This window comes from Uloborus diversus, chromosome 10 (assembly GCF_026930045.1).
Source record: "Uloborus diversus isolate 005 chromosome 10, Udiv.v.3.1, whole genome shotgun sequence".
NCBI lineage: Eukaryota > Metazoa > Arthropoda > Arachnida > Araneae > Uloboridae > Uloborus > Uloborus diversus.
The window spans coordinates 101,648,040-101,792,218 of record NC_072740.1 but is presented as its reverse complement, the minus strand read 5'-3'; the positions used below and the strand labels follow the sequence as shown (position 1 = coordinate 101,792,218).

At 32.7% G+C, this 144,179-nt stretch overlaps 1 protein-coding gene across 2 annotated transcripts; it reads right to left on the bottom strand.

Annotated features, from left to right (window-relative positions):
• Positions 1-44,240: 44,240 nt before the first annotated feature.
• LOC129231242 (protein roadkill-like) lies at positions 44,241-111,483 on the bottom strand. Of its 2 annotated transcripts, none has more exons than XM_054865517.1 (10): positions 111,290-111,483; positions 70,667-70,750; positions 63,415-63,536; positions 61,333-61,484; positions 56,202-56,329; positions 55,932-56,109; positions 54,576-54,631; positions 51,939-52,061; positions 50,966-51,108; positions 44,241-49,267 (listed from the first exon to the last, which is right to left on the bottom strand). In XM_054865517.1, the coding sequence occupies exons 2-10, from the start codon at positions 70,745-70,747 to the stop codon at positions 49,117-49,119; spliced, it is 1,134 nt and encodes a 377-aa protein (XP_054721492.1). In that variant the 5' UTR covers positions 70,748-70,750; positions 111,290-111,483; the 3' UTR covers positions 44,241-49,116. The 2 variants fall into 2 exon arrangements, with proteins under 2 accessions (XP_054721492.1, XP_054721494.1); XM_054865519.1 differs by lacking the exon at positions 111,290-111,483 and adding an exon at positions 74,934-74,941.
• Between the last annotated feature and the right edge of the window lie 32,696 nt (positions 111,484-144,179).

The window sequence follows — 144,179 nt, the reverse complement described above, 5'->3', positions numbered from 1 at the left end:
ACTATCTTGAACAACAACAACATTAAAAATAAAAACGTTTAAATCAGCTGATAATTGAATAGCTAATTCCGGAATAAAAATGTAAGCAGATATACCAAATGTCTATTTCTTCTCAATGAAGTAACTACGTAGAGGAAAAGAACAGAGAAGCAAAAGCGGAAAAAAAAGAAAAAAAAATCGCGTGAAATGAAATGTCTCTCAGTGTTTTTGACTCATGACTTTCACATCGTGTTTTGGTTAAAGTATCTTTCTTTGGCGTTAGTGCATGAAGCGAATGTAGTTATCTTCTCGTTTTTATTTTTAATCTGACGAAAAACTTGACATTGAAAAGAAGGGCTCTTAGATTATTTATCTTGTGCGCATAAGGATACTCAAAGGTCGAATCTTATAATAAGTATTGATGTGTTACGCTCGATTAAAATTTTAAGCCTTTATGAAACGCTTTTATTTTCCCATGATTCTAATCTAATGTTACTTAATATTTCTGTTTGTTCCGGCAAATGATTCATAAATATTTTCCCTATTCATTTTTGGTTCGAATCATGCTGTAGTAGATGTCAACAACATATTAATTTCTGAGCAATCCAAGTGTGGATATAAGAAAATCAGTGCACGAACAGACAAATTAAAGTCATGAACACTTCTAAACTATGTTCGAAAAATGAAATGCGATCAAATGCCTTCGTATATATAAATCAAAATAAATAAAACACAATTGTATTCAAAAACGCACACAACACGGGGGGGGGGGGGGGATCGCTATAGGAAGTAAAAAAGGTGCCATTTTTCTCACCTAGGGTACCATCTTTCACCTCCGGTACACGTTGGGTGAAGAGAGCCAGTTTTTCACCCTTGCTAAGGGTGCAATTTCGGCTCTCTATCGGGTGCCGCTGGTGAACAAGCGTTTCACCCCTGAAAGGTGACAAATGCAACCTGTAGTTTTAACAGTGCATTAAACATCCATGTCCGTGCTGAGAATCAAACCCGAGTCCGAGATACTGGAGCATAGTGTTTTGCCATTTTCGGTTTATTTGATTCGAAATGCTTTTTTGATCATAAAGTTACGAAACTGAACTTAGAAAATAATTTACGATTAGATATAATTAAATGGGCAATAATACAGTAATGTGGAACCTACTATCGATTTTTGCCAAGAAGTAGTCTTTCACACATTTACTGCTTAGTAGGTAAGTGGATTTATATTTGTCCTTAAAACTACCAACAATTATAAAAACATTAATGTTTTCTTTTTTTACGCTGTGGACGTTTTATGTGTTTTTATTAACAATTTTACAAAAGGGGAGGAACACATCCTTTTGTGAAACGAATAGGAGTTGACTCTGATATACTAACCTGAAACCTTCATTCCTTTTCTGTAATCTTAAAGTGGAAAACCAGAATTTTATCATAAGTCAAGACCGTGGTGAAAATCCTCAAAGGCCAGACAGCACAATCTACTTTTCAATAATCTTTGAACAATCCTCAAGAACATGTGCAAACATTGTAAGACCGCTAGCAATGTCAATAATTCTTACTACATGTACGTTAAGGCAAACATCATTGATGTCAGTCAAAAAGATGCAGTACAAGGTTTTGATAAGTTTGAAAGCAAGACAAACAATGTATCAAGACAACATAGCAAATTAATTTTACTTAATACATTTAAGTAATTAATATGTTATGGACTTTTTCAGAAAAACTTCTTGAGTAGAGATACTTTTAGGGGAAAGAGGGGCACATGGTGAACATGGTATGTTTTACTAATATAATTTCAAGCTTTCAATCTTGAGAAATTCTTACGTAATGGCAGTACCAATCCTAACTCTTGGCTTAACTTTTAGAGCAATAAGCCAGTTTATTTTTCTGTGCCGACAACTTATTTGTTTTAGCAGATGTTGTATGTAATTTTATCAGTTTTCTTCACGTGAAAACATATTTTAAACTAGTTAATAAGCTAACCTTACCTATAACAAACCATTGAATGAACATTCAAATAACTTTGTGATAATGCTTAAATTTTTTCCAATGAATTAATTATTCTTCATTTTTACAAGCTAGTTCTAAGAAAGATGACGGGAACTTGTGAACACATTATCTAGGGACACATATGAACTGTTTCCATTCCCTCTTTGCAATATTAATATTAGTGTAGGTATCATAAGTGTTAAAAAATGCGTAAATATTTGTAATTATTACTCTTCTACAATCAGTCGGTAAATTAATTGTTAATAATTATTACTAAATACTTATTTATTTGGTATCAATATTAGTATTTTGAATACGTTTTTGTTATTAAATAAAGGATAAAAAATGATTTCATCAACTAAAATTTCATCAACTAAAAACTGAAGTTAAAAATAATTTTAAAATGCATTGTTATATTATAAGATAAATAAATACCTATTATCTGTAAAGTAAGACAAAACAACGTTAGAAGAAGCACAATTTGTGCTTCTTCTAACGTTGTTTTGTCTTACTTTATTGTTATATTATGTATGAAGAGTAAAAGCAATATGTAATAAGAATAATCTTTACATAATAAAATATTTGTACTATATAGTCTTAAAAGTTTGTTTCGTGCCTATCCAGTGATCACAACATGCTACGACGCTTAATGACACAGTTACTGTACAAATTAAACTGACACATTTATAACAGATTATAGACCATTCAATGCAATTGGTATATACGAATATGTTTCAGATAATAGTTTTTCTTTGAAACAGATACTTGTCTTGCATTTTTTAATCATATTCATATGTTCCCTAGGTTTGCTCACATGTGCCCCCTACAGGGACACACGTGGACAATTCAAAATATATATATTTTTTAATGCCACAAAGTAAAGAAGTAATACATAAAAAAATATTTAAGAACTCCATGACACCAAGAAAAGACTGTTCAATTATGGGGACATTTTTGCACTGATAAATAATATTTTTTGAAAATAAAAAATGAAAAAAAAAATGTTTACATGTACCCTTTTTTCCCCCTATGTAATTAAAACTGAGTCAGTTTTTACTGGGCGAAATATATTTTAAAGTGCATTTCTCATAAAATTATTAAAAGCGATAATAGTAATTAATGCAAAATTAGATGCAGCTAGATTGAAAATACATGTAACGATGTAGCTTTGATATTTGACTAAGTTAGAATGCATTGAATTTAATTCAAGTCTGACAGGAGCGCAGTGAAGTGTGATTGGTCGTCACTCATGTAAGACTACATATAATGACCAATCCCCCACCCCAAATAGGTTAAATCTGGCTACGCTAGTGAAATTAGAATACTCAGCAAAACCTACGTTTCTTGGTGCTAAGATGGCAAACTTCAAAGCAAAATATTTTCAACGCTACAAAGAGATTTCAGAAACAATGCTGACAAAACCATTTTTTTACGGAAGCTGATTTTTTAAAATTTAATTTTAACGTTTGCTTATTGTCAATGGTAGTGTGATAAATAAAATTTTTGGTTTTTCAAGGTTTTACACATTGCTTCGTTTTTTTAGGTATAGCCAGTTATTTAGTTCCTAAATATGCTGTAAAATGAATGTGCATTTAACAAATTTTTATTACTATTTATTTTTTTTATTTATTTACTTTTCAAATTTTGTTTTCTGTAGTTTATAGCATTGATTTCTGAGCGACTAAAATACTAATTCTAAAAAGAAGGAATATAGATAAAACTATCCGACCTGCGTACGGAACTCCGCACTGTGCTCCATTAGGACCTTAACTAAAAATCTATGCTAACACCACGAAAACTTAAAAAAAAAAAAAAATAAATAAATAAAAAATAAAAAAAAAAACTTTATCGTAAACTCCAACAGCTTTCATTAAGTAGTAGTATCTTGGTTCATTATGTGTTTTTTCGATTCCTTAACTAAATAATTAGATATAAATCTTTGTGTTAATTCATAAAATTGTTTGATTCACAATCAAACAATAACGATAAAATAAACATGTACTATCTGTTCTCGAACTCCGCGACTAGCAGCTGCTAACGGTTCCAATTGAAAAAGGGGTGATGGTTTAAGGAAGCGCACTTCCCGATGCATTCAGTTTTTGCTTGCTCGTTACTTCCTTCTTGCTCTATCACCCCAGTTTCGATAAAATTAGAAGAGACCTGACGCATGCGCAAATTCGAGTAAGGTTTCGCGTTAAAATATCAGACAGTAATCAGACACATTTTTATCGTGTCAACAAGCGTGCTTCACGCATGATAGTGGTTTAATGTTACGCATTCTTTGTACAAAGGCATGAAAGAACGGAAAGTCCATGTTACTTACTTTAAATGCATTAGTTATTATTCTTGCCCTTTATATTTTCGACAAATATTATCTAGATCCAATTTACGTAATTCATTCAGTTACATAACTGATTTTAATCGTGTAGCTAAGCTTCAATAAAAATATTATACATATAATAGATATTCAACCTCGAACGGTTTCCAGTTTTTCTAATTTTTCATAAATTTTTTTAGATGTTTAACAGTTAAGTAAGTTTTGAACTAATATTTCATGAAGACTAAAAACGAAAATCTTAATGTCTAAATCATCTATAAACAAGTGATAGAAATAACAACTAAAGAAATTCCTTCCTCTAGTGAAACAATTTTTGTAACAAGTGAAACTAATTAGTATATGGTAATAATCGTACGAAAAAAAGTTTAAATAATTTTACAAAAAAAAAGTAGTTGAGTAAGGAAAAACGCACTTCCCCTGATAAATATAATAAATAAGCCAAAATAGATAAATAAGTAACTTTTTTTGCTTGAAAAAAAAAAAAATCTTAAAAATCACTAAATAGAAAAAATTGGCTAATGTGGGGTACATTACAGCAATACAATCTTTTTTCTTTTTTTTTAATTTCAACTCTCTAAAACGATGTATTTGAATGAAGGGGCAGGGGGCGTTACCATTCTTTGCAAGGGACTTGCTAAAGGTGCTAGCCAATATATTTTGGAGGAAAAAAAACGCTTAGTAATGTAATAAGGAAAATAGAGATGGGATGCGTAACAAAAAGTTCACAGTGCCGTAACCAAAAGCGTGGGGAATGGGAAAGTTATTTTGCCTTGGCAGGCCGATTCTCCTTACATAGACTATAACGTTTCTAAAGGAATCAATTCTCATTTGAATGGCCTTTGGAATATGCCTTGATTTCTGCTTTCTTTTTAAATTAACAGTATTGTCTAATTATTTATTGATAAAATATTTTAAATTGAGCTGATTTTGAAAATAAGGGGCTTTTGTTTTTTTATTTTCCTTCCAAATTGCAATTAAATTGATGATGTACATAAATTTTGTGTCTGTAAAATAAAAAATGTGATTTGATTAAGCAACTTATTGTAGTAATATTGTTGATTTTAAGGACAGGAAAGACGAAGACATTTCGTGTTTTGGTCACTTAATGTTTCCAAAAGAATTTAATTTTCATTTGAATAACCTTTAGAGGACGACTTTATTTTTGTTTTCTTTTTTAAGTTAACCGCATTGTCGAATTATTTACAGATAAATATAATTTTGTTTGAATTGGTTTTGATAAAAAGGCTTTTTTTTCTTTCTCTTTTCAAGTAGCAATTAAATTCATGATGTATAACAATTTTATGCCTGTGAAACCAAAAATGTGAGTTGATTAAGCAACATATTATTTTAAAAATTGTTGATTTTAACCGTGTGTGTTTACAGTGTTTGTTCTGTAGACACATTGATTTAGCTGCCTTGGAAATGAAAAAAATTTTTAGCAGCCTTTTTTTTACCTGATTGAGAAGGGTTCGTTCCAAATCCCTTTGTAGTGTCTTATTATCGACCAAGAAGTATCAAATTATGGAAAAAAAAATACTTCTGAAAATTCATCGGTTGAGCTCGCTGACTTTGAATTAAAAAAAAATAACGCCTTAAAATTAAAAAGAAGTTTCGTCATTTTAGAAAAAAATACAACAGTTAGCTGTAATATTGATAAGTGTGGTACATATAGACATTAAGATCTATTTAAACGAATGCTCAGTAGTTATGTGTTGAAAAATATGTTAACATTTTAAATATTTCTATTGAATAAATTTGCTTTGAATCAAAAATTTTATTTTATTATTATTATTATTATTATTATTATTTTCCTTTTTGAAAACGTTTAGATATGTAACCAGAAAACTAAACAATTGAACCAAAGGAAAAGATTTACCTAATATACTTCTGTGTATAGAAAGATTTGTGAACAAATACTTTGTTTCTCTTGTATTCTGGGGGTCAATCATTCAACGGTTATAATCTTCATACGTCAGTGAAAATTTTTCGAATTGACTTAACAATTGTGAATGTAAAAAAAGAGAAAACTATTTGGACTCCCCGAATGGTTTCATCATGATCAATTTAAAAAACACAGGATAATAAATACACCGTCTACGCCAATAAAAAATACATGATACGGCCATAATTGACTGGTCATTTTTGATTTAAATGTTTTCGTAAAAATCTAGAAAAATACGTGATGATTCATTTTGAAACTTTGATGGCGTGATGGACATAACCTCATGTATTTTAATCAAGGCTTTCTTTCAAAGGCGAAAAGAAAACCTGCCGCAAATTGGAAAAAAAAAGAAAGAAAGAAAAGATAACAGTTTTAGCATCACCTTGTAAAACTTTCAATGGAGGAGTGAGTGTCTGAAAAAAGTAAAAAAAAGAGGGGGAAACTAGCAAAAATTTACTCAATGCTGTGTTTGCATGTGAGTATTAAATGTAAGTATTATAAATTACTTTCCTTTTTTTTTTCTTTTCTTTCCTTTTTTTTTAAAGAAAGAAATAGTGAATAATTTAACTATATGTATTGTCATAAAAATTACGAATATAATGTATGTTCAATGTTTTTCTGCTTTTCCTTATTATTGTCATGTTTTATAATAAAATAAAGATTTGTAATAACATGCTTGTATGTATATTTTTTTATACAGAGATCAGGATTTAATATTTGGAGGATTAATAATTGAGGGGGAAAATACATTAGAACCATATAAAATAACTTATAATTGTTAGAACTGATAAATTGACATTAATCAGAACAAATTCAGGTAGAAAATATTTTATCGCATTGAAAATTCAATGCAAAAATTAAACATTTTTCTTGGAATATATATCTAGAGGATCCATTACAAAATTTTCTAAAAAGGAAAGTTCGTGAAAATAAATTGTGATTTTTATTTCATTTCATTAGAGTCCTCAATTTTCTCTCATTCACTTTTGTGTGAAATGCAAAGAAAAGCTGTGATTTATTAATTTGCAGTTGTCATTTTAAAATATATTAATTAGTTTATTAGTTTTTTTTTACAATGCAATGCCGCGCTATGTTACATAAACATATAAAATAGCTATGCAGTAATAAAGCACTACGTTACGGATCCTATTTTTTTATGAAATAATATTTAAGTTTACCATAAAGAATATAACTAGTACACCCAAACCTGTTTTTATGCGGTAGATAGTGACCGCATAAAAAAATTGTTCGAGAAGCTTTAAAAAGTTGTTTTCCCCAACACGTTTTTTTTTTTTTTTTTTTTTTTAAATGCGGTGGATAGGGACCGCATAAAAAAATTTTGACATAGAAAATAACCCAAAAACTTTGCACAAAATTGTAATATTTAAACGAAATGAAAATGAATCAAGTGATAATTTTTGCCGAGTACTCTGACAAAATTTCCCGAATAAGGAAATTTTTGAGAGGTCACTGTGACTTCTCCTCGGAGTGCCTATGTCGTCACTTGAAAATACTATCTCGTACTCGTTTAAAAAATAATTTCGTCAGTTAAATCCCAATCTGATTGAAAGTTTAATACACCGCACAAAAAAAATTCGCACAAAAAAAAAAAAAAAGCATCACGGGACGCTTGGCAGAAGTGATAACTTTCATAGGATTAAATTATTATCGTTATTTAATCCTTGAAAGTAACAATTGGCTTATGGTAGATATAATAAGCAACGAAATTTTTGCATTGTATGTTACCTAAAAATCTTGCAAAGACTGCATCAAGTACAGTTCCGTGACTTGCAGTGGCTTCTTCTGGCTTATTAATCATTTGTAATTGTAATTTGGATTGTAGAAACGATAGTAAATTTTTAGCTCGATTAGAAGCAAAATTAACATTAAAATCTCCGGTTAAAATTAAAGGAATTGTATAATAATTTTCATTAACTAAAGCAGAACCTTCTTGTGTATAATTTAAACGCTGTTTATGAATAAATTGAATAATACTTGAAATACTTTTATTTGGAGATATATATATGTTGGCAAAAATAATTTGTTTCTTTGCTTCATTGAAACATTCCACTATACACATTTCACCAATATCGTTTTGTGTAGCCGTATTAAAGCTAGTAGCAGTACTAATATGCAATCCTATTTCTGGAGTGATACTATTTATGCAATCAAGATCATTCTGATAAACTGCTACACCTCCTGCTCTTATATTTTGACGCTTTAATTGCAAAATAGGTTTAAAAAATGGAATAATTTTAGTATCATCATTTTTGCCCCCCCCCCCCCTTGCAAAAATCACCAGGGACCCTAACCGCACATTTTATTGGACCCCCTCCACCCAAATAACTAACTTTTTAACTTTTTAATAAGTGATTGTTTTAAAGTTTAAGTCAGTTTAGATTTTATTCTGTGATGCACAAATTAAATGTTTATTGTCACAAATCGGTTTACCCTCCCATAAGAAGTTATCACTCAAAAAATAGCCTATAGCCTTCCTCAATAAATGGACTACTCAACACAAAAAGAATTTTTCAATTCGAACCAGTAGTTCTTGAGATTAGCGCGTTCAAACAAACACTTTAGTTTTATATTATTAGTTCATTATTAAGAAAAATAAGACAATGATACGTATATAATATTTTTTTTACGAACCATTTTTAGCATCGTTTAGGATTTTCTCTGAAAAGTACTTTCGAGATTTGCTTCATGGCAGACTCGAACCTAAAGGGAACTGTACCACTTTTTTTTTAGCAATAAAAATTATTTCTCAAGCGATGCAACTTGCATCTTTCATGATGGAAAGTTCTCTGAAGGCATTTGGGGAAGATATGATTGGAATTTGTTATGTGCCAAATGGGGGTGGGCACACTTAGATTGTGATGGGGATAAACGAGAGCCAGTTATATTTGCGATTTCTGAAAATATTTTTTCCCAGCAAAATAAATGAATTCTCTACCATTTTGTATAGTTTTATCCTGTTTTTAAACTAATTTTGGTGACTTCTTTATGGGTGCCCATTAGGGTGTCCGAAAAAAAGAAAAAAAAAAAACGAAAGTGGATTTTTCAAGTCGCACTCTTTTATATTTTACCTTTAAGGTCAAAACAATTTTAAAAAAAAACCATTTATTTGAACTACGATTTGCGCCTGAAAGTATAAACCAGCCCTGTGTACTAATCCGAATAAATTTTTTTTTTTTTTTTTTTGAAGTTCGAAATTTTATGTTGATAAAAACGTTGCCCCTATAGCCTCACATGTACCACAAAAAATATTTATAAAAATTAAAAGATATTAAGGCGTCCAGCAGGCGGCCTAAAATTTATAATTTTTATCAAAAATCGATTTTTTCGATTTACCTTTTAAAACTTACATGTACATTTAAATAGAATATCACGTTCAGAAATTATTAGCGAACACATTTTCAAATTAACATTTGCAAATGAATAATTAAAAAATATAGATATTTAAAATCAAAAGTTAAATTGAAAAAAAATCCACACTTTGAGCACCATATTGGACAATTAAATATTGCGAGAAAGCAAAAATTTCTATTTAATGCTAATCATCGGCTTGGCTGTTTATATTTTTCAGATTGATAACTTCTTAAAATTTACCTTATAGTTTGTAAAAAAATACGAAGAATACGAAGTATTATTTTACTTCGAAAGCAGCTGAAATTCAACTCATTCGATCGACGATATAATGAGAAATTTCAAGACTATTCTTTAGGATTTTAACTAATGAGCTATGTATATTTTGCAAATAAATCATGAAACAGTTTTTTAACGGCTGTCAGCAAGCATAGCTTTGCATCATTTAGTAAAAATGCTTATATTCCCTTAAATATTGAATACTTTATATTGTGGTAGCTGGTTGTTGATTCTACTATAATTTACAGGCTTTCTGAAAATTGCAGTACTTCGGATTGAAAACCCTAAATGGTATGAACAAAAACTTACGAATGTTTGGTTTTTTAAAAGAAACAAATGGGGGGGGGGGGGAAATTTCAACATGAATATATCGCTTACCGACTGGAATCGCTTACCGGTGCGAATAACGCCATTGCAATATTTAGAGGGTGCTTTATGAGCCCTTATTAGTTTATTTTCTGGTAGAGCTTCATTTTGAGGGGTACTCGGTAGCATTTGTGGAAAAAGCGGCTTTGCTCTAGGGGAGGGGTGACACTTCTATTTTTAGTACAAGTGTTAAACGTTACCTTCGGTTCTAGGGTGTGGGTCATGGTGAGTCACGCCCCCCCCCCCTCCCTCTGACGTGACCAAAAATAACTTAAAACTACTTTTTGGGGGACTTCAATTTTTACAATTAAACAGAAAATAATCCAAGACCTCCTAATTTTTCCTAAGTATTACTCATGACCAACCTTCCAATTTGTGTGCTCATATTTTACTATTGACCCCCACCAAAACTAGAGGCAAGGTTTGCCCTTGCTACCTAGCCTGTGAGTTCTGCATTTTCAACTGAGGGGAATTTGTGCACGATGATACCTTTTAAGTTTAGTGACAGTTAAAAATGTGTATTATGTTTCTTAAGATCACATTTGATGCAGTGAGAAGCAAAAGGGATGTAAGTGGACATTTTCAAGTTTTGAGTAAAACGCGTTTAAAGATAAGGTTCTAGATAGGCTTTCATTGAAAAGTTTTTCTAAAGCATGCTGTACAGCAGCACCTACCAGGGCTACAAGTACTATCTCTTGCTGCAGGACAGATGAGATGTTCCCCTACTATGGTATCCCCCTATACTGGTTATCTCCTAAGTTTTAATTCTGCCACTTACATCCCTTTGCTTCTCACTGCCTCATTTCAAAAATGTGTAGTAGAGGAGGATTCCACTGAAACGGGTTTGATCAAATCCAAACCGATTGAGCATCTACTTTGATTCCAAACGTTTCCCCAAGCTATCGAATTACGAATTTTGGCATTTAATTTGAAAAAAAGGTGAATGAATGAATGAAGTGAACTGATACCTCAGCTGTTATTTGTTTTCGTTAGTCACATGCGTGTTTCTATTTAGTATCGCCAAATTTTCTTGTGTCCTTAAATATGATTCTATGAGCAAATACACTTGTTGAAATTCTCATAACGAAACAACGGGATTTGATAAGCTCAATTATCGGCCCAAATACTTAACATAAAACTCTTGAAGTGTAGCGAAAAGCAGACTGAAGTTGCGAATGAACTCGATGCTTGCGGAGCTTCAAAAACGAGGATGACTCAGCAAAAAATAACAGAATTTTTATGTAAGTAAAAAGTAACTTACCGATGATAAAACAATATCAAGAAATGACTGGTGAAGGTCCTTCACCAGTCATTTCTTAATCATTTCTTGAAGGTCCGTCACTGAAGGACCTTCTACACTATGGCTACATTCGGAGACAGGCACCGGTCGCACCGGTGCCACCGCAAGCGTTCGGAAACGATCGAGTCCCAATGCGATTTATATTGGGAATGAACCGTTTCGACCGCTTTTGGTGGCACCGGCGCGACTGGTGCCTGTTTCCGAATGTAGCCCCAGTCTTACTCCTTCAGAGGAAATCGTGGTAGCGCTTGTAAGTGTCACAACATACTAGGGAATGGGAAAGGAGAGTCTTGATGCAACAATCCTTTTATTACGGATAAAAATACTGTTTTTTTTAAAAAATTTTTTATTTTGGTTTAATAAATTAATTCAATGCAGTCATTAACAACTTCGCCAGCTACTTTCATTGCAAGTAGTTTGGTGTATCTTTAAATGCAATGAAGAACTCAGTAATAGAAAGTAAAAAAAATCAAGTGACAGGTTATTTGAAGTAGCTGCAACTATCAACATGAAAATCAACTGTACAATAACAAACACGCTCCTGTTAAAAAAGCTATTGGTGCATAACAAAATTTTAAATAAAATTAGCAAGCTACTAATTGATTTCTAATATTTACAATCATCTTTGTCACTTGTTAACAAGAGGAGGGAGGTGGTGCAGTTTTGCCTTGTTGAGAAATTTATTTTCGGTTATGTTTGTGAGCTTTTTAAATTAAGCAAATGCCTGTATTATTGACTACAACAAGTTATTTCCTCTAAAATTGAGCAGAAGGTATTGATTTTTTTCCTTTAAAACTAATTTATCATTAAATTGTGAAACATGATGATTATTTTTTATCTTATGATTTATTCAAATAGTTTTATTTCAAAATTCAACAGCTTTTGTTTCATTGATGATAATGAATAAACGAGTAAATACAATAAATATGTGACCTAATTTCATTTTAAATACTACCGTTTGTAATGAATGTTTAGGGGCGGCAGTACTATTTACTGTTCATAAAATAAATATCCATTTTTTTTCATTATTGTTCTGTAATAGATAATACTGACTTTTTTTTTCGCATGTCATAAATTATTATTTTACTCGTCTTATTGTTTTTATTTGAGAATAACATTTTCTCCTTCATTTTATATTTGCTGACAATGATTTTTTGAAAATATTTTTATAGTACATGTATATAACATTAAAAATTAGGGTGACAAAACAAGCAGAAGAAAGGGGGCACAGTGGGACAATTTTAATTTCTTTTGTTATGATTTCTGTAGTTTTAAGGAAATTTTAACTGCAAAACATGATTTAAAAATCGTTTTTTCTTCCTCATTTAATTCCTTTTTGAAAAATTGAGAGGCGTGTAGTGGGACATCGAGAAAGGAATATAAAAATCAGCTGTATTATGACAGCATGTTATTGTTATCAAACACAGATTGAGATAAACAAAGAACGCAAAACTTACGAAATCTGGTTTTAAACGAGGAGACTTAAAACAAGGTACAGTGATAAATAACGTGCGAGTGTTAACTGATAAAATTTAAATAATAACATTTGATGCATTGAAAATAATGAAAAAATATTGCATAAAACTTCAAGGGGTAAGAAAATGATAATGATAGAATATAAAAGACAATCAAAACTGAATTTTAACCTAGAAAAACATCGAAAATCTTCTAGAAATTATGATCTACTACTTTATTGCTTTTGAACCACCTCAAGCCATTGTTTTTTTGCTATTTTAAAGGTTTTTAACTGTTTGGAAACATAAAATATCAGAATAATGTATTCAGATTACAATTTAGAAGAAATACTCATTAGTAACAATATTATAGTATCATCTAATTAATGGGCTAGTTAATGCACCTTTAAAATGCCATTGAAAATAGTTAGAATAAAACCTCATTAAAATCAATGTCTATTAAAACTTGAATTGTAAATCTTGATATTCTAAAATATATTTGCTTCACATTATTCTAAAACATTTATGTTATTGCTGGGAATATTGGAGGTAGAATAAACACATTGTCCCATTGTACTCCAAAAGCAAATAAAAATCAAAAGCAAATTCAAATCAAGTCAAGAATTTTAGCTTTAAAGTAGAGCATTGATATTCAATAATATTTTAGACCTCAAATTCAAAAAAGGAAAATTTTAATGATTTTGACAACAATGACGGCAAAATTTAAATAATTTCAATTTGTCATTGTTTTGTATTTTAAAATCATTGTGGGAACCAACTAATATTTATCACCTGCAGCATTAACTGTTTAAAATTAATTTATATTTTTATTTCAGCTGTAATTTATTTAGTGGCCACCCTTGGATTTGTTTAATAGCGTTTGTTGTAAAAATTTATTAGTTCATTTTATTTCAAGAAAGATTAACGTACGTAAAAATGATTGTTAAAAAGATTTTCAACAAAGTTCATCAATTATTTCAAGAAGTTGAGTAAAATGTATTTGTTCTTGAAGACATGATTTACTTTTTGCTGGATTTTTTACATTTTAACGGAATTTTTGAGGGTATATTATCATAATTTGGAAGAAGCCAAATCGACGATACACTTCCCCTCCATCATTCATTAAGAATTCATAAGTGTGATTGAACTTTGAGTTGTCAATGGCAAAAAAAAAAAAAATGATACAATTGAAATATCCTAATTTCTCATATAACTAGAGAGCAGATTGAGATAATAATTCTTGAATGTATTTATAGATAAAAATGTAGCAAAATTTTTGAGTTATGTGTCCGTGGATGAGTTTAGTATATTACAGAGTACAGACAAAGTTGAACTTTTTGCGTCATGCGTCGAAGATGTAAGGTAGTTTTTTGTAGTAAAGTCAACTGCTTAATTTTTCAAAACTATTTAAAGTTCTTAATTTACTTTTAACTTTCTGTGCCAAAAAAGAACTGAAATTTTTGATAAATTTTGACAATGTATGATTATTTTTTCTGTGGATATTGAAGGAAACGGAACATGTCACTGGCTAGGCCCACCAAAATAAAAATAGTATCTGGATAAGTAAATAATCTGGATAAGTCTAATAAGCCTGGATCAAGATGAAAACAAGAAGCAATCTTGATTGCTCAAAAGTGTTTCATCTTCCCTACAATATGAAATGTAGCAGTGGCTAATATCCAAGGTGTTTCGTAACAGGTTAACTAAAATATAGCATACTTTCTTCACTTTAAATATTTGGATTATTGGAAAAATTCCATTTTTCCCACTTTTCTCGGTGCCCAACTGTGCTTCCATTTATCTTATGTTATCATCCCCAGAAAATTCACTAATGACAGTAATAGCGCCGGTATTTCAGCATCATGTTTAAAAAAAAACTGCCTAACCAGTGCTGCCACTGAATTCCGTTGCTGAAAATAGTAGCTTTAGTAGCCTGAAATATCAGAAATAGTCTCTAAATAGTCACCAGATGTAGGAAATATGTTCTAAAATAATCTCATATTTTTTAATAGCAATCGCGTCATATTAATTATAGTGGTGACCAACCTCTTTTTACTTGAAGGCAACACCTAGTATTAAAAAAAAAAAAGATTCTCGCGGGCCAGAACATTTGCGAAATTTCAACAAACTTAAAAATTGTCATAGTAGCGAGGGGAAGCATGGAGAAGGAAAGAAAATTGCACATCCAGAGCTGCTATTAATCATTACATGGTGCTGATTTTATTAATTGCGGCTGATTTCCAAGAACCAGTTTCTTTATATGTAGCTGCAAATTTCCAGATTTGTTTTTTAACGCAAAAAGCAAAAAAGATTTTTTTTTCTGACAAATTAAAGATTTCCCCATCAACATTTCAGCCAGATCATTACTCCGTGTTTATACAATGTATAATTTGAATAAGTTTCAGTCTATCTTTTCAGATTTTTTAATCGTACTTAATATCATAAAAAAACAACAAAGATGAATCCTAAATTTAAATGTTACATATGAAGCAATCAAAAAAATTTAATAATAGCAATAAATGAATAAATAAATAGGTAAAATCTAAGCAGTAAAATACGTTCGTAGTTGTAATTTTTATAAAAAGATAATGTCAAAAATTGTAACATTTAGAAATATATATAAAGCTTTTTAATTTAAAGGAAAAGAAATGAGCACAGAAAAGACATTCTAAATGAATTCAATTAAATCCTTGATTTAAGAAATCCCTAAATTGGATATAATTTAAACATAAACCATTCAAAATTGCAATATCTAACCATATTAATTCAAATAATAAAATTGTGTCACAACTGCAAGTAATATCCAGTTGGAAAGAAATTGCCAAAAAAAAAGGATCGATGACATTTGAAAAGATTTATCGTCTGCAATAAATAAATGAATAATACGAGAAATAAAATCAACATGAAGTCAAACGATTTATCTTCAGCAAAAAAGGAAAGAATCAATAAAATGCAAAAAGATTTATCGTCTGCAAAAAAAGGGGAAATAGATCACGTGACTCGCTATGTACCAATCACAAAGGGAATAGATTGAGAAACTTCAAGCTTTGTCACAGCAAAATCATAAAGCGATCTTTAGTACACCGCCTCCGCCCCCCCCCTCGCTTCAGGGAAAAAAAGTCTGACTCTCCCCTTTTAATTCTGTATAAACCGAATCTTTTTTATGTTTACTCTATTTCAAGTTATTGACGTGTTGCGTTTCTTCTTGTTTGAGGGTTACTCTGTAATATCAGAAATTTAACTATTTTCTTGGAGGCTGCTTTATTATGAGAACATCAGAAAGGGTGGTTTATAAACAATCATAGTGCCTCATTTATGTGTGTGCGCTGATAATATTATTACTTTTTACTACACAAGTTAACAACACCCCAATTTCTGTCTTGAAGAAGTCAATTTCAGTTCCTCCATTACTAATGATATTAAAAAATTAATGAACAAAAGAAGTAAAATTACGGATAGCTACATTTTCCTATGCAATTTTAATAAAGGACAAGAATGGAAAGAACTGTTTTCAACTTCAATTTTAATAAAAGACAAGAATGGGTAGAAATATTTTCACCGACAATTTTGATTAGACAAAATTTGATATAAATATCTTCAAGGATGATTTTGATGAAATACAAGATTTGATAGCAACATCTTCACAGATAATTTTGATAAAAGACAAGATTTGAAATTAACATCTACCCAGATGTTTTGATAAAAACAAGAATTTAATTCTGACGATAAGATTTCAATTCCACAAATAAGAAATTAACCCAGTGGCACCCCAAGATTTAAAAAGAAAAACAATCCATGGTTCCAAAAAAAAAAAAAAAATCTGACCATCAGCAAAATTTTTTTAAAAAAAATATCAGTAATTGTACAACTAAAAAAACAATTATCTTACTAAGTAAATTCTGAATTTATAAAATAACTGTACCGTGTGTGCATCGGCTGAGAAATAAATAATGTTACTGCACAGTTAGGCAAGTAAGGCCTTCCAACAGTAAGGCCTTTTTCAATTCTAAAACAGCTGGCAGTATCGGATAACCTTTCTAATACATTTACCTCTTCAAACATGTACCATACATATTTGTTTTCTACCCCACCGCTTGCTGAAAATCTATAAGAATAAGAGATACTATTTGCGTAGCAAATACCGACGCAGGGTAAACAAGGGGAAGAGGTGACTTGGGAAATTTAATTCGGAATAGGGATTTTTAGAACTGCAGTATCCTCTAAGTGTAAAGGCCGGCTAAAGTTAAAGCAAGGAAGTGTACTAGCTCCACTAGCTGTACAAGTCTGAAAACACAAATCATATACATTATTTTTTAGCTTAGTTTACATATTAGTTACAGTAACTGCGGGTAACTTTAAGCTTAGACCTGAAAATTCGAAATTTTAGTTAGTCTCCAGTGACCGGTGGATACTTTTAGTATAGTAGGCACATTTTTATACTTTTTAGCTACTTCCTTCGGGCTCTTTTTAAATGAAAACATTGGTATATGAGATGTTATAACGTTGATGAAACAACGTAATACTTATGAATATTTAAAAAATTTAAGTATATTAAAAATTAAGTAATGGAGAGTTAAGAATTTATATATATATATATATATATATATATATATATATATATGTATATATATATATATATTGATTTCAATCGTCAATTTTTGTTTGCAAAAATTAAAGTGTACACATGATTTTCTTATCTGTTGGGGATGTGGAATATCAAGGGGATCGTCTTTGCATCACAAATTAAGTGCAACGAAATGGCAATGTTTTTTTTTTTTTTTTTTAATCAATGAAGTAATATCTGTTTTTGGGTGAGTAGGGTTTTTAAAAAGTGGCCGTTTGATTATTTTATTTAATCGCCACAAAGAAAGAACTTAAGTCGCTTAGTGGCGAGTAGCGAGTGACTATTTTAAGGTCTACTTTGAGCCTTGTTGGTTAACATTTCACTACTTCAAATTTTTTAGTATATTTGACCTCAAAAGAAAGTGTTAAAGAATTAGTCTCCAGGCAAGGTCACAATATCCTTTTTATTTTGCAAAAGAAGTTGTCTACACTAAACGTAATTAATTGCATAATCCAATACTTCTGAAGTTACTGTTTGGAAGCTACTCTTGAATGCTGAGTTGAAGTCATTGAAATCTCTTGTCATGCAATGCATTATTCTATACAGCATAATAAATTACAGAAATCTTGTTATAATTTGAAACAAGGTGGGGATTTTTAATTAATTTAGAAAGTTAAGTTTTCTGGCTCAATTTTGTCTTCTTTTATTCAAACAATTTATTATACGTTACATTTCTTTTACGTTTTAAAGTTTCCTTAAAGTGGCATGATAATTTTGAGCCAGGTTAATAATTCATTTTAAACTTTTTATTGACATATTTCTTAACTTTAATTAACTATATGATACTTTGACATTTTTTCTCCAGTGTTATGCAATAGAAACGATACCATCCTAAAATATCAATGTGGCAGATAAAAGTAGAGAAATCGTGGCGAAAATTAACACTGAGTGACTTTACTTTATTAGTACTTTCAACAATTTTGCAGTACAAGCGGTAGCAAGTTTAACTCACCAGCCAAAATTTCAGTTATTATTTTTTCTTCTCATACGTTAAGAAAGAGCACATTTTGTAGTTTATTGACTCATCGCGGGGGGGGGGGGGAGGGTGAAATCAGAATAAGACAACGAGGAAGCACCAACGTGTACTCTCAATGTAATTCTCCCAAAACATTTACTCATGTTACCCTGAAACGGAAGTTATTACTGCCGAGTAACAAAAAATAAAATTAAAAAGTAGAACGAAAATTCAAGTATTTTTTGCGTTTCCAATTAATGAGAGTCAAAATGATAATTTTAATAACTTGAGAAATAATATTCAGAAGTATTTAATCGTTTTATAAAATTATTGTCTTTAATAATAACTCGAGAAAAAGCTAAACATACTTGGAAAAATAAATAAAAGTACGTAAGTGAACATGAAACGGAGCTATTAATTATAATATTTTTAGTGTCACGTAGTCTCATTAAAAATAATATGAGAGGTGTATATGAGAAAAAGTATTTTACACATAAGTATTTCTTCTTCCTAAATAACAAAACCATAATGAAATTAAATAAAAGTAATTTGGTAATAAGTAATAATAAAATATATCAAATAAATAACTAATTGGTTGTAAATAATTAGTAAATAAATAATAAGCAAAAAATAAATAAATATCAAATAAACATCTGACAGCTAAATTAAATAAGTAAGCAAAACTAACAACGAAATGATTGATTTTAAAAAGAAAGCTTTTTCGATACAAAAATTAAACTAACAAAATTGTACATGAAATACACCGCCAGCTCAGTCATTCCAGCCAAGGATTGCAGTTTCGTGCTTATTAGCACTCATCAGCCCGACATAGGAATTGACTGAACTAGAGGTGGAAAACCTCTTAAGGAAGCCAAGAGAACCGACTTAACTGGTAGCTAATATAGAATTAGCACTAACCAGACCAGTGACCGAAGCAAGGGTTCGATTCCACTCGAAGATTGAAGGCAAGGCATGGTATTTTCAGTAAGTTACCGCCCTATAGCCAGGGCTCAGTCAGAAATACATGAAATGCACCGCCAGCTCAGTCATTCCAGCCGAGGAAGAACGAGTTGAACCGAACTATTGCTTCGGTCACTCGTGTAGTACTATTTCTACACGCTACAGTTTAAGAGGTCATAAAAACACGTGTTAGCACAAAGTGAAGAACCCAAGACCAAGGATAACCGAAATGTCTTCTCTTAATTTCTAAGAAAAAATTATCAACTAAATATTTTTTTTAAATTAATATTATACAAATGAGGCAGCGAGGAGTAAAGATATGTAAGTGGACTTTTTAAAGTTTCTTATAAAGCGCGTTTAAAGTTTCAGTCCTAGGTAGGCTTTCATTGAATTTTTTTTCCCTAAATTATGCTGTATAGCAGCACCCACCAGAGCTAGTAGAGCCATTTCTAGAACCCTTTCTTCCCCCAAAGCAGATGAGAGGTTCCCTTGTTATTTTCACGGGTGTCTCCAAATTTTTAATTTTGGCACTTACATCCCTTTTCTTCTCACTGCCTCAAATAACCTTACAGCAAATCGTGATTACATAAAGTCCGTATAAATTAATAAAAATTTCGTATAAATTATTATAAATCAACTATAATAAACGTTTTTCTTTATAACAAATAACTAAAAACAATAATAAAATCCACAATGTCCATGTTTAAATGAACAAATTTAATTTTCAATGTTTAAATTGCTACTAAAAGTTATAATTAAAGAACTAAAGATTATATTTGAACCTTCACTTTCATGTTTGCTTTTTTCAGACCAGGAGTTTCCAGTTCGTGGGTCGCGACCCCAAATGCGGTCATGAATAATTTTTTATGGGGACGTGACATGTTCTGACTTCTAAAATATATAATATTACACAATTTATAAATATTGTATAAGATAGAGGAACATTGTTTTTATTTATTTAGTTATTTTTGCGGCGATGTTAATTGCTGCAATTTGTTAATAAAAGTATATTGTTAAAAAATTTTTAATCCACTTTTTTAAAGTTAATAGTATATCATGTTTTACTTTTGATAAATTCGCAAAAATTGTTTTTGTTTTTTATGGTTCGCCAGAAACGTACGATATACCTGAAAAATCAGTATTTCAGTGCAAAAATTTAAGTGTCGAAATATCTGTTAAAATTATAGCAGTTATTTTTTTCTGATTTCCACAATAGTTGTGTACGCATAACTATTTTGCATTAATTAAACGAATGAAATTCCTAAATCATCTTACATAAAATATAGGGCTGCACGTATGGGATTGCGGGTTGTTCAAATATCAAGAAAAAGGTCTCTACGTGCAAAAGGTTGAAACCGACTGTTTCAGACCATTTAAAAAACAAATTTCACTGCAAAAATCAAGCTAAGTAATACATGAGATTTGAACTTTTAATTTTCCATATCTCTTTTCAAGATTGTAAAAAAATTGTATGCGAAAAAAAAATGCGCTCTTATAATTGGCGAAAATGCATAATATATTTGAAGACTAGATTCACCCCATTGCTAGACGTCTCTTTTTGTATATTCTTATGCAGAGATAGCGTAAAATGATATATATGGCTGGTTTTATTGTAAAGAGTATATATGAGTTGCTCAGAAGTTGATGCAGTTAAATTCAGAAAAAAATAGTTCAAAACTTAATGTTTTTAATATATATATTTAAACCTTTAATTTCATGTTTCTTTACGACTGAAAACAAAATGCTTAAAAAAACGCTTATAATTGACGTGAACTTTTCAAGTTTTAGATTCACTAATTTGTGCGGAATAGTATCTAATAGCCAAATTTACTTTTGTTTTTTTAATGACTAAGAAGGATATGATTTATTTGAACACAATTTAAAAACAACTGAAAGCATCGAAAGTAACAGATGTAATCCTATTGCTTTCCGAGCGACTCAATTATTGTAATGATGCTACCGTCAAAAACCATAATTTGACTGCGTTCTTTAATACAAGCAATTGAATAAGCAACCTCTTTTAGCAACAATGTTTTCTGAAATTTTAAATTTTTGCAGTAAAACTGCACTTGAGACGATTATTCAGTTACAACTTCAAGCGCTGCGGTTTGCCCAATCTGCACAAACGGAAATGCGGATAAAATTTCCTAACTTCAGACAGGGCGCTTAACCAAGGATTACAATTTTATGACTTTGGAAAAACCTCTGCCTTAACCATAAAACATGATCAATTGGCATATAATATATTTTTAGGTATTATAAATGTTATTTGATAACATGAAATCAATAATTTTGGAAATACTTTGTTTACAGTACTGTTCATAAAAAGATAGGAATTTTGTTGTTTTCTAACTAATCTGATTGTTTAAAAAAATTATTTTTAGTACAAAGTAAATGTTTAGCAAAATGCACTCTTTGCTTGCGTTTTTTCCCCGGTTTTAATTAATGGAGGGGGGAAGAGTTGATAAAATAACCAAAATAACCAAATAATAATAATAATAATAATAATAATAATAAAAATTTAAATTAAAAATTGCAGATTCAAAATCCTTTTTTCGCTGTCTTTTCATAATCAAATTATTTTACAAGATTTTTTTAAACATGAAAACTTAGCCCGTTAAATAACATACTCTCAAAAATTCAATTATGAAAAAAAAAATTATAATATAAAAAACTTTAATGTATTTAGGAAACATAACGCAAGACTGGAGCAACATTCTGCAAATCCGAAAAACGAAGGAAGAAAATATGCCGTATTAACAGTTCCCGACCAACTAGTAAACATCTTTCAATAGGTTGGACCATAAAAAAAGCAATAACGGTTGAAATTCCAAGAAATTACTAGATGCTTGAGTAATGAACAGGCTCAAGTTGATATATATCGCATCAACAAATAAAGTTTCGCTGCAATTCAAACGCTATTGAACAAATAGAACAAGTCGTAAAATCTATTTTTAATGCTAAAATCGTAGGTGCTATAACAGAAGTAAAACGTCACTCTGAAATGATTTATATTGTCATTTTTTCACCTATATGTGGCATCATAAATGCAGTGAAGAAAATTGCTGGTTTAATCAACGTGAGAGAACACACGTTACAGAGCGACTAAGTTGCCTAATTCTTGTAGCACGTATTGCAGTAAGGAAAGCAGCGATACATCCGCACTAAGTCCCAATGAGAACACTAATGTATATTGTATATCTACATCATATCACATTTAAATTACGTTTTAAAAGTGAAGAATACCATTGAAATTTCAAAACAGTCGAACTCCCGGACATCTTATTATCAATCACCACCATAAATCATTAAAATTTTGAACGCACGTACCTTGAGAAGCCGATGAAAAAGCAAATAAGATATCACCCCTAGCCAATCCTCCATCTTAATAACGGATACTACAGCGGATACCTTGGTTTGCTACAAAGTGTTCTTTAGCCTATTTAGAGGAAAGCCTGTTGATTGGACAGAAAAGAAACAAACTTCAGGTTCTAGGTGTGGGGGGAATCTGTTCTGATCTGATTTATTATCAGCTTAGAATCTGAACAAACAAACGCACGTACCATTTAAGAGAGGAGCTACAACAAATGTTGATACAAAGAAATTATCCTTTAACCTTTCCGGATCGATTCTTTGCACAAGTTTTCTTGAGTTGAGGTAGTCTGATGGTAGAGTAAAACAACTCTTGAATCGCTTGTACCTAGATTTTAGTAAGTCGAAAAACATTAAGTTTAGTGTGTGTCAAAGTGAAGTAAAATCTTCGAGAGTGAAAAATCTATCCCCGAATCCTTTAATGACAGAAATTTTTACATCTTTTTAACAAATTATACTAATCACTTATACAACTATACAAAATTGCTTTAGTTTTTATTTGAGGAACTTTTATATTGAGGATTTTAGTTTTTATTTTGTTTCCAAAAGAAAAGGACTGTGATTAGACACGTTAGGCATGAAAATTTTATTTTACACTAATATACACTCATAAAGAGTCAGACTCTTCAGCAGCACATTTCACTGCTCCGTTCTCCAAATTTTACTTTTTAATATTTCCCCCTTGCAATTTTAACAATTACATTTTTTTTTGTCGTCCTTTGACACAAGTTCAAGTGAACTTAAACTGATCATTTTTACTCGCATTTAGCAAATTATTTTTCATAAAAAATTTAGATCAGTGAAAAAAATATTAATTAGGTGAACAAACTACGAGGCGTGTTTTTAAAGTAAGTACCGTTTTGATATAAAAAAAGAACGAGTACAGATAGAGCAAAGAAATTTATTGCACAAAAATCTACCATCCTTACGCTATTTTTTGACATTGCTCCCGTGATTTTCCAAGCATTTGTCATAGCGTGGTACAGGTTTTTGTATACCTATTCATAGAAAATTGCCGCCTGTGTAGTCAGCCATGGGATAACATGTTCTCTGAGCTCATTATTGCTGTTGTGCCATAGACCACCTAGGAAAGACTTTAGATGCCGAAACAAATGAAAGATGCTGCGAGCGAGGTGAGGGCAGACCAGAGGATGTTCAAAAACGCCCCAGCCAAAGCCCTGTAAGAGTCCTCAAGGTTGACTAAACGGGCGGTAACTTTTTACGAATAGGTATACAAAAACCTGCACCACGCTATGACAAATGCTTGGAAAATCACGGGAGCAATGTCGAAAAATAGCGTAAGGGTGGTAGATTTTTGTGCACTAAATTACTTAGCTCTATCTGTACTCGTTCTTTTTTTATATAAAAACGGAACTTACTTTAAAAACACGCCTCGTATATTTTGAGTAAAGATATGCAGGGGGCAGCAGGGGAGAGTAACATGTTTTTCAGGTTCAAATTCCAAACAAAAATCGCAATAATTACGTGTTGTAGCGTTAAACAACAGATCGTGAAAAGAAATTTATACGGTGAGAGTGTGTATTTTTGTTTCGTAGTTTCACTAAGACAAACAAAATCAAGGGCACGTGTTTTCAATTTCTAATTTTAATTTGAGTCGTCACATTTGTAATTTTTACATCCTTCTGATGGCACTAACATAATCCCCCCCCCCCACATCACCACCACTTGAGCATCTCCAAAAATTTACATCATCAATGACTTTTTGATTTTCTTATGTTTAAATATAGGTTTAGTTGCGGTAGGTAGGACACATTTATTGAACAGTTCCTTTTTGAAACCTCATATAAAAGTTTCGAAACCAAAAGTTTGAACTTACCGACTTATTTTATCATTTACTTTATTAATAAACACTAGTCAATCATTATTTCCTAAAATAATGATTTAAATATTCTTAACGATCACTTTTTTCAAAAAATCACATGGGTGTCCCACTTACCCCATACAAAGGGGTCACCCATATTTTGTTTACATTTAAAGCAAGCATAGCCCAAAAAAGTAGTAAATCGGACTTTCTTGCTAATGTATGTACATTTTTACTATGATTTTTTTTTCCAAATGCATCCAGTTATGACATAGCTACTGACATTTAAATCTGTATGACTGAAAATTATAAAACAAGAAACGAAAAAAATTACGTCGGCGAAATGTATTGAAAGCCTATAGGTATAAAATTTACTTTGACATATAGACTAGTGTTGAATATCTGTACAAATATAATAAATGGAGAAAGCGGATTTTTGTATGTTTATATGTTTGAGGTAATCTCCGGAACCATTGCAACTGATTGAAAAATTCTTTCACTATATGAAAGGTGTATTCCTACTGAGTGGCATAGGTTATAAATTATGCGTATATATACTTATACTAATTTTTTTAACCAATAGTTTGTCTGCGCTACCAGTTTATGTTTCGTACTGATCTATTTTTATATACGTAAACAAAAGCGCTGATTATCCTACATGTGCAATCATAACAATAGTTGAAGGTTCCCTTCTAACTGAATGCTAAGGGATAGAAACAAGTGAAAGAAAAAAAAATCACGATGTCGGCATAAGAACCGCCAAAAGCTTTACATGTATTTGAGGCTGCAGATGATAAAGTGTGTATCATTTTATTAAACTTGGCCAAAGGACACTGCAAATCATTTAACATCACCGAATGATTATGCTTCAAAATTTATTTAAAGGAATTATAACTGATATTCGCTTTGGGAAAAATTAGTTTTTGAATTCAAGTAGTGCAGTCACAATAGCGTCCTTACAATTCGACAGTTTCGTTTGAAGTGCCCTTTGACACAAGCTTTCACACTTTCAGTAGTACCTATCTGAGCATCTTATACGCGCATAGCGCGCTTACCCTTTCGTCACTGGCGACGACATTTAAATCATCTCTTATCAAACTACATTCCTGCCGAGTTTGTTGGTTGTAGCTCAATTTATTCTTGATGCATACATTTTTCTGTGACAAAGTGCATTTCAACCTTTGAAGACAGTTCAGTTTTCGCTACTTACTCACTTCCAACATTCAGATTTTGAGCTCAAAATTTAATTTTAAGTCCAAGCATTCGAAAACCTTTAATGAGATTCAAAAAATAGCGGTAAAAACAATTGTTCGTTACTCCAAAGTCTAAAGCGCCATCTATTGTTATTTTTTAAACTACATCTTTAAAATTTATCCTCAAAAAATACTGATAATAAAAAATAATTATTAAATAAAAGCAAAAACCCCGACTGCGTAAAAACCAAAAAAAAAAAACACTAAAAAGAAAAAAATTTAAGCCCAGTAGTTAAAAATTTTATTTAATATTACTGAATAACTACTCCATTGAAATAGTTTTATATAATCGATACACACATAAGATAAATCACAAATTCAAAAGCAGAATAGATGTATCAACAGTGGGGGCCCATTCAATTTTTACGGGGTTCCTTGACTGGTCAAAATTTCGCGTTCTTGTCATTTTATTAAGAAAGTTTATATTGTGAGGATAAAAAGTATCTTGCGGTGGTCTAAACTACTTATTATTAATCCCTTTAGGGACCTTACTCCGCTAACAGCTACATATGCTTGACCTTTAGCAAAAATGTGCGAACTTAAGTCAACAACTACATTAACAGCGCAGTAAAGTACTCAATCAAATCTTTCTCGCAAAACTAAAAAAGCCCGTCAAGAAAGTGCATGTCGCGAAACTTAGTCCTCTGAATCACGACAACAACAAGTGCAACATGTTAGGGATGAAAATCGAATTAGTAGACTTAGTAAACAAAAAATTCAGGCAGTGAAAACGCTACCTGCATTTGTGACACGTTCTCTGGCGCGTAGGTAGCGTCTGACACGATCCCGAACTGACAATATGACGACTGGTTGTGGATATGGTGAATTTTGATTACTGCCATGTGTTCAGTGACACTCCCAAGGTTAAGACAAATCGATTGACGTAAGAATTACAGAAATCGGCATTTAGCCTCTACAACGCCACATAGGAGCAAACATACATACATCTATACATATAATAAAATAAGATGTTTGTGTGCGTGTGGCGTGCTTCCCGGGAAAACGGTAAGGCCTAGAAAGATGAAATTTGGCATACAGTTGCAGTTTTTGCCAAGATGTGCACCTCGGGCTTCGATTTTTGAAATTTTAATTAGAAAAAAGGTTATTTAATGTTTTACGTGGTTTTCTGCACTTTTTAGTACGTTTTACCTCACAGACCACGAACCAATTGCACCACACAAATATTTTTTGTACTATAGTGTAGGAAATCCAATTTTAAATATGATGAATGAAAAAACTTTGAAGATAGAGCAGTTTTTGTATTTTTTATGAATTTTTGAAAAAAAACCTTTAATTTGCATTTTTTCCAGGGTTTTGTTTTTTCTAATATCATCCTGCGAGAGGTATCAAAGCCTCATTTCTAAAATTTAAGTTGGTAATAGTAAAAACATTTCGCCCTCTTCAAAAGAAAAAAGTTCTTAAAAATACGCAATAGTTTTTTTTTACATTTTTTTTAATGCTGAACACATCATGTCTTTTCACGCATCGGTCGAAAAAAGCGTTCTTCAATCTTTTATGCCTGTGACGTCACTACTTGAATCTTAATCGCAAGCAATGTTAATCTTTTTTTTTTACTATATAGCTTACTTCTACATTTTATGACGTGATGACCACGTGTTTTTCCGGCAGCGTTTGCCTTTTTTCTTTCCTTTTTTTTGTTTTATTTAGGGATTGCATTTATTTCACCCAACCTCCTCCCAAACTGGACCTTTTGCTGTATCTATATTACGTTACATTTCATAGTTGTGCGCATTTAATTCAATAAAAACAGCGAGATTTTTTTTTATCTTTGTCAAACGCTACTTTTTGCACACTAATGGGAATTTGAGCTTTTTTTTTTTTTTTTTTTTTGCTCTACTTAAATAAAAAAAAAGTGGTTTTTTGAGTGATCTTTGTTTTTATTAGGAAATGGACGGGAAGGTTAAAATAAATAGAGATGCATAAGAAAATTTAGAGATAGATCGTAAAGGTAGATAGCCGCCGTAAAAATGTGAATGGCTCAAAAAAAAGATAGAGATGGATTGATTAATACTGCTGCCAAAATTATTTAAACAGCCGCCGAAGGCGGCAAACGTGAAGTAAAAAGGTAAATGACAAGTTAGCCTAACAGCCGCCGTAGGTGGCTGCTTGCACAGAAAGGCGAATGGCGTAAGAAGGCGAACCAGCTGGTCGCCGAAGGCGGCTAGTAGACTCATAAACAAATTACCCTCCTTTGCGTCGCGAACTCGCAGTCGGGTAAAAAGAATAATTTTAGTGAACACTACAAACGAATCGACCTTTTTTTTTCGTTTTTATGATCATCTGAAATTTTGGACACTAAACTTTAATGGTGCCTATCTCCTTCGGAACACGTTTGGGATCTTTATTTTTGACATTGTTTGCCCAGATATGTACTATTCCCCCTCAAGGACTTGCCTAAGAGTTCAGAAACACCCTGTATAACGAAATGCCTACCTACCGCACCATAAACCATCTTCACCGCGTCATTGAAGTGCACAGATTACGGGTGATATTTTTGAAGATTTAAGTGTTACCTGAAGTAATTTGCGAATTACGGATGATAGTAATAATAATAACAATGAAAAAAGTAATTGTAGCAATAAAAGTATATGTGTGCTGTGCGTGCCAAGTGCTACCTGAAGTAAGCAGTTATTGCGAGTTGTAAATAATACTAATATTAATAATTATGATAAAAATAATAATATGAAGGATAATAGTAAAAAAATAATAACAAAAGTGAGCGTGTACTCATGTATGTATGTGTTTCAAAAGTTATGCTTCTTCAGTATATTTTGGTGGAATGGGGGGATTTTTCATATGCAACAATACATATCAAAACAAATTCTTTTTATTATTATTAACCATTTCTATAATATTCTTTCTATGTAATGGAATCAGAGAGTGTGTGTTAGTCTGTATGCTAGTTACGATGATGTGCGTAAGGGGGATGATTTGCGTCCAGGTGAAGTATGAATTTTAGTTACTTTGGGTAATCTCGAAGCACCTCTTGATGCATCTTATAGAGGATTTTTCCCCCTTCAAAATACGAATTTGGTATTTTTTATACCAACTTTAAAATGCAAAGGGGTTCGCGTTGTTTTGGATTCCGTATTATTTGAAATCCCTTAAAATCCCTAGTCGAAGATTTTTCTTCCGTGCCGAAGTTCGAAGGTCTTAAATTAACTGTAAAACTAGTTACAAGTGTTTTTGTTATAAAAACTTTACTTGAAGAATGGCATAGTTCATTCTTTTCCATCATCTGCACTTGTTATAATTAACGTGAAAAAATAAATGACGAAAGAAAATAATAAATGGAAATATATTCACGGTTAAATAAAAGTCTTTTTCATTTTCATCTATACATATAATAAAATAAGATGTTTGTGTGTGTGTGTGTGTGTGTGTGGCGCGCTTCCCGGGAAAACGGTAAGGGCTAGAAAGATGAAATTTGGTATACAGTTGCAGTTTTTGCCGAAGATGTGCACCTCGGGCTTCGATTTTTGAAATTTTAATTAGAAAAAAAGTTATTTAATGTTTTATGTGTTTTTTTGCACTTTTTAGTACGTTTTACCTCACAGACCCCGAACCAATCGCATCACACAAATATTTTTTGTACTATAGTGTAGGAAATTTCATTTCAAATATGATGAGGGAAAAAATTTTGAAGATAGAGCAGTTTTTGTATTTTTTATGAATTTTTGAAAAAAACCTTTAATTTGCATTCTTTCCTGGGTTTTATTTTTTTCTAATATCATCCTGCGAGAAGTATCAAAGCCACATTTCTAAAATTTAAGTTGGTTATAGTAAAAACATTTCGCATTCTTCAAAAGAAAAAAGTTCTTAAAAATACGCAATAGTTTTTTTTTAAACAATTTTTTAATGCTGATACATCACGTCTTTCCACGCATCGGTCGAAAAAAGCGTTCTTCAATCTTTTATGTCTCTGACGTCACTATCTGGATTTCGATTCGATATTTAGGATGGAATCTTAATCGCAAACAAATGTTAATCTTCTTTTTTACCTATATAGTTTACTTCTGCACTTTATGAAGTGATGACCACGTGTTTTTCCGGCAGTGCTTGCTTTTTTTCTTTCCTTTTTTTTTGTTTTATTTAGGGATTGCATTTATTTCTTTTTCATTCCCCCCCCCCCCCGCCCAAACTGGACGTTTTGCTGTATCTATATTAGGCTACATTTCATAGTTGTGCGCATTTATTTCAATAAAAACAGCGAGATTTTTTTTCTTTGTCAAACGCTACTTTTTGCACACAACAGGGAATTTTGGGGATAACTTTTTTTTTTTTGCTCTTCTTGAATTAAAAAAAAGCGATTTTTTGAGTGATCTTTGTTTTTATTAGGAAATGGGCGGAGAGGTTAAAATAAATAGAGATGGATAAGAAAATTAAGAGATAGATCGTAAAGGTAGATAGCCGCCGAAGGCGGCAATCTTGGCTTAAAAATGTGAATGGCACAAAAAAAGATAGAGATGGATTGATTAATACTGCTGTCAAATTTATTTAAACAGTCACTGAAGGCGGCAAACTTGAAGTAAAAAGGTAAATGACAAATTAGCCAAACAGCCGCCGTAGGTGGCTGCCTGCATAGAATGGCGAATGGCGTAAGAAGGCGAACCAGCTGGTCGCCGCAGGCGGCTGTGATGAAATAAGATGTTTGTGTGTGTGTGTGGCGCACTTATCGGGAAAACGGTAAGGTCTAGAAATTATTCTATTCAAATTAATAATAGTATAGATATAGATTGATTGATACCGCCACGAAATTTATTTAAGCAGCCGCCGAAGGCGGCAACCTTGGCGTAAAAAGGCGGACCAGCTGGTCGCCGCAGGCGGCTAGTTCTTAATAAAATTGTGTGCTCGGTATTCTATCATAAAAATACACGCTTTCAAAGTTAATCGTTAAATTGAAATGATGGGGTTTAATTTGAGAAAGTATTTGTGCTACTAATTGAAATCAAGTAGTCACGAAAACACCAAGTAGCATTAGTGCGTGACCTAAAAGCTGACACTTGAGAATGCTATTGGAGCAAAAATTTTAAATATTTTTTTGTTTCAATTACAAATTTTGAAATTTGACGTTTATCTTTCTTTTTTCTGACTTTTGAAGGTTATTGCATGATCTAAAGACATATATGTTTATGCTTTTTATTAATTTCATCAAATTCAGGATTTTAAAGCACAACCTTTTTTTAAAATTAGAAATAGCTATCTTAAGATATGAATTTTTCAGCCCACCCTGGTACCCACACTTCATATCATATACTAAAAGAAGGATTTCCTTGTAAGCATGAAACGCTTTCATAAAAGTTATGCTGCAAAATTTGTAAGCCGCGAAGTTGGATTTCTTGACTAGCATATGTCAGTCTTAACTTAATAGCTTGAAATCACGATTTTTAGCGGGAGAAAAAACTGAAACAATAAAAGCTAATTCCTATCAAATATCAAGAAATAAAGTTACGATCTAAATGACATTTATTGCGCTACTTACGAATCGACTAAAATATCATCACTAAAAGTTATTTGAAAGAGTTTCTAGAACTTCCTTCGACACACTAAATTTCCTATATTCACTGTGTTAATAGCCTATAAAATGGTCATAAAAACATAGGTAGCAGCACAATACGGAGTGATTATGCGAAAGCGATTTCTTTTAGTGTATTCCTCGAATCTCTGTTTACTTTATAAATGGGGTAATAAAATTTTTCTGAAATGTGAATTTATGTTTAGCAATTCGGGAAGCGGTGTAGTAAGATGTGTGTTCTCAAACACAGCAGGGAGGTAAAATTTAGTAGAAATATTTGTCGGCATTGCAGCTGTTTACTGAAGAACATATGTGCGAAGGACGGAAATGTTTAGAGTTTTTAGTAATTTCACTATCACATATCAAAATCATGACTTGGAATCTTAAGTTATTCTCAGCTTTTGGGTTTTCTCAAACTATTTTCCCCCAATCCGTAACCTTTCAGACTGATTTTTCTCTCTATAACATGTCAAAATCATGATTCGGAATCGTAGGTTTTTCTCACCTTTCGGGTTTTTTCTAACTATTTTCCATCAACCCGTAACCCTTCGGGCGGAATTTTTTTTTCTGTCACATGTCAAACTCATCTTAAGTTATTCTCACCGTTAGGCACCAAACTATTTTCCGTGAACACTCCCTTCTAACGATTCCAAATTTGACGGGAAAACTTTGTGTTAAGTAAACTATTATAGGCAATGAGTTTTTTTCCTTAGCAAATTCCAATAATCTGCATGGGTATAAATATTCCTAAAAAAGACATTTTGATTTAAAAAATTACAACCTAATAAAATCTCTAACTTATTTTTAAATTATTGGTTTAGTTTTGACCAAAGCTGTGTTTTGGAATCGTATCTCTTGTTTTGAAATTTATTATTTTAACACCCATGAAGATCTTTGTTCACCACTAAACTTCAACATTTTTGAGTAAACAATTTCGTCTCGGCTGTTGTCTATATTTAAGACAGCATATTTTGCCTGTCATTTATTTATTTTTCTTTTTTCCATCTTCTACTTGAATGTCTTCCATGCCATTGCTTGCGTTTACGCACATACGTTAATTTCTTTCAATCCCTCACCTTTTTGCGCAATTTCATTTTTAACTGAATTGCATTGCAAAGTACAATCAAGTGCCCATGCTTGGAACAGTATCCTAACTTGGGACATTTTACCGAAATTAGTCTTGAGGGCTGGTACACCTGTTGGTATTTCACCAGTAAGAAATAAATGTGTTATAGAATAAATGAATAGTTATCTTGTGAAGCTATGTGAGTTGAACTTGGATGTATCAGATTTGTGGGTTATTTTAATGATTTCGAAAATCTCAAAAAAATATGCGACCTACGCTAACTGAGCAGCATTAGTTTGAATTTGTTTCACAATTTATATCGGCTATGTACCTTTGCCTTATTTCGACAAATTCATTACAACCCTAATTCAGTTGAACTTATTTATTCATAAATTTGAGAAATTGCAAACATGCTCCAAACTTGGGTCACTATTCCAAGTTAGGGTACTAATACATAAAAGTGTCTATAAGTAATATTGAGAAATAAAGTATATCAACAAAAATGTATAGATGCAAAATTTAATAAATTGAGGGTTATTCTGATGACCATAAATGTGTCATACCATAACAAGACAGAACAGTAGTCATTGTTAAAAAAAATGAATCTATTGTTGAGCAAAAGGCGTTTCCCAAAATATTACGCAGATTAGTTCTACTAATGAAAATGAGTCTCAAAGTATAGATGAGGCTAATTTATTTCTAGCGAATTTCACGTATTATGAAGGAATGAAAACGAATGTGAAAAGATGTGAAATAAGGAACATGGAGAGCTAAAAACAAGCTGTGTTAATAATTATTTGGGTTCACCAAATGCTTTTATTCTTCCAAATATAGAGGGGAAAGCCGAAATATTACATTCAAAAGAATTAAGAAGACTGTGGAGACATTCAATGTTTTCAGGGGCAAGTGTACATTTTGAAATCATTAAAAGTTTACAAGATTATGTTATTACTTTCTGATGATATTTCTTTCTTAATTGGGTTGTAAAATAAACTTCTTTAAAATGATAGGTGGTGTCCCAAACTATTACATATTGGAGGTACCATGAAAGAAAGATCAAAACAATAAGTGTCCCTAGTTAGGGAGAAGGGTCCCTAACTTAGGATAATGAACATTTTTTTTTTTGTTTTATTTTTAATGGGACATATCTACGCATTTATACCTTGTCTTGAGGTGAAGTACTAAGGTGCATTCTAAAAATAGAATACTTCGTTCGAATGAAAAACATATAACTAATGTTTTACTAAAGGTAAAAGATCAAAACTGTCCCAAGTATTGACATTTGACAGTGTCCAAAGAGTTTAGCGTTTTCGCTTTTGGAAACTTCCCATTCTGAAACTTGTATCAAGTTTTAATGTCTTTTTAAGACTCTCTCTCTTTCTCTCTCTCTCTCTTTGGATTTTAATTTAACATGTTTCTTATATTTAGGACCACTTAATATTTTTTGCTCTTCTCTCATTTTCAATTGCCTTCAATAACTTAATTACGAAACTCAAAATTTTAAATAAAATAATTGAGATGGAACAAACAAGCGTCAGTCATTGAAGAAACGACAATTGAACTAACTTTAGTATTTTAATGCTACTGAAAATCTCAGGTAAACTCTTTGCGACTTGTCGCAAGATGAAATGACGCCTTCTATTTTTCTTAACCACCAACCGCTTGGCGTCTTCACAGCTATCATCGATTAATATTTTACTATGCTTGAAAAATATTTCCTTTTTATAAAATGCATGAAAGCAAATTTCTATTAAACAATAAGATAAGGATGTTGCTAGATAAAATTTAGCAAAAAGAAGCGATATTTTATTTTCAGGAATAATTAAAGAATGAATTAAATTAAAACTTTGCTGCCATATGCAGCTGCTAGTTCAACTTATTTGAAAAATTGACCTTGTGAGCCTGTGAATGTCAACATTCGCATACCAAAGACATCGACGAAAGACCGGATATTTCTGATGAATCACCGAAGCAAATATCTTTTAATTCTTAATTTCCCCGTACGCTCTTGTATTGATTTTCTTTGAACTAACTAGCATTGAACGAAAAATTGTTCAACTAAAATCAAGTCAACTGTGAGAATGAGATGTCCTGCGCGAGATCCTTGGAACAAAAAAATGGTTCGTTCGAATCCAACTATTCCTTCAAAAGTATTTGGTAGGGAGGGGGGCAACAGACTGACAGTGACCGACCCACATCTCGATACCCTACTCGCTAACTTTTTATTTTTTAATATTTGTTAAATTTTTCATTTAGTTTTGACTTATTTTTATCGGTATTTTTATTTTTTATAATACATTCAGCCTTCTTTCATACTTTTTCTTTTCTTTTCTGAACCTCTAGCAGCAAACTAGAATGTACAACGGCAGCCTAAAATTCCAGTTGAATAATAACGAAGATAAATTTCTGTAATTTAGAATGCCTTCTGGAACAGAAGTGATCCCTGGCAAATTTCAGTGTAGACTTCAGAAAATTATAAAGACTGCGCCTTAACATTTATAATTGACATTTTACCCTCTGTATTGTTCTTTATGAATTGGCATATATTTCATGTGCCACTAATGTAAATAATATTCAAATAATATTTACATTATTTACATTAGAGACGCATAAAATATGTCAATTCATTAAAAATATTTCGCTTTTTTTTTCAGAATAGTTCATATTTCAAAGTAGTCCAATATTTAAAAAATGTTGAAACCTATTTGTTGAACAGTGGCCTGGCATGTATTTAATAACTATGCCATGTTAAAAAAATAAATAAATAAAAATCATAAAAAATTCTGGACCCATCATTACTTTTAGGTTCCAGTAAAACGTTTTAAGTATAAACACTTGTATCTAAAAGAAATATTTTTCTTAGAAGTTGAATGATAGGAGATGTTATATTGACAACACTTTCATCATTTCATCACTTTCATTGGCAACACTTTTATCGCTTATTGCTACTTTTCAAATATTTTCACTTTGGTCAAATATAATATTGTGTCTGAAAACTTTCGTCAGTTTCAACATCGAAACTTATGTCGCAAAAGTTTTGATGAAACGTTTCTGTGAAAGTTTCTTTCTTCGAACATTTTTAACTGCTAAAACATCTGTTTTTATGTACTGTTTTTTTTTTTTTTTTTGAATTACATTAAACTTTTATGTTTTTTCTACTTTTTTTTTTTTTTTTTTTTTTTTTTGAGCACATTTTAACTAAAATATCTTAGTTCAAAGTGATGCTTGACAGCCTAATGATGCTATGTGTGTTTTTTTTCTACGTTTATGAGCTATTTATGTGGACTAATGTAATTTAAGAAACTCTAAAGAAATCTTTGAAAAATCAAATAATAAATACACAACTATTTTGTTCAATTTTTATGTCTAGTACTCAAAGAAAGTTAATTGTACTCTTACGACTCTGAGTGAAAACATAAATCATTTGTTTAAATCGGACATTTTTTTTTTTTTTTGACGAAAAGTCGTATTCATATGGATTTGTTGCTAAAATTTCATTACAAAAATTTGTAATACAGGCTACAGTATATAAATTTGCCTTACTATCGAGGATTCTTCAATCGTTGCACTAATTTCGTCATAAGACGACTCTTTCCTCTCTTTTTCAGACTCATGCTCAAATCCTATAAAATGTTCATCAATTTGACGAAAACGTTACTCAATTTAACAAAATGTTCAATCGGAACAGTTTTCACGAAATCATTTCTTCAAAAACGACGAAAATTTCGAGACCATCAAACAATCAAGTTTTGATTTTTTGATCGTCTTCGACAAACGTCGCAACTTTATTGTTGGAGTGTTCTCTAGCAAATAAAATTTGCGGTTTTTTTTCTCTAAAAATTATGCTTTACTTCTAAAGGTTCGATAATCGATCTCTTCGGAGGTTACGTCATATTTGTATTATTAAAAGTCCATCTATGGTCAATTTCAGTGCACTGTTGACGTTTGTGATGAAGTTGATTCTAGAAGCAACTTTTCAAGACTTGCCAAAAAACGCTTTTATTTTCTAACTAAAAGTCGAACCACCAATTTCCACAATACTAAAACAGGGGAAAAGACAAGATTTTCCGTCATGAGTGTTACTGTATCTGTATCCTGTTGAAGAAAAACAGCATAAAATATTGCCTCATCAGTATGTCGAGTGAAATTCAAAATTCTGAATGCTTTACTGGAACAGAAGTTAAATAGTTTTGAAACATGTTGTACCAAATAAGTCCAAAATGAGACAGGTGTGAATTGAGTCGTTAAGAAGCTGCTTCAAAATCCACCATTATTCATTAGATATTTTCACTACGGCGAAGTTTGCTTATTATGGCAGTGTAAATATATGAATGATGCTAAGTCTAAAGCCTTTACTTTTCGGAAAAATTCAGAATACACATGGAAGGACTGTTTTCTGGTTTCCCTAATGCGCCCTCTGTGTGTTATTGGGTGATAGTTTTGAATGACAATAAATAACCATTAGAATCAGTCAGGGCTACAGGTAAAAGGGGCTGTTCTGCGAAGGGTGAAGGAGAACTTTCATTACTAGTAAAAAGGGTCGCACTCTCGGGAAAATCCGTAGCATTCCGATTCGAATTGATGTTATAATTCTTTCCTTCCTTAAACTGATTCCATTTTTGGAGTTTTTATGCTGCGACGATTGAGGGAGGAATTATGACGTCAATCCGAAGCGGAAAGATTCCGCGCAGGTGTCGGAATAAGCCTCTAATTTTTGAAGGTCTGTTTCTGCTTAACGTCATCACATATTGTTCAACACCTCGTTCGTATACTTGATCACTTACTGACCGCAATTGAAATAACTATAGACTGGTCACTTAATTACAAATTAGTAGAATGGAATAAAATCACACATACAGTACCAATATGCATGTAAGTTGGATAGAAAAAGAGCAATTAATTCAAGCAGCAACGATGTTGGCAACCAAAAAACTGCATTTAGTAAAGCATGAAACTTCACGTCTTACGAATGAAACATAAGATGCAAATAGTAAAGAATATGATATGCGAGGAATATTTTTTATAGCTGCAGTAAGTTTACCATATTTCAAACGCTTTATGAAAAGCAGTACTATTAATTTGAGTAATCTTGTAAATTTTAAATGTTGACCTAAGTTTTCTTAATAAATACGATCTTAAAATCAGGATACTCTTTTGACTAGCAGCAATTAGCAATTAATACTGATGATATTTTTGTAATCTCATAATTTTTCTCATAACTAAATTTTCCCGTTTCATGAACTGAAGCAGAATATAACTCAATTCTAAAATTAATTATAGTTAATGTTACAGAATTTTCGATAACTCCTTGGGAGAAAACTTTGAGCGGTAATACCAAACTGTCTTTGGTTAAAGACAGTTACTACTACGCCCCCAAACGATCAGATGGTTACTACACCCCCATATGATCAGATGTTGATTCACTTGGATGGCTTTTATGTGGTTTCTATGGATTGAGAAATACCTCTTTCACCCAACAGCAAATAAAGCAAAGAGATAATTCTAGACGACGAACAGCTGCTTCAATCTATACTTATTTGCTGTAGTTATCGCTTTTTTCCAAATAAAGCATTTGGATAATATTACTGAACCTTCAAGAAAACAGAGGCAACATTAAAATACTTGAAATGTTTTACCTTACGTAAACGCCATTTTGCTGACGCATAAATGTGGTTAAATACGTATAAATGGGGGGAAACTATTTTATACGTAACTTGATATTGTAAGAATTTTTTCTATATTTGAGAAAAGAAGGAATTGCTAAGTAAAAATAAGACACTAAAACCGTTAAAATTTATTGTTTAGAAAGCGAATAGTAGTCGTTACATTTACACCATGCTCAAACAGTTTTCTTAGCACCAGTTTCGTTCAAATGACTTGCGAGACTAATATGAAAAAAGTAATAATTCAGTGGGAAAACTTTAAAATGCGTAACCCTTACGCGACTAAAATTCAAGCAAATAATGCTCAATTTAACAGAAGTCTATTAGCTTCAAAATGTACCTCCAGAAAGCATAAGGTTTAAATTAAATTTGCGATTTCACAATTTACTATTAGTATGAATTCAACAAAAGAAACTAATGTGGTACCTTAGAACTAACTTGCAGAAATAAAGAATTATTAATTAAAAAAAAAAGACATGAACTTACTTAAATGTTCGAACAAGGGTGAGCAATATTTAAGTTTAACTTATTAGGTAGTTCAAAATCTTTTTCACTTGAAGAAAACAATGACTAAATTCATATGCAGCATCTACTAAAGTAGTGTCCGATACCTAAGCGGTCTGAGTGGAGGCAGAGGACTTGACTATAATGAACTTCGGACCATCCTCCTCCGAAACTGATAACTCATTTTCTGGTGGGTTCGTTCAATTTTTATTTATTTAGTCACTTTTTTCAGATGTTAAGTGAAATTTGAAAGTAAGTAGTTCTTGGATATACGTATACCAATGCTTCTGAGCTTTTCTTTAAACGACTGTATGAAAAAAAAAAAGTTTAAAAATAATTTTACCGGTAATGATAGTTGAGCTTCTTTCTAATTATAGGTTTTAAGGACCAGACTCCGCGTGACAGTCGGGCCCGAGGTAGACTCTGTTCAGAGATTATCCCATTTGGTCGAAAAGCACGTATAGTTGCAGCCAGTAATTAATATTGACTATATCTGTTATTATATGACCCACACTTTTTCACGTATTTTAAGGGACATAAGTAAATGGAGAAGCATTTGATTGGTTTGCTTCGGGATATCGTGCTCGTCGCGATTGAACTAAAAACGTTCTAAGACGTTTTAAACATTTTACACTCGATGAAGTACCCCCTGAAATAGATTAGCTCCCTCATAATGCTCCCTGAAATGTGATAAATTACTTGAAAAATGCAGCTGCTTTCGAGTAAACGCGACCACGACTGTTACATTATGTGCCTTGCTGCAGCTACAAAATTACACAACTTAGAATGCATAAGACATGAAATAAGTTATGGTTACACTTTTGGTATTACTTGCCTTAAAACGATCTTTTTTCCCAACTGCATAATGTATGTGTCGGCCAATGCAATTTTTTACACTTGACATGGCCAATGCAAATAAGTCATAATTGACATGGTGCTGAAAAGACTGAGCACACTAAAATTTAGTTTTCCGTTTTCCTAGTGGTTTGCTGAAAGTCATAATCATAATAACCAGTTAAACTAGAAATACAAAGCAACTCTGCCTCTCCTGCCCTATGAAAAGGAATGATTTTAATCTGCAATATAGAAAATTACCGGACTCAATAACTCACGAACTCGATTATGACTTAAAAACGCATAATCTGTCATGTTCAGTGTGCTTGTTGAATTTAACGGTATAGGAACAGTAGGCTGCATCAAAGAGTCAAGGAAAACGAAGAGAATTACCGCTGCATTAATTTTAACGATTAAGATGTAATACGCAAAATACTTACTTTAATATGCTATAAAGGCAGGTATCTCGAACAGAGACTATCCCGGGACTATTCGATTGAAATTGAAAATCGAACTCTCAACCGCCCATATCTGGCTCTCCCTTTTGACAAACCAAGCTCCGAATCGATATTAAATGAAAAATCGACGAATATATTAAAGGACATCTCAAATTTACGAGTGCATTTTAAAACTGCGGGTCTATTTTACGTCATTAGTCGACACGATAAGCTTTAAAATGAGAGGTTAAATCACGGAATTTGATGAAGGAATAAGGAAGATCTGGTGGACCGATAGAAAAAGAGGTTATAGAAATAATACATAAGATTCCCCCACTGCTAAATACAGTCCTAAGTTTGTGAACTTTAATTAAGATAAAAACATGAAAATAAGATTTCCGGACATCTTGCAAACTGTCTATTCTTACTTTAGTACAAGGCACACCTATTTTTAAAGAAAATGTTTCTTTTTCCCGAATTCAATCTACACTGGTTATCATAAATTAAGGAAAAATCACAAAACGACGATTACTCAGAAAGTTACATGTAGAATTTTACGAAACTTACCCACAATATGCAACACATAGTAAGATATAACACATAAAAAGAAATTATCAGACAATTATGGCAGCATAAAAATTAACACATCCCTAAAATGAACAAATCGAAAGTGTCAGTTTGCTATAGAAAAAGTACCTCAAATAAAGAATATATTCCCCTTTAGAAGCAATACAGCACATACAGCGATGTGTGATGCTGTCAAATATACGGTCTATCAGCTCCACAGGTAGCGGGAACCATTGCTCTTGTAAAGCAGCATCAAGTGCAGCATGGAGCTGACGGGGCGGGTTGAGAGCAGTTAGACGTCTCCCTAAAGCATCCCAAACTTGCTCGATAGGATTCAAGTTCGGGGATCGAGCTGGCCACTCCATGCGGAGAATTGTAGCCTGTTGAAGATAATCATCTACGATGCAAGCTCTGTGTGGTCTTGCGATATCGTCCTGTAACAGGAAAGCATCACCTAGTGCTCCGTCATATGGGCGCACATAATCATCAAGGATGTCATCTCTATAAACCTGAGAATTCACGGTTCCCCTTGGAAAGACATGGAGGTGCGTCCACCTAAAGAGATGCCACCCCATACACAGACACTGCCTCTTACGTGGATGTTTGACGGAGGATAACTGGTTCCAGGTTGTCTCCATATCAAATAACGCCTACTATCGCTTCCTAGACTAAATCTAGATTTATCCGTAAAGAGAAAGCTTTCCATTGATCAGGTGTCCAGTGGACATGTTGTCGTGCCCACCGTAAACGGTTCCTTCTAAGGTGAAGTGTGAGTGGCGCATAAATGTCTAGTCACCTTTCTGAAGCCTTCTGCGTACAGATGACGTTGACACGAATCTTTCGGTAGCTGCAGCAAGGGAGGATCTGAGATGAGTCGGAGTAGCGTATCTATTCCTGCGTGCACATAACCTCAAAAATCGGTCATCAGCGCTCGTCGTAGCTGTTAGCCGTCCTTGGATGAACCTCCTGGATGCCGAATCTGTCGTTTGAAATTGGCTCCTAAGTCTATGAACCACAAAAGGACACATTTAGCCATCTGTTCTGTTTGACTTTGCCCTGCCTTTAGTCTCCCAATGGCTCTCCATCGTAGTTCTACAGGCAAATGAAGCCTGAAAGTTACAAAATGGCTATCTCGGATTTCGTATGGCAGTATTACAGCGAATTTTATAGGCTTGCTCTCAAACAAGGACTTTTTATGCTCCTCACAGATGACTCACTCCGATTTCAGTGCCACTAATTTGCATATTGTACTTTTGTTGAGCACTTCTTATGCGGCAACATGTTCAAATTTTACATGGTTTGACTTATTTTTGAGACAGATCGCTGTTTTTGTGATTTTTCTTAATCTATTATAACCAGTGTATTACAGGATGCTGTACAATATAAAACATAAAAGATACATCTTTACTAAAAATCAAGCTGAAAGTCTCTCTGTGACGCGCATAGCGTCTAAACCGTTCATCCGATTTTCATGAAATTTGGCACAAAATTAGTTTGAAGCATGGGGGTTATACAAAAAATGCCCTCGAAGCGATTTTTCAAAAATTCGATTTTCTTCTTTTTTATTCCAACTTTAAGAACACTTTACCGAGCAAATTCTCATAACGTGGACGATTAAATTACCTAACTATTATAACGTGGAACAGTAACATGGACGAGTAAATTCAACATCCATTGTTTATAAATATACAGGCGAACCAAATAATCTTTTAATTTTCTACTACTTGAAAAGCCGTGCGGGTACCATTAGTTAAAAATATAACAACTAAAATTCCTAAAGATCTGACGAAGTGAAATGATGGAAAGAAAATCCAAAACAAGTGATAGATTATGTATCTTTTAATCCCAAACTTTTATCTCCCTACTGAGGAATTTAGGACGTGGGGGCGGCGGGAACAAGCGAGTGATGACGTGTCGCAATGCTCTATTAGAAAAACGGAAATCTTATTTTTTTTTGAAATAATGGCAGAGTGAAAATAATGACTTTTGAGGATTTGGGATATTAAAATAAAGACTTGTAAGCATTTATTAGACTAAAAATAAAAGTAAGTACTTGTAAGGACGCGTACAAACCATGTACATACTATATTTTCAGTAAGTTACCGCCCTATAGCCAGGGCTAAGGCAGAAATACATAAAATACACCGACATCTCAGTCATCCCATCCGAGGACTGCCGTTTCGTGCATAATAGCATCAGCCCGGAATAGGAAGTGACTGAGTTGGTGGTGTATTTTATGCATGTACTATATGTACAACTTAAACTCATGGTATTGAAGTACTCAAAAGTAACTGCTTGAGAGAAAACATTTTACATAAATAAGGTGAATGAATTTTAAAAAACATAATTTTAAAATAAGGCGATTTATATCTTAATTCTTGCTTTGCTTTCAGAAATGATCAAAATAAAAACGCAGCATTATACTTTTTAAACTTCCAAAGGAAAAAAAAACAAAGTTTTTTGCTCACATTTAAATAGGAATAGAGATTCAGTTCATTTGCAAAGCTTACTGCCAGAAAAATAGTTTTTGAAAATTCACAAAACTCTTCACTATACCGACATTAAAATAAATTACTATACAAAAAAATTCTTACCTATTGTAATAATGATTCATGGGTATGTAAAGTTGAATGCTGAATAACTGTTTGATTTTCCTTAGGTTTTATTTTTCTTTCAGGCATTCCAATTACCAAAAATTTCAAAATTAAGTTCAATTCTCTTCTGTGAAGAGTACATATTCATTTATATATAATAATCACATCTTTGTTCATTTTTCACTTTATTTATTCTTTGGGATTTTAACTCTTTTTATAATTTAGAGGTTGAAAAACTGGTTCAATTTCGGGTCAAAAGCATATTCTACACTGAAAAATGTAATTTTTTTGAAGTGCTCCCTACAATAACTTACTAATATTACACAAAAAGCAATTTTTATGACTGCTCAGTGTTAAAAATAAAAATCCTTTAAATATTAGAAATCATGTGTAGGGTAACAACACCAGTAACAAACACGCTTAAGACATCGTTCTCATGTTAATTCAATTTTCTGATTCTTTTAATGTAATTTAGAATTTTAAAACTATTTTTCTCTCAGGCAATTACATCTCATCTAACTTTTGCTGCTTCTGGATCCTCTGAGCTAGTTAATTCTATTTTTATTTGCTCAACTTCAAAAAAAGATCCGACCCCCAGTAACAGATAGAATGAGGAACGGATGAGTAATGGACAGAATTCCCGTTTTCTCCTCAAAATGCAAAATTCTTTATTTTTAGATCTAAAATCTTATTGAATTCAAATGAACATAAAACACCATCAGACCTCATGGTGGCTGTTCATAACCTTCCACCACTGCCTTATCAATACCAACTGGCTCATAAAATTCACTCTGATTACACTAGATGGTTGCATTATATTCATGGGTTGCAGCAACATCAGTTTTACCTGCCTAAAAATTCTTATTATTTAAATCCAAACTTAGGACTGTGTTTCTGGTGCAGTTACCTTAATCAGAGATTTTAAAATACAAGAAAATACTTAAAAACTGATTTAAACAATCTATAAATAAAGTACCACTTTTTTGTGTCAATCCTTTGAATGTGTGATACTGTTTTCAAGGAAGAAACCAGCATACGTTCAAACCAAATTTTATTTAGAAACTCAACATTTTAATAACACAAGGTTCAAAAAGTAACCCATAAGAATTAGACATTTTGTTTAAACAAGAAACACAAATGAACACACAAATAAGTCAGTTTAACAAAGCACATGGACTGGTTTGTTTTAAAAGAAAAAATTGGTCCTGCATAAACTTTTTTTCACAAGAATATAAATGTCAGTAAAATCTTACAATGAAAAAGTTACATGTATTGATCCAGTTTATTTCTTTTATACAAAAAATGCGACTAGTTTCACCAAAATTTACAACATATCTAAATGAAATGTCAACATTGTGTTCATACTTTCTCTCATTTTAGTAAAAAATAAAAATCTAAATAGTCTTCATGATTTTACATACTTAAAACAAAATCTTTCTCTCTTTTTCCTGCTAAGCTAAAGAAGTCACAAGTTTACCATTTATGACCAATGGTAACTTTTAACTTATTTATATGTGAAAGTTGATAATGATAATATCACATTAACTTGTTTTTAATACTTTAAATATGTTCTGTTACTGCAGCGTTTCTTAATTTCTATGATTAGTGGAACCCCTTTCTAATGACCTCTTATTTCGTAAATCCCCAATTTTTCTTCAAAAATTAAAGTTTGAAGGTAGCATTCTGTAAATGGCTTAGTTTAATGAAAGTCGAAATTATTTTAAGTAAAAATTGTTTATTTCAAAAGGTTATTTTGAAAACTGACACAATTATGTTCAAAATCACTTTTTTTTAAGGTCACGGAGAGACTATTAAGAGTTTAAAGGTATGAGTAGCACTGATTTTTATTACTGCAGACATGCTTAATACTATGCTTTATGAATGAATTTTCAGGTCAAAGTCAGCATCAAGTTTGTTGTCCATGTGAGAGTTTAATTTTTTAATTTTTTTTTTTTTTTTGACACAAATTGAACCGCGTTCCAAACACATTGAAAATGGCAAAGCCTCAACGTGTCATTACAAATGAGAATATTAGTCTTTTAACTGTACCAGAATTCTACAAGGCAGCATTAAACTTAAATGTCTGTTTCAAGGAAAACAGAAGGGCAGCCATAATTTTCACCGAAAGAGTCTTTCTTGCTCATAATAGTTCTTCAATGCACACTTTTATGCTAGGAGTGGAAATATATCTTAAAATTAAGGATTCTGGTGAGGAACGGGATAACCTCAATGCCTCCATCCACTGCAATTGTGAATCTAGTGTCTATTCAATAAAAGTTTCATTCTTATTCTGATCTAGTTGAACACTAACAAGAAATTTGCTTGAAATCAATTTTCATATTTTCTTTGCTGTTCAGGACCCGATTAAAGTTTTTGAAGACACTGGGCACGAAATTTATTTGGTGTCCCCCTCCCTTGAGCTTATTTTATATGGAGAAGCAGTAAAATATCCTGATACTTGCGGAATTAATATATATGCACTAAATTTGGAGGTACCTCATATTACAAAATATACGGGAAAAGGGATCTTTTTTAAATTTCTTAATGTCCCAAAAAATATTATCAATTTTTCAGAGCAAAAGTGTTTCCATGATTATATAGTCTTTTCTTTGTGCCCTGGGTTCTTTCAGATTAAAAATATATATATATTTCGTTTCTTTATAGAATCCAAAAATGTATTCAATTGTTCACATGTGCCTCTATAGGGGGCACATGTGAACAAGCCTGGGGTACATATGAACATGATTGAAAAATACAGGACAGTCATCATATTTCAACAGAAAACTCCTTAATATGAAACGTCTATACAAATTACACTGAAGGGTTTCTAACCAAGTATCGGTTGTTTGTGTCAGTTTTCATTGTACAGTAAGTGTTAATAAAAAAACTTTTTCCGAATTATATAACTCTGCTTACTATTTTTTAAGTTTCGTAGCATGTTTTAATCACAGGATCAACAGAAAAAAACTTTAAGACTAAACAATGCAAAAAATACTTTATTATGTGAAGTTTGTTCTTGTTACTATATTGTGCATTTAAGTTTCATACAGAATATGATGAGATTTAAAATTATTTTACACTTCGGTTTTTAGAAAAAGGAAAATAATTTATTTTTTATATACATTAAATTGTTAACCAACTATTTAGAGAAAAATAATTTAAAAAATAAATTATTTATTTATTTATGATAATGTAATAATAATTAACATTAGATTTACAAACTGACTTTAGGAAAATATAAATTATAAACCATTACCCCATTTTTAACGCTCATAATAACCCTACACTAATATTTATATTACGAAGAGGATATGGAAACTGTTCACATGTGCCCCTACATGTTGTGTTCACAAGTGCTCCGTCACCTACTTTAGAACTATGTAATTTTTTAAAGTAAAATATTCTTAATATAATTTAAACATTGTCATAAATTTATTTTAATGTGTGTATAATGATTTGCAATAATTTTGTTTAGCTTATTAGTTTAAAATATGTTTTCACTTGAAGAAGACAGCAATAAAATTACATACAACAGCAACCAAAACAAAGAAGTTGTCACCACAGAAACAATCTGTGGTATTGCTCCAAAATGTTGGCCAAGAAGTATGACTGGTACTGCCATTACTTGAGAATTTTTCAAAATTGCTTGCTTGATGTTATCCTAGTAAAAGTTACCATGTTCAAATGTGCCCTGTGCTCACATGTGTCCCCCTTTTCCCTATTCATTATGAAAAATGGAAGTGACATAGCATTAATAAATTTTAATAGTGTTGTAAATATCGAACGAACTTGAAGTGGTTTTGGAATTTGCAAAAGAGATTAAATTTTTACATTGATTGTCTTTTCTGGATTTAATATTTACATCTTGCTATAGTGCGATATGAAATGAGTTCAAAATCAATATTTTACCTACAAATTTGGTGCCCCCAAATTGTTGGTGCCCTGGGCCTGTGCCTCATACCTTAATCTGTCCCTGTTGCTGTTTATTCAGAAAATACTGATTGAAATGTCTGAGGGAAGCTTTTTAAAGTGTTCAGTAATTTTCTGAATCAATGCCTCTCCTGTTTTAACCCCATCCTCTTTCTACAGCTTTTTACTATCCAGCAACTATTAAAGTCGTTAGAGTGCATAGAAAAACTAAAACAGATTATTTTATTTTCATAAAAGTGCAATTTGGTTCATAAGCAGTAAATATATTTTCTTGTTTTCCCTGAAGGATAATGCTAAGTGCATTAATTTTTGTAAGTGTGTCACTAGAAATGTGCAATTTCAGCAGCCAATGCTTGTCAAAAAATAGACTTCATAATTTGAAATAGTGTTCTAGGAAAAAAAAAAAGCATGCACATCGTTTGGTAGCTCACAAATTCTCAAGACAAGTATCTTTCCTAGAAACATCTAACTTCTGCATATAAAAAGATACTTCTGTGCATGCAGGTACACGTCCCATGTTCTTGCATAGCCTTTTGGATAAACAATCAATTAGTGGCCGAGATTTTGTAAAGTTAAGATTTTGACAACCTCATGAACAGCAGCCTTAAAATTAACAGTTTTGTTTTGTAGCAGCATGTGACCTCATATGAATCCTTCAGTGGCTACTAAAACAGTTTTTGGAATTATTTTTGTTAAGCTACACCACTGCATTAATTATAACAATCGCAGAGTTTACTCCTTCAGCTCTGGTATTGTTAGGTCAGTTGTACCATAGAATCTTATGTGCGTCTTGTTTCTGTTTTTATTTTCATTTATTTTTTTTTATTTTTTCAATCCATAAATTTGTAACAAAATTTGATTGACTTTAGTTGAAAAACATGTTTTTTTGTATTGGCTACCGGATTGAGAAACATCTAAGTTAGTGGACAGAATCAACAGTTGGTTGACACTCTTTTTTTTTTTCTTTCCTTATTTCAAATTTTGAACAGTCATTTTTAGAAATTTTTAATTGACTAATTAGAAAGTAAGGGAAAAAAGGAATGAGTTTAATGGAATCCTGGGGTTCCGCAGAATACAATTTAAGAAGCGCCGAGTTACAGTATAAAACGCAAAGTGATATTTCATTAAACTTAAGTGAAAAAATCTTAGTTAATATCTAACAGTCTGAGATAAAATATTACATTTTCTAGTTTGTTAGAAATATAAAAGCACAATGCAATTTTACATGAAGTCAATAAAATAATACCACAGTTTTAATTCAATAAATAGAATAAAATTTCACTTTAAAAATGCAAGAATACAGTTAACAACACTAAGCCCATTTTATCATAAAACAAAGTAATACATTCATAAAGCTCTAGAAAATCATAAAATTTAAGAAAGTTAAATTTGAAATTGGGTTTAAGAATGACAAATAACTTTTTAAACTGTTATTTCAACAATCAATCCAAATGTGTTAGATTAACTTGTATTTATTTCAATCTAGAAGAGTAAAAAGTCGAAATTTCGGCACACATCATTGGCAGTGTAAAAATTTTAGAGAAATTCTACATTTTTGAATTGCACTCTATTCAAATATGAACTTGGGAGAGTTCAAAGAAAAAGTAATTAAACACAAAAAAAAAATCATAAATCCTTAAATGCATTCTATGAGAAAGTACTTGAGGAATAAATAGAATCACAATGTCAATGACTACAGAGATTAATGATATGAAATTTCACGAAATAATGAAAGAAATGATAAGCCTGTCATGTACATTCATATATACACTTTTTACACATTATAAGAATAAATGATTTGGGAACGAGGCTGCTTGCAGAACTCTTCACTCTGAAAATGTTTTGTGAAACTTCAGCTTTATATGAAGGCATCATTTATCACATTCTGTTTGATTTAACACATCCCATAGATGATATTCATGATGATATTCATGAAACAGTTAAACTCTTTAGATTTTAAGTAAAAATGTTATAGACCTAAGCTACCTAAGACTGTTGTTGCTTAGCACGTTTTCTTGGAGGTCCAATTGGTGGGACTTGCTGTGTTGCCAATGCTCTAAAAGCATCGGCCAGTAGATGTGGTCTAACTCGCACCATTGTTTTCCAGCCTATTGTTTCCATCACATCTGCTGCATGCCTATATAAAAAAAGTCCAATATTCAGTTTAAAATGAAATGAAAAATATAGCAAATATTCATTTTGAAAATTTATAAAGAAATGAACTTTAACTTTAGTATAAGTTTTAACAATTGAAATTTTGCCAAGTATTGGGGATCCTGTTCAATTTATATGAAAAAATATGTAAAGACTTGAAATGGTTCCCATAAATCCCATATATTTCAACTTCTATATGCACTAAAGATGTTACTGTTCTCCTTTGTTGGCATAGATCCCAAAAGTTATTAGTATACAATCTGTTTCAAGTTTTTTACTTTAATATATTTTATTCACTTGAAATAGTTGACAAATGGAATCAAGAGAAGGGGGACAAATCCATTTCACAGAAAAGCACAGTATTGATTTCAATACAAGGACATAATGCAGACATATCATCAAAATCACTATACATAAAGTAATGAAAATTTACTAATAATTTTCATGGAGGACATTCATTTTCATAGAATAATGAAGAGAAATGCTTTTGAAGTCACAAAACACTGCATTTCATATTTCGGCAAGAGCGCCCATATAGCTGGCAAGGGGGGCTTAAGCCCCCCCCCCTTCAGATGAGAACTTTCTTGCTTTTAGTGCTTTTTTTCTTTGCAAAAATGTAAAAAAAATTATGTCCTATCCATCAATGAATACGTTATTAAAAATGTCAAATTTTACTATCTCTAATTTGTACTGAAATCGGTTTCTATGGGAAAAATGTTCTGCTAAACCATTCCAGAAAATCCCCCCCCCCTCGCCCCCTAGAATTTTGCAAATGAGCGCCACTGTATCTTGGTGAATATTCGTAGTTCAAAAATCAAACTTTGTGTTTCAATTTTTCTTTCATGCTAGAGATTTCTTTCAATGCAATGTAGGACACTTGGGGGACCATATAAAAAATTAGATTTGATACTTTTTCACTTTTTTAAAAAACTTTTAATATAGTAACTCTGCATCAAATTTTGACAATATTTGCACTTGGAAATATGCATACAAGACAAACTTTTGCAAAAATAGAGGTGTTGCAGGACAACGGGGACACGCCTTATGCAGGCAGTCAGAATTAGAGGTTCCACCAGGGATAAGAGGTCAGAAAACAAGGAGAAAATCCAACAATTTGTGAAAAAAGTATGTAGAGTGCACAGTATTTAAAAAATGCATTAAAATGCTGCAACAGACAGCATTTAAAATACAGTAAAAAAATATAATAAACTGTACAGGAAAAAATCCAAAATTTCAACAGAAGAGGCCAATTTACCAGTTATAAAATTTACCAATTATTGAAATTTTTCAACAATACAAGTAGAATATACTAATTTAACAGATGCATTAATCCAGTACTTTACAACAGTATCTAAGAGAGGATTTGGCATTCAAAAGGTGAAAAATCTCAAATATAGGAAAATTTAAAATTCTAGATTATTCCTTAATGTTTTCCAGATTTCAAAATTTGGTTATGTAAGTGCATTTTTGTGCAAATAATTAACTTATGAAGCTTTTAACTGACAGATGGATTGGGGATCACTGGAGTTAGAAAGTTAGTAGTTTATAATCACATCTAGAAGTAATTGCTTAAAATGCAGCTTAAAAAGTACTACTTCCAGTGTTCTTTTAAAAATAATCCATATTTTAAATTAAAAACCTTTTATGCTAAATATCTAAGGAAAACAGTAAGTGTACTTACGAATTAATAAAGTCAATGCAATAACCCTTTAGTTGATCAGCATTATGAAGATCAGCAAGTATCAAAGCTTCAGCTACTGTATCAACAGACAAATTTTGACATAGTTCTTCTTCACACATTACTTTCAAACGTTCCAATGCATACTGTTAAGTACAAAGTAGTTTTAGTACACTGAAGACATAGAAAGTATTACCAAGTGAAAATAAAACGATTGCTCAAAAATGAATGTAAACTAACTCAATTTGAGACATGCAATATCATTCACATTTCAAACAAAGAAAAATTTGTTATTCTCTCATACAATTTCAATAACTCATCCTACGTTCTGAACAATTTCCCAGCCATTAGTGCTTCAGTTTAACATATTTTAAAGTTTTTGTGGAAAAGATGAACACATCAATTGCTATTAATTCAATATTTTGTATGAGTATATTGACGCCTTTGAGAAATCCATATAAGCTGGGGATATTAATGGATTTTTTGTTCCATTTAAAAAAAACATGAAATTTTCAAAAAGCTATGTCAATTTAAGTTGTATATGAGTAACACTCAATTTTTTTTTCTGCAGACTAATGGTAACAGAAAATAGAAATGAAAGGAAAATACTACTTTAATAATGCATTTATAAAAATTCTCTTTTGCAGGTGTCTTGAATGGACTTAAAGCAGTAAGCTCAATACTTTTAGTAGCATAATAGATTACTATTAGAAGTCATATACAATATATTTTCTATTAATATAACTTCTCATTTGCAGTTCTATTTGCTATACAATTTTACCCCACAATTACTTTCATGAAGAAACTCTTTATCCAGAAGTTTTATAATGTGTAAATTACTCAAACTAAACTTGCAAAATTTTTTAACGGGAAAAAGAACAAAACTATTTTCCCTTATAAAATAAGTCTTAGTAAAACGTATGAGTAATTTTAAATTGGTGATTTTTGTTTCTTAAATAAGTACTTCATATCACACCTTGTCAGCAGCTGCCAAAAGTTCATCTGGAATATTTTCAAGGTTAGGAGATTTTCCAGTATAAATAAACCTCAACATTTCTTTTAAAACTTCAGGGTCAGTATCAGTTATTTCAACTCGATTCTGAAAAATAAAGATTATTAGAACAAAGCAAAAACAAAACTAACAACAATGCCATTAAAATGACAGAAATCCAACTACATTATATTTAAAAGAAGATACTTGATTATTCAATAATGCTAATAATACCAGGAGGGGAAAATATCTAAGAAATCATTCATATAAAAGTAACAAGTTTCCTTTTAAAATATTCAATGAAAACCAAATACAGATTTTCTGTATTTACTAACATGTTTATTTTTGCTAGTGTTAAATTTAGGTAATTTCATATTCAATGCTATTCAGTTTTAGTATTTCTATAATGTTTTTCAAAAATATATTGAATTAACAATAATAAGCAAAATAGAAACATAATTCAGCACTTTTAAATAACTCTTGACTGGGAACCCTATACAACATCTATTGATAACCAAACTTTATTGACTGAGAATGTCATATGAATTCCTTTAATATTGAAGATGAATTATGAAGTTTTGTACATTCAAATTAGGGTTGTAGTTAACTTACCATTTGTATTGGTTATGTTATAACTCAAATACTGCTAGTAATCTCGTTGTTAATAAGAATAATGGATAAAAATGTTTTTCAGTGAAACCCCGATTTTACGTTTTTAGTTGGACTATTATTAAAAGTGGGAAAACTAAAAATTAAGGGGATGGACTAAAAATCAAAGCATATTGTTTAAAAATCTACACTTGTCCATAAACTGGTGGGGGAAAGGTGTAATCTTAATTTGTCTTATGTTTTAAGATTTTTAACAATTTTTACAAATTGATTTCTTGGTTGGCATTCTCAAATAAAAATTCTTTGAAAGATTTTTATGCTTTGAATTAATTGATCAGCTGTCGGGACACCTTCCTTACTTCTTTTTTGTCTTCAGGAGTATCTGATATTGAAGTAATTCGTGATGTGATGAGACAAAACATGCATTATTGACTTCTCTAAGATTTTCAAGAGATTACTAGCAGTGCTTTTTTTACATTTGTCGTGAAGGAAGAATGTCTATGAGAGGGTTTCTTCTGATCATCCAAAGAACAGTCAATAAGATAGAACAAAAAGAGTATCAGACAAGCTTCAAAACACGATAAAAAATTATTTAGAAAAAAAAAAAAAGAAATCCAAAAAAAAAAAAAAACACTTGTGTGAGTCTTATAAATGAAAAACAATTTTGATCTGTTAGTAGAACAACTTGTAAGGCAGAGTTTTCGAAAAAGGTTTAATGTATGAAACGGACAATGTAAAATCAGGGTTCCACTGTATCTATATGAGAAGTTTTTCCCTTTCACTTTTCAAAAATATCAAAAGCTCAGGCTCACAAAAATTCTCTCAGACAACAATGCATTAACAAGGTACTGCATGGGAGAAAAATACAATAACGACATGCAAAAATTGCTGTTTGCTAATTCAGATTAGACAAGTACTCTTACAAATAACTTCTAGGAAATTTTTAAAATAGTCCAGCTTCTGTTATCACTAATGATTTAACCACTAAAATTCTAGCTATTTAAGTTAATTCAGTACATAAATTTTGCCATTTTATCTGATTTCCATTGGCAAACATTATTTTAAAATCAATTTCATATTGTATTTCCTCTGTCTGTTCAAAAACATTTTTGATTATTTTCATTTTGAGAAGTATGGCACAAACTCTTTTCACTTTTTAATTAACATTAAAATTTAAACAGAGCTATTGTTAATGGTAAACTTTTTGCTATTGGCTGACTATGAATTTATTCTTTAATATCCAATGAAAAGAAGAGTGGATTATAAATGTGTAAAACATTTTTCTTCTTTTAATCTTTGAGAGCAATGAATAGCTTTGTTACATCACTATTAAATGCCTTTAATGAAATTCTTTTCCAACCAAAAGCAGTTCATAAGCAGTAAGTTTCATAAAGCAGTATAAAAATTGACATTCCCACTGTGACACACAAATGAACCATCTTCAGTCATTAAAATGAATAATATTTGGGGAATTAGTCCTAAAAACTAAAATTCTATTTATTACAAATTTAATTGCAGTTTCCTCTACTAGTTATTCCCAGTAACTTTACATCAAATACAATCTCCTAGCTAACAATCTTAGATTGCTGCTATCATAGTGTACTTTATCTTTTAAAAATACACTAACTTAGCATGAGGAAAAGTGTCCCTAGATAATTCATAAAACCACTTGACTTATTAGTTGATTAAAGAACAGACACTTTGTAAGGCATTGCATTCCTTTTGAGAAACATTGTTCCGATAACTTCTTTGAGCACGTTTAAATATGAAACATGCTAGTTTCTGAATAGTTTGATTCCTTAATTGTAATAAAAACAATTTTCAATAGTTTTGATGAATGAATTATGAATTTATGACTAATCCTTCTAGTTCCAAATTGCATTTTGTGGTTAAATATTTTGATCATAAAGATTTGTTACAATTATTTTCAGAATGGAAAAAAAATCATAATTTTAAGCATTACTTGCATAATAAATCTAAACAAGTTTTACAACACATATAAACAATACTGACCTGCTTTTTCTCTTCCATATCATGTTCAAACATAGCAGAGAAAACTGGACTTCGGGCTGTAAAATTTTTAGGGAAATGTAGTTTATCACAAAACAAGGAAACATATTAAATATAACAACTTCCAATCGTTTAATTGCAAAAATTAATAAATCAGTATTAATCAGTTGTTCGTTGAAAAAATCAACACAATAATTACAAAAAAAAATAATTGCTGATATGGTTTGAAAAAATGACTAGAAAAAGCTTTCCATTAGCAAACATTTTTCTTAAGAAAACTTACATAACTAATGATCAAAATATAATATCAATTGAGGCAGTGAGAACCAAAGGGATGTAAGTCGCAAAATTAAAAATTTGGAGATAATTAGCCCAAATGGTTGGTGAATCCGTCCTCTGTCCTGGGGCAAGAGATGGTACTAGTAGCCGTGGTAGGTGCTGCTATACAGCATGATTTAGGAAAAAAATCAATGAAAGCCTACCTAAAACGTTATCTTTATAGTCATTTTACTCGAAACTTGAAAATGTCCACTTACATCCCTTTGCTTCTCACTGCCTCATTGTAAAATTAACTGTATTTAGGGATAGTTAAGGACTGAAAGAAAATTATTTTGCACTCAAATTTCATTGCTGCAGTTTGTTTCAAGTTTTGTGCCTATATTGTTACATATAGCATGTATTACAGCATATATTGTTACTTATTTTAAATTTGTCTACTCTCCTTCTTACAATCCTAAAACTCTCACAAAAATCTTCTTTTGCATTTAGAGGTGGGGGGAGGTTGCAGTGCTTTCATTGCGGTACCATCCTAAATTTTGATATTGTGAAAGAATATTGTTAGAGCAATGAAAAATTTTTTTGCCCAAAATCTGAGACATTTAAAGTCAAAAAGCACGATGAATGACCTTTGAAAATTAAATCTTTCTTAAGAAAGTCATAAGTTATGTCAATAGAAAAATCTATTCTTTAGCTTTACAGTGGTTTTTTAATTTTTTTCTGCTATTTTTAGGAGCAAAATTAGTCGTTTGTTAAATTTACTTTTTTTCACACATTGAGTTTTTCTTACAGGCCTGTATTTTAAACAATTTTCAAATTGGAAATTTAAAAATTAGAAGGATTTTTTGTCTTGTCATGTGTCTCTCATGGCAAATTTTATCGAAATGAGAAATTATGAGAGCAAAAATTTACTTTACTTGATCTGACAAGGAATTGCTCTCATTGTTTTGAAATAAAATATCTTAATGCATATTCTGTCTGACTTCTAGTTTCGACATTCTTCTCAGCTTTTCTTTTCTAAGGCAGAATAGGCCTTTTAATGAAGAACTTAATGCATGTTTAAACTTCCAATCAGCAACTTACCGGCAAGTATGGCTTTATGAGCATAAAATTCTCTACCACCAACACTTAATATGACATCGCTAAATTTTTGACTTTCAAAAAGTTCTCCAACATCTTCTGATAGTCTGCATTCAGGAACTTTGAACTGAATCGCACAAGTTTGGCCAGATATATTTACAGAATCTGCTACTATACTAACCTAAAATATAAAGTAACAAAAGAATAAGCAATTGTGTATTAACTAGGGAAGAAAAGGGGGAGTTAAAAACAAGATTAGTAAACTTAACTTACTTCACAGTAGAGAGTTAGTTTATCATCTGGAAGAAGGCCATTTGCTTCATCCAACAAAAAATCTCTACGGATAAACTTTTTGAAGCCCCAGTCTTTTCCTTGGACAAACCGATAAGCTCGTTGACTCTCTAAAATGCAACAAAAGTTTAGCTTTCTTATTAAAATTATATAAAGCAATAATTTGTATAGCATTAGATTAATAATTTCAGTGTACACAATTTTTTTTTCTTGCCTTGGAGAAATAAGCGTAGAACAATTCTATAAAGTTTTTGTACTCAATACATACTAGGAATCTGAAAAGTTAAAATCATTTGTGCAAGTATGCTTGTAAAAATTAGCATGAGTTTAGCAATATTATAATACTCAACATTTATGCAGAGCAGTACTTTATGCTTGTCGGTGACAGGTGAAAAGGAATCCAATGCATATTCAAAAGAGGTGTCGAGCTTCATGTTTTTGGACCAACTAATCTAACTTAAAGAGGGAGATGGGGTACGTTGGACCGTAGGGCACGTTGAACTGTTCTCTATTATTTTAATACTATTAATATTTTTTATTTTATGACCAACAAATAGCACTTATGGTCCTACAAACCCTATTATGAAATCACTTGGTACAGTTACATTGAACAAATTTTATTCAAGAATGTGTTATTTCAGTAGTCCTGAGTAATTTTCAAAAAACTATAACTTTATATTTTTTAATGGTTTTCATCAAGATTGCGGGGAGGGGGGGATTGAACTCCTTTCTTAAAGTAAGTCCGTTTAGTTCCCAATAATTTGCAATTTTTTCATTTTTGTCAAAAAGAAAAATTATGACATCACTTTTTCAGACCAAGAACGTGGAGCAGGTTGATTCACTCTTTGTGTGGCACATTGGACCCAACCAACCTGCCAGACATAATTTTAAAAAATGTTTTTCTCTTAAATCTCAATAGTTACAACAGTATTCTAAGTGTTTGTATATTATACATTTATTTCATTTCATGTTACACATGTTTCGAAATAATAATAAAATATTAGGGCAAAAAATGAGATATTTTATAATTATTTATCAAAAATTATACTAAATTAACTTTACCAAAAGCTTTATTTCATACCTGCACTTTTTTACTATTTATATTTTAAAATATACCTCTAAATAATTTTTACAGACAATTGTTTTCTAAGAGCAACAAATGCAATGCTTGCTTTAATAAAGTTCCCGTATTTAACTTTTTTTTTGCTAAACAAGCATTCTACATAGAAATAAAATAAATAATTGATTAAAGGAATAAGAAAACATACTTTTACTTAAGATTATCTAATTTCATTTTTATATTTGATTTTAGAACACGAAGATATGCTAACTTAAAGCTGTCAATTTTATTGTACTTTTTCATTGTAATAATTAGTATTAGTATAGCAGGATTCTTTTCTTTTTGAAATTGTTTCATGCAACGCAATGAAGAAAAAAAGAGCTTTTCCCTCTAGCAAATATTGATGCAATTTTGCATAATGTAACATATGACTTATATCCTTTAAAAAACCCAGTCTAATAAAAGTGCTACAATAGAGTCTTGGAAATGTGAAACTCAAAAGTTCAAGGTTTTGCTTAATTTGAGGTGTCTTTGTTGATATTTTAAAGTATATATTTTATGGGGAAAAATACTTTGCATTGAAATCTAAAAATCGAAACAGTTTGTGATGTAGAACTTAACTAGATAGAATTAAGTAATAAAAAAGGTATTGAATGGTTGATGTCAATAACACCAAGTGGCATGAAATATTTATAGACTATGACAATTAGAGATGGATTTGGAGATGTTGTAGAGATAGCAAATCGGATACAAAACATTACTTGAAATAAAAATATTGTTTTGCTTCAAAGAATGAATAAACAGCTCTGTCGAAATATTTGATTGTATTAAAAAAGGGAAGTGGACAACCTTGATGCTGTATGAATCGTATTTGTCTTGTGTGAAGTACATACACACATATATATAGAAAATTGTCATGAAAAAACTCATCCAGATTTTGGTTGTCTGCAAGTTAAGACACAAATGCTTTCAGATATCAAGAAAGCAACTAATCAAAACTCGTTTAGGGTTAATTCAAATATCTGCATAACCTTGTGTGGGGTCTAAGGAAGCTTTCCGATATTCCGAGTTTTCAGTAACCCGAGGCGGCACAAGCCCCTATTACCTCGGATTTTCGAGACCCTACTGTATTTCCAAAGTTCTGGAAGTAGCACCTTTATATTCCCCGATATCATTTAACACATCTTTGGAATCATTTAATCAGCATTAATTGTCTCCTGAATATTCAGTAATTGATTTTTAAAAAATAATTGTGTACTAATGGTGGATGCTTATTGTTGTTCTTAATCAAAGGTGATTTATCAATTAAAATCAAACTTAATGTGTTAAAGAACTTTAAAATTTATATATTTCACTCTACACACAAAAGAGAATAAGGTAGTTACAACATTTGATAGTATTTACCACTAAAATTATTACAAATGAGGCAATGAGAAGCAAAGGGACGTAAATGGCAAAATTAAAAATTTGGAGATAACCAGTACAAATGGTAGGTGAACCTCTCCTCTGTCCTTGGGCAAGAGATGGTATTAGTAGACCTGGTAGGTGTTGATATACAACATGGTTTAGAAAAACTTTTCAATGAAAGTCTATCTTTGACGTTATCTTTAAACATGTTTTACTCAAAACTTGAAAATGTCCACTGACATCCCTTTGCTTCTCACTGCCTAAACTGTCGTTTGAGTTATGTGGTCCAACATGCTCCACCAGGCGGACCAACGTACCCCACCCGTGGGGCCTCTTATCATTGAGACATAAAGCAAGTGGGAGTGATTGTTGAGGCAGGAATCTTCACGGAGGGGGGGGGGAGAAGTGAGGGGAAACCATGTGACTGTGACCTTCCACCGATGACATTTCACCAGAGCTACACTAATTCTTGTAGAGATTTGAATAGTACGTCGATTTTAATTTTTTACCTTCTGCCTTAAATGTTTTGGCACATTTTTTCCTGTCGCCCACAAGCCCATAGTTTACTGATTTATGGATAAGTTTTTTTTTTTTTGTTTTTTTTTTTTTTCAATTTGTACAGTAAGTTTTTGAGTTATGATGATTTAAAAATGGCTGTAAAAGTTGCGCTCATTGAGAAATAGGGTTAGCATTTCACACACGTTTTCGAAACAAAGTAAATAGCAGCTAAGTAGAGTTCTTTACAATTAATGGAAATTTTTTTATTCTTTTTCTCTTTCCTTTTATAGTGCAAGATAATTTTTTTCATTAATTCATTTACTATTTCATGCCTACTGGAAATGAATAAAATATTAAATTTGTGAAAAATTTTTTTTAAAGTTTCAAATGGTAATGCATTTCAAACTATTTTTTAGCCTATCTTCCTCATAAAAAATATTTTTTTTCTTTAAGAAAATTAATGAAATGAATAAAGATTTTATCTATTGCAAAAACAACCCCAAAAACACAAAGAAAGTTTTCAAAAATAAATTATTTGAATGATGAAAAAAAAAAAAAAAACTTTCACAAGAAAAACTGCAATTTTTCCTCCCAAATTGGGGTGTTTGAACAGTTTGTTTTCCTTCTCAGCAAAAGTTTTTTTTTTTTTTAATTCGATCGCTGAATAATAGAGAAAATTTTAGAAAATCTTAACATTTCCAATACTTTGTGTTCGAAAAAAGTTCTTTGTGAAATCTGAAACGCAATTCTCCATAGACTTCACAAGTTAGTGGTTGGCTGATTTTAGTGAAGTGCTTTCACTGCATGTAAAAGTAGTTGGTTATATGAAAAAAGTGTTATAATATCGTTTTAAAGGACAGAGAAAAAAAGGTTTAGCAAAATAATTTTAATATTTTATCAAATATAGTGAAACCTGTGTAAATTTACCACTTTAGTGGTCAACTTAAGCAGGTGGTCAAATTATAGAGGTTGAATTATATGATAAGATCTAATTCTGTGCCAGAAAATAATGGTCAACTTAGACAGGTGGTCAACTTTACACGTTTTACTGTACTAACGATTATTTTATCGAACCTTGCTCAATTATGTGCACTGCAATAAAGCATGTTGAAGAGTCAAACTCTCCCATAGTATAGAGACATATAGGAAGAAAACACCATAATCCTAAAGATCGTAGTCACATGGTACATACCGGCGAAATTATTTGATGTTTTCCTCGGAGATGAGACCTGCCGCCCTTACTCCCGCTTCAGTGTATACAATAGCGAATGAATGGGAGGCTTGGTGTATCTCTCAATGGTCTAAGGTGGGGCACGTTGGTCCACTTTACAAGGTTCCGTTAAAAAATTAAAATAAAAAAAGTTTATCAATTCAGCATTTCCAAAAAAAAAAATCTGTGGTGTTGAGTAGTATCTGTGGTGTATTCAGTGAAACTTATTGTAGAAAATCAAGCTGCTCATAAAATGTTTTGATGAGATTAAAAATGATAAGTAAAAATGCGAACCAACGTACCCCACTTCCCCTTACTTAATTTATTTCTTCTTAAATGAATCTTTGAATGCATATTACTGAAAAACGCTTGTTTAAACTTGTTAAACTGAACTATATGTCGAATCAATGTACATGAAAGGGCACGAATGTCATAAATTTCATATAGAAACAATGTTATATTTTATGAGATGCATGAAACATTGCAAAAATAAATTATTAAATCCAGTGAAAAATAAAATTGTGAAGTAGAAATGAATCATTTCTAAAAAAATACATTCTTGCACAAAAATTTTAAAACATGAAGAGTTTCTAAAAGCAATTTACAACATCTATGAAGTGACATGGGCATTTTCCCCCATCTTTCACAGAAATTATAATGCTCTCTTTAAATGTTCTTAATTTTTAACAGTTGAAATTTTTGGCATAACATCAAGTCACATAATTTCACATACATCTTTCAAATGAAAACAACAAGTCAAAATAATGTAGACTGAATGTTTGAACAAAAATTAAGAAAAAAAAATTTAATTTCAGTACATACAGAAACGCCATACAACCCTCATTGCCATACATTTTGAAAGCTTTTAAAAACACAATATACGCTATTAATAGCTAAGTATATTTTATGAATTATGGTTACATAGTCATAGTGCTTACCCATAGCTTTTGTTTCCTCTCGTCTGGCATTTAAAATAGAGAATTTGAATTTTGCTCTAACTTCACTTTTGTTACAAGAGACTAGAAGTAGGTAGAGTGACAAATATTCTTTACTTTCTTCATCAAGACCTTTAGGATTTACCCTTAGGCACCTAAAAATAAAATAGTTTTTTAAAGTTTTTAACTCAAAAAACTCAATTTTCAAAATTTTCCTGCCAAATTAGTCAAATGTGGTGAATTCAACATTCTATCGTAATCGAAAAGTGAGATTGTAGCGACATAAGCAAACAAAATTTGTATGTGCATCACTGAGCAACATGCTTTTACACTGAATACCAATGTTTTAATTTTATTTTAATGTATACACAGGTCCGTCATTTAGGAGTGTCGAGGGGCGGGTCAGAATATGATGAACAAAATTCGGTGATCCCCCCCCCTGGATATTTTGCATACATTTTTTTAAATCATAAAAAGGGCAAATTGGACAAGTTTCAGCAAAATCTGATGGTGCATTTTTTTTTTTTTTTTGTTTTTAACTTAACATGAAACCAACTAAACAAAATAAAATTTAAAAAAAAAAAAGAATTATTAAAATAAACAACAGAATAACTTGATTTTGGTAAGCATATATTAAACTGCAGCACAGATGGTCATGGATAGGACATGTTCTCATAATGCAGGCAGTAGACTCAACAAGAACTGCTCTCAAAAGGACCACTGATCACAAGAAGCGCGGCGTATAAAACTAACCTGGCGTCAGATGGCCTTACAAGAAAGAAATGCCTTTTGCTGGCCAAGATGGGGTTAGTAGCTACACAGCATTAATTCAGTAGGGATGGAATGCCACGTGAGAGGCCTCATGCGCCACTTGGTGTTAAGATAATCAAGACGATGAATATTAAACTGCGTTCCATCTTTTAAAATAATTGAAACACTTGGAGGATGCGAAAAGATTCAAATCTCAAACAAGGCACCCAATTTTTGGCGATACATTCCTTTCATTTTGGAACATTTCCAGCAGAAATTGCTGTGGCACTGGCTACTGCAGAGCTAGAGCATCACCTGTTAAGCAGTAAGACAAATATTTTTATTTATTTATTTTCCTTGGAAAACGCTGAGAAATCGGCAAAACTACAAGTAATCAGCAGACAGTTGTGAAATACATAAATCTCCCTTAAAAACCGATACATAATTTGCAGGCACGCTAACCATAATGGTAAATGGCACGCATTCTAAATATCGTAAACAACACTGCATCAAATATTTATTTTTAAAACCAAAATGCAACAAAAAGATAGATTACATTTTTCAACTGAAAACTGACTTGGTATAACAAGTCAACTGGATGAAAATAAAAAGAAAAAAAAATGCCCGTAAATGCTTTCCTTAGAAAAGAGATAAACTACGGGCAATGGAAAGATAAAGCTTAGAAATATATTTCTCCGTTTTTAAAGTAAAAATAAATATGAAGTTGTCGCTAGCTTGACGATAGATAGCCAAGCTGGCTACAAATTTGAAGCTGAAAATGAAGCGCCGAATCCAGTGTTGGTTTGGATACATTTAGAATGATTCCTTTAGTGCTAAATTTGTTCTTGACTTAGACCACGTATGGCCGAAATAGGTGACAAAGACTTGGCGATTTATTTAACCAATATATGACTTTACATCAGTTTGTATTGAAATAAACGTCCCTTGAAACAGAAGAGTACTGTGAAGCAAGTTTAGAAAACCCATTTAACTAGGAAGTTTTTAAAAAGTTTCTAACCTTAAGTCAAGATATTGTTTTTAGTAGGTAGGGGATCACAATCTCATTTCGTATGAAAGAAATAAGTTTTGCTTTCAGCTATAAAGAGCAGGTTTTGTCACTAGCTAGCTATGAGGATTGTGCATATGTGGTCGTACAAATAGCCTTGAAGTCAGCTAATCAGCGCAATTTCTATAGAGAGTTTTTTATAATACGCTTATTGATCGTTTGAATTTCCTTATTTACTTGCATCACAAAGAAAATAAAATCGAGCAAAATGAAACAAACTCAAAAGTATTTGCATAAAAAATGTATTTAACAAAATGAGCAGCAGTTACCATTTCAGTTTGTCATTAGCTCCAGCAGAAAACGATGAACTTTTCAAAACTTCCCCCATTTCTTCTCGACTATAGCTAAAATTGTTGATTGTCCACATATAAGAGAACTTTACAACTTTCACCTAATAAATAAAAATACACATTTAAGAAAAAAAGTTCATCAACTCAAGTGAAGTTCAGAACATTTAAATGGAAATGTAATTTAATATCCACTTATAAAAATTACAATAACAGTCTCAAGAACTCAGCATTCGATTCCAGTATACTTTGACCATATTCAGGTTGGACCAAAAAACAAAAAAACCCTGAAAACTCAGTTGCTCATGTATTTTCACTAACCCAGCATTTTTACTATTTCAGTCACCTTTTAGTTCACAATAGGTCGTGTTTTCGGGACACTACTGTAGACCAAATGTAATTTGACATAGTCTATGTCCATTTATCGAAATTATAATTCGGTCAATATTTATAAGCACCCACCAATTTTTTTAAAGACTCATTCCTGTATTTTCTAAATAACAACATAAATAACTACTAAATAATCTATACAGTTGTAGGTATGCAAAATACCCAGTTTTTGAGCTACGGGAACAAACCGTGAATTTTGGAAGTAAACAAACTGTTTTTCCACGTTGATTCTGGGCTTAAACATGATCATATTAAAAAAAATTTCAGATGATATTATCGCTAAAAAATCTATGTTCTCAGTATAGAACAAGCTGTTTTAAATTGAAATCGAATAAAACTCAAAATATCGTTACCTCAGAGCAACAGTAAGATATCTTAGTGTTATTTCTGGGATTAAATATTTTACTGTTGCTCTGAGGCGACGATATGTTGTTGAACAAGGTTATTTTTTTTTTGAAAGAAATTCAAATTGTTGGTAGATGTCCAAAAATAACTACGTAAGCAATCCTTCCTGATGTGATAAGTTACGAATGATATGATTTATCTCAGTGCATTAATCAAAGAGTGCTAAACATATAAATAAATTGTTTAAATGTGAAATTACAGATCATAAAAGTATTCGACCATCAAATCAATCGGTCAAATATTTAACTGCGAACCAATAAAAATAGTCAGTTAAGGATAGCTTAACAGTCTATTTAGCACAATATTTTTAGAAAAAAGTTATGTATTTTGCATTTACAATAGTAAAAAGCATAAAAAATTTGAAATCGTGTAATAAAATAGAAACAAAGTTTTTTTTTCCTTTACATTATTTTAAAATTTCCGGGAACTTTCAAAATTTTCTTCCTTAAATTCACTTTCTTTGCAACACTTGTTGTAGGGGATTACTTACGTAACTTAAGTCATAAAGTCAAGGAATCAAATCCATTAAACCTACGAAATATCCCTCCCCCTTTTAATATTCTTAAAACATTTCATAAAAATTCTTTCATTAATAGTGATGTCGCTTAATTTTTTGTAAAAAACAAACTATTTTATTTTAGCCATAGGTTTCATTTTCATACTGCTGTCGAAACAGTTTTAAATTTATGGGCGTATCACTCCATGTTTATTGTAGAGTCTGGTGGGGTAAAGTGGTCATGAAATCGTAGGTTTTCAACTTAGGTGGACAAAAAAATGCTATAATTTCTTTAAAAACTTCCAACTTTTTTTGTAGCTATTTTCCATTTCATTATTAAAGAACACGGCACAATGAATTTTAGGGAAAAAATTTTTTTGATTTAAGTAGTTTTGTATCTTTTTTTTCTTCAAGTATTTATGACTACTTTACCCCATGGGGTGGGGGAAAGTGGTTTTAGTTAAAAATAGCTGATAAACCGTTATAAATAGCCCTAATTTTTGTATAGTTCGGTTGTTTTTATAGTTACAAGTATATGGCGTGCATACACGAGTATATACTTTTTTTATGAACATGAGTTAATACGTTCCAATATATGAGTAGATGCATGTATACATCAGATACATGCATGTACGTGCCTACTCAAGCATATACATGTATACACGAGTATATAAGAATTTTTACGGAATAAACTGCAAGAGTGTATACGTGTCTTCACGAGTATATACGTGTCAAGTGTATACATGTGTCACGTGTATACATGTGTCACCTGCATATACGAGTACATACATGTGTAAATGCACATCATATGAGCGTATGCACTTGTATCTCAAATATATGCGTGCATACCTGAGTATATACGTGTATAGTAGACGTATATACCCATATATAAGTGTGCATACATGAACATGTATACACGAGTTAACTCGTGGATACATCCAGTGCGTGTCTGTACATGACTACTCATGTATATACTCGTATATATATGGAAGCATGATTATATACATATGTATACATGTAAACACGATTATAAGACACGTATACGTACATTTACTTGAATACACCAGAACATGTTTGCATACACAAGTATGAACGCTTATATACGTGCATGCCTACAGAGTGAATCCAAACTCTTGAGCGAAAACCTAAGGGGTGTGAGAGGGCAGGATAAGAAACAAAGAATTATGAGAAACTTATGGTTGCTGACGCGCTACATGCACACAAAGCCAAAAACTGATTAATGCAAAACAGGTCACAAATTTGTTTCACAAAGAGGATTTTACCCGACATTTTAGTTTAAGAAATATTTAGAGGAGTTGTTAAAAGTTGTGGCCTGTAGTAGCTCTAATACGTGTATCGCAACAAAGACACAGCGACTGATGAAAGATTTTCATAAGTCTTGTTATTGCAACAGAACGTGTTTTGTGATTGCGACGCGTGTATTACAGCTGCATTCCGCAAATTTCATAAATCCCTTTAAAACTTTCTTGAGACCTTAAATGTTGTGTAAAATTGTCTTTGTGAAATAAATTTTTGATCTGTTTTGCATCCATTAGTTTCTGGCTTTGCGTGCCATGTAGCGCATCAACGTTTTGTTAGTGACCATATTTTCCCTATGATTCTTGCTTCTTATCCTCCCGTCCAACACCTATTAATAATTTGCCCTAAAGTTTAAAGTCACTCTGTGTATATCATAAGCTTGTATGTAAGTGTCTACTCGAGTACGAATGTGTATATACGTGTCTACCTGAGTATATAACTATTCGTATATATGTACCAGTTTAAGCCAGTATATACATGTATAGCCGAATGTATATCTGTATATAGATAAAAAATACTTGCAGACACTCATATACATAGTTATTGGTGCATTTATGTGAATACGTATATATACGTTTTTACACGAGTATATGCGTATGCATACGCATATACTCGTAAATTTAACATTGTTTACTGTAAAAACAATACATGTTAACTCCTTCAGACCTGGTGTCCAGTATACTGGACATACACTTTAAACAGCTGCTAATCATTTAATAATTGATTTAATTAGTTGATTTTCTTGTAGTTGACTCTTTACATTCTACTTATTATAATCTGCGAAATTATTTTTCGTTTTGGGATTGACAACACTGGCATATAAGGATTAAAAGGTAGAGAGTGGCTCATTTTTCCAACCATGGATTTTCATCTGAAAAGCGAGGTTTTATTCCTGATTTGTTTAAAAATATATAATCTTTAATTAATCATTTCAAACGCTTATATTATGTTTTATAATTGTTTGTAGAACATTTTATAATAAAGTTTGTTCGGTATTTTATCGTTTTTGTATATGAAATATTGATTTCAAAAATATAAGTCCGGAATATTGGACGTGCCATAACTCTTTTAATTTTTCTCCTACAAACTCAAAATTTTGTCTATAAGATACCCTTTACCACAGTACACTGTGTACCAAATATCAACATTTTTGGTACAATATTTCATAATTCCGACAAAAGGGGTTAAGTGAAATTAATTTTTAATTTATATCTGCCTTATACTTTAATATTAAGTGACTTTAGAAGAACAATATTCGTTAAGCATATTATTATGACCACTTTACCCCATCTTACTTAAATTGCTCTAAAAATTTATCAAAAAGAGATTGAGCTAACTGCTAACGAGTAAGAGTTCTTGAGACATGTAGGAAGCTTCCTGTGCAGTCCATCTGTTCATAATTCTAACAAACAAAATTTCCCAAGGAAGTTAAAAGAGGTGTTTAGATTATAAAATTTTTCATATTCACTCAAAATATTTTTTTTAAAACACATAACATTTTTCCAGTTGTAAAATTTTGTATTCAAAATGTAGTTTCTAACCCTCTTACTCTAAAATAAAATTTTCACATTCATTCGAACATTTATTTCCAAGCTACAGCCATTTCTTTGACGTATGACCACTTTACCCCATTGACCACTTTTCCCCACCAGACCCTATAACTTATAACTTTTTCATTAGTTCTGCATCTGGCAACAATAATGCTGCTGAAGAATGTCGCTGCTTCTTGCTTGTAAAAAAGCGCCCCCCCCCATGCCACGAATACCCCCTCAAATTTGGAGCCTCCTAAATAAAAAAATACCCATTAACCCCCCTCCCCTCCTAAAAATTTCAATGGCACAGTCTGACCCTAATGTGTGCCATGACCCCTGTGTAAAATATAGCAATGATTTAGAAAAAATATTTCCGTATCTTCCCTTCAGAACTGAATATATTTGGAAAAAAAAACGTCCTTATTGGGTTATTTTACAGTCTAGATTTGTAAGTTAGTAAGCAAAATATCTTGCCTCAGTATTGCATAAAGGTTGACATGCAAGAAAAATCTTGCATTAATGCTGCCTCAATATTGTTATGTTGCTCCATTTATGCTGTCAGCAGGCTGCCACAATATTGACTGACAAGGTGTATGCAGCATAATATCAGGAAAATATCAAGGTAGGCTGCTTTTGTAATATTGCATACGTATTGATATGACAGGATAATATCAAGATGTTCATGACAGCACGAAATCAAGGTCTAGGCAAGATGATCTTGCTTTTGTAATATTGCATACGTATTGATATGACAGCAAAATGTCAGGATATATTGACATGACAGTATGAAATCAGCACGTTTGCAAGGTGTTTTATCTATTTATTTATTTGTATTGTTTTCACTTTAAACTCGAGAATTAAATTTCATTCTTTAATTATTTCTGTTATTCTTCAAGATAGTTTTCTAGCCTAAGAATATTTTCTTAAAGCTGACATCTGATCGGAAATTCATATAAAGGTATTAATAGTACTCACAATTTAATTTAAAAAATGAAAGTTTCTTCGTTTTGCGTAGTACTTGGCTTATTTTTTAAATTCATGCTTCTAATTGTATTATAAAGACATAAAATGCCTAGATAGGAATAATTGCGGAAGTTTTTATAGCACATTTACGAGTAAAGATAGCAAAATAATAAATAAATAAATAAATAAATAAATACATTAAAGTACATTTCCAAATGGATGTCAGCATTGAAAATATCCCATGGACAAAACATATGAATTTTATAACATAAATAACCGTTGAATAAAATTAATCTTACTCGTGAGATTTCAGTGATAATACGACATTCTGGGCTTCATGTCCTTTGTTTCAAAGTCTAGGGACGAAAAAAGTTATTTTCGGCCATTTCTAATATTGATCGCACATCGTTTGCGATATGACTTGTTTAGTACTATATTAATAAACAAATGCAGTTATGAGTTATTCATAAGTTATTCCTTAAACATACTATTCCACACTAATAACTAAGCAACCAACTTAACGAAGCCTAATAAAGAATGCAACGCCACGTGCAGCTCCTCTGAACCGACTGAATCGAAGATCGAAGCAGGAAGAATGTGCCAGCAATGCGATTGACGCTGGGTAGAAAGAACTGTGCGCATGCGCAAGTATCAACGAAGGTCCACCTGTTCTATTGTGCACTAATTACCTTGACGGCGACAGCATGAAATCAATATCATCTTGACGGCGACAACATGTATGCAATGTTGTTATTGTAAGGTAATATCAATATTGATACTTTAAGATGAATGCAATGTTGCATACGTGTTGTTATTGTAATATTGCTTTTTAATCTTTATGCAAGCTTTATGCAGTATGAAACACGTCAATATTGACGCCGTCAGTATAATATCAAGATCTGTCAAGGTTGATGCAAGAAATTTTGCTAGTAGGGTAGGGTTAATTATTTTTAAATTCCACCTAATAAAACCAAAAATTACTGGAACGAATTTAAACAACTTGAAAACTAAATAAAGAATAAATACCTTTGTGCTGAAAAATTAAAATGTCAGTAATCCAACGTTATTAAGCACAAAACTTGCAAATGATTGCAGACACGTGTTTTGGTGTTAAGAATTTAGTTGTTCTGCCTTTCTTCCCTGGTATCAGTTTTCAGGTTGCTAAGATTCTGAAGCGATTCCAATTCCAAGTGGTATTTTCTCCTATTAATAAACTTTCTTTCTCTTCTCTTAAAGATTCTATTCACCCTCTTAATTGCTGTGGGATCTATAAAATTGTTTGCAATTGCGGACTCGGATACATCGGACAGACCCGCCGTTCTTTGAAATTTCGGTTAAAAGAACATCAAAGCTATGTGAGAAAACAACAGCTGAATAAATCCAGTATTGCTCAACACTGTTGGGAATCGAATCACTCTTTTGATTTTAACTCTTATCAAATTATCCAAAAATGCCCCAATTCGTTGGATCTTGATTTTTGGGAATCTTTTCACATCCTGAGGAACCGTTCTAATTTAGTTAACGATCTTACAGCAATTCCCTATTTTTCCTCTGTGTGGACTCCTTTGTTAAAATTGGTTTAGATTTTCTATTATTTTTATATAAACGTCGTACATTTCTTACTTTCATTTTTTCATTTTTTGCTTTCTTATTTCGTTTTGTGATTAACTAATTCCAATATGTTTATCCTTCACTCTGTTTTTTCTGCATTTCTCCATTTGATACATTGCTTCCATACATAGTTTTTCCCGCTATTAAATTTATTGCTAATTTATTCAGAGTGGTTTCATTTTTGGACTTTTTGCATTGTTTATGGGTTTTCTGTTAAAATTTATTACTTAACGGTTTTTTCCTGATGGAATTATATAATAAATTTTTTCTCCATGTGTCATTTTATCTTTTTTGTTTTGTTTAATTTCTATTTTTTGATATTTATACTACCTCCTGTTCCACCGTGTTGCTTTTCTCGGATGACTTTTCATCCAAAAGCTCACACTTCTTTGCATTGAAAAAGGTGTTCCTTGTAACACCGAAACACGTGTCTGCAATCATTTGCAAGTTTTGTGCTTAATAACGTTGGATTACTGACATTTTAACTTGAAAACTATTTCTACCCAAATACACTTACTTGCGTATAACACCAATTTTCCGCCATTGGAACAGATACTTCTTGAGGAGGAGGCGTTGTTCCACGGCAGGCTACTGCCATAGCCTAAAAGAAAAGAAATGCCGAGTGAGTATACGAAAATTTTCCAAGTCAGAAAGAGTCTTATAACTCCAATATTCAGGAGTCGTAAAATATAAAACAGATAAAGTATAAAAATTTGTTGAGAAAGATTTTATATACAATAAGGCCCGATTAACCGTTGAATAGGGTTTTGCGGCAAAGTGAATAGATGATAAATAATCGTTTCAGTGGAGTCTCGATTTATGCGAGGAGTGTGTTCCAAGACTCTTCGCGTAAGTCAAAATTTTGTTTTGTGAAAATAATGAATTTACACTATTGTTTTGGACATTGTAAACACCCATCAAACCCAGGACCGTCATTTTCAAGTTTTCCAGAGGAGGAGAGTGCAAAGGATATGTACTCAATGCATTTTATAGGAAAGTCAAAATGCATAATTATATAGTAAAACCTGTGAAGTTGACCACCCTTGTAAGTTGAGCACCTGTTTAACAAGGTTCATACTTTTCCACACAAAATGAATTCAGGAGTTTTCAGGAGTCAAAAGTAAAATTTTTAGGAGTAATAACACGAGCGGTTTTTACAAGAAAATTAGTTTCAGTAATATTTAATCTACTTTGCTGTCAAAATTTAAAAAAGAAAATAAATAAAAAATGTATTATGTTTTTAATCGATTGGTATTTTATTTATCTCATCATTCAATCAAAAAAAAAAAAAAAAAAAATTAAAAATTGGATTCAAAATATTTGAAAATAACAGGAATACACAAAATATTAGCAAAGTCCCAATAGATATATCGGCATATTATCAATACTAAATATACTACAAAATAGCAATAGCACTACTATTAATTAGCAATATAGAAAATACGCTTAATAGCTGTTGCTACAAAACCTTTCAATTCGATTTCGAGTCACAACTGACTAAAACTGTATTTATGTCGAGGACTGCATACTATGTGCCTTGCCTCTATTATTTTTTATACCGATAGATGGCAGCACCATCACCGGATCGAACAGTTAATGAGAATTTAGAACTAGACCAGGAGCTAATAGCTACCTGGTGCTAGCACCCCCAGAGGCATCGTTTCACTTGGAGGACATTGAGACCACGAGCATATTTAACGTCGCCCAATCCCCTTTAATGACGACGGTGGGTCTTCGATCATCGAGGTTCGAACTCAGGATACTCCGACCCCGAATCCGACACTCTACCGATCGGGCTTCCACGGCCCCTACAAAACCTTGCTCAGTAAACGTAATGGGCATGTTCGAACAGAGTAACCGGTCAGTCAGTTTGAATACACCCCATGTCTTTGCGAAAAGCACTGGGTGCTCTGTACAATACAAGAATTTCGATTGGCTGCCTGTAATTCAACATGGCTGCCTAAACGGAGACGACATGGAATTAAAATTAGCAATTATTAAAGAGAGATTGATGAAGCACTTTTACTAGAAAAAAAAATCAGGAGGAGAGGGGAGGAAATCAGGAGGTTAAAACAAAAATTCAGGAAATTTTAGGGCCCTTAGAAGAAAAAATTAATTTTCATGAGTTTTTCAGGATTTTCAGGAGGCGTATGAACCCTGGTTTAAGTTGACCCACTAAAGTAAAAGTAATGCACCGCAGGTGGTCCACTTACACAGGTTTCACTGTTTTATGTTTTTAAGATGCGGGGAGGGAAGGGGGCAATTGACTTCCCTGCTCGCCCAAATGACGGGTCTGCTCGTCCGTTTCTTACATAAATAACTAAATTTTTACTGTATTCGAAAAGAAAGCTGCGTTATTCAACATAAAACGTTTACGCATGCAAAACACATTTCTTACAAATGTTCTTTATTTGCAGAGGAAACTTTCTCTTCCCATTTTCTTAGTTATTGGCAACTACGGCGTTTCAATTTGTTCTTATACAGTCGAACTCGCTTATGACGAGCGCAAAGGGACAGTGATATTTGCTCGCTATAACCGAGTGCTCGTAAAAAGCAAGTTCGAGAAAAAAAATCATAAAAATTCATCATAGCTGCTTTTTTCTACTTCTTATACACCGTTCAGTCCCAAACAAGTTGGTTACTTTGCTTTGAACTGTATGAGTGTATCTTATGTCTCTGTTTTTGAAGAATACATATACACACATATAATTTTTTATGTTTCTTTACTCCACAAATTTAAAAAAAAAAGGTCATGATCGCTTGTTCTCAGGATTTATGATTAATCATTAACTTTGGTTGTCTTTGAAATGTTAAAGAAAATTTACCGAGAGAAGGATAAGCTGAGCTGGAAGTCAATAGAAATTTTATGAATCACAAAAATATTGCTCGTTTTAAGCGGGGTTTACTCGCTAAAAACGAGTTATGCTCCCATATACTCAACATTGCACCAACCATGTGTTTCTAATTTTCTCGCTAAATCCAGGTTCTCATTAAATCAGGGCTCGTTATAAGCAAGTTCGACTGTAGTATCTTAGAAGATTAAATTGGGCATGTTGCCAAAAATGGCAACACAATGTATTTCAGGGCTAAAAACAAGTACACAACTCATCTTTCCCTCCTATCATCTATTTCACCATTTAATTCTCGAAAAAATATTGTTTTATGGATTTGATCAGCATTATTAGCCTTCGATGCCTTCTTACATTTCATCACTTCAAAAGAAATTTCACTTCCCTAAAAATGTCAAGGGATATTTTCATGTCTTGGGGGAGGGGGGGAGAAATGAAGCAATATCTCTGAATGTGATTAAGAAACACCATAAAATGGCATTGGCGTTGAAAATGTTGGGCATGGCCTAAAAAATAAAAAAAATAAAAAACCTTGGGCCAGAAGAAACCCCCCCCCCCATATTCATATTTTTTGTTCCAAGCGATCTATTCATCCCTCACAAAACTTATTTCGAATTATTGTTTTTTGAATTTACATTTGGAATTTTCAGTTCATGCCCAAGTCAACGTTTTGTCAGCAGTGGAAATGCAGTACAGAAAATTTGATCAGCAGTTCCATTTCATTCATCAACTTTCAACGAGCTACGAACCTCCTCAGGTCACTGAAAACTAACTGCACTTCCGAATTCATCACCACAGTACCACATGCCAGACAAAAGCACATGTTGATTCTTTACGTCCCACACACCAACTGCTCCCTCTTTTACAAAACTGATTTTTTATGGGGCAACGCCACGATCTACTAACTCGTGACCACTTGAAGTGCGACACAAAGAGAGGCCAGGTGGGTCAGTTCAGCTGACTCAACCCAACGGAAACCCTTTTCCCAGGGCAATCTCTCCAACAGTTCTCTTCACCCCCTTTTGCCACAAAAGCTGGTACACCCCAACCCGTAAACATGGACTAGAACTGGATCGATGAACTCGAGGTTATGATCCAGCGGTTTTTTGGCCCAAAAGCACAAACAATAGATCCAGAGCGGGGTAATCCAAATCCAACAAAGGGGAAGATTTCAACCATCGGGATATTAAACTAGTTGTTTCTCCTTAGCTTACATTTCTGCCAGCTTTTTTCTCGGATGAAGGGAGAAAAGGAAGAGGCGGTCAAGGGCAAAATGAAAGGGTACAAGCAAGGACGGGCTAACCGATTCTGGTATTCATCGGGTGTACATGGTTTTCCTCGTACTAAATACATCGACTAAAAGTGGCATTAACCTCCTAAGAGCATTTGCACTTAAATATCTCACACCTCATTATTGAAAAAAACCTTTCTCTTCGGAAATAATTCCTTTTGTTGTTATTAAATATATAATTCCTCTTGCGCGTCAAAGTTAATGTTTTTCTTTCTGAAAAAATAAGAAAATAGAGGTAGTCTCAAGTATAGAAAAAAAGAAAAAATTAAAAAAAAAGAGAGAGAGTGGGAGAGAAAACATTCAGATGCAGGAGCACCCCCCGAATAATTTTTTTAGGAGGGCTAAAATTGTCACTTTGTCGAATGAAGCCACATATTTTTTCGAATGATGATAATTTTGCCGAATGAAACTCCAAACTTTGCCAAATGATCGTTAGTTTTGCCGAATAGAGCTTCAAATTTTGCCAAATCGTCAGACAAAATTTGCCGAATTCGGAGATTTTAGAGATCACAGTGACCTCCATTGGCGCGCCCCTATTCAGATGGGAAAATTATGTAGTTAAGTTGAGACAGCAATGTCTAAATGAACATTTATAAAACAAAAAAAAAAAAATAATAATAATAATTTAGCTGTTTCAAATTTACCTGAGGAGTCGTTTCTTCACTGCAAGAGCTGGCCTAAACACAAGAAAGTAGAAATTATTTTTCAAAAAGTTTGGAGATGTAAAATGCTCACCGAGGCCGAAATATTTTGCTTGAGAAAAATTAGGGAAAGTAATTCATGTGATAAATTGGGCAGCGCATATTTTAATTAAATATGAATTAAATATGTGCTCAAAAATATCTACCGTGAAAATGAGACATTCCAGGTTCAAAATATTCATGTAAAAATTTCGGTATTTCAAATTAAATAATACCAATTATGTGCATTTAAATTAATTAAAATTATTTTCGTGAAACCTACTGTTGAAAACAAATCATTTAAAATTAAAACCTAGTCCAAAAATCCAATTATCATACAATTTCCGTTAATTTCACAAAATATTCATTCGTAATTACAATCTTAAAAACAAAAGATAACTCATTTAGCCATTGTTGAAAAAACGAGTCCCTGAAATTTCATTTTTTGAAAATAAATAACAATAACTTTGTAGATTAAAATTAGCTGAAATCATTTTTCGTGAAACCGATCACTGAAAATAAAAAAGATAATAAAAACGTGGGCAACATTTTCAATTATTATCATAATATACTTCTCAACAACAGCAGTTTCAATTGCTTTTCGAATTTTTAAAATACCACAAAAGTATTCTGCAGTACAAGTTGCTCAAATTGGAAAAAGTGCGATTTGTGATCAATACAGAGCTCAGTTTTTCATACGCAAAAGTTGAAATATTTCTTACATTCGAGAGTTTTTTTTATTTCTTTTAAACGTTGCAACTGGTAGAAATCTCTGTTTTCAACAGACTACTTATTCGGAAATCAATTGCTGAAAAATTATTAATGTTTTCTTTTTAAAAAAGAATCCAGCAGAGACTTTAATTTATAATTAATAGTAATTGAAATACAGTGTAACCCCGATTTTACGTTTCTCAAGAGACTGAGTAAAAACGTAAAATACATAGATGGGATCCGATGAAAAAAACGTTAAATACGGGATAAACGCAGATTCGGGGGGCGTAAAATCGGGGTTTCGCTGTACGTTAGTTAACTTTCAAATTTATCTGCAATTTATAGTCACACTATATGAGATTGTTTACACATAGAAGGAAGATTACGTGTGCCATTACAACTTCCCCCGCTCTCTGACTTCTGATTAATTATTCACATGAATCAATCGCTCATAGGCCAACTTCCAATTTCGATTTCGAAGACATTACGATGCATGTATAAAGATTACATAGGTTATATCATTTACAGTTGTAAAGACGTTTTCCTTGAGAAGTAAGCAAGGTTACGGCTCCGCGAAAATTTCTTATTTATAGAAACCTTACTGTGAAAGAAAATCAGCCCTATGCTTCCAGGAAGTTCTGTTAACAGAGCATCAAGGTCAACAACACTTATTCACAGATTTAGAGCCGTAACGAACCTTCAAGGTACCAGGTTTAGAGGGGGAGCACGAAGGCCTCTTCTATTCTTATGCACCCCAAGTCCCAACCTCTCCCTCTTTGACAGGTTGCTCATACACACCCAGAGAAGGGAATGAATGGTGTAGTTGTTGGAGGACAAGGATACCGTTGGTCAAGTGGAAAAAATAGGTGACCTTCCAAACATCTAAACCACTAATTTTTCTTATGTTCGAGTTACTATATATTTTAACAAAAGTAGATGGGCTCCCAACCGTCTAAACCACTAATTTTAAAGAAGTTCAAGTTAGTATATACTTTAGCATAGGTAAGCAGTATAGGAAACGCTTATTTAAATTTTGTAAATCCCCCACCCTCCCCATCCGTACGAACATATTTTTCACTTTATTTCTTAAAGCGAAGTTCAATGTACTCATCATTTATAGCACGTACGGACTACATATCACAAACACAAAATTGGAAATTTTCAAAGCGCACTAAAAATAAAGACGTGCTTTGTTTTCATTGAAATTAATGAAGAACGTAATCTGCGCAAAGTTAAACACTTACAACAGTATTTAGATCCTCAATGCTGTGTGTTACTGTTAAATACTAGTAAGTTAGTGTATCGATTAATGTAGGAGATTATGCTCCGAGAGGATTGAAAGTGACACAGTTGACCTTCCTGTTAAAACAGGATTCATAAAAATTGAATCGGTACGGAGTTGACCTTTCTGTTAACACAAGTTTTATGAAATTGAACAAAGTAAACTAATACGATTTATAAACAGATAATAACTTAAACATCGCTAACATTCTGTTAATACAGTAGAACTTTGTTTATCCTGACCCCGTTTATCCAGATCTCTGTTTAATCTGGATCAAATTTGTTGAGGGAAAAAAATATATTCACTTAATAATTTTAAATTATGATAGCCAGAACGGAACTAGAAATGTGCCAAACATTCACTGTTTGTTTCGATTGAATAAACAACTCCTACATAGGTCGTGAGCTAAATTATAGTAATGTACTAAACAAGACGCATTTGGAGTGTCCGTCCGTCCGACACCACTGCAGCTGAACTATAAATGATAAAGTACTTGTGAGTAACAATCCAATGTATTTTTGTTACAAAGTATCGTTTTTTTTTTTTTTTTTGCTGTTATAAAAGATAAGTCTGCTAATTTACGAATTTACTTGTAACCCGGATTATCCGAATTTTCGTTCACCCAGGTTGACATTGGTCATAGTTATTTCGTATAAACGAGACTGTACCGTACTAGGTGGACCATGCCTCTTGAACAGTTAAACTACCAATTGTTTAAATAAAAGTATAAATTATGTTGTATCGATTGGGTACTATCGATTTCAACTGTATCCAACTGTTACTAGATAATAAAGCTAACCAAAGGGTTATTTAAAAAGAAACTCAAGCTCCATCGCACTGTCTGATGTCACATTCTCAAACACATTGTCTGACATCGTAACCATGTCAAGGAGCATGCGCATGTCACGACAAGGCGGCATGGGGACGCGGGAGCGTCCCGACCGCCAAGGAAACCAAACGTCAGCAACCAACAAAAGCAAATCCACTGCCAAGAAAGACGAAAGAAAATAAAAGCGACTAAGAACAGTTTACACGACAGAACAAGTTGGGGGTTTTCTGGGTTTTTCACCCCTCTGTATCTCAGCCCCATGAAGACCAACGGAATTGATTTTTGGTATACTCAATCTCTAGTGGCCCCTGACGACGTAAACCAAAAAAAAAAAAAAAAATCCCGTGGACCATCAGGAGGGGGGGGGGGGAATTTAAGTTAGAAAATCGCTGTTCAAAAAAATTTTCGCTTCCTTTGACAGGGCTACAGCCCAGACGAAAGGAGAAATCAAGTTGAAATTTCGCACACACATTCCTTGTGTCCTACTGATGTCTCTTGTGTGCCATTTGACCCCCTCCCCCCTCGTTTTTACCCCTTAAATTGTACCTTCCCGGGGGTTCTATCACAGCCCCCCGGGGGGCTATGGTAATGACTTTTTGCATACATTTTCTTGGTAGGCCATTGAGTACATATACAAAAATGCAACCCCTCAGGGACATCATGGGCCGGAGTAATTAAAGTTTGAAAATCACTAATTTACCCTAAATTCTTATGTACTTTCTCTCAGCTCATAAGGTTTGTTCACCTCTGACTGCAATTGCAAGGATAGAACAGATCTAACAGTTATTCAAAAGTTGTCTTAGGAAATGAAATTCAATCAAGACTAAAACAGATCCAAATTTGCCACAGCAACTGCGCATGCGCGCGGACTTACCTCATTGAGCTTTCTGTTTTAAGATTCCATGTTTGTTTATATTTAAGCAGAGAAAAAAATTAATGAATGAGATTAAAATGCTGCCCTCCCCCCAAGTTTTGCCGACACAAAATTTCCTTCCCCCTGTTTTTCAGTTTTGATATACATATTGAAGGGGAGGGGGGGGGGTTGAAATTTTAAATGTCGGCACGAAACTGGGGTTAAACCATTAGAATATTTTGCGTAACCTCCTCCCACCTTCAACTCCTCAGAAACATGGATAGATCCTTTAAATTGTTTATCTTGTTTGGCGGGAAGCTTTATGCCCACCAAGCAACCACTTCACTTTGAAAAGCTTTCCGTCAAACAGGATAAACAATTTAAAAGATCTATCCATATTTCTGAGGAGTTGAAGGTGGGAGGAGGTTCTAATGGAAGTAGGTGTGATGAAAGAAGAGAAGAGGGAGGATGATAGTTTGGCAGATACTTGGCGGGCAAACTAGATATCATAACTTTTTAAGGATGAGTGTTTTTGAGTTTAGGATGAAGGCCTTTTTTGTGTGGAAAAGTTAAAGGTTTTCTTGGCGAGGAGATTTTTACAACAGGGTTGTTTTTGATGAAATAGTAAGAGTAAGATACAGTGGCGTAGTTAGGATTTCATTTCGGAGGGGGTCCAATCAGTGGCATAGCCATGATTTCATTTTTGCAGGGGAGGGGGCTGGTAAGGAAATTTGACAATATGGTATGGAGATCTTAAAGTTAAGTAAAATTGGTTTTGAGATTAAAATTTTATTTAACGGTTATGACAAATAATAATTTAAAACTAGCAGCAAAATTTAATGCAAAAGAGAAATTTGAAAATTACAACAGAATTACTATAGAGTAATCTTCTGTTAGATATAACTATAACTATTCTTTTAATAATGTCGTTGGGAGTTGCATATTAATCATCAGGTAACAAAGATAACCCTACCAACCTATTTTCGCTTATTTTACTCCTCAGATATGTTTGAATTCTTTAAGCACGAGAAATTTCTTTCGCCAGCACACGTTGTATTGCCTAGTATTTGTAATTAATAGTAATGAGACTGAATATTTACTTGTTGTAAAAGAAGAATGAAGCCGAAATTAAAATTATCAGTATCGTTATCTTATTATATCACGAAGCACGATCCTTAAAAGAAAAAAAAAACAATGAAGCTAATCGGCCCAACAGCAGAATGGTTGCTTTGCTACGACGGGGGTGCACTGAAAGTATTTTTTTTTTTCCCTTGACGTCAACGGTTCTCTGTCTTGTTCCCAAGCTAGATTCCCCACTTCCCCAAGAAGCCCACGCAGGGACAAAATTCCAAGAAATTTGGAGGAAACTAGACAAAAGAGACCTTTTGTTAGATTCTAAAAAGGTATATTCTCAGAGTTTGTATCTACTTTAATGACACAAGGGAAATTAATGTTTTGGAGACTGGAGAGAGGAATGTTTTCGCACTGCGTCAAAAATTAAGAATCATTGCAATAAAGCTGTACACCTCACGGCGTCCCCCACCCCCCGTACAGTGCATTTTACTGTACCAAGTTCCCCTTCAAAAAATTTATACGTTTTATACCTACTGTACAAGAAAAATATATATATAATTATTTTTTCTTGTTCCATTTTTTACTTAATAAATATTATATAATAATGTTCGTTTTCAACACAAGACATGTTTTCTTCAATCATACATATTTACACTTAGTCATTTCGGGGATGGTGCGGATCCTCTGCTTCCCCCCCCCCCCTCCCGTTTGGCTGCGCCACTGGTAAGATAGGCAGTTTTCCTTAAAACCGAGCCTTACACTTCAATAGATTTATTACATTCTCTTGAAATGATTTAATATGACGACATTGTAGTTATAATAGATGGGGGGGGGGCAACATTGGAACGCGTACTGGAGTTTAATTATAAGGCATAATTTATCGGTACACAAGAAGTAAATTTGAGCATTTGTGCTGTTTCTGTACCAGGAAAATTAAATGGTACACCACTCAGCAAGTTCCAAAGGGTTGATAATGTTATCACAACACTTGAACATTAATTTATTTTACGCAGTCGTTATTGTATTCATAATATATTTTTGTAAAACATGGGCAGCTGGTTTTGTATTCGCAAGAACGAAACATTTTTATGTAGCATTTTGAAACACTATTTGAAGTTATTAAACTGATTGTGAGAAAAACTGTCTTTTCAAACATTATTCAGAGCGAACTTAACTTAAATTTCATTTTCTATGCTTTGCCTGTATTTCATAACCATTGTTTCAAACAATACATTTTTAAGTTTTACTCATATAACAAAACAATATCATTGGAACCTAGAAAAACTGAATATCATACGATGACTGATAAGTAAAAATACAATGCACAACAGAAAATGTCAGAAGTATCAGTTGTCCATTACTCAAATATTGTTATCTAAAAATTCAACCTTGTAAAGCTAAACCTTTTATAAGACGATAAAGATGTTTTTCAAAAATGATAAGTAAATGTTGATTGTTCATTTTCGGTATCAATTTATCGACTCTATTCTATCAGGGGCCTTCACAAAATGGATTTCATTTCGGCATTAAATTTCATGAAATGTAGTCCTATGAATGGAAAGTACCTTTTTTGAGTCAGATCACTTCAGAGGTTATGAAAAACCTAATTCTGTATCTCAAAGTAAAATGCCGTGATCAGCAAATGCTAAATTTTATCAGCATTTTGAATAAAAACATTTTTGGTGGAGTTTTATGTGGTTACCCAAAATTTCAGCAAATAGTATTCAAGTTTCTTTCACTATTGTTGAAAAATAATTTTTACTGCCGTTTTAGGGGTCGTATTTCATTAACTTACCTACAATATCCCCTAAGCAAAATTATACAGCAATAAATAAAAAATAAAGGTCCAAATGATGTCTATTGATTCTTGACTTATTCCCCCTACGTTGTAAAAAAAAAAAAACATTTGAGGTAAAAAGTACAAGCATACATGTGGCTAGAACTTTTGACTGCAAAATCCTATCACTGAAAAATTACTTAATGCGATAGAACTTGCTGAAAAATGTACTGTAATTTAGTAAATATTACTGTAAAACTTTAGTGAAAAAGGATTTCAAGGTAAAAAGTACTAGCAACATGGATATGCCAGTGCATTTGCACATGATGGCGGGGTAGATTACGATTTTTTAGTACTGGTTCCCCCCCCCCCCCTGCAATACTGTACAAAGATTTGATTGTTTAGGAAGACGAAAGCCTAATTCTGCCAAAAAATGTTTGAGTTTAGGATCCGGATTAGTTCAATATTTACTTTGTCTCTGGTGTATAGATTTTCGATTGTAGTTTAGAAAATAGTTTGCATGAATAAGTCATTAAAATAGAAAGTGATCATTACCTTATCATTATCATTTTCTTCTATTTTCACGCGATATATATATAATAGGTGTGCATACAAGTTAACACATAACCAATTCATTTCTTTGCTAAAATTTTCATTCCATTATTTATGCCGCATTTTATTTTATATCGATCGATCGTTTTGAGAATTTGAAAACATTCTGGCATTTATTAGCATGGACGTGTACATAAATACTGAAGATATGACATTTGATCAATAACAAGTTAAAGGAATAAAAAATGCCATTGGCATCGATTAATATCCAACCCATAGTTATGGCGGTAAAAGATAAAAATGAAAACTGCTTCATTTACATATCGTGCATTTGCAAATCCGTCAGTACTTTCGTATGCGAACTCAATTCAGGAAATGAGTTAAATTCATTGCAATATGAATATTAACGCACAAAAGTTACATTAGCTTATAATAAGTATTTTTCAACGACTCGCTAAAATTATACGTCTGAGATGTGGTTCAGAAACAGGAAAACTTTTTGTGGGCTGCTTTTTTATTTCTACAGACAATTAAAGAAAACTTCCGAACCATGAGTTTATTCGTGGTAAAATATTTTTCGAATAATTAACAATTGTTACTTTAAAATTAGAAACAAGTGCTGTGATTGTTTGTAGGTGGGTTTAAGTATTTATTTTTAAATATATAATATAAACAAATGAATCTCTAATACGCATTTCTTGTTTCATTTTTCAATATTATTCGTCCCGCAATATTTTCGCTCCAAGATATTAAAAATCAAATGTTAAGGTATAAAGACTGTTCACGGTTTTTTCTTACACTTCCATCAGCTTGAATAGTAATATTAAGAACACTTGAGCAAAAAGATTCAATTTTGGCTGACAGAATTTTGAAACTACAGTAGAGAACCAATTATCCGGGAAGTTCGGGACCATCGCTGTCCCGGATATCTGAATTTCCCGGTTTTCTGGATCGCTAAAAAGCGCTATTGGCCGTTTGTTTATGAAACTTAAATTACTATAATAAATAGTAATACATATTAAAATAAGAAGAAAACAGTTCAGAAATGCTTATTATTAAAAGTTATCCATAGACCTGACACCAGCACATTCATTTTGAAAAGGAGGGAAAACCCCCCACTTTTCCATGTTTTAAAACAAAAGAAAATGAAGGGAAGGGCAAGCAACAAGTTTTTGAACATAAATGTGCGATTTTTCTAATATAGTGTATGAAAGAATTTTATTTTCTTGAACGCGCTTTTTTTATTTTATTTTTTTAATTTCTTCTAAAGGTTTGGTGTTTGCGATTACGGTAGTTATGGATAACTATTGCTTTTGCATTAAGTTCATAAAATAGAAATTTGATTTATGAGTCTTGCGTTTAATGATTTCTAGATTCCACCATCAACTATCGAAAAAATTCGCAAATCTGGTTTTCGGTGCTTCCCGCGCTTTTCCGACGTCACTTACGCTCCAGACGGCTTTAATTAGAGATTATTCAATAACATATTGCATTAGAATGTGACAATATTCATTTCTTTAGTATTCAGTTGGAATAAAACACAAAAATTTCAGACTTACGAGTGTACTTTTTGATTCAAGAAAATATTTCGGAAATTTTACCCAGCGTTAAGGATAACCCTATGAAGTTCGTTTTGAAAACATTTTCCCGAATTATAAATGAGTAATATGGAATTTATTAAGAAACCGCTCAATATTCTGTTAGGTATTTCAAAAAAATGCTTAGTTTTTCAGAAATTGCAGAAAATGCGCATTTTTTAAAAATAGCTGGAAAATCGGCAAAAGGTTGCCGGTTTTCTGGTTTCCCGGTTTTTTGGTTCCCGGATAAAAGGTTCTGCACTGTATAATAATAGGTAAGTGATGCTCCGGAGAAAGCTTTTTTTCCCTAAAACTCTCTTTCTGTAATATTTTTTATATTTTATCCTTAAAAATATGAATCATTTGGAAAACAATCGAGGAAGAAAAGTATGAAACTAAAAATACAAATTATTATAATGTAACAAGTCATGTAGTAATAAATTAATCGAATTTGAAGATAGTTTTTCCTCGATATATTCTTTCTCCACAATTTATGTTTTTTTTATCGTGAAACTTAAATAATTTCGGAAAACAATGATAAATTTAAAAATTCATCAATGAAATTAAAAACGCAACACATTTTTATCTTCATAAAACCAGTTACATACAAATCATGGGAAAATAAATTGAAGTAAACGAGATGATTTGCGATATTAACAATCAAAATTCGTTTTTACCACCACGGAGTTAGATTTCTACAGGCTCATGAAGGCACGTTTACAGATCCTCGAACACTGAAGGCTGCATTTATATGACATTGAATTATGCGAAGGGTAATTAATGACTTGAGCTCCTCGAATTTAGTGAAGGTTCTGTTCTGAGATCTCGAACTTGGTCGCGGGCTTGTTTGTACGATGCTGTACCAGGTTTCGTTTGCGTTATCTTAAATATGATAATACGAAGCATAACACCTTTTGATAAAAGTCTCTTGTAGTTTAATAAAAATTTTAAATGCTTTATCCACAATTGAGTCGGGTTAGAATCCTTTAAAAGAATGTCATTTTTTCAGTCAGTGCAGCTTCAATATTGTATATTATTATGATGTTAATACAAAATAACATAGTTGAGAGACAGTTATCTACATGTTGCATGCATGAGGTAAAACCACTAGTAGTTGACAATTATAAAAACAAAAATAGTCAACGAAAAATTATAAAATTGTGCAAAATTAAAAAATATATATATTAAATGGTGATTAAATTTTTAATGCTTACCTTTCTCCTTATTCTTAGCAAATTCCACAAGGATATTACACCAACGATTGGAAAACAGGCACTGCTGTCATGAGACGATCGCGATGACACTGGCGCTAAACTTGGTTCGGCACAATATTTCGCACTGCCGTCACTAGAGCGCTATGTTACACAGCTATACAAGTTTTGATCTTTTGAAGCCTGTTTTTCTCTCGTTAATTTAATTTTTCTTTAGAAGTGTCATTACTAGAGCAGTGTCAACGACTCAGTGTTACCCTCAACAGGTCTTTATTCTCTTACTCTAAATATTTCAATCTCGATTATTATCCAAAACTATTTAACTTTGAGGAAGCAAAAAATTACGACTTTTGACTGGCAATACCTGGAAATGACATGCTAAAAGCAGATATTCTAGAAAAAGGTCTTCAAATGATATATGTGCGATAATATGAAAATTAAATGCTATTGTACTATCATCACAGGAAGTCAAACTTTATTTCCCGTTGCAGGATATTAAAATTCCTTCCTTTCATTAATAAATAAATTCAATTTATTTTCCTTTGTACTTTGCTGGAACGAGAAAAGGCTGCATTTCTAGTTGCATAATAAAACTCTTAATTTTTTTATTTTTTCTGCATTTTAAATTTTCCTTGATATGAAAGACTCACAAAAATAGGCACCCTTCTTCCAGAGACAACGACAAAGTAATGTGGATTTGAATACACTTCATTATTTAACGATCCTCAAAATGCTTAAGAACTAGAACGAGCACGTTGAACCGTTGAGAAAAATGAGCAGCATGAGAAAGATCGGGTTAAAGAATCCCTTTCACTCCGGAGATTCAACCGAATCACTGACCTCTCTGGGAGAGATGAATCACTCCTATTAAGCACATTACAACTGGGAAATGAGCAGGCTTTTAAAAAATGCTTTTTAAAGAGGGGGTGGGGGAAAGATCAACATAATTACTCAACAATAAGAAAATGTGATGCGAAAATATTAGAATGGGACGAAAACAAGATCATTGAACTCGAGCGAAACATGAGCCAGCTCGCGAAGGTCGAGGAGGAGTTGCTGAGGGCTTTTTTTATCATCATTGTTAAACAGAAACACTGGAACCATTGACCTCTGGAAAAAGTTTTAGGGATCCTATGGCTCTTGAAACAAGATTATTCAGAAAGTGGATGATAGTTATTTTACGAGAATTAATTTTCAGCATTGTACGTCATTATGACGTAAGCAATGAGAGAAGAAATGAAGCAGTGAGAAACAAAGGGATGCAAGTGGCAAAATTAAAAATTTAGGGGTAGCCAGTACAAATAGTAGAAGAACCTCTCCTCTATTTTCGGGCAAGAGATGATACTAGTAGCCATGGTAGATGTTACTGCATATCATGATTTAGAAATAAATTCCAATGAAAACCTACCTAGGGTCTGAACTTAGAACGCGTTTTACCCAAAACTTTTAATAAACCCATTTACATCAACCCCTTTGCTTCTCACGGCCTCAAATAGAAATGGCTACTTTAGTTTTATCATGAAAAACTTGACTTTGCAACTGGAATGATTACTAGCTATGATGTCGACAACAGAAATAGATTGTTTTCCCCACGTGCACAAGAAAAATTGTAAAATATTTAAAAAAATGAATGAGGACGCTAATGAATATTATTAAAGTTGACCATACTGGAATGGACGCAACTGCTCATCCCCAGTAATAAAATTAGCATCAACACTCGAATGACATAATTTTCAAGTTTTTCTAATTTACTCTCTTCTCCTAAACTTCCAAAAAAATTTTAGGAACAAATCACACTTATTTGTAATCATCAAAGTTTTGGACAAAGTTATACGTCCTGAATACTAATGCTTGCTGGATTCTTAAATAATAACGTTATTCCTCTGTCCATCTTCAAAGTTACCTTTGAGTATCATGTACTCAAAAGTAAACAGCATAAAGCTTTATAAGTAAACAAAAAATTAACATTCACCAATGTACAGGGAAGAATTTATGTATCAGCAGATAGATTGACAAATGTAAAGAAGCGACAAAATTTGAGCCATGAAACAGGTTGCTTAGGTTTAAACCAAATAATAAGTTTAAAAACTAGTTCAATGAAAGCACACATATAAATTATAAGCAAATATGTTCATTTTGAAATATTAGTAAGTATTTATAACATTAACATTCATATTTTTGAGAAATAAAAAATTAACTGCATCTTTCAAATTTAAAGAAAAAAAGAAAAGGAAAACAAAGAGGAAAACATCGAAATCGACAAGCATCTTGAGGGGCAAAACGGAGAGGTGAAATCTGAGAGAGAAAAATTATTAGACCCTGTCATCTGTCAATTCTGGGGGGTGTCTGCTCTGTTACAAGTTGATTTTCTTTTTGCCAACGAGATCGAACCAAATTTGTTTTGACTGTATCATACTAAATTTATAAGACCAAAACTTGTTAACGAAGTTTCTTGGCAATGATATCACGACGGTAAAAACGTCACTTTCCAGCTAGCTACTGGCGAATTAGAGGAGATCGCCAACTGTCTCTGAGCTGGAGCGCTCGATTCATACGGATGTGATGCTCCGCCCTGTACCGCTCGTAAAAATGAAAATATTTAGCAATTTACAGAAATGACAAAAAAAAGAAAGAAAAGGTTACATATGCGTGAGCTTAACAAACTAATCCGATTTCTAAAGCAAAGTGCTGAATTGCACCTAAAATTCAGACATCGCACTCGGGACTAATTCCTTCGCTTGGTCGCAGCTTATTTTGTCCATTGACAAGATTGTTTGTAGATATACTCGGCTGCAACCTTAGTCAAATCAACGAGCAAGAATTAAATCGAAGAATGTCGATGAAAAATTATGACTATAAACGAATTTTTAGTTTTAAACGCAGTGTGAAAAGTCATCAGATTTACGCTATGACTTACCAGAAGAAAATTCGCGATTTTTTGCAAAATTGAAGCAATAACTAATCTTAATTTCATCTGGAGTGTGGTCAGCTTTACAATGACTGGATTTTCAATCACTGCTGCGGAGATTGTTGAACGAAACGAGTTAAAATTTCCCGTATCTTCTTTATCTACAGTCATCTTTCTTCTTGTGGAACTGAAAAGTATTTGAAACAAAGCGTGTATTAACGCGAATGAACTTAACAGTTAGTGAAATATTTAAAACTGAATGTTTATTGAAAGGAAATACCTAAAAATTGATAACATATTAAAAACGTGATTAACTGAAAGTATTCTAAAATAAAATTTCTGAAAAAAAAAATTATGAGCTAAAATACTTACTAAAACGTTATATTTTGAATAAGACGTACCCTAATATTAAACGTTCATATTTTTGGCCGAAATTTAAGTTTTGCTGAATAAAAAATAAAGGAATTTTTTAAGCTTACTCCTGCCCTAAGCTCCGCTCTCAGAAGAGCATTGCGCATAAAAAGCCTGCCGACGCTCAGAAAAGATCTGACCGACCCCATAATTCATTTATCTAAGTTTTTTTTTTTTTTTTTTTTTTTAGCAGTAAAGTAAATCCAAGTAAATCCGAAAACAAAGAGAACAATAATTAATTTATAACGAACAGTCGAAATGAACTTCAAAAACATCATACGAGTTTCGACTCCAATGGTTGGGCTGAGCAACGCCTAGCCGTAAATTAACTTAAAAAAAAAAAAAAAAAATCCTTTGATATGTGAAAAATAGCAGTGCGATGAAAATTATGTATATTTTTAATTTTTTTAGTATTTATTTAAATATATTTAGAGTTTTTTATTTTTTCCCTGCATTTTACCCTTTTTGTCTTTTTTTAGCTTATGACTTTTATGACGTTGAGCGAAAGATGTTGGAAATTGAAAGAACAGTTTGTTTAATTAAATTTCAACCAATAAAATCTTTTGTCAAACTCAGGTAACTGTAAAACAGAAGTAGCACTGCAACTATATTTTTCCACTTCGATTTATTAAGTTTTAACCTCCTTTTGATGCGCCCCTAGCACTCACTTTTTTTCTTCAAAACCTAGAGCCAACTCTGTTTATTTACTAATTAGAACGTGGCGGAAACGTAGACATGCCCCAACAACAGACACTTGACACGAACATTTTCCCGATCAGCCAGCTATAATCCTCAACCGATTTTAGTGATTTCCGTTGCCCCGTCTCTCATCGTAGCCCTCAGCAGCCCAGTTTCTGCCTCCATGATTGCGGCCGTAAAAACGGACCGGATACTTGTCCTCAATAAGGACGCCCCATTCCCGTCAAGATCCCGGAATGATCGAGTCAAGGTCACACAGATTCGGCGCGTGGAATCGCGGCAAATTTCAAAAGTTGGATACGGAATAGGGTGACTCGGCGAAGTGATGCAGACGATAATGGAAATTATGCCAAGATTCCGACCCTCGTTACATCCTAGAGAATCAGCGATTCTCAAACTCAAACTTCGTTTTGTTCCTCGGATTGGTAAAAATTTCTGAAAACATTTCCTGAACATTTTTTTTAATTTTCAAAAATCGTTACGTGTTATTAAATAACTGCTTTTGGGCCATTCAACGGAAAAACGGACATTTTCCCGCACGTAATAGCAAATATATTTCATTAAAATTAATGATTTAAAAATAATAATTTGCATCAATAAAAATTTGTTGCTTGAGAAATCAAAATCAAACACATGCGTGATTTCTTATATATAATCAAACAATGTTCATTACCATCTAAAATTATCATTTTTAATGAAATATATCAGCCTTCCCGTGGAATGGCGTGGAATGGTCCTATATAATTTAATTATAAAACTTTAATTACCATTTACGAACTACGATATTTAAATAGAGGGATAAGTACAGTACACTCCGATTAACCGTTTTAAATGGGACCAGGGTGCTCCAGCTAAGTGAAATTCATGTTAAAGCAGAGAATGAAAAAGAAAAAGAAAAAAAAAAAAAGGAAAAAATGATTGATGAATACATTTTTGAAATTGCATTAAACAATTGAATAGCATTTAATTGCCTAAAAAGGTAAAATCATCGTTGAAAAAAAATACCCCAGGTGAGTAAATTTATTTAAAATAATGGAAATGTCAAAAAAAAAAAAAATCCTTACTTCAAGTTCGACAACTTGATGCATAATTTCGAAACATTTCTAAAAGCAATCACATTAGGAGGAAGCTATCTATTCTTGCACAAAGCGTAGCATAAATGCCATTTCGTAATCATTTGCTCTTTCTTAACTGATGTGGCAGGAATCATATTGTCATCTATGTTGGAGTCACGGTCATCGGCAACCACGTCAGCGCCTTTTATTATTATTTTATTTTTTTAATTCAGAAGAGAGTGAGATACCGTTAAGTGCACTACAGTAACGCATTTCTCTCTTTAAGTTTTTCGATTTTCACACTTAAATCAATTAAAAAGCTGAGATGCGGTAAACCGGTGACTGGTTTATTGGGGAGTCTACCAATTACCCTAGAGAAAAAGTCACACAAGAAAATCACATAATCCAATCTAAAGTTTTTAGAAAAAATCTAAGCACAGTCAAGTGTTGCCAGCATTAAGAAACAAAAATATGGGTTTTAGATCCTAAAATTATAATAAATGTTAAAAAAAAATAAATAACTTTAAAAATTTACTTTCAGTATTTTTTGAACAAGGAAAATCTTTTACAGAGCACACGCAGGTAAAAATCCCCAAGGACCAGTCAAGGTTGTCCACGGATCACTGGTAGAGAAATCCCTGTTCTATCAGAGGAATACACAAGTGACTGCATTCAAAGTAGAGGGAGGGCAGTATTTAAAGTCCGAACAGAAATGAATAAGTACTTCAGTACTTTAATTTTGTGAAATTAATATAAAAGAACTGTTAAAAATTTTTCTCGAGACAAATCAAATACTTTACATTTAAGAATTTCTTTTTTCCAGAAGAAAAATATGAATTTCGTTCGTTTTGTAAGTTGACTCTTAACAACATGTAGAATTCGGTTTCCCCTTCTCAGTTTGAGAGCAGATAATTGGGAACTAATGAACATGTACCTATAGGACTTTTAGTACTATAATTAATGGTATCAATGTGCAAAAAATGAAATAGCACCAGTGTACTAAAAATTTCAGTAAAAGCATACATCTAAGTGGAATGTCTTAGAATGTCATGTAAAAAAAATGCAAATTTACTTGATCCGCCCGTTAAGTGTTAATACTGTTTCAATTTGTAAATTAGTTTCGCTCAATTAAATAAGGATCGCGAAGATTATTCCGTTCAACGGATACATGAACGATGTAGTTATTTTCAATCGATAAAGGAAATGTGAAATGTAATTTTTTTTTTTCAACATATAAAGTAAACGTGTGCGTAATTCCATTCAATAGATAAAAGAAAACGTGAAAGTAATTTCGTTCAAGATACAAAGGATATACTTATTTCCGTTTAGCAGATAACTGATATGTGGTAATGATTTCATTCAACGGATTATAGGGAAATGTACATCCCCTAACCATTACTACAACGCAAAACTTGAACCCTCTGTATGTTTATCTAGATAGATAATGAGACGTAAGACATAGTCAGACATTTTGAAGAAACTGTACAACCAGCACGAGAACATACGTATTATGGTTAATATTTAAATGAAAGCAAATAAAGTTATACGCAGTACTTTTCTCCACTTCTTTTAAACAAAACTAATGGATAAGATGCAACAACGCATGACGTTGTCGCAGCGATCGTTGTAACGGTAATTTTGACCGAATGCAAAAATAAACAGAAGGTGCGTGTACAAAGATCAACAAAACATTGTAAAATCTGAGAAACCGGGAAAATATTAGAGGAGTTGGACAAATTATTCCTTAGAGTATATGGAAATATTGCAACATGGTTTTTAAAAGTTTTTTTTTACTTCTTTTTACAAAAAAAGGAAGTATTGTATTCGCGAAAAAAATTTCACTCAAAAATCGACCTTAATTTCCATTTTATTCATCGCCGAATGAAAATTGAGTTTTTTTCCCCCGACTCGACCACACGTGGATAAGTGCTTAAGAACGTATATACAAGCGAAATATCCATAATGACGATTCCCGAGTTAATTACGATGAATTTTCTCGTGACCTCTGCATGTACGTATGTATGTCACATAACTCAAGAACGGTAAGTCCTAGAAAGTTGAAATGTGGTACGTAGACCCCTAGTGGGGTCTAGTTGTGCACCTCTCCTTTTGGTTGCATTCGGGTGTTTCTAAAGGGGTCTTTTGCCCCTTTTTGGGGGGAAATCATTGTTAATTTCGATGTAAACTCAAGTGGTGTTATAATTTGACGGACACTTGGCGATATATCGCCAGTCTTTTGGTCGCCAACTTGGCAACAAATTTGGGATTTTTTTTTTAAATCTGATTTTAATTTGGCCACTGTTGGTGATATTTAGAGAGTAAACTATTGAATCACATTAAAATTACCAGTAATGGGGAAATGACATTAAATTGGAGTTTAAGGAAGTCATGTGATGCACACATCAGTTCGTTTTGAATAAACTAATCGCCAAGGTTTTAAATTTGGTCACCCGAAATTTTTTAGACCCTTGCAGGTATTTAATAAAAATATACTTGATATTTTGGGAAAATATTCAGAGGTTTATAAATTAGTTAGATATCAACACAAACAAACGTAACAAGAGCACTATCATAACCCTATCATCCCAAAACAAATACAATGAGGGCGTGATCATGTTTTTTTCGCGACAAAAAATAAATATTTGATGTTAAAAAGGAATAATTAACATGCAAAATGTTCTCGGAATAGCAATTCTGTAATGCTATTAATTGAATAAATAAATGCATTTCTTAATAAAAATTACGAGCAAATATATAAGACGCAAGTGTTAATAGAGTTGATGTTTCCGATAAATTTTTAAAATGATTTTCATTAGTTCTGAGCGGAAAAAATTATAAAAACAGTTATATTTATTTAATAGCGAAATAAATATTGAAAGACAGAAGTATTAAACAGGTAATAAACTATCTGAAGAACATATTCCGGTTGAGTAAACAGATGAAATGAAAAGTAAAATGTGTTTGGTTAATAAGACATTTTTGACAGAAAATAAGCTAATCTGTAAAAAGATTCTAGTTTACTGCAGAAATAAATTATATGATTAAAGGAATCTGTTGGTCTATTTAAAAGAAAATAAAGTATTTAAACCACAATAAACAAATCAAAGTAAAGTTAATTGACGGAAGATTTAGAATGGAAGACATGTGGTAAACGCATTAAGCAATTTCACGTCTGGGATTCGTGTTTAAAGGTAATAAATAAGACAGGAAAACGATTTGAATTGATAAGCTAATATCAAAGTAAATGTGTGTGTGCACGTATATTGATAAGATAATAACCTGCTGGATATCTTAAGGATCGTCGGACAATAAATATTAGATGAATAGGAAAAATATAAGTACGTATATGCATAGTATTATCTAAAATTAATGTTCCCAACACTTCATACTTATTTCCAATCAAAGCGCATGTAACAATGCAAATAATTAATAAATATATTTATCGGCAACCAATAGCACCATACGTCCAACATATTATCTTCAATTTAGATAAACTGCTGAAGAAAATCAAGGGTTTATCTTGGCATGCTGTCAGTAATTAGAGGAGACATAGCGAAACTTACTTGAGTATTGTAAACGTTCAAGTGAGTTTTCAATAAGAGTTCTAATTGAAATTTTACAAAAGTTTCAATTAAAAATGTGATGAAATTGAGGAAACCGTGCGCTGTAGGAAAAATCTAGAAATTAATACGCTGAAACTATTCTGATTCATTTGTTTCATATTTTCGTAAGGGCAAAAAGTGGTTTAGAGATTTTTATAGATTTTGGAAAAATCCTGCCTTACTAAAACAAGGGGGGGGGGGGGCAAGCAAGCAGTGGCACAGCCAGGGTTTCATTTCAGAGGTGGTCCAATCAGTGGCGTAGTCAAGAAGTTATTTCCGAAGGGGGGGGGGGCTGTGAAAATTTGACAAATTGATGTGGTGGAGATCTTAAAAACAAGCAAAATAGATTTTATGGGTGAAAATTTTATTTAACTGTTATTAATGACCAATAATTCTGAATGCATTTGAATTTAAAATGAGCATAAACCCCACTTTCCCAGAAAGGTCAAACAGGGAAAAAATACCAAGAAATTTGAGGGAACGAGGCAAAGGGGAAGTGTCTTTTGTTTGATTCTAAACGGGTATATTCTCAGAATTGGCTTCTACTTCAATGATACAAGGGAAACCAATGCTTGAGACTGCAGAGAGGAATATTTTCATACAATAGGGAAAAAACTGAAAATCATTACAATAAAGCTCTATGCCTTACAGCGCCCCCTCCATTTCATCCCCCTTCCCCCGCTCATTTTATTTTATCAACTTTCATTTCATTTTTTTTCCTTTTTTTTGTATGTCATACATTGTACAAGAGAAATATATATGCATATTTTTTCGTGTTTCATTTTTTCCACTTGAGTAAAATGCTTGTTTTCAACACAATACATTTTTTTCTTCAATCATATATTTGCTTAGTCATTTCGGAGGGGGTCCACACACCCTTGGACCCCCCCCCCTCCTTGGCTACGCCACTGCAAGCAAGGCATTTTAAAATAACATCAAAAGACCTTGTGAATACCAGAACGGAGTAACAGTAAACTGTAGATGATATTCCCGATTTTTTTTATTTGTTCAAGAAAATTTTAATTTATAAACGCAAAAAGATAAATGTTGAAATCGGAAAATACAACCGAGTGAATTTTAACATAGTGAGTGAATTTAACAAGACACTAAAAAAAAGAAATGCATGGTTCCGTGGGCATTGCATTAAAAGAGTTATATCATTGTGACGATGAGGTATGAATAGCATATTTTTGGAACATAATATGCGTGTTAAATACTAAGCAAACTAATGCATTAAAAATATGTTGACAATTACAACTATGTTATCCGCTGGAAGTCGTTATACAGCAAACCAACTGCACTTTTTTTCCACGTAAAGTTACGAACTTTGCATTTTCTATTTTTTAATCCTTAACTGGTAAGGTGGGATGTCTTACATCCAAGAAGAATTGAACTTCTGCAATCAAACGTTTTGTAATATTTGCATACATGAGAACTTACGGTACTGTTTCAGTAGTATATTTATATGATTATTGGTAATTTTCTTACTTTTAATATACTAAATCTTGTGGATTACAAAACACTCCGCCTCACCATTTATGTTAAAAAGAAAGGAAAAAATATATATACATACCAAAAAGTTAAGGGTTAACAAAAAATGACCCTGACGAAAATTCCAGAACAGACTCAGTCTAAAAGCAACTAACGTTATTTTACTCCTTGATTACACAATCAAAAGCTAATTAGGACTAGGAATCTCTAATGCTTTCTATGCACTTAATGGCGACTACGAGCCTCTAATGCTCTCTATGAACTTAATGGCATAATTTCGTGTTTGTATAGGTGTGCCTTTTTATTACATCAAATATATCTACTTTAATTAAATAGCGCTGCAAAATCGCGAATAACATTGAGTTTTTTCCATCGCGAAGAGGAAAACCTTGCTTTAGTTGCATGCCAACGTACTGCCTCGAAACCTCTGGCATTTTCCCAAAAAACAAGCGAAAGCTGGTATTTAGTGCTGGAGCTTGAAATGCTTTTGAACAAGGCCGATGGCGTTAATACTATACTGGAAAACGGAATTGGAGATTAGGTCCATAAAAAAATTGGACTTCACATAAAAATTAATATGCCATCATATAACGTAGAAATACAAACGGGGTTTTAAATAACGTGTACTTCAGAGCCAGACTAACGTTAGTCCAAAAAAGGCAATTTTCTGGTTATTATTGCTTAACATGTAGAATCTTATTCCGCATCGAATCGTCAAAACTTAATTCTATTTTTAAAAAAAGGCCTTTACATTTTACTTACTAGAATGAAAGAGCTCGAGTCCCATCCCGTGTATGGTCCAGACGAAAGTTTTTTCGCTCTCCTAATGTGACTTACATCAGTCTGGCTCCGAGGTATAGAATTTTATGACGCTTTCGGGAAGATCGGAAAATGAGAATTTATTATTAGATATCAGATTCCCCATTTGGCTCAAATTTTTAAAATAAAATGGATACATTACTTGAATGACTAGCACCAACAATTACTAAGATGCGGAAAAGTTTAACCAATTAAAATAATGTGAATCATAGTAGCCATTAAACAAAAATGTTCCAATTGTCGGCCACCGTGGTCCAGATCACGATGACATTCCCTTTGACATTTTTAAGCGGAGTGGAATTCATTTTGGAAGAAAAAAATATACGAAAACATTCCACAAATGAGATCAATAAAAAAAAAGAAACTTTCTAAGGATGTGATAAAAGACGAGATGGAAAGAAAGAAAGGGCATGTTGATTTTTTTTAACCGTTAGAATGTTTGACATCTTGAATTTACAGTAGAAAAACATTCAAATGTAGCATTTAAAAAAATCCAATTACTTTTTACTTCCTTTTACAAAAAAGGAAGTATTGTACTTGCGAAAAAATTTTCTCTCAAAAATGGGCCTTATTTTTCATTTTCCCCCAAATGAATGTTGAGTTTTTTTTTCGACCCGACCACACGTAGATATATGCCTAGGAATGTAGACACCCGAAATACCCATTTTGACGATTCCCGAGTTAATTACAACGAGTTTTCTCGTGACGTCCGTATGTATATGCGTATGTGTGTATGTATCTCGCATAACTCAAAAACGGTATGTCCTAGAAAGTTGATATTTGATACGTAGACTCCCAGTGGGATCTAGTTATGCACCTTCCCTTTTGGTTGCATTCGGATGATCCTAAGGGGTCTTTTACACCTTTTTAGGGGGAAATCATTATTAATTTCAATGCTAACTCAAGTGGTGTTATAATTTGTCAAACACTTGGCAATATATCGCCAACCTTTTGGTCACCAAGTTTTGTCGGATAACTTGGCGAAAAATTTCGCGTTTTTTTTTTTTTTAAATGTTTAAATCTAGTTTTAATTCGGCCAGTGTTAGTAATATTTAAAGAGTTAACTACTGAATCACATTAAAATTGCTAATAATGGGGAAATAAATCTGTGTAAAACGTTTTTTTGCTTCGGTTCGCAAGAAACTAGGGGTGAAAATATTTAGTGTTTCCTTGCTTACTCCAAGGCGCTATTATCATTAAATTGGCGTAAAAGGAAGTCATGTGATGCACACATCAGCTCGTTTTTTCTTCTTTCTTTGCTAAATTTTCAATCAAGATAGTGCGTAAAAATATGCTCGAATAAGCATTTGAGACGTGTCTTTGATTTTCAATACGAAAACACGCTTGTAAGGGCGTTAGAATATCTCTCTATACACCCCATCTTTCAAATACTACTTTTTTATTCTTTTTATTAAGACCCTTTTTTTTTGGAATAAACTTTCATGCGCAAAATACTCTTGAATGCACGCGCATAATAGAAAGAAATTTTATGCTCAAAAAAACCTTAAAGGGGAATGCAGGGGAAAAGGGAGCAAAAGAGGGGATCTTCAAGGGCGTAGGCAACCTAGCAGGTGACGTTAGAAACTATTTCTTAACCTATTTGGTAACATCGCGTAACTAGATAAGACGTCGCTTTTGGAGCAGTTACTATGGTTACAGAAGAGAGTTCTCAATTTGACGTCACAGTTACGAAAAAATGAAGCAACACAGTATCATTTCGAGAGAAGGATAATAGAGCCAGTGAATTTATTTTTAGCATGGAAACTTTTTCAGAGATAAAGTATGCATGTAATCCCAGACAATAAAAAAAATCTTTAAAAACGTCAGCATTCAAAAAGTGTCTCCAAATATTAATAAGGGTTGTATAAGAACTATTTAACCCTCAACAGTTGTACCGTTTTAGAAGTAAATAATTAAAAAAGCTATGGAAATTTTCCTATACTTTAACTTAATAAATTGTGTGGAGAACACAAGAAATAAAATGTTGGGGTTACATACATCACACCTCACCACTTATCCTTACGAACAAATCACCTCACCAACTAAGATTTCACGTTGAAGAAAAAAAAAAATGCTCAAAGTTAAATTAATGAACATTTTTTTAAAGCGATGTTTAAGGTTGATGCTTTTAAATAATGATTACTCGTCTAGAAGTGTTATACAAATTCTAAAGAGTTTATCTTTCTAGTACAATCAGATTTCAGACTATAAAGTATTTATCAGTCATTTTAACCATTTTCATTACCTTTTCATGGACCTTTAAATATACTACTGGTGGGACCTGATTTCTAAAATATACTACCATGACTAGTTATTATGTCAAGATTTTTTCTAATAAATACGGTCATTGATTTCCCTCAAAGACATCAAGTTCATCATCAAAATGAATATGGGTTTTTCCCATACATAACTACAAAATTTGAGTAATAGAAAAGTAAGAGCTACACGAGAAATGCAATTAGCATGTAATATAGCTTAAAACCTCTTTTCGTCAAAATTTCCGACTCTTAGTCTGAAGCATAGTTACAGATTGAGCAGCGATCGAAAAGTGAATTGGTCATTTCATTTTAGCCTTGAGTTGATCATTTTAGCATTGAATGAACTAATCTGTATACTGTACACATCGTATATGTATGCATTAAACGAAATATTAATTCAACGGGCATCTTCACATTCTGAGATTTAGGATTTGGGGGGTGTCGATAGGTGACTATTAAAATTTTTATAAATATAAAGGTGGAAGGCATTGTAGAAAATACTTGCACATACATATTTGCACATTGAAACCATTTCGAGAGACCAAGTACCCAAACGATGAAAATTGCAATGGAACTTGATTTCGCTAAAAAGAATGATACATTACCCTCCATTAAACCACAAATGTTTTATAGCTCCTTGTCTAAAAAAACTCCACTTTCTTTTAACAAAAAATATAGCTTCCTTCTTTTCAGTTGCTTAATATCTATAAAACTCGCTACGGACTTTTCAAAAATGGTTTATTGTCATTGCAAATTTGCTTCTTAATATTTTGAATTTTAAAAAAATAAAATTTTTGGCACGCAAAATATTGTAATTCCAATGGTGCCGACCTAAGGGGGGGGGGAGTCATGGCGCAGACAGCGCCATTGAAATTTTTAGGAGGGTGTTTTGAGGGGTATTTTTCTCATTTGGAGGGCTTTTGTTTTGGGGGATCTCGACGATATTGAGGGGGTGCGCCCTTGCCATTAGGGGTGGGCACCCCTGATAATTAGCGATATGCTACTGATTTAACTCACTGTTTCCCCTATTCCCTTCCCTTAAGCATCACCCATTAACCTAATTCAATGATTAATTTTACACGGAGAAAATGGAGTAGCGTTTTAGAAATTGTATTAGATCATGACAATCATTCAATGATCTTCACAAACATGAATGTTTTGATTAGAGCTCCAAAAACAGACTAATTCTGCAGTGGAAAGGTAAAGCCTTTTCTACAATTTTTTCAATTTTCATTTTTTTGCATTTTTGTCATCTAAGCTTTATTGTACAAGCTTGCTTATTTGGTTTTCGCTGAAAATAAAGCACTTAAAAAACGTCAAGGTCCAACATTTCACTATTGTTAGCGGGAAATCCGAAACTCATTTCTGCAAACACTGCACTTTACCTTTCCACGGCAGCATTAAATTCTAATGACACAAAATTAAAATTAATTTCTTTAATTCTCTGTAACTTGGCTCAAAGCATTATTATAATTTTATTTATTCCTGGAATATTTTTTGACCCAAATGCTATTCTTCATTATTGCGAGATTATCCTAGGCCTTTATTTACAGGATTCAGCCTTTAGGCGCCTAAAGAGAAAGACAGGTTCTGGCCTACTTTGAATGATGCTTCAGAAATGCATAGAAAATGAGGCTAGTCGTACATCTGAAAGATGCTGTCATGTTGGATGATGTTTTACGTATGCATACATAATAAGGAGTATTTTTTAAGCAAATAATAATTGAAAAAAAAAACCCCCAAAAAAACAAAGATTTATAAAAGTAATTTTAATTAGGAGCAAATGCGGAAAACTTGTGCAGGAATTATTAAAGCTGAACTTTTTACCTGAAAACGTGTACTTTTTTAAAAATATCACGGTCAATAAAACGGATTTCATATCCGTTTCTTATTTATTGGAAATTAAATTTAGTTTAAAAAATGTCTAGTATCAATTGATATCATTGTCATTTCGACTAAACTGGTATTTTCTTCATCTATACACATTTTTAAATTTTTGGACATTTCTCCGAAATCTCTACTTTAAAACTAACTCGGCTAAAAATTACGAACAGGTGCCATTTTTGCAAATTTTTTATATTTTTCGAATGGCAACGTATTTTAAACCGAAGAAAAATTTCTCAATGCAGTAGAGACTCTAAACATTGAAACATTGTGTGTAATAAATTTGCATTAAAAAAACAGAGACCACATTAAATCAAACAAAGAAACTTTAAAATTCCTTTCAAAAACACTTTTTTTAAATGCGTAAATTTCTTCATTTTATCAAAACTAAAATCACCTTACATCAAAATTTCAGTATGAGCTTGAAAAGAGAGAGAAGACATTCTTCAAGGTAAAATTTTCCTTTTCCATGGGTATTCAGATTACGTTAAATAATAGCTTATACTGTGTGATGAAGTCTGGAGCAAATACAAATAAATAGTGAAGTAAGCATACAGAGGTTTCAAGGCTACAAGAGAATTCTCGTGCGGCGAGTTTGTCTCGTCAAACGTCTCTTAGTAGACAGCTGTATGCTTGCTTTGTTTTAGTATGTGTGGCCTGGTGTTTTAATTTCGATATTTTTGCTTCTAATTTCGACATTACTCATTAGAAAGATTTGACATAAAATCGTAATGAAAACCTCAATTTATGATTACTCAAATATTGATCCGCTAAACAGGTAGGATTAGAACTTATTTGAAGCTCAATGCAATCGAGAGAAAGAGAGAGATAGGGTAGATGAGAGGAAAAGTTGGGCCTTGGGAAAAAGTTTTGCACCTGTATTTGGAAAAGAACGAGAAGAGTAGAGAAGGAAATCTAATAGGCAGCGTGGCCTTCTACTTCTTTTCAGTCACCTTGTGAAATTTCATAGCAATATGGCCAGGGGTGCCCATTCCCCCAAGTTCAATGGCGCAAATCCCCCCCCCCCCCAAATTCTCAACCCTCTTTCCCTTTTTTATTTTCTAGCTCTTTTTTAAATTTTATTTATCTTGTTTATTTTTAATATTTTTTATTATTTTTTAAAAAATATTTATTTTCAATTATTATTGTTATTTTATTAGAAAAGTTCTGTGCTACGCCAATGACACACAAACTAAATAAATAAACGAAATAAAATATAAACAGAATAAAATAAAATAAATAACTTAAATTTAAAATAAATCCATAAATATATTTAAATAAATAAAAACATTTACAAAATCTCCCCAAAAAATTTGATGGTGCAACTTGCGCCATAATCCCCCCTATGGGCACCTTCGAATATGGTAGTATCGAGCCAAAAAATATAGGGAGTATGGTTTTTTTCATTATTTTCAAGTTATGGAAAACACAATTTAAAACCGCGAAATTTTTGGGGACATTCCGAGATTTTTCAGAGGAAAACTGCCTTTTAAATTTTTTCACTACATTTCGAATTGCTTGGGTACAATGGCGGAAACTACACTTAAACAGTACGCCTAAGGGGTGGGAAAAAAAGTTAATAGTTTTTATCCCCCGATTTCACTTGAAATCATCATGAGTACTTTTGTTGTCTTTTTCGGGTTTAGATTATGGTCAATGTAATTTGTATTTGAAAGGTATGGCAAATAATAATTTTAATCATTTCAACATTAATAAAAAGGAAAACCGATCAAACACCCTTCACTCAAACTCTCTTTGACCAGGCATGATCTTTGATGAAAAAAAGAATATCTTCCTGTCAGACAGCTGCAATGATTATATTACGTGCGAGCATCTCGTTAATGAACTGATTTAACATTTGCGTTATTTTGTGATAGGAAACAAATAATACCTACAAGCGAAAAAGGACTAAATAACTCCAAATGTGGAATAAAATTATGTGAATTCCAGATGTAAAAGACTAAATAATTTCAAATAAATGTTTCTGCCCTGATATGCAATGAACTAGAAGAGATTGGGGATTGTGTAAATATTCCTCCCGCTAGTTTATGATTTTCTAATCGAATAATTTTGAAGATGCTTAAAAACTTCTCCTCTTTTTCTCCCATTGGATATTTTGAACTTAAAATATTTAAGTCAGTTTTCCATGAAATAGGATTACAACCTTCACTCACAAGCTCTATTAGAAATCCTTGTAATCGTTAGAAGGGGGGGGGGAGAGGGGGACAGTACATTTACATACCTGGGATTTTTTTTCTAACTTCAATTCCACTTTTCACTGAAATTTAAGTAATAAACATCCAGGACAAAATTTGGACATCAGTCCTAGGTATTTCTTGATCACAGACGTTTTATCTATAGAGAAAACTCAAACAAAAAGAATAAAATCTAAAGGTACTCTGAACAATATTCTTTGTACTTAATTTTTTAATTATGAGTTTAAAAGTCATTTATTGGAATGAACAGCTTTTTTAAAAATAAGATTTCAAACTTTTTTTTTCTTAGATGAATTAGCAGCATACTTCCTCCTATCCTATACAATTCCAAGAAGTAAACGACTAGTAAATGTAGGATGTCTACCGGTTAAAGGTGTTCAATGAAAAAAAATCGACTCAGAACCGTAAAAGTTCTCAATTTTATTAAAAAAGTAATAACATGTTCTCATGAAAATGTTTTTACTGACATGAGCCAAAACACTAGTTTTTAGAATGAATTTTTGAAAAATAAATTGTGCTTAGGTGTTCATTCACTGGTCAGTCTATTCTATTATGGATTTATTTAGTTACTATTTGACTGTAAGTAACGATTCGTAAAAACTCTAATGTATGTATTTATTTGCGTTTTGAGTTATTTAAAAGCAAATAATGCTATCTGATGGTATCTTAGCAACTGCTTTGACTCTTGAAAAATGTCAATGACATAAGTGTTAACGACAACTGAAAGAAGCAATGAAGGAATGACATCCCGTTCAATCAATTGGGATTTAAAAAAAAGAGATACGAAAGCGAGGATAAAATAGTATTATGAGAGAAAAAAAAATCACATACTCCTTCATAATTATTTTACTATAATGAAGCCTAAAACTTCCATTTATGCATCTCCTCAGGGTCCGTTTAAGATACCATGGATATTCACCTCTTATATTCAAACTTTTCAATTTTAGTTGTTGACTAAAACAATTTTAACCATTGACTAAAACAATTTTAACCATTGACTAAAACAATTTTTAACCATTGACTAAAACAATTTTTAACTATTGACTAAAACACTTTTTAACCATTGATTAAAACAATTTTTAACCATTGACTAAAAAAAACTTTAACCATTTTGGGGCCCTAGGCCATGGTCTAGTTCCCTTATTCAGTAATCAGGCCCGACAGCTGATTAAGAGAGGGAAAAATGAAACTGAAATAAATTGTCTCCGAAATCTCTTGGGAAAAACTCTTGGTGACGTTTTTACGTAACTTCAGTAGAGTTGTGAGGGAGGAAATTCGAAATTCAGACACTATGTGCTAGTTTGAAATCCCTCCCAACACCCCCCCCCCCCCTTCGAGGTGGGTAGACGACCCGAAAATAATCACTCGCGACCGAGCGACTAAACATCTTACTTTGGAAAATGAAATTAAATACTCAACCGTCCGTTTAAAAACCGAGCCGGCTACTGATCTCTTTCTTTCTTTTGTCAAAAAATGTCATTTCAATATGTCACACTTTGTTTGTGATGACGATGTTTTTGGAACTTTCCTAAGTTCTCCCATTTGCACAGTATTTCACCTCCCCAACGGATAAGGACATAAATCATTTTAGGGTCATTCTTCAAAAAGTGCAACTTTTCTGTCACACGCCTTTTACAGAAAAAACTTTAAGGAACAATTCATTTAACAATGCTTTTCAATTTTATCAGAAATATATCTATTTTAACCTGCCAACAATTTAACAATTTTTATTTTAGTATATTTTTGGTTCACAACATGTTAATTCTTACCTCCGTGCCATGTCACACACCTTGTGTGACTGTTTATGTTGCTTAATAACTTGTTTAACTAGAAGTATATACTTATTTATTATTCCTTTCACAAGTGTCTGAAATACTAATTGTTTAAATACATGTATATTTATTTTTTTAATGTTTTGTTTTAGTAGGATAAGAAGTCATGTCACACAATATATTCTCACCTCCGTTACCTAAACACAAAATACCGTCCCTCATTAACACGTGGCAGTAATGACACCAATCTTTATTTTCCATGATACAAGGAAGCCCCCTTGTTTATTTTCAGCCATAAAAAAAGTTGTGAGATTTTTGCCGAAGAACAAGATGGATTTTGCTTTAAAAACTAAGTGTGGTTATTGCGACTTCTCATCTCCGTGAACTTGAATTTCAGGGATGTAAATTTATGTAAAAAAAAGAAATGACCATGTTTTCTGACCATGCATAACATGTGTAGATTGTAGCAAGAAAGAAACAAAATATTTCCCTGAAAAATGTATCCATCAGGCCAATATTAATGGAAAATTCCTCACCTCCGTGACAGACCCCTTATAAATGTCATTATTTCTGAGGTGAAAATAACTGCTGGAGGGGAAATACATCAATCGTAAGCATTCTACCAAAATTATAAATTGCCAGTATATTCTCAAATTTACTAAATACTATATTTTAACACACATTTGAACCAAAAGGATAACTGCTAATTGGCCTCGATATTAAATTGGACTCGATTTTTAAACATTATAAGTTTTTTTTCTTTTTTTTAATTTATGAGTAAAATAATTGGAACTTAGCTGGGCTATTGTTTATGGTTACTTCTAGTAGGTAACTTTCATTTAAGAATAATAATAAGAAAAAAAAGCAAACAAAAGGTTTCGAAATTGAAAAATATTTGCGTTCAAAAGTTACGTTTTCTGGAGAATGACCCTTTACTTTCCTACCCCATCACTCAAGAACTAGCAAGCGCACATCGGCCGGCATGTAGTACAAAAGTTTTAAACGTACCTTGTGGGAGGGGGGGGAGAAGAATAATAATATATAGTATAATCTCGAATAAATAGAGCAAATGAGTGAAATTGCAGTTAGGTTTCATAAGACAATATTTTCTTCCACAGCTTACTTTGCCTTTTTGTTTTTGTAAAATAATAAAAAATAATCCAGTATAATAATTAATAATACTAGAAAAAATGGCTACTACACTAAGAGTGTATACTGGCCACTGGCGATTAACTAAAATTTGAATTTTCAGGTCTAGAGGTCGGGATCCTGCGGTTATTTCCAAAACAAAGCAGCAGCATTCGACTAGCAACATTATCGCTTGTGTTTCCGTACAGAGGATATTGATAGCTACACTATTTGAGGAAGTCCTTTATTTTTTGCTGATAATTCCAACTAGACAGACTGTTTGCAGAAGCCTTGCCGGGTGCACGCAACCTCGTGTTACTCAGAGGTCAAAGACATGTATATGTGTGAACATATAATCGAATATAGGGCTAATGTTTTGTTCTTCCTTTTGTATGCGAGTTCGGAAAGGGGAATGCGCATGTTTTATGGTTTGTCTGACTTTGCCACCCTCCCCCCAGGGGTGCCTACCTAGGAGGGGGGGTCATGGCGCAGACTGTGCCATTGACATTTTTAGGGGGGGGTGTATTGCGGGGGTAATTTTCTCATTTTGGGAGTGCTCTTGCTTTTTTGGGGGGGAGAGGTTCTTCGCGACATTAAGGGGGGTGCACCATTGTTCTTAGGGGCACCTCTGCTCCCCCTCCCCTGTTTGATTTTCTTTTTATAAACCACTAACTGAAGATGATTTTTTTTTTTGTTACGTCTGCGGGGGGTGTGAGGAGAGTTCTAGTTCAATGATGCAACTCCAAAGATAATACGATGTAGATAATACGGTAAGTATAATGAGGAATTTTTATGTTGGCACTATACTGAAAGTTAAATGTACATTTTAAATCGGTTATTACTGTACTACCCTTTCATTTTACTTTAGTTTCATCGTTGGTAATAATGATGATTAAGTCTACAGATGGTATAATGTTTTTATTGATTCTTTATACATGAAAAAACAATCCAATGCGTTTATCAATTTTTGCGTAAACAATCGATCTGCTTCCCACAAGCTCATAAGAAAAGTTACGCAATCAAAATTTTAATTTACGCAAAATTTCTAATTACTGCTAGTCCAAATAATTTTAAAGGTTAGTCCGATGCATTGAAATTTTAATTTATTTGAAACGGTGTCACTGCAAAACTTTTTAGTCAATAATTTGCTGAAAATCCTTCAACCTTTATCGACTAACTTAAAAATTAGAACAACTTTCTCTAACCCGGTTTCGTTTACATTACTTCCTTGTATTGTTGAAAGGATGACATCTCCCACTGCTCCTCTTCCTCCGAAAAAGGCAAAACAATTCATCGGAAAAAGGTAGCGGTCGGTCAAGGAGAAAAAGGAGCTCGAATGTTAAAACGTACAAGTAAAAATAAATACAGTTTCATATTTTGCTCACCGTCCTCGATTATAACCAACGCAATTTTTATTATAGTTAAACTTGCTTGTAACGAGCTCTGATTCAACAAGAACTCGGATATAACGAGGAAACTAGATATACTTTGTAGTAGGTACAATGTTAAGTGAATGGGAGAAAACTTGGTTATATCGAACAATATTTCATTGAATTCCAACTGTCCGGTCCAGGTAACTCTTTACATCCTTTTATTTCTTCATTTTTTTAAAACATTTTAAAGTCAACCGAAAGTTGGTAATGAATCAAATCCTGACCACAAATGATACCGGCATTTTATTTTATTTATTTTTCATTTTTTGTAGAGTGCACTATACATAGCAAATTGTAGCTGAAATTCAAACTGAAGCAGATAATGAAAGATAAGAACAGGGGCGTGCACAGAAATTTTGGAGCTCGTCGCAAATTACTTTTACGCCCTCCTCCACATTGTTTATCCTACATACATCGTCGCCTCGGAGAAACAGTAAGCTATCTAATCCCAGAAATAACGCTAAGATATCTTACTGTTGCTCTGAGGCGACGATACATTAAAGTTTATGTCAAAAGTGTATTTTATGTTTCTTTTTTAATTTCAAGTTTTCATCCTGAAAATGTACAGATTAGGATCCGTTACTCTTTTGATTAGGTAATTTTCTCTAAGAAATTTCAGTTTTTAAACTTTATTACTAAATAGTCGAAAAAAAATCAATAGTTAATTTGACTCTCTCTTTTAGATCATTTGTTATTACAAGACTTGTGATTTTCGCTTTTTGTTGATGTTTTGTTTTACGAAAACAAAATGTAAATACTTAACTGCACATAAAGCAAAAAACTAAGGTTTTATCTTTAAAACTAGGTTTTATGCTGAAATCACTCGCTACTTATCCCATTTTAACTAACGTCACGTTTGTGTCAACGAAATGAATCCCTCGCAAAAATTCTATCTAGTACTTCCACCGCGAAAATTCAGAAATGGAACAGTCATTTGAAACTTCGCAAAACAATTGCGTTTTTAAAGGTTTTCAGAACTATTTTAAGCAGATAATGGCAATAACAAATGTGGAACAAGTTTTAAAATAAAAACTAAGAACTCATTTTTCCTTTTTTTTTCCAGCAGGATTATCACGTTTAGTACTTCCAGGGTTCGACTAAAAGCCCCAGGGCAAAATTTTGCTTTGAGGCTTCCCCTCCCCTAGAGCTGCTATCTCTCCGAATGTAACCCCCGACCTGAACACTTTGTGTTTCAGTCAACTGCATTATGGGCATAGTTATAAACATTGAAAAATAATTAATAAATAATTAACAAAAATGCTTACAAATCTGGCATGGAGAGCAAGATCATAATTTGTTTCATTAATAAATAATTGTTTAACTAAACATTTTCCATATCATGGCTTACTAATTTTAAGGTAAGACCTCCTCTCCAATAAAGTTTTTACTTTAACAAAACTATATTTTCAACAAATGATTGTTTGTAGTTTATCAAATGCTATTTTTTCTTCAGCTTGGATTTAAAAACTATTTATATTGTTTTAAATTGTTTATATAAGTTAGATTAGAGTTTTGGCGCCCCCTTCAAGTGGGTGAGAAGGGCAGTTGTCCCCGATTGCCCTTGCAGTAATAAGCACCGAGTAATTCCCCTAACAATACTTTTCTTTGTATTAAGGAACAATTCATCTCGAGCAGAAACTGATAAAACGCGTTATCAGTGTTATCTGTCATTGGTATGACCTATTATCTTGTCGTCCAGTCAGATTCATACTTCAAAACTCCTCCTTTCTTAGTCATTTTTGTTTATAATATTTTAAATGTTAGAACAAAGATCTATTTTTTGGCAAGGGAAAACCAGTACACATGAAAAAAAAAAAAAAAAATTAATCTCAAAGACAAAAACTTTGCTGATTTGAACAGAAAATGCGTCATTTTGCAACCAAAATCTTTCTCCGAAATGATTCCCAAATATTTTTACCCCAAATTTCATCGGAATAAAAACATGTATATCGATTTTTTTTAGTATATTTACAAGCAGTCAACATTAGGATGATTCCCAAAAGTAGTATATATCATTATTTGTGTGATACTCTGAAATGATGTTGTAATCAAACGTTTTCAATACGCGGTTTCAACTTCTCGTAATTATTGCAACAATAAATAGATTTCACCTCTTCTAATCATACTAATTTTTCTGTTTTCAATTCTTTATTTTGTATAAATTCGTACAAACACATGCGTTTTCCTTGTTTGGCAGTTTCGCTATATAAGGAAATTAAATGTTCTTTTATAAACAATTTACGTCATTTTTCTCTCGCAACAACTGAAAAAGCGTACGAAAAGTTTCAATACTATGTACGATGTACATTCAAACAAAATCAGTCATGGAGTAATAATTTAAAAGTGTTAGTCACCATTCCCAGTTATAAAATTTAGCAAAAATCTGTATCAAATGCAACAAGTTAAGTTTGACAGAACAAGTTATTCAATAAGGGGAATCTTCAATAAAGCTTTCATTCTATTATGATTCATTTTGTAACCTTTTGAATACAATGTTTGAGTGCTTGTTTAAATGGCGTATTGAAAGTTATAAACGCCGAAATACTATTTCACTGTGAAAAACATTTATGAATAAATCTGTCTACTGTATGAAACAATGCTGACGTAATAACCTTTTATTTCAGTACATGATAACAATTTATCAAACACAAAAATCATGCCAAACAGTTGACATAGACAAGGATTTCAACCGGATGAAATAACGTCAAAATGAATTTTAATCAACTCCTACATACAAATTAATTCGTTGACTGTTTACAGTACATAATTCTACTCATACTGTCAAGCTAAATAAATAAAAATCTGATTCTGTGCTGCCAGATATCATTAAAATAATATTTAGAACAAACCTCCCGCTGTGAGAATGAGAAAATTGGCGCTGTGAAATAAATAACCTCTTGATAGAATATTTTAATTATTAATTCAGTAAAATACAAAAATACAGTATAACTTCGATTTAACGATTTCCTCAATTTAAGGATACACTTCACTGGTGCGAATTTGACTGCACTGAATGTCTATGCTCCTCGATTTAACGATATCCTTGATTTAGCGATAACTTTTTCCAGTCTCTTGACAATCGTTAAATCGGGGTTATACTGTACATCCTATAAAAGAATAAGGTCTAAAGGGAAAAGTACTATTTGTTTATAGTTCCAATAATCGTGATGGCACTATTGTATTAATTTATTTTTTAGCGGGGGTACGCTGTTTTCTGTGTATGTAAATAAACGGAAACATGATGCTAGGCCAAGGTTTTGGCGGGGAGGGGCTTCTAACCTTAGAGCACCTTTGAACGAGTGTCTAGACGAGGGTCCTCTTTCCCTTCCCTCCTCATCCCGCAGGGGTGCCCACCTAAGAGGGGGGGGGGAGTCATGGCGCAGACTGCGCCATTGATTTTTGGAGGGGGGGGGGTGTTGTTTTGAAGGGTAAGTTACTCATGCTTAGGGGGGCTCTTGCTTTTTGGGGGTCTTTGCGATATTTAGGGGGTGCGCCCTTGATCTTAGGGGTGATGGGCACCCCTGCCTCCGGGATAAGTAGTAAGTGACTTAAGGCTTTACTTTAAGAAAGTGTTTCAATATTATCAGTTGCTTATCGTTCAACAATGAAACACAAGTAAAAGACTGATCATTACAGTAAACTATGAAATGTGATGCAACACTTTTCATGCAGGTACACTTAATTTACAATTGCACTATGACATTAAATGTGTTGAATATTAATATCCCATATGAACTTCAACATATAGACATCGTCATAATTTGAACTAAGACAAACTGGGAAAAAGCTTCCAACTGGTTTTCATAGTGACTTAATTCTAAGGATAGGTTCGACGTCAACCTTTCATAAAGAAATAGATACGTGTATTAATAATACGGTTGACCAAAAAAAAAAAAAAAAAACCATAAAAGTACTCAAAATACCGTACTAAAAATATTATTTTCTGCTTCATATTTCTTGATAATGAAGGTGAAGCACAATTAAACAACATACATTGAAGTAAACAATCGATAGCTGTGTGATCGTTTTTATGAAATATGTTCTAACGTTCTACTCTATTACGTAAAACTTGTTAAATATTAATATGCCATATAAATTTTAATAACATGCGCATCAATAGAATTTGAATCAAAACAAATTGTGTACGAAGAGATAAGCTTCCAAACGATTGTCATATTGACTTAATACGAAGGATATGTTCGACGTCACTTTTTCCCACAGAAATAGACACGCATATTGATGTGTATTAAAAATTTTTAGTCGAAAAAGTTCTCGAGATGTCGAAATAACGTATTAAAAATTTTTAGTTTCATATTATTTAATAGTGAAGCACACGTAAACAACTTACTTCGAAGTAAACTAATGATTGTGATGCAACTGTCTGCGCAGGTACTCTAAAGTTACAAGTACACTACTACGTAAAATTTGTTGAATATTAATTTTCCAACATCAACTTCAATAACATGCACATCATCAGAATTTGAATCCCGACAAATTGTGTAGAGCTAAAGCATGCGATGCTTTTCACATTGACTTAATTTGAAGGAAATGTTCTACGTCATCTCTTCCACAGAAACAATCGTACATTAATGCGCAATAATAATCTTTAGCCAAAAAAGTACTCGAAATTACGTAATAAAGATCATCGAAAGCTCAGCATGGAAAAGAAAACAGCAAGAAACAAGCGATTCCAACGGCTAAGATGAAGAGAGAGCACTAGCATACCTAAAATTAGCCGGTGTATTTCGAAGCAAAAAATCCATAAAAATTGTACTTACTAGGAGACCTGACTGAGATCAAGACTTGTTAACCAGGAGCTAAGTAGAAATGGCACAAATATATAAATAGGTAATTCCTTGATGTTGAAGGAAGAATGTGACAGGGTAAATCAACACAAATTGAACAAAACCGTCAGCGAAATCAGCCACACATAGCACCTTCCCTACGAACACCCCAACTGCATTCTTACTACGAAGCACACGCAGATGAATCTGAGGGAGGGGATTGGGTTACCGAACTGTGTTTCCTCGCCACGTGGACTATACAGCGGCGTTATCGCGCCAATGCAGTTGTGACTGATTAAAATGTCGCCAAGCTGATTCGAGTGAAACATCTCATGAACTGAAGTTCAGAGATTCTCCTTCTGTGAGCGATTCTTCAACTCAACGTCTTTCGTCTGAGTGAAAAAATGAAAATGCGATTATAGTTTGGGAAATATCTCAATAATTTGACAGGGGGGGGGGCAGTGCCGGGAGTTCAATATTTAGTTCCGGGACAGTTATAACATGCATTTATTACCGGTACTATAAATATAATGCTTGTTTATTAACATGATTTTACTATCACTATTATTCATTTTCCATAGAAGAGAGACAGAGCTGCATTGTGATATAATACATATATATATATATATATATATATATATATATATATATATATATATACATTATCCAGCCATTTCGAACTTTTCCAGGGGTGTAGGGGGTGCAAAGGATGTGCACTCAATGTATATTTTAACTTAAAACAACAAAAGCTACTACTCTTATATAGTACACTTATGTATAAAAACATTCATTTTTCAAAGCCGGGGTAGGGAGCAATTGACCTGCCTGACCCCTTTAATGTCTGGAAAGAAAATAAATATGCATATACATTTTTATAACAGGGGTGTCCACTTAGGGACCCCCTCCCCTAAGTGGGCACCCCTGATATAAAAATGCATATTCATATTTATTCATTAATATGCTTAAATTTAGTCAGCTTAGTCAGACTGCGCCATTGAAGTTTTTAGACGTGGGGGGGGAGGGGGGCAAGGAGTAATTTTCTGTTTTTTAGGGGGGTTGCCCGATTTGGGGTCTTTGTGTTATATGGGGAGGGTGCACCTTTCCTCTTGCGGGGAAGAGCATCTCTGTATATATGCATAGACATTTATACATGAGAAAGGTAAGTGAGCCAAAGTTGACCATAACTAAGCTTTGACGATTTTTCATAATTATCTGGTTAGACTTCTTTTTCTGAAATTTTTAATGCTGAATTTAGCACTTGTGTGTAACGCATATCAAGTGTGATATTTTTTGAAAGATAAACTTTAACTGTGTTTTTATTGCACTTTTAAAATTGTAGTTTGTGGGCCACTTTAGGAGCAAAGTGTTCCAAAGTTGACTTAAGAGTTGAAATCAATCTTAGAATCCGAAATCAAATTATCAGTAAACTATTTTTACTTCGTGAAGAGTAATATAATGTTATGCAGAATAAAAAGAAAGAAAATAATTGCAAGAAAATATAAAATTAACATTTTTTCGGTTCTTCGTCTTACTTCCTCTAGGAAAAATGTAAAATAATGATATCAGAATAATGTTTAATTTAAAAAAAAATAGTGAAATGCAGTGCAGCACCAAAAAGAGCGTCGCCACATTAATTTATAGATATTTTTTCTTAAGCTGACCATCTTATTAACCTGCATGTGGTCCCAGTTTGTACGAAGTAATTTTTTTTTTCTGCTAAGTTTATTAGAGTTCAAGTGAATTAAAGTGGATGTTGTTGAAAAGAACAAAGTAATCTTTCAGAAAACGTACACTAACTCAAAGTTTTAAGAATTGAGATTCTTGAAAATTGAAATATATTCTGAACTGGAAATTAAGAGCGATACTCCTCCTCACACACACACACACACAAAAGTGAAATCATAACACACATGGCGACCAATCGAGGAAATCTCCTCAAATTCAGTCATTTCAATTGGAGACACATTTTTTACAACGCAGTATAACCATTTTGTGATAAAAATAAAATTCATTTTTATTTTTGTGGGTGGTCTATTTTAAGAACACTAACCACCTTTAGCTCACCTATACCTTATATATTTTTTCTTTTGGCTCACCTCCCTTATATATTTTCAGTGGCCTGGCTATAAAAAAAATCGAAGAGCGGATGCGGTAAAATTTCGGGGGATGATCAGTTTAATCGCTATCTGAGGTCAATAAAAGGAAAAATTCTGTGTTTTGGGAGCTGCATATCCCCAAATCCCTCTCTTCCTTTGGATACTCCATTGGAAAGTGAGATCCGTTTGAGAAGCGATCCCTACTAAAATTGCAAAAACAGTTCCCGGGGTTGGTGAGCGGGCAGTGAGCATTGGGCACTCGTCATATCAAGGTTATATACAAACAAAAATGCATCACGAATATTTTTAAAAATGTACGATATAACCGATGTTGATGTTTTTTCATGAAAAACAAGGGCACAACGAAGAATCTCTTCAAATGGAACCCGCCACTTGCAGACCTATCATGATCCGTCGGTACGATGTAAAATAACCATTCCCAACCTGGCGCCGTACCTAAAATATAACAGGGATATTTTAATAATGGACTGACTAGCATATCAAATCTAAAACGGATGTAGAGGCAGATTTGACTCCTACCTTCCTTTTGCTGTACTTTGCTGCAAATCCCGAAAAAAAAAATAGTTAGGTCAGAAATATCTGACAGCTGCGCTTAATGACTTTTCTATTAGAGCCATTCCATTTCAGATCAGGCAGGGTCTGTCACATGACCATCCCCGATTTTTTTGAAAAAATTACAGTAGTTACAACTAAGGGACATATGAAATATCCCAAAAGGATTTTGCAAGAAAAATTTTTTTTCTTCAGTTACAGCCTATTAAAATTCTGAACAAAATCCGCCATTTTGGAAAAAACCGGCAAAACACTCCATTTGAAATGGACACTATTTCAAAAGTATTTAACCTACTTGAATTATTCTTTTTTCTAAAAATAAATAAGGACCCATATTTCCTCTAGACATCGTTTTTGAAAGTTTAGTTAGGTTTTTTGATAAAGAAAAAAATTCATTTTTGCCGCGAAAAAACTGCATTTTTACCGATTTTACCTTTTTTTTTCTCCATGAAAAAAAAAAAGTTTTTTTTACTAAACGGAGATGGCAGTCTAAAGCCCTTATATGATAGTTTCATAACATATTTTATTATAATCCTTGGATGCATACAGCCTCGGAAATAAAATTTGAAATTTTGAAAATTTTCAAAAATTAGCGATTTTTGAAGTGATTTTACTCAAAAAACCCATTTTTTAAAAATCTAAAAATTGGCTCATTTTAACCCCATATAATTCTTAACAAGTGGATAGACACCGCATCCCGTATTTTTCCCCATAAAATGTTTTATGATTTTTTGAAAGTGACTTTGTCGCCCATGGCATGCATGTAAAATAAAACTTTCTAATAATTTCAGTCACTGAAAATCTGATCATATTAATGCCTAATAGCTACTATAATGGTGCACTTTATCAGCAGCAAATAAAATTTTACTGACTTTTAATAATATAGCAGAATCAAACCGCTTCTGATGACCCAGTCAATTCGTCTTTTTGTGCTTCGTTACATGAATATATTTTTCTGCTGATCAATTAATATGGGTTGCTGTTGTTATTAATTGTTATGGGAGCTGAGCTCCCATACTTTCTTATTTGATTCACTCAAATTTTTGTATTTTTGACCAAATTCAGGACACTTAAGCATTAAAATAAGTTCTGAAGACTATAGGGATCCTGCACTTCTTTTGTTAAAAATTGGATCCCTGGCTATAATAGCTACCTTTGGTGATCTGTTTGGTTACCTCAACTTACAACCATGTTCAATTGATTACTTCTCTCATAAAACAGGTGGGCTTTTTAAATTCTTAAACTATAAGTAGTTTTGCGGTTTGAATTTAATATACATATTCTTACGTATAAAAGTAATCATACGAGGTAGGATCCAAAAATTATGTGACAACATTCGCCAATGACAACCAAAGCACGAAATTAAAATTAATCGTTTTAAATGCATTGTATTGTTCTTCCCTTTGATGTTTTCCCCTGTCGCGTAATTGAGTTGAAGAGAAAGAGAATTGGAAGAGAAAAAATATGATTCGTTGCTGAATATGAAAGTAACGGTGAATGCATAGCTTTGGAGACAAAATAAACTAATATTTATAAAAAAAAAAGGAAAGATTTTAACTGTACTGATAAAGTACATCATTATCGTATTGGTCATTAATATAATCACCAAAGGCTCTTCTATCTAAAGGCTATACACAGAGTCTTACAAAAAGACGAATTGACTGGGTCATCAAAAGCGGTTTGTTATTGATATTATTAAAAGTCAGTAAGATTTTAGTTGTTCCTGATAAAGTGCACCGTTATTGTAGCTATTAGGCATTAATATAGTCAGAATTTCAGTTACTGAAATTATTAGACATTTTTATTTTACATGCATGCAATGGACGATAAGGTCACTTTAAAAAAATCATAAAACATTTTATGGGAAAAAATACGGGATGCTGTGTCTATCCACTTGTTGAGCATTATATGGGGTTCAAATGAGCCAATTTTTAGATTTTTAAAAAATGGGTTTTTTGAGTAAAATCACTTCAAAAATCGCTAATTTTTGAAAATTTTCGAAATTTCAAATTTTATTTCCGAGGCTGTATGCATACAAGGATTATAATAAAATATGTTATGGAACTATCATATAAGGGCTTTAGACTGCCATCTCCGTTTAGTAAAAAAACTATTTTTTTCATGGAGAAAAAAAATCATAAAATCGGTAAAAATGCAGTTTTTTCACGGCAAAAATGAATTTTTTTCTTTATCAAAAAACCTAACTAAACTTTACAAAACGATGTCTAGAGGATATATGGGTCCTTATTTATTTTTAGAAAAAAGAATTATTCAAATAGGTTAAATACTTTTGAAATAGTGTCCATTTCAAATGGAGTGTTTTGCCGGTTTTTTTCCAAAATGGCGGATTTTGTACAGAATTTTAATAGGCTGTAACTGAAGAAAAAAATTTTTTCTTGCAAAATCCTTTTGGGACATTTCATATGTCCCTTAGCTGTAACTACTGTATTTTTTTCAAAAAAATCGGTGATGGTCATATGATACTTTTCATACCTGCCTGCCTGATTTGAGAAATGGAATGACTCTATAGAACTACTGCTCCTTACTACAGCCGATACTTGTAAGTCTGAAAAAGAATCATGAAAATACAGTTGACCTTTAATATTCAACTTCTTCCATCATCGTAAATACCGGGTGTACTCCTTGCATCAATTATACGGTTTAAGAATAAAATTACCGGCTATATGCGCTGTGTTTACCTCCTATCTGCAAATATTATATTTAATAATACGGAATTTTCCTGCTTGAAGTTAAGTTTTAAAAAATGCGATTTTTATTCTTAGATGATAAAATTTTGCCATTGTAGTTCGAAAGCGTCTGGAGATTTCTTGCTCACAAATGGGCTATTTGCGTAAGCAAAAATGATTAGTCATTTAGGGATCTTGAGTCCATGACTCATGTCGTTTAACCTGAAGCCATTTCAAATTTTAAAGTTTATTTGACTTCAAAAACTGGAAACCCAATGCTGCATTCCTCAGGCAAGGTTATGAAATAAGTATTCTTCTTTTTACTTTAAAAGAAAAAAAGGTTGGCAATACAGTCGAGTCTCGACTTATATGCGAGAGATGAATTCCAAGACCCGTCTCGTATGTCGAAATTTCGCGTTGTGTGGATAAAAATACGAATTTTTTAAACAAACATACTCAATTATTTCAAACATTTGAGAGTACCCCTGAAACTGATCTTAATCATTCTTTAACTATATATTACCGTTTCTTTCATAAAGAACTGAATTTGTAATGTTTTTAAAAAAAACTGAATTATTCAGCATAAAACTCAGTTTTACGATGCACAAAATGATCAATGAGAGAGAGCAACATAAAATACAACAGTACGGTACGTACATTGTAGGGGGAAAAAATGCTGCACTACAATAGTACTGTACTGTAGATACAGTAATTATATTCATTACTTAAAAAATGAAGATGATGACTTCTGCAGCTCGTTCATAATGTTTTCATTTTACTTAGACACTGCTTTAAGAGCTTTAATCTTTAAACTAAGTTCTAAACCTTTACGGGTTTCCTTTTTTGACTTAAGTTGGACGTATGAAATATTCACTCATACTCAATTGTAGTGCTTTCTTCGACGCACTAACAGTTGTTCAAGAATATCAGTATTTTTACATTTTTCTTAAATTGTACGGAACTTTCTCTTTCTTACCACCTTCAAACTTAAGATGAAACAGCGCGCATAGGTACAATTATATTATTGAATCATAACTTATATTTAGAATTTAAAAAAAACCTTAAAAATGCGGAGTGCTTATTTATGTACACCAAGAAAGCGGTCAGACTAGTACGGTGTGGGGGAACTTCTTCTGTCAGGGATGCTAAAGGAATGACAGCCCATTATCGAAATTAATATTTAGCAGCCAATAACGAAGCCGATAGTCGCGCACATTGATTCCCTTCGGAAATTTTCGTGTTGCGGGCGAGGAATTCGCGTTAGCTCTAAAATTCGTTACTCGTCAAAAACTTGCGTTATAGCCGTTTCGCGTAGGTCGAATCACATTCATAGCGCGCGTCCACTGTACTGTATACAGCTCATTGCATCATTCAATAGTTCTGAAGTTATTATTTGGACACTATTTTGGAAGTTGTAGAAAGTACTGTTCTTGCAATATACATTGTAATAAAACGCATTGCACAAGAAAAAAAAAGAAAAAAGAAAGAAAAAAAGAAAGAAATAAAAGAAAAAAAAAGAAATTTTGTGCTGCAGTGAAATACAAAATGGGAGTTTCCATAGATTTAGAAATTTTATTTTGCATTCTCTCACCAATCCATGAATAGAGTTATAATTTAATGTCTAAAAAGTTATATATGATATTATTCGTTCCCGCATCGTCATCTTGTCCCGGGTACCCCTATCTCTCATATACTAAAAAAAAATAAATAAATAAAAAAAATAAATAAATAAAAAGAAAAAAAAAAAAGGAAAAAAGAAGGGAAAAAAAAGCTCTTTCACACGAAGAAAAGTATTTTAGGAATAACTTAAATTCTCAAGAATCAGGTAACACATGGAAAATGCTTGCAATTTTATTTATTATTATTTTTTTTGAAGAAATAAAACTTATTGCTCTATTTAATGACATCTTTTCATCACAACAATAAAAAAAAACTATTTAAAAATATTTTATCGTCATTATGTAATATCTTAGCTCTGTATCAGTGAAACCCATTTAAAAACTTTTATGTTCCTGGGACTTAACTAACTGTTTGTATCTGTTAATTATCCGATATCCAAGAAAAACGGCAGCTTCTAGCAACGTTGTATAGATACGTCGCAAAAAATAAATTCATACAAATACCGTGTTGTTGCCTCCTATATTTTCATTTGTAGTCTATAGACCTTGAGTACGATTAACCTTCAGTAACATCGATTTTCCCATGACTTAATATCATAGGGCAACTGGGATTTACAGATCGATCATATTTTCTAGTGACAGTTGAACCGATCTATCAAAAAGCACCTTTAAATTGCAATCATTTTCCTTCACTCTGTGCATCTCAGATGAAATCACCGGATGTAATTGTGTCTCGACTTTTTACATTTTCTAATGTGTTCCTTTCTCAAATCTCATGACCTAGAACAACGAAAATTGAAATTGAGCGATAAAATTGCAACATAAAAGAAACGTTGAGAAAATGCAGAAGATAAAAGAAACGAACAATTTTATGTCTCTATTTTTCTTTCAGTTGACGCGTAAACAATGATGAGCTGCTTTGATGAGGAAGTCTCCGCTTAATGGTGATCGCGGTTAGTGTTATTAATCGCTTATTGTTATAAAAATGACTTGATTCGATTTTCTCTTGTCGTTTGTATGTTAAAATTGTCACTTTTATATGATCAATACATCGTTTAATGCTTTTAGTTTCTGATTCAGGGATCGGGTTTCAGTTGAAAAGATCCAAAAACTGCTACAAGTGCCAAAGCTTTTGCAAAAAAGTTGATCGGTGAATCAAAAAATGATACCAAAGCCTTCCGTTAAGACATCTTAAGAGCTCAAGTTATGGATTGAAATCGATCAACATAACTATCCCTGTAGCTTCTAACATTGCATAATCTGAAGGTTGCCAGATTGTTAGAGGAAAACAGACAGATGGTGGGACTGATGAGTTAGTTGAAGAATGCTTTGAGCCATCTCCAACAAAAACTGAAAAAATAATGCATTGAAAGCTGCGAAACGTGAAATATAACACTATTCCACTCGGATGACTTTAGAAAAACATTGATTATGAGCAACTAATTAATGAGTTTCTGAAAAAATTTAGACAGTCAATAATTGATGATTTTAAAAATGGTTGAATTTTATGAACATATACCATGCATACATAAATTTGCGACGAGTTGTTGACTAGAATACTGTATATTTGGTATACATTTTCGTAATAGTCGAACCTCGTTATCACGTCATCTTTGGGACTGTCAACAAAGTATTGTCATAGCCGGAGTGACGTCATAACCGAAATAGTTTAAAAATTCATAATTAAACATTAGTTTATAATAAAAGTACAGATTTAATAAATAAAATAATAGTTTGATGTTTTTAATTTGATTTAACAAATGTGAACGTTTGAAAAATTGGTGAGTAAAACTAAAACTATAACAAAAAAAAAAAACTTTACTTATTTTTCTTTTTCGATTCTAAAATACTTTCCAATAAGGGTTTGCTTAGTTTTTGAATAACATTTTTAACACTCTTCCTTTCCCCAAAGTTGATTATTACGCGAATAAAAAAAAAGGATTTCCTGAAATTATCAGCAAAAAAGAAACCATAGTCTTCACTTTTGACCGCAATTGATTAGGTTTTGACGGCTATACCTTACCTTTCGAAAGTTGGAAAACGCTTTCTAATATTTTCTCCACTTTAAAGATTTTGTTCCTTTTCAATCCAATGAGAGGCTCTTCTCTCTTTTTCTCTCCTGGGAGAAGCTTGTAGTGACCACCTACAGCTTAAGATAACTATGGTCTTTCTCTTCTGGGGGCAGCTGCTTCCTTAGTCCAAGATTAAAATCCACCTGCTTTGCATTCCTATTGTCCCCCTTGTTAAAGTCTGAAATCTGTAGCTTTCTGAACTTATCTACTTGCCCCCCGCCATTCTTGAGATGGCAAGCGTGGTCAAATCTCTTATCTCTTGTCAAAGATTCCTCCAATAAATCTTTCCAGGTGTTTTAATTATTTTACTGAAAATATTTCAATTGCAAAGAAAAATTCGATTTAGTCTTAGCAGCTCGAAGTGTTGTCGTAACCGGGGTTTCACCATCATTTAACACTGTTGTAAAATCTGGAGTCATCCCGTTAAGAGATTATGTATATGGCATAAGTTCGGGACTTTAAAAAAGGGACGTGACAACTGGAGTGTTGGGAAATCCGGGTGTCGCGATAACGAGGTTTGACTGCATTAGCTTCAGCCATATTTACTTCAGGAGCTTTCCTTGTAAATAAATAAGTTGCTAAGCTATTTTAAACTTTTTTCTAAAAAATACTGATTTATTCCAGAATCATGACTGGCTTTTATTGGAAAGGTTTCTGATTTCTTCAGAAAAATTCCAGATTACTTTAATTAAGTCTACTGACTTTTAGCGAAAAAATATCCTTTTTTTAGCTGCCCATTATTTTCCAGCAATGTTACAGACATTTTTTACAGTGAATGTAGCAGATGAAGAACAAATCTGGAAACGCACAAAATTTTACACCAAATAACTGAATAACCTAAGGATTGAATAACAATCAAGACAATGAAAAAATCTTTTTGGATAAAATATTTGGCTCCCAAAAAAGAGGAAAACCAAAATTTAGGGGAATTGACTAACCTGAAGGAAAAACAAAAATGTTATTTAGTGCTTAATACTTTAAAAGTCTTTTTACAGGTAGTCAATCCACCTAAATTTTGTCTCCTTCTTTTTCGAGTACCAGATCGTTTAGAAAAGACAAACTGGCAAAACAAAACCCCCCTAAAAATCATTAGATGACAAATTAGAATATCTCTAATAAGAACAGGAAGGCATAGAATGGATTTCAGAAGACAGTCAGGTAAGGGCCACTGGAGGCTACCGCGCCTGTATAAAGGAGGAAACTGACAAGTTCAAAATTGTGTCTTATAATGCAATGCACCATGCAGTGAAATTTTAACTGAATAACAAAAATAATTTGCTCCGCGAATCTGTGCATGAATTATAAGGATAATATACAACAATTTTATGCATTTGACACTTCATCTAATATCTGCATTTTAGTACTCAGATGAAACATACTAGCGCATTTTTTTTCAATCTGTTGTTTTTTTTTTTAAATCAAAATCGATATAACAATCGAGATATTTAAATTAGTTTTACGGTTCACAATGCCAGGCCCAACGAGTTGCTATGTGAGCCTAGTCGAGAACTAGGGGGCCGGCCTTGCGAGGGGGGGGGGAGACACTGATGCAAAAAAAAAAAAAAGAAAAGCAGGAGAGAAAAAAATATAAAAAAGAAGGGAAGAAAGCAAAAACATCGGAGGGGGCAACTCTGAATTAGTGAAAACGTGAAGATAAAGTAAAATTCACTGTTTTGGTATTTTCTATTGTGGTACGCAAAATAGAGTTAGTTGCTTTCTAGTTAGCAATTTTGAAATTTATTTTATTTTTTCTTCTTTTTTCCTTCTTTTTTCTTTTTTCTTGGGGGGGGGGGGGGGTGGCGACATAACTGACAAGGGGTCAGCCTTTGCTCTCGGCGGCTCTGCACACTGCTATGGAATTCTGAAGTCACACACAACTTTACTAACTTCAATCAAAACTATCGCCCAGCATAAAGAATATTTCAGCGTAATTAGAATTGACTTTTTGAAATAGCACAGCAGAGAATTTCGTGCGAAACCAAAAACAATCGATTTTTCTGAAGAGAAAATGAGGACATACACAGTAAATATCAACAGGCACGGCAAAAGAACTACAGTTACATTTAGTTTAACGATTTTGCCGTTAATGTGCATTTGATCTATTTTTATAATGAATAGCAGCGAAATAGTTTTGTACCATTTTGAGCAAAGTTTTCACTGATTTTTTTTATTTTTATTGTCCGAAAATCGATCGAAAAGAACCTCACTATTTCAACCATTACGGGACTTTGGGCAAAATAGAAAAACAAAATATAGTAAATCAGATTTAAACTTATCAAACTACATTTCTCCTTACTACACATTTTTTAGATTAATTGCTCTGAAGTGCCTATTATTATGTATTTTCTCATTAAATTGATTTTTTCGGATGTATTTTCTTTTCTCTTTGAAACACATCATGCAAATCCTGAATATTACAGTTTCCGGAGGCTGCACTTAGCCCCTGTTTGGGGCTCAGCCAATCTGGAAGGGCCATAACTGAGCTGAAGATGAAACAATTAATAAAGAAGTCGAGTATACCTTCACACTGGTAGCTAACAATGTCTCTCACAATAGTGAAAAGTTTGCAGTCATGAAACTAGCTTTGAAATCATTGCGGGAAGCGGTTCACCATGTGCGTGCAATTCTTCTTTAGGGACCGTCCTCAAATGATGTCCCCCCACCCAACCCCTGGGTTACAAAAAGTTGGACATCACACTTTTTTACAGCAATTTGTTTATGAAACATAGCGTTATATGCAGTGCCAACGAGAGGCCCTGCCATCTTAGTCGGAAACTAGGGTCCCGGCTATGCATCGGAGTAGTATACGTTTTATTACGTTTAACGGGGTTAGAGGAGCCCGGCGACAAAACTGACAAGGAGCTCACCTTGACTCTTGGCGGCCCTGGTGACCTATGAGAAGGTTAGGACGTAAAGTGTAGGGTCAAAAAGTTTGAAAAAAAGTGCTACATCATTTATGGACAGCCCCTTAGCTTCAGCCATAAAAAAGCGGCTCCAGGTGCCTTCCTGGTAAATCAGGAAAGTGCCAGGTTGTTGCTACTATAAACGTATCAAAGTTTTTTCTTCTCGGAAAGTTCCTGATTATTTCCATAATCTTGCCTGGCCTTTTTTTGGGCGGGGGGGGGGGGAGTTGAATTTTCGAGAAAAAGTCCAGGTTGATTTTCGGAAAGTTGCTGAATTTTACCAGGGAACTTTTCTGTATTTTTCCAAAATGTTACTAGCAGAAATTCGACACCTTAACTGCCCATTGTTTTCCAGGAATAATGGCTAGATTCAGGAACGTTCCTGAATCTTTTTACAGGGTATTGCCGACATTTTTGGAAGACTCAACGAGCTCGTGTTCAGTATACAAAAGAAGAACAACAATCATATTCATTTTGATGTTCATGTCAACTGCCCCTTACGATCTTCACGGATCGAAAATTGTACGTAATTTCTAAACTTACAGTGGACATTATAAACGTAGGCCATAAAAGCCAATAATGACATTAATTTCTAGACTTTTAAGTTAACTGGTATTGAACTAGTTTACTAAACTTCTTAAATATACGTCACAAAAAAAGCTTTTCAATAAAATATGTACCTCAGTATTTTTGTGTAATGCCCTTTGACCCTCACAATCCTTACACAAGTTTGATTGGCCCCCGAGCCGGCCTTAAGTCGATTAGAGCAAAAGAGCCCAATGGGGCCCCGCGCCAGCACGGGCCCCGCTCTAAAAAATACATTTTCTTTTTCCTCACGAAAATAAAGGAAATAAAAAGTTCAAATAACTTAACTGATATTAATCATAAAATGCTTAACTGATATTTAATCTGGGAGTATGGAGCTACTTTCAGTGCCGTCAAGGGAGTAGGGGGAGTTTCCTGAGGCTTTTAGCATTCCTATTAAACTTATCAAATACATAACGTGTCCAAAACTACTAGTCTCAAATAAATTTCCAGAAGAAAAAATTAAAACATAGTTGAACATTTTTAAATCCATATCTAAGGCTATACCCTAAAACTTCCGGTCAAGAGAAAGGAACTAGGTAGTGGGGAACCAAAGTACAAATTTTTAACAATTGTCAGCAATTAATACGATCCGCAATAACGTAAGGGTCAAGAGCCCTTATCCCAAGATCTTACTATTACATGGGCAATGCGGAAATATACCCGAGACTCTGTACTTTCAGGAATTTCCAGAGTTATATATTTAATTTATTTCATTTATGTATTTACTTTTATTATTTTTTTTTCTTTCTTTAATTGTGTGGATAAAAAATCTTAGAACTCAACAGCAATAACAATTTCTTTAATAAACAATTACCACTAACGTAGGTACAATTCTGAAAAATAAATACATGATAAACTTCAAATACTGTATGCTTAATACGTGTAAAACATCTCCATAACAATTCCAAAGAAAGCAAATTGCCATTCATCTTCTAACGTTTATACTTGCAGCTTGGTTTGTAAACCTTCTAGGCCAAAAAATTTCTTGAGGCAGACACCAAACCCTGACATATCTCCTAACGTGACTAAAGATGCGTTTTTAAGACTTCAATTTCAAAAAATTCAGGAAAAGGCAATCAGAAAATTCGGTCGGCACTTCTTGAATTCGTACATCCAATTTGTAAAGGGCCTCGACAGATTCCTCCAGTCGGGCCCCGCATGTGCTAAGGCCGACTCTGATTGGCCCTCCTCTGGTAACGAAAAGGTTGGACCACAAAGGCAACCACCAGACGTACATACGTGCTGTTTTATTCGCAACTGAGCTGTCGATTTTAAATATCCAGTACGGTTCTTCCAATCTGAAGAAAAATCTGGTTACGTTAGACGTGTCACTCACTTTTTGTCTCAGATCTTAGATCACGTAAGGAGGTGTGGCCAGTCAGATCGTAGGCGTTGCGTTTTCTTGTGAGGTAAGGTATATAAAGACTTTGGCGATTCTTGGCGAATTAAAAAAAATTGCGCATTTTCAACTTTCTTAGCATGCTCAATAGGGATGTGTTGTTTATTAACGAACGGGGTCGAAAAGACCTACTGCTAAAACGAACGGTGCAGTGCGGTGCCCTAAAAAAATGAACTGTCTTTCTTTTGAACGAGGATATTTATTTCATAGTTTCTATATTTATGTTTTACAATGTCTTCTGATCGAACTTTTACACATACAATTTTTTTTTTGTTTTTGTTTTCTTTTCATTAGTGACTATACCATACTCCGAGATAAGATATTTCTGTTTAAATGTAATGCACTATTTCAAGTAAGTTCATATCTTGTTTTTTTTTCTTTTTTTTCTTCAAAGGCACAGAAAATGTTTTATGGGACGGTATTTGATGATTTTTTAAAGACGTTTCCTCACGTAACGTCAACTTAATTATTATTTTTATTAAATATCATTTTTTCATTCAATTTCATATCAAGTTGGAATTATACCTGCACCTACGACTTTTATTAAGAAAAAAACAGATGTCATGTCTTACTTCGCCACCACTTGATCACCGAGAAATACCTGACAAAATTAACTGTAATTACGTTGTGCATCTTAATCTAAATAAAATATTTTCTAATTACTGATCCAAGGAAACATGTTTGATGTACGTGTGTAACTCTCACAAAAAGGTCACCTGCAACTTTTTTATGTGAACGAAGTTGTTCAAATGAACGTGTTCAATATACGGTTTAAAAAAATGAACGATCCTCAGATGAACGGATCATTAAAAATACAGTAAAACCTGTAAAGTTGACCACCCTTGTAAGTTGACCACCTGTCTATGTTGACCACTTTTGTCGGGAACGGAATTTGTCCTATCTCATACAATGAAGGAAAACCTCTGTAACTTGACCACCTCTCTATCTTGACCACCTGTCTATGTTGACCACTAATGTAACGCAAATTTGGTTTGAAGTATTGTAAAAAACCCTTTGTAAGTTGACCACTTGGTTTATTTTTTAAAACTTTCTTCAGAAAATTACTTTATTTTATTATTTATTTACTTATTTATTTATTATTATTATTTGATAGCTTCCCAAGAATGTTTTTAATGTTTTGATGACAGACTAGCATTTTACTAACTAAACAGCAGCATAAAGCTTATGCTGCTCTTTATTCTCCAAACTTGTTTTTCATTTGTTGTTCTATTTGAGATAGCTTTTTGTATTCTGTTCAATGAAAATAGTTGTCAGTAGAAAAGTTCAAAATCTTTTCTTTCAGTTGCAATATGTTGTGGCAACACAGGAATTGTGCAAAAAGAGCTGACCCGGATCTATATATTTTGCCCTCCCCCCCTGCAACAAAATATGTATGGCCCCTCCCTAGTGGCCAGCAGTGTCTATTTGTAAAGTGCACAAGCCTTAGTGCTAGTTTTTTCCTATTTTTTCTTCAATTTCTAAGGCCGTTAACCCCTTTAAGGACGCGGGTCCCTCGCACTGCGGGTACACAGATCTGGGCCTGCTAATGAGTAAAGTTACTTGTTTCTGGTGCAAGGGATTAAGAGATAGGATATTTTAATTTTGCCTTTGTGAACTGGGAGAGACGAGCTTGTTACTCTTCGTGCTATACATAAAAAGGCTTCAAAAAGAAAATTAGTTGAACTTGAGATTAATAAAAAGTATGAAATATTAAAATTAATTGAAAATAGAGAAAGCCAGAGAAAATTAGCTGGCATATATGGAATTTCTAAACCTACAGTGTCTAATATAGTTAAAAACAAGGAAAAAATAACAAAATTATTTGAATAGTATTTTTAATTATTGTTTCACTTTCAATAATGTTAAACACTGAAAGTCAGTTGAACAGAAAGAATAAGGGTGAATTCCTCAAAAAATGAATACATGGTGCAAGAAATGGCCAAAAAAAAAAAATATTACCGCCCTTTATAAGTTGACCACCTGTCTAAGTTGACCGCCAAAGTGCTGCACCGCGAGTGGTCAACTTACACAGGTTTCACTGTAATGGTATAGCTCATCTCTAGTGATAGGTATGCACCAAAAATGCCTCCTCCCACTCTTCCCGAGCGAAGGGTATGTACCCAATAATACAATAAAAACACAAAGTACATACCCAACAATACAATTACATAATGTTTCCAACCAGGGGCGTGTCCGCTAGGAGGGAGGGAGAGAGAAGGGACACCTGTTGGTCCGGGCTCGAGTCTGAAGGGGGGCCCGAGATTTTTAAAATGAGGGGTGAAATATATGTAGCGACGTTGGGGTAAACAATACACTGTAAAAAAAAAAACCTGTGGTTTCACCGCCTGGGAATTTTTTGAAATTGTAATCTTAAAAATCATTTTGAACGATCTTCTGTAATGTTAGGAAAAAAATACAGGGACGCTTCCCTATTTGTTTTTTGAATTTGAAACTTAAAAAAAAAAAACAATGGTTATTTTCGATTATGTTATGGAATGATTTCTAGGACTGGGTGCCACAAGAAAGGGCAATGAGTGCCGCGAAATATCTGGGTGTTGTTTCAATTTCCTCCGGGGCTTGAAGGCTTTTTAAAGAAACATGTTACCAATGCAGTAACAACTTTGGCTTTATTGGAGAAAGAAGCAGTACAAGTTTTGCTTCCCAAACATTCGATGCATGAACCTTTCGTAATGTGGAAGATACCAAGTCTTAAGACTAATTTTTTCTGTCACTTGCAAAAACATGTCCAACAAGATGGAGCACTCCCATTATCTGGCAGATTTTCCTTATTTCCTCAACAATGAGCTTCCTTGTCGTGGGATTTGACAAAGTTCTGATGACGACAAACACCTTCCTTCGTAGCCACCTTGCTCTCCGGACCTAACTCCAAGCGATTTATTTAGTACACTGTAAGAAAATTCCGAAACGTCACAGATTTATTTCGGGCAACGTCCCGGGATTTCACAAGTTTTCATCATTTCTCTGCGAAATTCAAGTACTTTTGCAAAAAAAATTTCCTGAACTGCTGCAAGCTGGATGAATGCGGACTTCTCACTGTTGTGAAAAATATTTTTAGCTACCAGTTTAAAGGTAAACTGAGTTTATTTATTTGAAGTTTTGCTTTCAATTCTTACATTGTCCGTCCAGGTTGATGAAATTCCCAATGGAAGCGAAAGTTAAGTCTGAATTCTGCAGCTGTGCGAGAAGTGCAGCCAAGTAAGACGCTTGGTACTTACCTGCAATTCTTTTTTAGCTTTGGCCAAGGATATGCAATGATGCTTTAGGATGTTTCTTCGTACAGCAGAAAGATGCTAAGATATTAAGAGTCAGTTTTTATAAGAGCCTGGCAGAAATGGGGTGTTCGGAGATACACCATTTCTGATTTTGGGTTCAAATTTTTATGGTGGATTCCTCAAAAGGGGGGGGGGGGGGTTAGAAGACACGTATTCTTTCTTTTCCTTCAAAAGAATTTTTGGGGACCTGTAAAAATTCGTAAAGTGGAGCCCGACGCAGAGGTTTTTCCAAATCAGTGTTTTCTAAAATTTCTGTGTATTAAGCATCAGCCAAAAAAAAAAAAAAAAATCTTGTGTTTACAATATGACATTTAGTACCTAAATTGAAATATATCGCTATTTTTGTGGCTGATCTTCAGTACCTTCAGGGGTCGCGGAACTTAGTCGAAAAAATCGAAAAAGTGCCATGTTTCAGGCCCTCTGGCATTCAGGCTCAACCATGGTTTTTGTACGTAATTTGTGTAAGAATATATATAAATTATTCAATACCCTCATTAGTTGCATGGCTCAACCTCTGAGCTGCCGACAAATGGCAGGTTTTGTATCAAAAAATGCTGAAAAGTGCGGTTTTCATAAGCCTTTATCTCAGTGACTGAGGGTCGGTGTAGAACTGGATTCCTGCATTTCAAACTTGAGTTTGTATATTTTCACAAACAAGTGACAGAACTATGAGCAAATTCTTTTAAAGAACACAATATGTAGTTCAAAACAGTAAAATGAACTTCAATTCAGTCAACTTATCCGGGTTTAAGCTTTCCTGCAGGGACTTCCAGGTTCTATTTAAAAAACTAGTATGATCAATAACATATCATAAAAGAGTTATAAACTTGCAAATAGACTGATTATGCTTACTCGTATACTTTATAATCTGATAACTAGAAGCAAAGTGAAAGAAAAAAATCAAAATATCATCAAAAAATGATAAAAAAATGTACTTTTTATAGGCCTGTATCTCAGTGCACTGAGGGTTAGTATAGAACTTGATACCTACATTATAAACTAGAGTGTATGTCTTTTCACAAATAAGTGCCATAACTATGGGCAATGGTTCTGAAGGCTCATAAAATGCACTTCAAGATGAGGAAATTGCATAAGAGTTAACGACGCATCCAGTTAGTTGTACTCAAGCTACAATGCTTTGTCTTGCTTTTTTTTTACTGTCCCACTAGTCAGTTAGGCAACTATACCTTTGTTTTATAATTTCATAGTATTGCTTTTATCATGAGTAATAAAATATGACAAAGTAATTGTTTGCTATCATGGTAGTTTAGTGCAGAGAAAAATAATTTTTGTCACTATAATGTACAGCCTAAACGAATGTCAACGAACAGAATGTACAGTACAAACGAAAAAAAGCTATCTTAATTAAAACAATTAAAAATATACCTAAAACACCTTCAAAAAAGTGTTACAAATATATATATATATATATATATATATAACGTTACGTTCTTACCGCAATAACCTTTTTTTTTCACTTTACTTCCAGTTATCATATTATAAATTGTGCTTACACGCAGCATAATCACTCTATTTGCGAGTCTATAACTCTTATGGTAAGTTTTTGATCATACTACTTTTTTAAATAGTATCTGGAAGTCCCTGGAGAAAGGTTTAAACCCGGATATGTTGATTGAATTGAAAACTAAATAGTTCATTTTACTGTTTTGAAATACGTATTGTGTTCTTGAAAAGAATTTGCCCATAGTTCTGCCACTTGATTGTAAAAATAACACATGCTCTAGTTTGAAATGCAGATATCCAGTTCTACACTGACCCTCAGTGCACTGAGATAAAGGCCCCTAAAAATTACACTTTTTATCATATTTTGATGACAAAACTGCTATTTTTCCGCAGCAGTGAGCATTAACCATGCATTCAATGAGTCCATTCAATAATTTATATATATCACAACACAATTTGCTCGCAAAAAACTATGGTTGAATCTCAGTTCATAGAACCAGGAGGTCTCAAACATGACACATTTTGACTTTCTTCGGCGCAGTTTAGCCACCCTACCAGGGTGCACTGAGGGTCAGCCATAAAATTTACGATATATTTCATTTGAGGCACTAAATATCATATTGTAATCACAAAGTTTACTTTTGCTGATGCTCAATGTGCAGTGATAATTGAATATTAAGAAATGTCGATTTTAAAAAAACGCTAAGTCGGGATCAACTTTCGGAATTTTTGTGGGTCACAAAAAATTTTTTTGGAAGAAAAGAAAAAATATGTGTCTCCTAAAATCATTCGAAGAAACCACTGTAAAATTTTTAGCAAAATAAAAAATGGCATGTATCTGACCTGCCTGACTCTTATAAAAATTGGCTCTCAATTTTTACCTACCGAAGTTTTCTTTGAAGGTTCTTGATTTGTTGCAGACACATGACTGGCTTTTGCCGGGAAGGTATATGAATTTGTCAGAAAGATTCCGAGATAATTTTAAGAATGTAAACTGACTTTTAGCGAAAAACGTTCCAGTTTTTTTGCAAGATATGTTACTGGCAGAAATTGGGCTCATTAGTTGCTCATTATTTTTAAGGAATACATATTTCTAAATTGTTTTTACAGTGAATGGTTATGTCAAAGATCCTGAGTTCGTGCTCCATTGGCCTCGTGATTTGCAAGATTTACGTCAAAAGATTAGAACCGCATTTTCTATGATTGATTGTGACATGTTACAGCGAGTGAAACAAGAATTAGATTTCAAATCTACCTTGAGTGCGCAAAATGTGTTTCAATCCGGGTTTTTTTTTTCTCATGCTGAAATGAAAATGTTTCAGTTGTCCATCCTACATATGAAAACAGGAAAGTTTTCTGGGCTGTAACTAAATGCACGACAGTTCAAAAGCATTTTCAATTGCTCGAAACATGCTCTTCGACCAAATGAATGAGTTATATTTAAAAAGAGTAATTTCGAAATCGCAAATCTTGATAATGATCAAGACTAAAGCAAAAATCTAGACTGAAGCACTTTCAAACGCTCGAAATATGCTCTTGGTTCAAATGAATCATAGTTACGTAACATAATAGTAATTTCGATAAATAAAGGCAAACCATGAGAATCAAGACTCAAGCATTTTCAAACACTCGAACTATGTTCTTGGACCAATTGAACAACAGATACACGATTTAAGAGAAATTTCAATAAATCATAATCTGGATTTAAAAACAGTGCTATGAACCTATAAAGTTTCAATGTTCTGCATTTAATGGTTTTTATGGTTAATTTATTGAATATTCAAAAATTTTTGGACCTAATTTCACATTTTTTAGGGAAAATGCTGCATCAGTTTAAATCAGTAACATTTTCCCACTTTTATGATTGTGGAAACCAGTTAAAAAAAACTTTCCATCATCCACACTAATATAAAATAGATACAATATCGCATTTATGAATTTTTAGATCTCTGAATGTTTTGTTTTGTTACTGCTATATTTCTTGCATTTTCAGCTTTATCACTTGGCAAATGACACTTGCGTGTTTATTTATTCTTTTATCATTTTCCTCATTTGACCAATTTAAGAGATATCTTAAGACGTTTTCAAAAAGCTCTCTCTATAAATTTTAATATTTGTGTTTTATTGGAGAAGTTTTTCACATTTTGAGTTTTTAAGCAATTTTGTTTGAAAAATAAATTTGTAACTTGTTTCGACTGTTTTAGTCGCTAAAAATCATCAAAAACTCTGGAGTTCTTTACTCTTTCATATAAAAAAGGTTCAACAAAATTCTAGGTTTCATTGGAAGTTATTATTTTTTTAAATCAAGAACTATACATCTGGCATTTCTTATCTTTTCAGTTTTTTTTGAGTGACATTTGAATTTTTTGATTTCTGTCCACTATTTTTCTTCACTATGAATTTAATACACTTTTATGTCACGTTGGATGTTTTTGAATATTTTCTTAGGTTTTGTTCATTCAAAATCATTTAAGAAAGCATAAATAGTGTGCTTCTTGAATAATTGTTATAGAAATAATATCAGTTTTACTATGGTTTGGCTTCCTATAAATGACATTAATAAATTTGACATTTTTATTGCCGTTAAAGATTAAAACAAGTCCTTTTGTATTCTTATACCACTCTTGCGAATTTTTTTTTTTTTTTTTTTTTAATATTTAGGGCATTATTAGTGCCTTTCTTTTTGTACTATTAAATGCTTTTTTCCTATAAACTTTTATTCTCTTTTCCAAAAACTTCTGCTGTGCAAAAGCTCGAAAAGTTTGTTTAACATAACTTGTTTAACATTGCTTAATATTGTTTCTGAACAATGTAAGAAAACAAGAATAATTAAATTGCCTTTTCATTGCTGTAAAAGAATATTTCTGTTCTTCATAACAGTTTAAAAAACGACTTTTGGACATTATAAGTCTCTTACTTTTTGTACTATTTATCTTTCCTTAATTATTAGCTTTCATTCTCTTTTTCAAAGAATTCCGTTATGCAAAAGTTTGCAAAGTAGTTTTTAAGTATGTTATTTATTCTCAATCGCTCCTGCACAATGTAAGAAAACAAGAACAATAAAATTCAATCTTAGAGAAATTTTCTTAATTGAAAGATATTAGTTTTTTAAATAACACTTTGTATTTTTATGTATAATAAGGGAATATTAGCTGGTAGTGACGACAAAAACTTCCAAGTAGAGTAGACCGACCAGAAAATGAACAATTAGGTTTTTTTAGTAAGGTTTTAAACAAATCTTCTTAGATGCATTGGGAATAGAAACTTATTTATATATATTACCAAAAAAAATAATAATAATAATAAAAATGATATTAAATTTTTAAAAAAAAATGAATAAAATAAATAAATAAAACGATGAGTTTGTCCGCAGGTTAGGAGAGTTCGTTCCCTGGGTTGATGTGTTTTTTTTTTTTTTTTGGTTTCAACCCCCAAAAACTTGACCAGAGGGTCCTCTAAACTTATTTTTTGGGGGGAGCAGAAGTTATCAGTTTGCCGAAGAAAACTTCAAATTTCGCCGACTGATGATAATTTTGCCAAATGAAAATCCAAATTTTGCTGAATGGAACCCCAAATTTTGCCAAATAATAATAATTTTTCTGAATCGTCAGACAAAATTTGTCGAATAAGGACATTTTTGGAAGGTCAGTGACCTCCTATCGGGGTGCTCCTGAACCTGACGCGGAAGAGTAAAAGATCTCCAAATTTCTTAAAAATAATTACATACATAAAACCAAATGTTTTTATTATCATGTGCCTAATGCTGCAGTTTTAATTATGTAACAAAATTTTGAAAATGAAATTGCGCTTAAGTGTTCATTCACCAACCAGCGGTCCTGTAGCTGGGGGGGGGGGGATAATTAAGGGAAACTCACATTGGGGTTTTAAGGGACTAATCAGAAAAAAAGGTGGTTTGAAACAAATTTGAATTACATTTGAATTATTTTTACAATAGAAAAACCATATATTTTGAGAGCGACGTCTTCGCTTCACCCCGCGTATTCATCCCAAACTACAGCACTGCTGGTCAGTATACCCTACCAATACTTGAATGAAAATATACATACGTACCATGCTCCTTCTTTTCAGCCATCTACAAAGTAAAGCACCAATTTTGCCAGTTAAGATTTGACCGCGTCTTTAAAAAAATTAGATTTTTCTGGAGTAAACTCATAAGTTTGAATTTATAGCCAAGATTTATCTAATCTAAAATATCCGCGGGTTTCCCCTTAACGGACGTTAAATCGGAAGTTTCGTTTCCTTTCACTTTTGAAACTTCTCGGAATTCCGTAATTAGATTACCACGATTTACTGTATCAAAAAGAAACTAGTACTTTATGCTCTCTATCTTGATCAAAATGAGGAAATAGTACGAAACTTTCATTAATGGCTAGTGCGAAAGAAATCGAAAATGAATGCCTTAAAGCAAAGCTCACATCGCTCGCTATACTAAAGCAAAAAGAACGTATCTAACATTTTTCTTCAAACATTTTCTTTAAATCTAACCAGGAAACCATACAATAGTGTAATAATGAAAAAAATCAAACCAGTATCGATTGAAAGCGCATAGCAAAACATGTTTCTGGACGAACAAACTATTTGCCTTTCTAGTCCCGTTATCGAAATATAAGGTCTTAAAGTTTGCCTAAATTTTAATACAAGTTGCCAAATTTAACGTGTTTCGATGGGTAAAGGAAGACACGCTTTGCAGGTGTATGTCCTGCCATATGCAGACGATGAGATCTGATACTTTCAATTTCTCGCCAAATCCTTAAATTTGGCAGTCGGCAGACTTTAAGAGCATAACGAGGGCTCGATGGCAAATAATTTTTGCATCAAAAAATGTCTCACCATGAGCTTTGATTAAGTTATTAAACTCACACAGTTCAGAACTCACTGGAAGAAGAGCTTTTAGGAGTAACAAAAGAGGCCAAAACCAACGAGGATACCGACATCGGTGACACACAACCAAAAACGTTCACATTGATAATTTTGAGCCATTTCTAGACAACAGAAATGATCTTTCTGATTTGTTAGTGAAGGAAGATTCCTTCATGGAAGTGATGCAAGTGATCATGGATCCGTTAATGCTCTGCAAAGAATTAGAGAAAAATTGTGAATGACTACCAAAACACTATCACTGCCAGCTCCTCTTTGTAAACCAGAGCACGAAATTAAATCATGTTTTCTTTATGCATGTTGTGCATAAAAGTTATTGAAATAAGTACACATTAAACTTATTATACAATCGGTCATCAATAGAATGAAGTAGTTTTTTTATCTACGGAACCTAATCTCTATTTTAACACTACTATTAGGTCTCAATTTACGCGGTTTCGATTTACGCGGCATTTCCGTGGAACGTAACCCCCGCGTAAAACGAGGATGTACTGTATTTTATAACTTAGCTAGAAGAGTGCAGCACTGAGTCTTTAAATTTACATACTAAAAAAACGAAGAGCCTTAAGTAACCGGTGCGGCAAAATCACCTTAAATGACTGTATTCGCATACAGTATAATTGAAACACTTAGTCTCGTCGGTTGTTTTTAACTTCGGAGAGGTCAATGATTCGAGTTGTGAAGTTGCGAAAAAGAACACCCTCTCTGCGGGTTTGACCTTCGGGTGCTCGCTCATGTTTCTCAACAGTTCATCGGTCCTCTCTCCTTTCGTCATCTCTTGATATTTTAGCATCTCAATCTCTCATTGTAAATCAGTACTCTTGTGTAATTACGCTTGATTTTTTCCTTTTGAGGCAACAGACTTGTTTTCCACCAGCAACAACTTTCAGGACTTGTTTTTTGAAGATGCGTCGAAGATCATTATTCAAATGAAGCGTTTCAGTCAAGTAGATTACAGTTGAGTACAAAGAAAGAAATTCATTTTTATTTCTGCGTTTGCGAAAAGGAATTGAAAATTTTAAATACTAAACTGTCTACAGTGCAACCTCGATTTCTCAAAACTCCTTTATCCGGAATTTCTTTTAACCGGCATTGGTTTTCATGGAAAGTATTTTTTAGGAGATGAGGAGGGAGGGGTAAACAAAATCACTTCAAGGCCCCTGGAGGCAGCCATGCTTACTAACAAGCGGTAAATTTTCGGTGCGTATGAAGTATGAAGTATGAAGTGAAAAGGGGGGCGCTTGAAACGAGCGCGAGCACTGAGACCGCAGGTCTATTGTACTGTCCCCGCTTAGACTACTAAAGGAGCCCAGTAACAGAAATAAATTTCAGCAGTTGCCTAACCGAAATTTTAGGCAGTTCCCAGGGATCTACATAGTGGTATCGCAAGTGCTAAAATCTCTGCGCAGAGTAGAAGTCACATTCACATAGCACATGAATTGAGCTCTCGTCAGCCATATGGCATCCTCTACACGAAGGATTGTCGGTAACACCCATCAGATTAAGATGCCTATTAAGAGAGCAGTGTCCAGTTAGTAACCCAACAGACTTTTTGCTCTCATTCCTACTCAAATTTAGCAGTTCCTTGGATCTAAGCCAGGGAGGCTGCTGGTTCAGAGTCTTAGCCTGTCTCTGAGAGTCGGACTGAAGCCACAGGCCATATGATTCATCCATAAGAAGGTTCTTTGCAGTAGTCCTTACTGCATTGTAGGGCTGGCAGAGGGCAGGCTCGGGTCCCATAAATGGTGCATTGGAGCCCTACTTAGCTAACTTATCTGCCAATTCGTTTCCCACAATGTCACGATGACCAGGAACTCAGTAAAGGGAAACCCTATTACTGCCAGCTAGTATTACCTGTGCATTATGGCACTCTCAAACGGTGCGTATCTATCACTTCTGCATTTTTTTTTCAATTTAAATCCATCTGTAAATTTTTAGGGCACTAAATAAATGTAGTTTTTATATGATATTAGAATAATTCGGGAAATCACGCCCCACTTTAGCACCAACTTAAAAAGAAAAATACGTTAACGAAAAATAGAAGATAATAAAATATATCCTGCCTCTCTAAATAGTCTAGATGCTCTGTGAAACCTATCAATACCCAAAAACTACAAATTAAAATTTTTTATTGCAAAAAAAAAAAAGCAGCTTCGGGACCTTGACACTCAGACAATTCGCTTCACTACATCAGGTTAAATGCAACACTTGAGGTAACATCACCAAACTTGTTATAATAAGCAAAAATTAACCATTCATATCAATAAAAATCAATGCAAGATAGCAAGATCAACTAATTTACACATAAATAAAATACTTACTGCATTTTATCTATGCGTAACAATGTTTCTAACACATAGGGTCTGGTTGGGAAAAGTGGTTATAAAATACAAGTTTTTCAACTTGGGTAAATAATAAATACAGGAGTTTCCTTTAAAGTTCCTTTTTTTTTTTTTTTGCTGTTATTTTACATTAAATTTACAAAGAACACACTGCACTGAATTTTTGGAAGAAAAAAAAAATCGATTTAAATAGCTTAATGGCATTTTCATTTTCATGTGTGTTCATGAACTCGGATGGGGTAAAGTGATCATAGTTAGAAAAAGTGATCTAAAACCATCATATATAACCGTATTTTTTTAATGCTGAACACACCTAGTTTTTCTAAATAAATTAACTTCATTTAAATACATTTTTGATGGTCAAATATGGTCTAAAGTTAGTTCACCAAGAATTTTAATCACATTTCACACCTGTGTTTCACTAATATCATAAATACTGAATCTTACATTTTATTTACTAATTTATTTGATCAAAAGTATTGCAAATAATGAAACGAAAACTATTTCATTTGAAAAATATTTTACTTTTCACTTTGCCATATGTAAAAAAGGGGGAAAATTTCCCCCTTAAGTTAAATAAATATCTTTGGGCTGAAAAGAAAAATAAGAAATAACAACGTCAAAAAGCGAAAATTACAGATTACTGCGGACATGAGTTTCGGCGTTACAAGGAACGCCTTTTACAATGCAAAAAAAATGAGCTTATGGATGAAAAAGCTCATTTCTTTTTTTGCATTGAAAAAGACGTTCCTTGTAACGCCGAAACAGTGTCTGTAGAAACCTGCAATTTGTGCTTTTTGACGTTGTTATTTCTTATTTTATTCTCCGCTTTTTTTCCCAAGGAATAGATTCACAGCCTAAAGTAGAAAGTAATGTTTCAAAGCTAATTTATTAGGAAATTTATTGTTCTTTCTTTGCGTACTGACATTTTCAAAATAAATTTAAAGTTTGTTTATTTTGAAAACAGTGAGTTATCTTTATTTCACTTTGCCCCACATCCCCTATTTAGAACAAGATTTATTTTTGAATTATGAAAATACCCTGATTTACAACATTTTGCCGTTTAATGTGCACCTTTTTAATTGCGGATTGATAAAAGTCAATTAATTTTAGATCAAAATGTCTGGAGATTGCATTTTAAATGAGTTAGGATTTTAAGTTTTTTTTGTCACATAGCCATCAGAATAAAGGGAAATCAAATGGTGCACTGTCGAAAGAGGCAACCCATCGCAATTCATTTGTTTTTCCTGATGTTTATTTTGAACAGTGTGGTCTTGCGTAATACATTTTTAAGAAACTATTTTTTTCTGTTGAGCAATTGCTGAGATAAACACTCACGGCATTTCATTATCCATACCATATATCACATCCATACCATGTATGTATCCATACCATATGTCAGATTCCATATTTATTCCGGTTGGTATGTGACCGAAAAACTCAAAAGATTCGGCTGATATATCAAATGACAACTCAAAGATTTTTTTTCCAAAAGTAATTGATTTTTATAGATCTGAAATTAAAAATTTGCTCACTAGATAGCAAAAGGTAAGTGTGGGTAATTACATCACTGGTTAAAAATAAAAACTTCATAAAAATATATGGTTAAAAAAAACGACATTGAGCATTTCCATGAAACTAGGGACATCACAGTAAAAAAAGAAAAAAAAACTATTGTATCAGTAATTTTTTTCTTTGATATGAGGTAAAAAAGACTCCATTTTTATAAAATTATGCGAAAAAAAGTTATAAACACATTTTGTGTAAGTTTTGTAGGCAAATTTTGACAACACTACTGAGTGCCCATGTGTCGTTCATTAGCGATTCTAAAAGTTAATCTTTTTTTTTTCACTTAGGAAATTAATTGCCATGTCTACAATCTTATTTTTTTTTATTGAAATGCGGTTTATTTAGGAAGAGATTAGACAAACAAAGAAACTTTAAATTGTTATAATTGTCTTGTAGCAATTGTTTTTAAACTAGAACTCATACCCCAATGTAGCATCAGTCACAAAATTGTATAAAACTTTGCTTGCTTAAACAAAAACAAACCTAAGTTTATAAAAAGTAATATTTTCTTCATTTATGATGATATTAATCCCTTAAATATTTAGAAATAGTTGAATTTAATTACTTAAAACTTATTTAAAATATGTAACATCAGTCACAGTAACATCAGTCACATTTCTCTTTTCGTTAATAAACTTCAAACAAATTGCACAAATAGCATTGACTGCTGCAGAAATACAAAAAAAAAAAAGGCGATATAAATTAAGAAATAAAGGAAAACATGAAAATTACAAAAAGTAAAACAAAGTAGAAGCTGAAAAGAGCGGATGATAAAAATAAATAAAATAATTTTAAATAACTTAGTATAGTTATCAAAGTTAGTTAAGAATAAAATTAAAAAGAGAAATTAGGTGAAGAAATAGAACACGTTTCGAGCTAATTTAAAGTATTGAAGTCCCAGGTTCAAATTAGCTGCTGCATTGCCCCTCTTTAAAATAATAAAACCTTGGTAAAATCTGTTAGTTATTCAAAGCGCTCTTTGTTATATCTTCATAAAAGAAAACTGCTGTTGTAAAAATTTTTCTGGCTTGAAATTTTATAAACAGATACTCCTAGTTCTTCATGTATTACATTTAAATAAAATTGTTACATCAGCGATGCAATATTTCTAAATGTCGCAGCTTCATGCAAATTTCAGAGCTATCACCATCTGACTTGCAATCATGTTACAAAGAATTATATTTGAGTAATACTTTTTTTATAATTCAAAAGTTGTATTAGGTGTTTAGAAACAACTCCTCTTTTTTTATAGTAAAGGAGGAAATCACTGCCAGCAGAACATGTTCCAAAATTGTTGACTGCAAATAGAGAACGGGTTTTTGAAGAATATGACAAACAATTGTATCACGAGAACTTAGATGCATTGAAATTGAAAACTAGGAATATTTAGTAACTGTCAAGATTCGAGCAGTAAAACATTGGAAATAGCCTCTCAATGTGGATGAAATATATTATTTACATGAAAAAGGGAATAAAATATTAAGAGCACTAGATGTACACTCCTGTTTGGGAAAATTGCAACACCACGAAGGACTTACGCGAGTGAGCTGAAAATTGCAGGAAATGTAAAGTAGGGCATGATATGCAAACGATTTGAATTGCAGACCCGTAGCGCATGCGTATGCTGAGCAGCGCCCTCTGAACGGCAGATCGAACCGAATATAAATAGACGGCTGTAGCGAGGCGTGTATGATTATCGGTGGTTATATGCTAGAGTAAACGTTAACTGAATCTTTACTATGACTCATCGACGAAAGAAAGCAAAATTTGAGCAAATTTTGGAGTTTGAACGGGGCAGAATCGTCGGCCTTCGTGAAGTTGGATTGTCTTTTCGTGCAGTAGCCGCTCGTGTGCGTAACAACAGCACAATCATGCGTGTTTGGACGCAGTGGATGGACGAGGGTCGGACAGCTCGGAAATCCGGGAGTGGACCCCAAAATATGATGTCAGCTCGCGATGACAGACACCTGGTGGGTATGGCGCTGACGGACCACACAGCTTCTTCCAGACAATTGGCAGCACAGTGGTCAACAGCTACAGGTGTTTCATTGTGTGCTTCATCAATTCGGAGACATCTGCTGCAGCGTGGGCTGCGCGCAAGGATTCCTTTATACAGGATTCCTCTCACGCAAAACCATTGCCGCCTGCGGCTACAATGGGCCAATGTTCATATGAGCTGGCGTATTGATTGGCAGCAGGTCGTCTTTTCTGACGAATCCCGCTTCAATTTGTGGCACCATGATGGCCGAATTCGTGTCAGGCGCTATGCCGGCGAACGGAACATTCCGGAGTGCACTATCGAACGCCACAGTGGACGAACATCCGAAGTTATAGTCTGGGGTGCCATAGCATATTACGGATGATCACAATTGCTACGAATTGTGGTCACTTTGAACAGTACCCGATACATAAATGAAGTTTTACAATCCCAAGCTATTCTTTTCCTGCAAGGATTGTCAGGGACTGTATTCCAGCATGATAATGCCCGTCCACATGTCGCCAGGACTGTCAAATCCTACCTTGATTCGCAGCAGGTGCAGCTTCTTCCTTGGCCTGCATATTCCCCGGATATGGCATCGATTGAATGTGTGTGGGATTTCGTTGAGAGGCGTATCGCTCGTGATCTTCGTCCTGTTACTTCGACAGACTAACTTTTGTTGCGCATACAAACAATATACAATACTCTTCCGCAGGCAGATATTCAAACTTTGTTTCACTCCATGCCGAGTCGTGTAGCAGCTCTTATTGCGGCGCGTGGTGACCACATAAAATACTAATTTCTATCTCTTTTTATTATTTGTTTGGTTTGAAAATGTAATTATTTATTTGTACCATTACCATTCAACTGTGTATTAAATTTCATTCAACTATGATGCTTCCTTCATAGTGTTGCAGTTTTCACAAATAGGAGTGTAGTAAAGGCAAGAGGACTGTTTATTTTATGAAATGCACATCAAAAATATAACTTTTAAAACTTTATAAATGAATTTTTCTAGCATTTTAAATACAATTTTACAATTTTAAATGCTAATTTTATTTTCAAGGAGAAATAATTAATAACTACAGCAATTTATTGTAAATGTAACATCAGTCACAAAATCTTTGTATCATCAGTCATGGGTGTTAAATAATTTTTATACTTTTAGTTTTTAAGTTATTTAAATAAAACAAAGTATTTTCATCAAGTCTGAAATCTCTATATTAAGGGGGAAAAATCTGTTTAGGTTTTACGTTATTAATTTGAAAAGAATTTCAAATTATATATCAGTCACTTTTCTCAATTTCTCTTCTGCGTAACAGCAGTCACATTTTTTTACTCTCCTTAATTTCATACAAAATTTTTTTCCTCAAGTCTGAAAACAAGTGTGGGGCCAGTGACCACATATTATGATATTTTGTATCAATTTCAGAAGAAACAAAATTCAATTTCAAGACAGTGCTGAATTTATAAGTTAAAAATCGAGTCAAATTGTAACGTCAGTCACCGTGGACATACCCCATTACATTCCATTCCTAATACTATAAATTAAAATATTACTTAGGAGTTTGCATACATATTTTTAAAAAAAATCGGTAAGACATAGAAAATATTTTAATTTATCAATGCCTATTTCTGAATTTTGAAATTTTTTTTAAAAATGTTTCAAAACTAGAAGTTTAGTTTATTTAAACGCTTAAAGAAATTATTATTATTATTATTATTATTATTATTATTATTATTATTATTGGCATTTAAGAGTCATCCTGATGAACAAAACTTTATCATTTTTTGATAAATTTCGTAAAATTTTTACTCAGCATCATCAAAAATACATGAACGAAAGAGACCAGTGTTAACATCAAAATATGCCCCCCCCCCTTTTACTCCCTTTTACAAAAAAAAGAAGTATTGTATTCGCGAAAACATTTTCATTCAAAAATCGACCTTAATTTCCATTTTACTCACCCCCGAATGAGTGTTGAGTTTTTTTTCCGACTTGACCACACGTGGATAAGTGCCTAAGAACGTGTAGACACGCGAAATATCCATTTTGACGATTACCGAGTTAATTACAACGAGTTTTCTGGTGACGTCTGTATGTACGTATGTGCGTATGTATGTCGCATAACTCAAGAGCGTTAGGTCCTAAAAAGTTGAAATTTGGTACGTAGACTCCTAGTGGGGTCTAGTTGTGCACCGCTCCTTTTGGTTGCATTCGGGTGTTTCTAAAATGGTCTTTTGCCCCTTTTTTGGGGAAATCATTGTTAATTTCGATGTAAGCTCAAGTGGTGTTATTATTTGGCGGACACTTGGCGATATATCGCCAGTCTTTTGGTCGCTAAGTTTTGTCGCCAACTTGGCGACAAATTTGGCAATTTTTTTAAAAATCTGATTTTAATTGGGCCACTGTTGGTGATATTTAGAGAGAAAACAATTGAATCACATTAAAATTGCCAGTAATGGGGAAATGACATTAAATTGGGGTAAGAGGAAGTCATGTGATGCACACATCAGCTCGTTTTTTCTAATTCTGTTTTAAATTACTTATATTCAAATCCTGCTTAAAGTTTAATTGAAAAAAAAAATCTGTTAGAAAGGTCAAGTATCTAAGCATTGGCATACATTACTGTCAAACATATTTTTTTTCAAACAAGGAAGTAAAACTTCATATTTATCTGACAAACTTTACCTGTCACCGAAACCTCCGCGTCTACATTAAATGAAGATATCCTGAGCAAACTTTAAAGCACATACTTCATTTTCATATATGCAAGCAAAAGTGAAACCTTATCGAGTGTTTGGAAAGTACGTGAAAACATACGTCATTTATGTTACGAACGAATCACTGCCAATTCTTACTTGCCGTTAACCTTGTGGAGCTTCAAAGACAGAAACATAAAATAGTAGAAAACAAAAGAGTTTATCTGTCGTTGTAGTTGAAGTCAAGGATAAGGAGGTGGAAGTCATTTAATTTGATAATCAAACAGAATTAATGGGAAAAAAGGCATTATTTGGATGATATTCATTTAGCGTTGTACTGAATTTCAAACTATGCAACTGCAGTTTTGTTGTCCAAACGTAATATCCAGGATCTATTGCTTCAGTTTATTGGATTTTGTAACCGTGTTTAATGATTTTAAAATTAATTATATCTACTACCAACACTGAAAAAATTAATAAAGTGTGCAGCTACTATTATAGTCATTAGATATTAACCTTTCGAACAGTAAGGGTTTTGTTTCGCTTTTATACTAAAAGATATAACTAAATGTGGTACTATTTAACAAACAAATACGCGTATGATAAGTATGCAGATCGACAACTTTTACAATGAACGACACAAATGTAAAGCGCTAGCTGTTGGGACAAATAGTCCGAACTAAGTTAAAAATAATTTTC

Excerpts from the sequence above, each read along its gene's own strand:
- LOC129231242 (XM_054865517.1), bottom strand. The coding sequence starts at position 70,747 with ATGGCAGTAGCCTGCCGTGGAACAACGCCTCCTCCTCAAGAAGTATCT. Across the intron at positions 63,537-70,666 it reads AAAATTGGTGTTATACGCAA|GTGAAAGTTGTAAAGTTCTC; the intron begins GTAAGTGTATTT and ends TTTATTTATTAG. Across the intron at positions 56,330-61,332 it reads AGAGGAAACAAAAGCTATGG|AGAGTCAACGAGCTTATCGG; the intron begins GTAAGCACTATG and ends GTTGCATTTTAG.